This window comes from Martes martes (assembly GCF_963455335.1).
Source record: "Martes martes genome assembly, chromosome: 7".
In the NCBI taxonomy this organism is placed as follows: Eukaryota; Metazoa; Chordata; class Mammalia; order Carnivora; family Mustelidae; genus Martes; species Martes martes.
Window position 1 is genome coordinate 39,816,190 of NC_137894.1, and position 121,753 is coordinate 39,937,942.

The 121,753-nt window shown below is 37.4% G+C and overlaps 2 protein-coding genes and 1 pseudogene across 10 annotated transcripts in view; 2 read left to right on the forward strand and 1 right to left on the reverse strand.

The window, feature by feature from the left end:
• Nucleotides 1-16,321: 16,321 nt before the first annotated feature.
• On the forward strand, nt 16,322-109,863 carry RNF111 (ring finger protein 111). Of its 6 annotated transcripts, none has more exons than XM_080809306.1 (14): nt 16,322-16,703; nt 59,993-60,891; nt 74,490-74,616; nt 78,488-78,651; nt 81,892-82,086; nt 89,929-90,248; nt 94,093-94,351; nt 97,708-98,056; nt 99,944-100,069; nt 101,286-101,412; nt 103,697-103,789; nt 104,575-104,670; nt 105,697-105,824; nt 108,221-109,863. In XM_080809306.1, exons 2-14 carry the CDS (start codon nt 60,012-60,014, stop codon nt 108,336-108,338), a joined length of 2,982 nt encoding a protein of 993 aa, XP_080665432.1. In that variant the 5' UTR covers nt 16,322-16,703; nt 59,993-60,011; the 3' UTR covers nt 108,339-109,863. The 6 variants fall into 6 exon arrangements, with proteins under 6 accessions (XP_080665432.1, XP_080665427.1, XP_080665429.1 ...); XM_080809301.1 differs by having other exon boundaries at nt 16,332-16,703; nt 99,917-100,069; XM_080809303.1 differs by having other exon boundaries at nt 16,332-16,703; nt 99,917-100,069; nt 105,721-105,824.
• On the reverse strand, nt 16,713-22,175 carry LOC308346603 (large ribosomal subunit protein eL30-like; annotated as a pseudogene). Its single transcript has 2 exons — nt 21,801-22,175; nt 16,713-16,865 (listed from the first exon to the last, which is right to left on the reverse strand). The product of its transcript is annotated as a large ribosomal subunit protein eL30-like (transcript).
• Nucleotides 109,864-119,428: 9,565 nt separating the features above from the next.
• CCNB2 (cyclin B2) overlaps nt 119,429-121,753 on the forward strand; it is a 21,252-nt gene continuing 18,927 nt past the window's right edge. For 2 of the 3 annotated variants that reach the window (XM_080807691.1, XM_080807693.1), the window contains exon 1: nt 119,431-119,608. In XM_080807691.1, the coding sequence (XP_080663817.1) occupies nt 119,585-119,608 (24 nt within the window). In that variant the 5' untranslated portion in view covers nt 119,431-119,584. Of the gene's footprint in view, nt 119,609-121,753 lie in introns of all 3 variants that reach the window. The other variant, XM_080807692.1, reaches the window with a different exon arrangement.

The window sequence follows — 121,753 nt, forward strand, 5'->3', positions numbered from 1 at the left end:
TTGTTTTAGAATGAATGATTTAGAATTTTTTTCCCATTCTTTGTTTTCTGTAAGTTATCATGAAAGGGTGTCAAATTTTGTCAAGTGATTTTTTTTTAATCTTTAGAGATGATCATATACTTTTCTTTTTTTAGTGTAATAATGTGATAAATTACATTTATCAAACCAGCCATGTATTCCTGTGATAAAATACACTTGTTCATGGTGTATTATTGTCCATTTTTATATATGGCTAGATTTGATTTGCCAAAATTTTGGTAAAGATTTAGCCATCTATGTTCATGAGGGATGTTGGTCTAAGTATTCTTTTAATATTTTTGCTCTTGGTTTTAGGGTAATGCTGGACCCATAAATGAGTTGAGATTTATTCACTTTTGTATTATCTATAAAAGTTTGTGTAGGATTGGTATTCTTTGTTCGTTAAATATTTTATAGACTTCATCAGAGAAGTCATCTGGACCTCAAGTTTTCTTTAGGGAATTTCTAAAACAATGAATTCAATGTATGGATCTGAAGTGATGTCCTTTTTCTCATTCCTGATGTTGGCAATTTATTTCTTCTCTCTTTTATTAATCCTTAAATAGTCTGGTTATTAGTTTATCTGTATTACTGATACTCTTAGAGAACCAGATTTCACTGATTCCTATTACTTTTGTTTTCTATTTCATTGATTTCTGCTATTTTTGTGTTTTTTCGTTGTTTTTTATGTGTGTGTGTTTGTTTTTATCTTTGGCCCCTTTTTCCCATTTCTCTTATCCTCCCAACCCTTGCCTTTGGCAACCACCAATCTGTTCTCTGTATCTGTGAGCTTGTTTTTATTTCTTTCTCTAGATTACACATGTAAGAGAGATTATACAGTATTCTTCTTTCTCTGTCTGACTTATTTCACTTAGCATAATGCGGTCAAAGTTCATCTATATTGTCACAAATGACAAGATTTCCTTCCTTTTTATGTGCTAATAATAATCCATCGTGTGTGTATATATACCACAGTTTCTTTAGCCATTCATCTGTCAGTGGACATTTAGGTTGTTTCCACATCTTGGCTGCTGTAAATAGTGCTTAGTGAACATGAGGATACATAGATCTTTTCAAGTTGTTGTTTTTATTTTCTTTGGGTAAATACCCAGAAGTGGAATTGCTCAATCATATATAGTAGCTCTATTGTTAATTTTTAAAGTAATCTCTGTACTGTTTTCCATAATGACTGTACCAATTTATATTCCTACCCACATTGTGCAAGGATTCCCTTTTCTCCACATTCTCTCCAACACTAGTTATCGCTTGTCTTTTTAAACTAGTCATTCTGATCAATGTGAGGTGATATCTTACTGTGGTTGTGACTTGCATTTTCCTGATTATTAGTGATTTTGAGCATCTTTGCCTGTGTCTGTTTGCCATCTGTATGTCTTTGGAGAAATGTGTATTCAGGTCCTCTGTTCATTTTTTCATTGCATTGTTTGGGGGTTTTTGCAACTGAATTACATGCATATTTATATATTGTAGATATTGACTCCTTATCAGTGTATATAATCTGCAAGTATTTCTCCCATTCAGTAGATTGACTTTTTATTTTTATGTATTTATTTATTTTTAAAGATTTAATTAATTAATTAATTTGAGAGAGAGAGCATGCATGAGTGTATGTGAGGGAGCAGGCAGAGGCAGAGTGGGAAGTAGAAAGAATCTGAAGCAGACTCCATACTGAGCCCAAAGTCAGAGGTGTGAGATCATGACCTGAGCCAAAACCAAGAGCTGGGTACTTAACCCACTATGCCACCCAGGCTTACCCCCTTTTTTTTGTTGACTGTTTTCTTTGCTGTTCAGCTTTTTAGTTTTTATGTAATCTCACTTGTTTATTTTTCTTTCTGTTATTTTTACTTTCAGTGTCAGATTTTAAAAATCATCACCAAGACCTATATTAAACTTCCCACCAACGTTTTCTTGTAGGGGTTTTATGGTTTCAGGTCTTATGTTCAAATATTTAATCCATTTTTAATTGATTTTTGTATATGCTATATGATGATAGTGTTCTAGTTTTATTCTTCCGCATGTGACTGTTCAGTTTCCCCGACACCATTTATTGAAGAGGCTATCTTTTCCCCATTGTATATTTTTTATTCCTTTATTCTAACTTAATTGACCATATATTTGTGGGCTTATTTCTGGCTCTCTGTTCTTTTCCATTGATCCATGTGTCTTTTTATGCCAATACCATACTATTTTGATTACTAAAGCTTTCTAAGTTGACCCTTGGACACAAGTTTGAACTGCATGGATTCACTTATATGCAGTTTTTTCTATACAGTATAGTAATGTAAATATATTTTCTCTTCTTCATGGTTTTCTTAATAACATTTTTTCTAGCTTACTTTATTTATAATAATATAGTATATGATACATATAACATATATAATATGTTTTAATTGACTCTATTATCAGTAAGACTTTTGGTCAACAGCAGGCTATTTGTAGCTAAGTTTTGGGGAGTCCAAAGTTATGCAAGGATTTTTGACTGCCTGGGAGTTGGTGCTCCTAATCCCTGTGCTGTTCAAGGAGCAACTGTAATAGAGTTTGAAATCAAGGAGCATCATACCTCCAACTTTGTTCTTCTTTCTAAAGATTGCTTTGGCTATTCCAGATCTTTTGTGACTCCATATAAATTTTAGGATTTTTCTATTTCTGTGAAAAACACTATTGTAATTTTGATCAGGATTTCATTGAATCTGTAGCTTGCTTTGGGTAATATGGGCATTTTAACAATACTAGTTCTTTCATTTCATGAGCATGCAATATCCTTCCACTTAAATTGTGTCCACTTCAACTTTTTCCCTTAATCTCTTGTAATTTTCAGTATAGAAGTCTTTCACCTACTTGGTTAAATTTATCCCTAGGTATATTAGTCTTTTTGATGTAACCATAAGTGGGATTGTTTTCTTAATTTATTTTTCTTATAACTTGTAATTAGTGTAGAAAAATGCAATGATTTCTGTGTATTGATTTTTTATCCCACAACATTACTGAATTCATTTATTCTATCAGTTTTCTGATAGAGTCTTTAGGATTGTCCATGTACAGTATCATGCCATCTGCAAATACTGACAGTTTTACTTCTTCCTTACCAATTTAGATGCCTTGTGTTTATTTTTCTTGCCTAATTACTGTGACTAGGTCTTCTAATACTATGTTGAATAAAAGTAGTGAACATACTTGTGTTGTTCCTATCTTAGAGCTTTTCCACTGAGTATGATGATAGCTGTGGGCTTGTTGTATATTGCTTTTATTATATCAAGGCACATTCCCTATATACCGACTTTGTTTAGAGTTCTTTCTATCCTAAGTGGGTGCTGAGATTTATCATATTCCTTTTCTGCATCTATTGAAATGATCATATAATTTTTTTCCTTTTTGTTAATGTGGTATATCACATTGACAGATTTGCAGGTGTTGAGCCATCCTTACATTGCTGGAATAAATCCTGCTTGATCATGGCATATAATCCTTTTAATGTATTGTTGAATTTGATTTGCTAATATTTAATTGAGGGTATTTGCATCTATGTTCACCAAGTGTATTGGCCTGTAATTTTCTTTTTTGTAGTATCGTTGTCTAGTTTTGGAATCAGGCTAATGCTGACCTCATAAGATGAAATTGGAAGAGGTCCCTCCTCTTCTACTTTTGGAAGAGTGGGAGAAGAATTGATATTACTCATTCTTTGAATATTTGGTAGAACTCACCCGTGAAGCCATCTGGTCCTGGATTTGTTTATTGGGAGGTTTTTGCTTTATTGATTCTATTTACTTTTTAGTAATTGGTCTGTTCAGATTTTTTAATTTCATGATTCAGTCTTTGTAGATTGTATATGTTTCTAGGAATTTATCAATTTTTTTCTAAGTTCATTTTTCCGGTTTTCCATTTCATTTCTGCTCTTATTTTTCTTGTCTGAAATATTAAATGTTTATTTTGTTTCCCATAGTTTATTTTGTTTTCCAGAGTTTATATTATTTTGTAAAATATTTTATTCATTTGAGAGAGAAAGAAAGAACATGAGCTGGGGGGAGCAGAGGGAGAGTGAGAAGCAGACTCCCCACTGAGCAAGGAGCCCAATACAGGTCTCAATCCTAGTACCCCTAGGTCATGACCTGAGCTGAAGGCAGATGCTTAACCATCTGAGCCACCCAGGTGCCCCACCAGAATTTATATTATGTATAAACACAATAACATAGTACATAGACATAACAGATCTCAGATGATTTCTATAAATAAAATTTCAAGCACAATGTCCTGAACACAGTTAAAGATGAAGCACACACACACAGACACATACATGTACACATATACACACACACAAAAGATGAAGAAATACACAAAGAGACAAAGTCCCATGTGTTAAAATGAGCAGGAGAACCAAACAGAAGAAAACAGTTCACAGGGACTCCAGAAATCGTAATTATCAGGCACAGCCTTTGTAAGGCAACTATGATTACTGACAAAAATCAAACTGAGGGCACCTGGGTGCCTCAGTCACTTAAGCATCCAACTCTTGATTTCAGTTCAGGTCATGATCTCAGGATTGTGAGATTGAGCCGCACATTGGGCTCTGTGCTGGGCGTGGAGCCTGTTTAAGATTCTCTCGCTCCCTCTCCCTCTGTCCCTCCTTCTCTCTTAAGAAAAAAAAGTGACATAGCAGATGTGGGGGAAAAAATAGAAATTCCAGAAATGAAAATATGTAATACAAAATTTTAAAAAATGGTTTAGTGTATTAGTTGCAATTGAAGAGAGAATTAGGTGACTAGAATAAATTTCAGAAGAAATTATCCAGAATGAAGCTGGCAGCAATTAGATATTGTATAAATAATACATTGTTTTACTATTTATTTACTATATTATTACTAATAAATAATTATATTTTATTAATGATACAATATAAGGAACCAGAGACCTTTTACCTGACTGCAGTAAGAGTATCTAACGTATTTAGTTGGAGTCCCAGAAGAGAAAGAGAAGAAATGGATCTGAGGCAATATTCTGAAGACATGATTGCTGATAATCCACTAATTCAAGAAGCCTTACAAAGCCCATGCAGAATATGTAAAAATAAATCCTCATCTAAACATGTAACAATGAAACTTTAGTAAATCAAGACAAGGAGAAAAATGCTGAAATACCTTAAAAAAAAAAACCAGATTAGCTTTGAGGAAGCTGCAGTTAAACTCACCACTGACATCTCAATGATGCAAGCTTCAAAAGACAGTGAAATGGTATCTTCATGGTACTGTGGGAAAATAACTATCATCCTAGAAATGCTTCAGTAATGAAGGCAAAATTAATGTATTTTCAAGGAAAGTAAGACATTGTCAGTAGAAGATGAACATTATAAAACATTCTATAAGTTATTCATCATGCAGAAGGAAATCTTGCCTGAAAGATCAGATGCAGAAAGCAATGACAACCAAATAAAATAATAATTCTGATGGTAAATCTAAATCACATTAACTTTGAAAATACGGGGTGTGAGAAAATAATGATGTCTTGTGGCATTTAAATAATACAGTTATAATACATAACAAAACATATTGTAAGTAATGTGTGTGTGTATGTGTCTGGGGGGTGTATGTGGTAAATGTTGTTAAGTATTTGTGGATTCTTCCCCAGGAGGATAATAAAGTAGCAGTATTAGTTTTAGTTAAGTAAGGATTACTTTCTAAGGTAGCCACTAAGAGATTGAAACAGGGTGTAACCACACTGAGATGCCACTCACCAGGCTGTAACCACACAGAGATGCCACTACCCACTTTCTACCCACTAGGATGACCATAATAAAAAGACACATTAACAAATGTTGGCAAGGATATGGAGAAATGAAAACTCTCACATACTGTTGAAAGGAATGTAAAATTGTGCAGACACTGTGGAAAACAGTTTGATGGTGTTTCAAAAACCTAATCATAAGGACACCTGAGTGGTCCAGTGGGTTAAGTATCCAACTCTTTGATCTCAGCTCAGGTCTTGATCTCAGCTCAGGTCTTAATCTCAGGGTCATGAGTTCAAGCTCCGCACTGGGCTCCACACTGGGCGTGGAGCCTTCTATATAAAACAAAAACCAAAAAAATAAACATTTGGAGCACCTGGGCATCTCAATTGGTTAGGCGTCTGGCTCTTGATCTCAGCTGAGGTCTCCATCTCAGGGTCAGGAGTACAAGCCCCACATTGGGCTCCACCCTGGACATGGAGCCTACATTTAAAAAAAGAAGAACAAAAAACGAAAAGGTAATCATTAATTACTTATGACTAGTATATACCTCAGTGAATTGAAAACAGGGACTCAAAACAACTACATGTAAATGAATGTTCATAACAGTGTTATCCACAATAGCTAAAAGGTGGAAATGATCTATCAAGAGATGAATAAGGGGGGACCTGGCTGGCTCAGTTGTTAGCCATCTGCCTTCAGCTTGTGTCATGATCTCAGCATTCTGGGATCAAGCCCCGCATCAGGCTCCCTGCTCGATGGGAAGCCTGCTTCTCCCTCCCCCACTTTCCCTGCTTTGTTCCTTCTCTTGCTGTGTCTCTCTCTGACAAATAAATAAATAAAATCTTTTTTTAAAAAAAGAGATGAATAAGTAATTTTAGAATTTTGTAACTCTTTTTCAGTTCTGGGGATTTCTTATCATTTCTTTCATAATTTCTTCTCTCTCTATTCCTTGTTCTCCCTTCCTGGAACGTCCTAGATATTTTACTTCTAGGTTTGGTCCTCTATAACTCGTCTTTTCTTTTGGGTTTCTTTTCCTTTCTATCTTATATCCTGGAAAATTCTCTTGCCTTTATCTTTCAACTTTTCTGTTGAATTTTAGTTTGAAAAATGATCATTTTAATTTCTAAGAATTCTTTCCTGCTTTTTAAAGAAATAACATCCCTTTCCTCTTATAAGGATGCAGTATCATTTTTAATTTCTGAAGATATGAGGGGTTTAAAATATATTCTCCCTTGTTTGTTAAATTATATCTACTCTTGATAGTCATTTTAAAAAATGTTCTTCTTGGTCTCTTTCATGTTACAGGTTTCTCAAATATCTGATATATCTTGGTTGTCAATAAATATTTTTAAGGGTTGCCTGGGTGGCTCAGTGGGTTGAGCCTTTGCTCAATCGAAGGGCTCAGGTCGTGATCTCGGGATCATGGGATTGAGCCCGCCACCGGGCTCTCTGCACGGCGGAGAGCCTGCTTCCTCCTCTATCTCTGCCTACTTGTGATCTCTCTCTGTCAAATAAATAAATAAAATCTCTAAAAAAAAATAAATACTTTTTTCAAAAAAGATTTTATTTATTTATTTGACAGAGAGAGATCACAAGTAGGCAGAGAGACAGGCAGAGAGAGAGGGCAGGGGAAGCAGGCTCCCGCTGAGCAGAGAGCCTGATGTGGGACTCGATCCAGGGACCCTGAGATCATGACCTGAGCTCAAGGCAGAGGCTTAACGCACTGAGCCACCCAGGTGCCCCATTAAAAAAATAAATACTTTTAAATGATGTACTACATCAAAACTAATGTGAAGTCTGTGTGAAAGGGTCATACCTCCTGCCAGACAGCTGTGGGCAGGTGGGGCCTGTAAGGATTTGAATGTGAAGTATTTAGTGTAGTTTTTTTCATACCAGCTGCTCTTCTCTAGTACCTCTCAACCAGTTCAATCTGTTTCTTTTCAGAAGTCCCTATCGTTTTTAATTTCAAGGCTTAGATGCCATATATTCTTTACATGGTGAAGAGAGGCGTGGAAAGTTTTGACCATGCCACATGTAGACTTACAATTAATCTCTCTCTCTCTCTCTCTCTTTTTAAAGATCTTATTTTTAAGTAATCTGTACATCCAACATGCGGCTTAAACTCAACCCCTAGATGAAGAGTCTCATGCTCTACTAGCTGAGCTGGCTGGGTGCCCCTAGTTGAATAATTTTTTAAATAAAATTTTCTGTTTGAAGATCATCTTAAATGTACATCTTTGAGAAAAAAATGTTAGAACTTTAGGTGGTCTGAAAAATGAACTTAATGTTGAGATGTTTAAGAAATTTTTATTCAGCAGGTGGCACTATTTCCTAGTTTAACTCAATCCTGAATTAGTGTCTGAAGTGTTCAGAGTAGAATGATTTTATTTATCTTTATAATCCAGATAAAATAAAAGTTTCAGAGTTTGGTCATAATCAACTTTGACCAATATATATATTCCGAACTTTTTGAGCAAATTTCAAAGTAAGATATTAAACTAAAATCTCGAAATAATCTTTTCAATGTTCTTAAACAGTAGTGTAAAAATGACTTATGCTGTAGCAAAATGTGAAAATAGTTAAAATCTTACCAGAAGCACTGAGTACTAAAAGTCATCTTTAGTACAACTTTAGTACATCTGACTGAAGTCAGAATGAAGTTGTTGAATATTTTAAAAATCTCCTTTCATTACATGGGCAGTTTCATTTAATTCCCTTTTTTCTTCTGTGTATTTCCTTCTGAATACTCCCCCGTTATATCTGTATTTCAAATGTACTGTGTATATGTGCTGCCGAAGCGAGCACTCAAATGTACTGTGTAATCTATAATTGAAACACAGTCTCTGTTTGCAATCCCATAACCCAAAATTATAGTCAAGATACACATTAGGCAGTTAAACAAATACCAGCATGGTTTCAGGAAACATTTGCTGTTTGGGGAAAACTACATGACCTATGAGTAGCAAGCAAGTACATAGAAACATCTTTACTTCCCGTTCTGAATTTGCAAATAATTTGCCAGTATCTAAATCACACATGAGAGGCACCTGGGTGGCTCAGTGGGTTAAGCCTCTGCCTTCAGCTTGGGTCATGATCCTGGGGTCCTAGGATGGAGTCCCGCATTGGGCTCTCTGCTCAGCAGGGAGCCTGCTTCCCTTCCTCTCTCTCTGCCTGCCTCTCTGCCTACTTGTGATCTCTGTCAAATAAAGAAATAAAATCTTTTTTAAAAAATCACACATGAAACTGTAATATTCACAAGGTTTGTATAAATCTTACTAGGTCTAAAGCAAACCATAAAATGTTAGAGCTCTGATGCTGGAGATTATGTAACCTAAATCTTTTTTTTTTTAAGATTTTTTTTTTAAATTTATTCATTCGACACAGAGAGAGAGATCACAAATAGACAGAGAGGCAGGCAGAGAGAGAGGAGGAAGCAGGCTCCCCGCTGTGCAGAGAGCCGATGTGGTGCTTGATCCCAGGACCCTGAGATCATGACTGAGCTGAAGGCAGAGGCTTACTTACCCCACTGAGCCACCCAGGCGCCCCTGTAACCTAAACTTTTTAATGATCAGAAACTTGTGAATTTTTTTATTGCTAACAGAAGAGAGTACTTCAGAAATTATGAATTTTAAGAATAGCACTGCAAAAGAATTCCAAAAAGAGTTAAAACAACTTAATATAAAATTTTACCAATAAACCTGTTACCAGCCTTGACTAAGAATATAAAAATACTGTTAATTGACAGAGTAAAATATTTCTGAGAGCAGTTGTCAATCAATCCAAACAACTCAGTTGTGACACTAGGGTTATATGACCATGGTGAGTGGTGGCTTTCTCTTTCATTTTCCTCAAGTTTTATTTGAAAATATAATTCATAGAAGCATGGCCTCAAACATTTGACCAGACAGCCAGAAATATTTCAGGATACTTGAAGTTTCAAATGCTTGTCTACAAAATTCCAGGCATTCTATGTTTCCTTGCTAGTCCATAATTTGTCACCTCACTCACTCTTTTAGAAACTGAGCCACATGGATAGTATGAGTGCTTGATAATTCAAATGTATCTTGAAGGTTGCATTCCAAAAGCATCAGAGAAACTTTAAAAATTATAAAAAGTCATCAAAATTATACTCTTTTGATGTTATCCCTCCACAAAATAACTCCTCAATTTTTCAGTCTATAATTCAAAATAGTTTCAACAGATTAAAAAATGACTTCAGAGTAGTTTAGTAGTAGGAAAGAAGTGGTCTCTAATGATTCTTCTGTTTCTCTGCCTCTGTATGTATAATAAAGATGATAATCTTCAAACTAAACACAGTCTGTGTTTGTAATTTTATAAGCTAAAATTAAGTTTTATATATAATGCTTTAATAAGGTCCTCTGTTGTCTCAACTAAATCAGCGGTGCTGTAGAATCTATAAAATTTTCTTTCCAGTTTCAAGGTTCAGAGATATCTTCGTACATTAATTGGAGAGTAAAATGTTGCAAATCACTAAGAGCTCTGACTAGTGCATCTCTTAGGTCCTTTAATTCTTTGTAAACCTTTTCATCTGGGGAAATAGTTCAGTAAATATTTTCAGCAAGTTCCCAAGGTCTCCCTATCTCATTACGTTAAATCTTCAAACTTTGCTGCATTTTCTTCCAATGAATTCGCAAAGCTGACCACACAATCAGTTACTCTCACTTGCAAACTTGTATGTAATTGTGAAGTATGCAATGGTTGGTGGGTATGCCAGTCTTTCCCCCTGACTTTGGTAATTTGTAGAATTTTTCCTTTTTCCATTTATTGTAGGTGACCCATTAATTCAGCTTTCCTTTCTTTTGTTTTTTCAGCTCAATATTTTCATGTTTAGAGCAAGCTTCTCAAATTCCTGCCTACCACATAGTTAGGCACTACTGACCCATATATGCAGATTAATTTGGTAGACATTATTTTGCACAGTTTCAGGCAGGCAGAATTTGATTTGGACTATATGTTGGGTGGTGTGATCTTTCCACAGGGGAGTAAAATTAATTTTTGGAACCATTCAAGTGATTCAATTAAGATTAAGGATTTCTGGTTTCTTAGTGGCAAAATTGAGACTAGAACCCCAACCCAATCTCCTTATTCCATAAATTCAGTAAATATTTATTGAGCAATATTTTTCTACTGAAGGGAGGAGGATTTTTTTTTTTAGTTTAGTTTTTTTTGTTTTTTGTTTTTTTTTTTAGTTTTTTGGAAAAGACAGGCGTGTATAAATAGAACACTTCGAATGGAAGTGTACACAAAGATTGAAGAGAGTACAGAGGTAGGAGGGATGATTAGCTCTATTGTGAGAATGGGGAAGCAAAGTAAGGAAATGCTTCATGGAAGAGAGCTTTGAGGAAAGGATAAGAGTTTGCTAAATAGGTAAAGCAGGAGGAAGGGATATGGAGGAGAGGGGGAGGATATTTTGAGACAGAAGGAATAGGAGGTGCCAAGGCAGGTAGATATTGTTAACAGTGTATTTATTCTGGTGAACTACAAGTAGTTTGAGAAGTTTGGTCAAATCTAAGCAGGGGCAGGCAGTAGGATGGTGGGAACAGGTGGTGTGAAGTGACTCTGGAAATTCTGAATTTTGAAGAGCTGTAGTTGCAAACACTAAGGACTTGGGACTTCATTGTGAAGGTGATGGAACATTCTTGAGGGATTTTAAGCAACTTAGTGTCTCAATCAGTTTCTTTTATTTTTTAAAGAAGGTTTTATTTATTTATTTGACACAGAGAGAGAGAGGCATGCAGAGGGAGAGGGAGAAGCAGACACCCCACTGAGCAGAGAGCCTGACGTGGGGTTAGATCCCAGGACCCTGGAATCAAGAACCGAGGCGAAGGCAAATGCTTAACTGATTGAGCCACCCAGGCACCCCTGAATCAGTTTCTACCGTATTCTGATAGTGGTTCGATGTTAAACTACAAGTGGTATGATAGTGGTGGTTGGAGCGGAAGCATAGAAAACAGGAAATTGTATGTAATTCAGGTGAGAGATCTCTCCCACCCCTATAATCTGCCATTGTTTCTGTAAATACAACTTCATGGCACCGGTCCTCTCAGTCACACCCCCTTTCTGTTCTTCACTTCCTGCCTTTGATTTGTAGTTTGGCTACTGTCTGCCATGCCATCATGATAGTAACTACTCTGATTTTTTTTTTTTTTAAGATTTTATTTATTTGTCAGAGAGAGAGAGAGCACACACAAGCAGGGGGCAGAGGGAGAAGCAGGCTCCCCACTAAGCAGGGACTCAATCCCAGGACCCCGGGATGATGACCTAAGCCGAAGGCAGATGCCCAAGCAACTGAGCCACCCAGGCGTCCACTATTCTGATTTTTTAAAATCTCTCTTTTCTAATTACCCTCCGCCCAGCCATTTCCAAACCTGATATCTTAATAGATGTCCTTACCTCATGTTTCACAGAGAAATCAAGGTCATTCAATGAGCAAACCCTTGACTTGCGCCCCAGAAGCCAATAAATTTTGTTCATTTCTGCAATCCTTTCTTCCCTCTCCTTATTTGTTTTGGTGAAATGAGTATCTCTTCTATCCAAGGCTAATGCTTCTATCTGAGCTCTGAATCCCATTTCCTCTGCCTCCATAGAGCATCCCTGTATTTCCAGTATCTTTCATTTAATTTTTTCTGCTGCTCTCTCCAATTCAGCATACCGAAAGGATTCAAGTCTTCCCTTTCTTGACTCCATATCTTGCTAAAATATATGTTTATCTTTCTTTTTCCATTAACTACCGTTTTCATGAAAAAGTACTGGGCCTTGTCTAAGTACATTGTTCAATCCATTCTGGACCAGGACTTAGCTGGAATATTACTGGCATTTTGAGCCAGATATTACTTTGTTGTAGGAGCTGTCCTGTGCATCATAGGATGGTTAGCAATGTCGTGGCTTCTAAATGTTGATGTCAGTAACATCTTCCCAGTCGTAACAACCAAAATTATCTCAGGATATTGTCAAATGATCCTTGGGGGTCATTATCAACCCCGTTGAGAACCTCTATTCTAAAATGTATATCAGTTGCTGAAACTGGTCTTGTTTACAGATCTCCTTATTGCCGTACTAATGGAAATTTCTTATCCTTGATCACCCACATCATTACTGAGACTTTTTTGTCACTTGGCCTGTTACCTATTTCTTTGGGTTTTCCTCCCTCTACTCTGGTGCATCCTTGTCCTTCTGGAACTTCTCTTCATTCTTCAACTCTTAAAATATCAGCCTTCGTCAGGTATCTGTCTCCTTTCATTTATATACTGGGTAGCCTCATCAAAATTATTGCTTCAGCTATTAAAAGTTAATCCCTGTCAAATCCCTGTCTTTAGCCCAGACCTCTCCTGTGATCCAAACCCATTTATCTAGCACCTTACTGAAATCTCCACTTCGGCTAAATGTTAGATACCTCAAATTCAACTTGCTCAATAAAGAAGTAATCATTTCCTTATGATCTTCTCCTTCATCTCATTCCCAAAGCCCAAACCTGTGTCTTTTTCCTGAATGGCACTTCCACCCAACCACTTACCATAAATCTGGAAGCATTTGAGATGCTCCTCCTTCTTTACTTCCTATATCCGGTTAGTTATTTAATCTTCTTCTTGTATCTATCCCTTCCTTCTCATTCTCGTTTCCATTACTCTCATCACTTTTTACCTGCCATTAGCCCTGGTCTTCATTACTCTTTTTTTGCCTCTTTCCTCTGTTTTGCCTCTTTCCTCTGTTTTTGCCTCTTGCCTCTTTCCAATTCACCCCCTACTCTGCTTATATAATGCTGTATCTAATAACATCTGTATCTAATATCATCTGCATCTAATTAGCTGTATCTAATAACATCTGATTGTTTTTTTCTCTGGTTGGTTTCCCTTCATGGCTTCCCATAGTCTTAAGTATAAAAGAGTTAAAACTCCTCATCCTAGCAAAAACAACCATACGTAATCCATTTTTTTTAAAGTTTTGTTTTTTTGACAGAGAGAGACACAGCAAAAGAGGGAACACAAGCAGGGGGAATGGGAGAGGGAAAGCAGGGTTCCCACTGAGCAGCGAGCCCTATGTGGGGCTTGATCCCAGGGCCCTGGGATCATGACCTGAGCCGAAGGCAGATGCCTAATGACTGAGCCACCTAGGCTCCCCTGTAACCCATTTCTTTCTACATTTCTTTCCTCATCTCTGAATAGTTTCTCTGCATGACACATTTAGTAGATCCTACTAGAGAATTTGCTTCATGCTGTTTCTGTACCTTAGCATGTATTGATCTTTCTGCCTGGAATGTCCTCTCTATTTGCTTCATTTAACTGTTTTCATTTATGTTGCAAAATTTAGTTTAAACATCACTTCCTCTTGGTTTGACTATGATGTTCCATCTTTGTGTTCTTAGAGCACTATTACACCATCCTGACCCTTCCACATTATAGTGTAAATAATAGCTTTGTTTTCTGGGTCTTGGAAAAGACTGCAAGTAAGACAGTGATCATGTATTTGGTGTGTGCACTTAGAATACAATGTCTGCTTGAAACTAAAGATACTAAAGACCTGGACTGGTGCAGAGTATTGAGAGAAATGGGTCCATTTTCAATATTTGAGATATTACAGAGACAGAATTAGAAGGACTTAAGGACTTACTGATTAGAGATAGTGAGGAAGAGAGAATAGTCAAAGATGACTTTTGGGTTTCTAGTTAGTTAACTTGCTCTTATTGACTAAGACAGGAAAGACTGAAATGTATGGCATGTAAATACAATATAACTACACTTATTTATTTATTTATTTATTTGTTTATTTCAACATGGTGTGTTAGAGATGCCTGTGGTACATTAAAGTGGAAATGACACATCCAGTAAAATAGCCGTATGGATCTAGATCAGTAGCACTGTCCAAAAGAGGTATAATGTGAGCTACAAATGTAACTTAAAAGTTATAATAGTTATATTTTTTAAAAGTAAAAAAAAAAGGTAAATTAACTTTAATAGTTTATTTTATTTAACCCCAGCATTTCTCAACTGTACTATTAACATTTTCAGCCAGGGAATTCTTTGTTGTGGAGGGCTGACCTGTGCATTGTAGGATGTTCAGCAGCATCCTTGGCCTCTTGTTAGTAGACGTCAGTAGTCATCCTTCCCGAAGTTGTGAACACCAAAAATGTCTCCAGATACTGCTAAGCAACCCAAAGTGGGGACACAAAACTATACCAGATTGAGAACCACTGATTTACCTCAATATATCCAAAATATCATGTCAACATGTAATGAGTATTAAAATTATTTCAAATTTTTATAAAATTTTTTATATTGTATCTTCAAATTGCATAGATATTTTTCACTTGCAGCCCTTCTCAATGTGTACTAGCCACATGTCAAGTGCTCAATAGCTACATGTGGGTGGTGTCTCCCATTTCGAAGAACACAGGTCAATAGCTTGAGGAAAAAGGTTAGGTCTGGAAATATAGTTCTGGAAATACATGACATTGAGAAGTCAGGGGTCAATAACAACTGAAATCATGGCAGTAGATAAGATGGTTCAGGCAGAATTTTATACTTAGAGACAGAAAATAGGAGAATTGAGAAAATTTCCTAGTGCAGTGCTCTACCAGTTTTCCCACACAATCTGCAGTCCTTTCTGGTTTATTGTTATTATTTTAAAATATTTTATTTCAGAACAATATGGAGAACATGAGTAAACAAAATAAAGCATATTGAAAATGATAGTTGATGACAAAGGAAGGGAATTAATGTTTATTGAACATTTAATTGGAAATAAATGTTTCCATTTATAAACTTATTTTATAAACTTATTTAATCTCAGAAGAACCCTTTGAGGTAAATGTTATCTCAATTTATAGAGAAGGAAACAATTTTTTTGCTTTAAGATACACTTTTATTTTTAGGGAGCTATAATTGACATTTAATTTTTTGGGAAAGATTTATAAAGGTCTAATAAATCAGACTGCTGTTTATTGGCATCATTCGGATTTGAAAGGGAGTCTGTATGACTGATTCCAAAGTCTGCATTCTCCTTGCCTGCATCCCCCTAAGGTACATAATAAAGCATTTGCTATCTCCTGATTTTTCATAAAATAATTAAGAAGGCGTATGTGATTGTACAGTCATTTCCCAGAATATCTATTACTACCTTTGATGTGATGCTGGAAGCAAATTCACTTTGAGATTGGGGTGCTATGATCTTTATTTCATTAGCAAGTATGATTTGGGTATCATTTTCTTGTGAAAGACAGTAAACCGTGATGTTTTTGTTTAATTGTACCATGACTATAATCAATAATTCCGTGGTTAGCTGTATTTTTTTAAGTTACGAAGAAATTAGCCAAGAAATAGTATATTGTGTAAATGTAGAACACAATCAGCAAGGAAAACAAAATAATGAGCTGTATTAAACCGTTCTGCTTCGCTAATAGACTTCATAAAGCGAGTACAAAGGGGGAGGGCTGGATAAGAAGGGGCGGGACATTGAGAAACAAGAAGCTGAGCAGGCGCAGAAACAGATGGAGGCGTGAACGCTACTGCGCTCTCACTTTCCGAACTGTCGTAAAGACTCTTGAGTGTCGTGCTCGCTCGGTAGAGGAGGGATTGGTTAGGCGGCGGCAGCGGCAGCGGCGGCAGGAGAACAGCAGCAGTGGCGGCGACGGTGGCGAGGTGTTGGGTCTGCGCAGCACAGAAACGCCCACAGTTTCGGGGAAGGAGCTCTTGTGGGGTCAAATCAGGCATTCTGAACCCAAGCCGGGTGAACTGGGCCGAACCAGGCGCTGCCGCTTGTACGGTTTGGTGGCGGTGACAGACGTAGCTCTTGACTATAGGGGCCTATTAGGCCGAGATCTGGGGCGCAGATCACTGGCTCTCGACGCATCCTCTTCCCTTCTTCCATCTCCTGTCTTCCTTCCTGGGCCAGTTTTTCCCGGACTCTGGGAAGAGGGTAGCTAATGATTAAGGTGAGGGGACTAGGGGGGAGGGGATCGATTGGAAGCCGCGCGTGCGCGCAACGGGGGAGGGGCCGGCCTGGAGGGGAGAAAGAGGAAGGGCTGCGGCCGCGGAAGGCTGGGGTCGGCGACCGGCCGGTTATCGCTGGCTCCACAGTGATTTAGGGTCTGGGTCTTCGCAGTAGAATTAATTGTGTTTGAGCAAAGCATTCGTCTACAGACACACCCACACCCCACAGTAAAGGAGTGTGGGTGAGGGGATTTCTTTCCCTCTTTGGACTCTCCCGGGAGTCTAGGAAGGGGGCTGAGGACTGAGGCGTGGGAGTGCGATTTGACAATGGAGTGATGAAGGTAACCCGCACCCGGGGTGTTGGAGGGCGCTAAGTCAGCCCTGACGGTTAGGGAGTTGCCTTCTTATGTGATCAGGGAAACGTCCGCGGAACAGCAGAAATACAGACGCGTCAGATTTTTGTGTAGAGTTGGTTTGTTGGTCGTTAAAAAAGCAGCTCAGTATTTTGTTATTGTCCTTAAATAATTTGTCAGCGTCAGGGGCAAGGCTGTAGTGGAAATGTCTGTTCTGTTCTGTGGAAACAGAGGTTTGTCACGATAGTTTTCAAATAGGTTATAATAGATCTTTACAGATACTTCTTAACGCAAATCTGAGTTTTAGCGCTTAAAAAAAAAATACCAGGAAGTATAGGGTATTCATTTAATTTGTTCATGTTGGTACTGTGAGGCGACTCCATTGTATTGTGTGCTTTCCTGTTTCTTGATTTATGTGGAGTATGAATTTAGAACTCTGGAGTGGTGAGATGCCAGCTGACATAGACTTCATTTTATAGTTCTTTTAGCTTTTGAACCCGACTTAATCCAAAGTTTATTTCACTTGGTATTTTTATGTTTAATTTTCTTGTTTTAGGGTCCTTTTCAACCAAAAAGAACAGCCTGGGGAAAAGATAAGCTAAGGTTCCATTTCCTCCCCCGTGTGTGTGTGTCTGTGTGTGTGTGTGAGAGAGAGAGAGAGAGAGATTGCTTTCAAATGTTAGAATGTGATTTCGTTATTACATAGAAGTTCTCTAATATTAGTTTTAGCTTTATTGTGGTGAAGATCTACATGTTGATAGTTTGTTACTACTGTGTGGTTTTTAGTAAAAATTTTCATGTCAGTATAAACTATGTTGCTTTTCATACTAACGTAGTCTTTGGTTGCCTTTGTGAGACAAAACAGGATGAGAAGCAGCCCTCTTACTCTGAAATCTTTTAATTTTTTTTTAAGCCTTTAATTATTTTACTTTTGCCCACCTCTTGTCATTTAACCTTGGGCAAATGATATCTTTCTCCTGCTCATTTGTTTGCTCTTTAAGATTCAGAGTAGTATTCTAAAAACTGGTGAGGGTGTTTGTGAATTGGTCTGAACAATATTATAGGAAAAACCGGGAAGAGTGGAGACTCTCCTTGTTTACAGAGGTGTACTGCATCTTGTATGTGTGGCTCTTTCTGTTACTTTTTTCCTGTTGGTGCTTGTTGGTCACTTGCATGTTCTTTCACTGGAGTTGGTTTTTGAAGAAAGATGTTATCAAAATAATTTTATTTTGGTGAAAAGTGTATCATAGTGGAGGTCATCCCTTGACAAATTTCATTTCAGTACTTTATTTCTACAGATAAAATTGAGAAATACCTATACCTGTGTTTAAAATAAGAGAATAATAGTTAACATGTTTAGAGTAAAGGAATGGTGAGCAGGTATTTTCATTATAAAATTTAAAGTGGGATTAAAAACTGATGTAATCAAACTAATTAGATTTTTTTAGATCTTTTATTATTTTTCCAAATCGGGGTTTCTGTAACATGGTTTTCTTAGAGCATAATTGTATGCATCCTGTTTGACTTTTCCCCCTCTGAGCTAGGACTTCAATGGGAAGAAAAGTGACAGTATGAAAAATGATAGTGATTAAAGTATGTTAGTAGCTTGACATTAACATTCTATGGATGACATTATCCTGTGGAAGAGTCCCTAGTTTGGAGATCTGAATTTTATATCTAGCATTGCTTGCTATTCATTAGATTTGTGACGTTATTGGTAATCATCCTTAGCTTTAGATCCTCTCAGTTGTTAAATGAGAAGTGTAGGATGGTTTTCTAGTTTTCTCTAGATCCCAAATTCAGTGGTTTATATTTTTGATTAGGTGGTTTTGGTACCTATTGGTGTGTTCATCATGATCCAGTTCCCAAAAAGAAGTGCTATACTGAGTTAAATTCCTTCCTATTTATATTAGGGGAGGGGGAACTATGATAAAGCCATTTTTATTATTCTAGATATGCTTCTGTCCCATTATAGATATTACATATGATTTACTAGTGCTCATATTATATGGAAAGTTGAAACTTGATTTTACTTCTGATAATGCTCTTTAAATCATCCTGAATAATTTTTCTTCCAGAAACCTGTAATTATTGGTCAAAGTCCAGAATTGCATTTGCATGCCTTACACCTCTGTTCTTTCTTTCCTGCATCCCACTGATTCTTGGTAACAGCTGGCCCAGGTTTCTCCAGGTATGCAGCTCATAACCATTACATGTGGAGTGGTCTACAGGTGTTTAAAAACAAATACTAAGTTGAACTTACATTTTAAGTGGAGGTGCTGCATTATTATTTAGTTATTATTTATTATGTATTTATTGAATGTCTCATGTTCTCAGCATTGTTCTTGGTCTTCAGTGAAGAATGCACTCTGCCTTCAGGGAGTGGACATTCTACTGGAGGAAACATAATAAACAATAGTTTGAGGTAGTGCTGAGTGCCATGAAGAAAATAGGACCATGTAATGATGAATGGAGATTGAGCTCTACTGTGAATTAAATGGTTAGGGAGGGCCTAACTTCTTTTTAGAGGTGATAATTTGATTTGTGATCAGTAACTAGAAAGATTCAGCCATACTGGTAATCTGGAGGAATCATGCAAACAAAAGGAACAGCAAGTACGTTAGGTTGTGTTTAGTTTCAGAGAATTTACAGGTGTAAACTGGTTTGTGTGTTAGGCCTTTTCATAATTGCTGATAGACAATGTAAAAAGGAAGGTTAAAAATATTTTATGTATAGCAACCAAATGTAATGTGTCGACCTCGTTTAAATCCTCACTCAAATCAATTGTAGAAACACTTTTTGGAAAACATTTTTGAAACACTTTGGGGGAATCTGAATGTGAATGGATATTAGATGGTATCAAGGAATTATTAATTTTGTCAGGGATGATAATGATATTATGTTTTGTTGTTTTTTTTTTAAAGATTTTATTTATTTATTTGACAGAGAGAGGTATCACAAGTAGGCAAAGAGGCAGGCAGAGAGAAAGAGGGGAAGCAGGTTCCTCGCTGAGCAGAGAGCCCGATGCGGGGCTCGGCCCAGGACCCTGAGATCATGACCTGAGCTGAAGGCAGAGGCTTAACCCACTGAGCCACCCAGGCGCCCCTGATACTATGTTTATATAAGCATCCACTGATGATTCTTGCCTGCCCTGATTTTTACTTTGATGGTTGCAGAATGCTTATTTCAAACTCTATCTCCTCTAACTTATCAGTAGGCCTTCTCTTGTATAGAAGAAGCATTCTTTTATCTATTATCAGTATCGACTTATGTACTTCCTATTGTATCCAATGAATTATAATCTGTTATTGTCTCTATTAATTTTAGTGCTCAAATTGTCACACATTTGTCCAGTGGGAGCCTCTCCACCATGGCTCCTGTGTCTTTTTGACAAACAATTTTTTTTTTTTTTAAATTTTATTTATTTATTTGGTGCAGAGAGAGACAGAGACCACAAGTAGTCAGAGAGACAGGCAGAGAGAGGGGGGAAGCAGGCTCCCCGCCGAGCAGAGAGCCCGATGTGGGGCTCGATCCCAGGACCCCGAGATCATGACCTGAGCCGAAGGCAGAGGCTTTAACCCACTGAGCCACTCAGGCGCCCCTTGACAAACAATTTTTTGTGAGTATTTCCTTTCTTTCTGGCACAGCAAGATGTTCACACTCCTCTTACATCTTTCATGTTTCGGTCTTGGAATCAGCTATTCTCTGAGACGGCCCCTCCTTTTTAGTGGGGAGTCCAATTTGCTTTTGAGTTAACTGTTTATATATAGAAATAATCTCTTATTTCCTGGATCAGGACATCCTCTGAGAAACTTAAATTAGATTTTGATAATGGGTTTATATTTCTTTGGAGATTTTATTTGTGAAGTAACTACATAAAGTATAGCAATTTATTACATTTATCATAAAACAGCTATTATATTTTTTTCAAACAAGTTCTGGTTTGATCTTAATTATGATCAAATGAAATAGAAAAAATTAAAATGTTACTTTGTGTTACATTGTGTACGTAGAGGGTTTAACCACTTAACTGTTAAAAATGATGTAAGGTTTACATAATTTTTTCTTTTTAAAGATTTTATTTATTTATTTGTCAGAGAGAGAGCATACAAGCAAGGGGAGCAGCAGGCAGAGGCTACCCGCTGAGCAAAGAGCGGATGTGGGACTTGATCCCCCTGAGCTGAAGGTAGACACTTAATGAGCTGAGCCACCCAAGCGTCCCCGTACTTATTTTTAACTAAGTCATCATTCTGGTTTGAAGGAAATTGTTGCTTTTTAACTAGCCTTTTAAATGAAGTATTTTATTATGGTACAGAATAATACTTCATATATGAGTAGAAACTCATAGGCACATTATTTCAGAAAGTTAACTGTTGCAGCTTGTTAATGTTTCACAGTCATTCTCTCACCCAGTGCAGCATGGGTATTTGCTTTATTTATTTATCTTTTGTTTATTTTTATTTATTTATCTTTTAAACCTCACTTGTAAGTATTTTTCCAGACAATATTTTGGTTTTGGTTTTTTTTTTTTTTTTAATTTATTTATTTGTTAGAGAGAGCGAGCGAGTGAGCACAGGCAGACAGAGTGGTAGGCAGAGGCAGAGGGAGAAGCAGGCTCCCTGCCGAGCAAGGAGCCCGATGCGGGACTCGATCCCAGGACGCTGGGATCATGACCTGAGCCGAAGGCAGCTGCTTAACCAACTGAGCCACCCAGGTGTCCCTTGGTTTTGGTTTTTTTAAACAAGCTCTGGCAGGTGTTATTAAAGAAAAATTTTGTGTGATTTGCTTTTCACCAGTCTGTTCTGGCATGCTTTTAATATCAGTCACCTGGATCAATGATAGCCAGTGTGCATTCTCTGTAGTATTTTCCTCAAGCTGTACCCAGTTCAGTATTATTGACACTGTAGGGATGGACACCAGTTTTGGCCAACATGGGATAGTATTATATTTCAGATTTCCTCAGGGCTGGGCAGTTGGCGAGGATAACAGTTTTGCTTTGCCATGTCTGATCGTTTTCAGAGTCTGCTTGTACTGCAGCATGTACTTTAAACTTTTCATAATGAGTTGGAGTCTGGAGTTGATGGACTCCAGAGACTTTTTTGTCTTCCTTGATGCCACCATCTTCCTGCCTTAGGTGCAAGATGGCCCCAACCAAGAGCAGCCACCAAGACCCCCAAACCATTTTGAATGGTTTTTAACCAGTTAATTTTTGAAACAATTAATATGTACGTGATTTCAAAATCAGTTCCACAAAGGCTTATAATGAAAAACAACAGTCTAAGCTATTCCTCCTAATCCCCTAGTTCCAGTTTGTAAGTGGAAACACTTTCAGCTCTTAAAATTTTTTTCCTGGTATTTATTTTCATATTTCTAAATAGTATGCTTATATGTCTAGTTAGTTACTTGTGATGTCAGTTTTGTTTTTATTGTTGTTTTTTCCTTAAAGATTCTATGTTTTTGTCAGAGAGACAGAGAGCACAGGCAGGCAGAGTGGCAGGCAGAGACAGAGGGAGAAGCAGGCTCCCCGTGGAGCAAGGAACCCGATGTGGGGCTCAATCCCAGGATGCCGAGATCATGACCCGAGCCGAAGGCAGCCACTTAACTGACTGAGCCACCCAGGCGTCCCTTTTTGTAGTTGTTGTTTTTTTAAATATTTAATTTATAAAGATAAAAACAATACAAATGGAACCAAAGTCACAAGTACAAAGGGTGTACAGGGAAAAAATAAGTTTCCTTGCCATCCCTGTCTTCCTGTTGTCCAGTTCTTTTCCCTGGAGATATATCTCCTCCTAATGTTTAATATGTATCCCGAGCAGCAGTTCTCAGAGTGCGGTGGTCTCTGGACTCTTGAGGGGGTATTCAGAAGGTCAGCTGGGTTGAAACTATTTGATAGTGATACTAAGTTCTTTACTACTTAACTATGTTGACATTTGCATTAATAGCAAACACAGTGATGGGCAAAACTGCTGGCCCTGCAATACCTATTAAGACAGTGGCTAAGACCGTACTAATAGTCCTCGTATTTTTCATTACTACACATTTACAAAACCAGTTTCATTTAAGAATGAAAACCATGAGGGGCGCCTGGATGGCTCGGTTGTTTAGCGTCTGCCTTTGGCTCAGGTCAGGATCCCAGGGTTCTGGAACCAAGCCCCACATCAGGCTCCCTGCTCTGCGGGGAGTTTGCGTCTTCCTCTCCCACTTGTATTCCCTCTCTCAGTCTCTCTCACTCTGTCAAATAAATAAGTAAAATCTTAAAAAAAAAATGAAAACCATGAAAAAAAAGTTTTAAGAATGTCCTTTATAAAGCAGTAAAATCTGTTAATTTTATTAATCTTGACCCTTGAGTGCATGTCTTTTTAATATTTCATGTAATAAAATGAGAAGAATGTTATATTTCCCCCATCCCAAATTATGCTTGCCTTAAAGAAAAATACATGTGTGATTGAGTTGCAGGCTGAACTAACAAACTTAGTTGCTTTTTTTCTTTTTTTTTTTAAATGGAACCATTTTTTTACTTGAAAGAACAACAGTTATTTAAACTTGGGTATTTGTATGTATGTTCTCAAAAATAAATGAAGTGAGCCTGTCACTTTAGGGAAAACAAGTGATTGAAAATTATTACCAAGATACAATTAAGGCTTTCAAGCAAAAATTTAGAATTTTGGAAAACATATCTGCCACTATGAGCCTGGCAGCTTCTCAAGGCCTTTTTGTTGAAATTGATAGGGATATTAACAAATGTGATTTTCTTTTTCTTTTTTTTTGCTATCATATAATTAAATGTGTCAGTGTCTGGAAAATAGGCATAACTTCATGGACCAACTTTTTTCACATGACCAATGCATGATATTACAAAATCATGCTGTGTATGAAACATCTACTTAGGGGCAAGATAAATCAATAGATTTTTAATGAAATGGTATGAAGTTTCATAGATAAGGTAGCAGATTCAACACTGCAAGTAACGTTTACAAAATTACATTTATTAAGTTTTGAGATAATATCAAAGAATAACATGCATAGTATCTGAATAAGTTATTAAAGACACTTCTCTTTTTTAACTACATACATGTGTGAAGGTGGATTTCTTATTAGATTGAATACAGAAACATATTTAAGAATCCAGGTTTCTTCTATTCAGACCTTAAAGAGATTAGCAAAATTGTGTAATAGTGTTATTCTTAGTAACTTTTTTGAAAAACTATATTCATAAATGTTACTTAATATTAACATGTAATGGGTTTACATATTACTGTTTTTGAAAAATCTTTCAGCATTTGTCCATTTTATTTTTAATATTAATATAACCTACATATTTAAAGCTTTTGGGAGATTCTTACTTAGTTTTAAGAGGATAAAGGGTTTACAGATGAAAAAGTTTGAGAATTGCTGTGTAGTTATCTTTTGCATTATCTTTTGACCTCTTATGGAAAAGGAGTCCACTCTTCTTTTTTCTCCCATTGTAGTTGTGTCACAATTTTAGATTGTTTTAAGTAATAATTCAGTATATATTTATTGAATATTAACTGTGTGTTCTAAGCTTTGAGGCACATGGTAATGATGAAAACAGACTAGGCTTTGTTGGGAAAACAAGGAAATATTACAAATAGTGATTATGGAAATAACTGAGCTGGAAAGAGAAGATGGGGGTGGGGTTCACTTTTTAAATATATGGTGATTAGGGATCCTCTCAAGGACAAAGAAACATTTGAGCATAGATGGAAAGGAAGCAAGTGAGAGATCCTTCTGGCTCTCTGGAGGACAATCATTCTGGGCAGATTAGGTAGTAATAGCTGTGCTTTGTCTGCTCAAGGAAAGCCAAGAAGCTGTTGTCACTGGAGTGGAGTGGATGAGGAGAATGGTGATCTCTGAGGACATCGGTAGCAAGGGCTTAGGTCCTTCAATTTTAAGAAATATTCTTGGGGCACCTGGGTTAAGGCAGTGGGTTAAGCCTCTGCCTTCAGCTCAGGTCATGATCTCAGGGTCCTTGGATCGAGCCCACATCGGGCTCTCTGCTCAGCAGGGAGCCTGCTTCCCCCTCTCTCTCTGCCTGCTTGTGACACCTCGCTCTCTCTCTCTATGTGTGTGTCAAATAAATAGATAAATAAATCTTAAAAAAAAAAGAGAAATATTCTTGTATTAGCTTTCATGACTTTAGTCATTTTTTTTTTCATTCTCTTTTTGGAGTTGCTATTGGTCAGATGATAAGATTTTGTAGTTATCTCTTTGTCACTATTAGATTCTGTGTGTGAGAGAGAAAGAGAATTAGAAGTTTTTTTCATTTAGTGGGGATTGCAAGGAAATCTGAGATAAAGTTCTTTGTGTAATTTAATATGTTTAGACAAAATATGAACTTTTGCTTTTGATAAATATCAGGAGCAAGTTACATTATTGATATAGAAATGGGCTCTCCAACTTTTAGTGTAAAATCACATTTGTTTATTTATTTTTTAAATATTCTCCCTCTCTCTCTCTCTCTCTTTTTTTTTTTTTTTTTTAGAGAGAGAGTGCACACAAGCCAGTGCCTTTGTGGGGAATGGGGAAAGCAGAGGTAAAGGGAGAGAAAACTCCCTTTAGTTTAGCTTGCCTTTAGTCAAGCTCCATGCCTAGTCTGGAGCCTCACATGGGGCTTGATCTTCTGACCTTGATCATGACTTGAGCTGAATTCAAGAGTTGGGTGCTTAACTGACTGAGTCCCCAGGTGCCCCCAAATCATGTTTGAATATGTGAAAAAATACACATGTAACTAGGTTTGTAAATAGGTTCACTTTACAAAGTCTAAATCTACCATGACAGCTGTGTGTTTTGTTTTTTGTTTTTGACAGCTGTTTTTTTTTTTTAAATATAGTCATTAGCTGAAGAAAATCATGTCATGTAAGATTTTTATTACAGAACATCTATAGAATGACTATTATCATGGGTTTGATTGTATTTTCTGTGAAATCACTTTTTTTTTTTAAAAGAAGATTTTATTTATTTATTTGAGAGAGAGAGCATGAGAAGGGGGAGGGTCGGAGGGAGAAGCAGACTTCCTGCCGAGCAGGGATCCCAATATGGGCCTTGATCCCGGGACTCCAGGATCATGACATGAGCTGAAGGCATTCGCTTAACCAACTGAGACACCCAGGTGCCCCTGTGAAATCACATTTCTTTAAAGAACTCTGTGTACTGTGAGATAAAACTGGCCATCTTACGGAATACTATGCAGCTATAAAATATGAGGTCCTGCTCCTTGCAACAACATGGATGGATCTAGAGGATACTATGCTAAGTGAAATAAGTCATAAAAGACAAATACCATATGATCTCACTTATATGGGGAATCCAAAAACCAAAAGAAACATAAACAAAAGCATAATCAGATGTATAAATAAACTGATGGTTGCCAGAGGGGAGGGACAAAATGGGTGAAGGGGAGTGGGAGATACAGGCTTCCAATTATGGAATGAGCAAGTTACAGGAATAAAAGGTACAGCATAGGGAACATAGTCTGTGATACTGTAATAGCATTGTATGGTGGCAGATAGTAGCTTCACTTGCGGTAAGCTAAAGAGATTGAGAGATTGAATCACTATGTTGTATACTTGAAACTAATGTTACATTGTGTCAACTATACTTAAAAAATATTTTTTGATAATAAAATGAAAAGGGGAGGAATAGGTCAGACACAGACCACTTTAGCTATGTACATCTGGGAGAATATAGAGAATTTTGATTGTTTAAAATAAAGTATCTATTTTTGTAACCACCTTCCTGCCTGCCATTCCTCTGATGTGCTTTTGTTCTTCTCCAGTTGAGGAAATTCTACTTTTAGGGACCAGCTCTTTAACTTCTGTGACGTTTCTCCTATAGAATCAATGGCTGTTCCTTCTGTTTTTCCATAGTGTTTGGTCCTTCTCTTATTTGTAGTAGTAATTTCCATTTTTATTTATTTATTTGACGGAGAGAGACACAAGTAAGGGAACACAAGTAGGGGGACTGGGAGAGGGAGAAGCAGGCTTCCTGCTGAGCAGGGAGCCTGATGTGGGGCTTGATCCCAGGACCCTGAGATCATGACCTGAGCCGAAGGCAGATGCTTAACGATGGAGCCACCCAGGTACCCCAGTTATTTCCATTTTAGTAGACCTTTAGCAGTCTCCCACTGTGGAAGCTAAGTTCCAGAAATCTCCATGGTAAATAGAAGAAATAGTGGTTGAATTACATAATAGTCTTATATGAAAATAATGTCATGGTAACTGAAGTGTTAAGTGAACATATGAAATCTCACATAACTATAATTTATTTTAAAAATGAGAGACCAAACCAAGCAACTTATATAAGAATTAAAATCCAAATGTTTGTATGTCAGACCTTAGGCAAGTTTCCTTTTATAATTCTTAGTTCCTTGGAGATAATAGTTTTTAGTGAGGATAAAATGGAATAAAAACATGGCACGTAGTTCCATACAGGTCTCCTGATCTGGCCCTTGACCATTTCTGATCCTTTTGTGTGCCATCTCCCTTTCCTCTCACTTCCCTTCTTTCTGTTGTTTGCAGATGTTGGGCCTCTTCCTGCCGCAGGATCTTTCTTTACTGTTTCCTCTGCTAGAAAGGCTCTTCCTCTACACTGTGTGGTGTGGCTGACTGGTGGCTTTTTCTTTCTCATGATTCAGGCCTTCAGCTTCCTAGGAGCCTGTTGATGTACATCTTTTACCATTTGTTTTATTTCCTTAATAGCACAATTTCTTTTCTAAAATTATCTTGACTGTCTACTTATGCTTTGTTTGTTCTCATTTGCATGTAATCTTCATGAGAACAAAGACTTGCTGTATCCTGTTCATGGCCAATCCCAGTGCCTACAACAGTGTCCACATTCTAATAGGCTCTCAATAAGTATTTTTTTGAGTGAAAACAGTAACTGCATAAATGGTAGCTAATATATTATCAGTGATATTATATATTCTAAAATATTAATAAGCTACTGCAGAATTATTTCTGTTACCTGGGTGACATTTCCAGATTCTGATCTGATCCTAGATGCTTGGGATAGAAAAAATTTGGATAACCTAACTTGTGTTTATCCTATTTGCCGTCATGGAGTTGATCATTCTTCTTAGACTCTTGGATTTCCCCATTTTATTCCCGCGTGAATGAGTAGTTTTCCTCACAGATAGCAGTTCTGGATGACAGTTCTAAGGCCTGGACTTAATTTCAGTCGTTTTCCTTTATCTTGAACAGGCTTCAGTTTCAAATATTTTTCTTTTCTCTCCTGTCATTTTTTTTAAAAAAGATTTTATTTATTTATTTGACAGAGATCACAAGTAGGCAGAGAGGCAGGCAGAGAGAGAGAGAGAGAGAGGAGGAAGCAGGCCCCCTGCTGATCAGAGATTGGGATGTCGGGCTCGATCCCAGCACCCCGAGATCACGACCTGAGCCGAAGGCAGAGGCTTTAACCCAGTGAGCCACCCAGGTGCCCCTTTCTCCTGTCATTTTTATTAATCCTCATATGTCTCTTTTTCTGATTATCCCCAACAGGAAGAACTCACAGTGTATGTATACTGAAACCAAAATTCTTAAGATTGCCTAGAAAGTATATAAGTAAATGTGTGTAGGCTAGCTTTATATGTATAGGAATCCACATGAGGGTTAGGATTACTGTGTTTATCCAGAGTATGAAATTCTCTGGAATAGAATAGCATCTTAACTGTCTTCTTACTTATCACCTTGAGCAGTCATTAGTAGCAAAAAAACCAAAAATGGTTTGTTGAATAAAGTGGCTGACGTTAGCATAGAGGATAATAAATCCTTGGTTTCTCCAGTCCAGTATCCTCAGTTGTCTAATAGCTTACTGTTTTTGTTTCTTGCCACAAGGATTTTCACTTTGCTGTCAGAATACACAGATCCAAAGAAGACAAAAATGCCCTTTTGTCAAAATAACCTTGGAAATCCCTAAAGTTGCCCATAAAATATAAAATATAGACATATAGTTTCTCAAAGTTCAACATATCCTGTTTTTCCTTTAGTATTGAAATGAATCATGTTTCATTGTTAAACACCAGATGAAGTCGTAGGCTGTGTTTATGGTCCATGTTGTGGGAAAAATAAATGGCTCTAAACATTAGAATCTGACAGCACAGCAAGATGTTCATATCATGAGAGGCACATGGGATGTGAGACCAACTAGAGAATAATAAAATTTTATCTTTCTGTGTTCATTCTGGGTATATAATTATTGAGCAGAATTGCAAGCATAATCTACATGGTTTAAATTGTTTTTTTCTTATCTTCACATTGTTGAATTCACATTATAGGTGTGCTCCCTACCCAGAGGTATTTCCCTAATCCAAATCAATAAGCCTTTACCTCTTCATTCATTAAAAGTGTTCTTATTCTTGAGAACATATTCTTTTTTTTTTTGAAGATTTTATTTATTTATTTGACAGAGAGGCAGAAATCACAAGTGGGCAGAGAGGCAGGCAGGCAGAGAGAGAGGGGGAAGCAGGCTCCCTGCTGAGCAGAGAGTCTGATGTGGGGCTTGATCCTAGGACCCTGAGATCATGACCTGAGCCGAAGACAGAGGCTTAACCCACTGAGTCACCCAGGCGCCCCTAGTGCATATTCTTTAATTAATATTCTCCAGGTTACACATTTTGACCTAAATCACATAGGAAGAGCGAAAACAACTTTTAGGGACGCCTGGGTGGCTCAGTTGGTTAAGCGGCTGCCTTCGGCTCAAGTCATGATCCCAGCGTCCTGGGATCGAGTCCCACATCGGGCTCCTTGCTCCGCGGGGAGCCTGCTTCTCCCTCTGCCTCTTCCTACCACTCTGTCTGCCTGTGCTCACTCGCTCTCTAACAAATAAATAAATTAAAAAAAAAAAAACTTTTATTTAAACAAACTTGTTGGCTTCATCCAAGGAGAGATTGTTTGCTTGGGCAGTTTTGCTTACTGCATTAGATCCTACATTCTCAGGGCAGCTGTTGTCTTTCCTAATCTAGTTTTTTGTTTTATTTGTATTTATTTTGTTATTCTACCCTTTGCTTTGGGTGCATTAACAATTCAGGGTTTGGGGGCGCCTGACTGGCTCAGTAGGTTAATCGTTTGCGTTTGGCTCAGATAATGATCCCAGGGTCCTGGGACCTCCACATTGGGTTCCCTGCTTGGCAGGAAGCCTGCTTCTCTTGCGCGCTTGCGCTCGCGCGCTCTCTCTCTCTCTCGTTCTGTCTGCCACTCCCCCTGCTGTATTCTCTCTTTCTCACTGTCAAATACATAAATAAAATCTTTATTTATTTTTTAATTTTTTTTTTAAGATTTTATTTATGTTTTTTTTTTTTAAGATTTTATTTATGTATTTGACAGACAGAGATCACAAGTAGGCAGAGAGGCAGGCAGAGAGAGAGGAGAAAGCAGGCTCTCCACGGAGCAGAGAGCCCGACGCGGGGCTCCATCCCAGGACCCTGGGATCATGACCTGAGCCGAAGGCAGAGGCTTTAACCCACTGAGCCACCCAGGCGCCCCTAAATAAAATCTTTAAAACAAAAAAAGTTCAGGGTTTTGATCTGATCTTCAAGAGGAATTTGAAGTTCATTTGAATAAGATAGACTAGCTTGACATAGGTGTACCTAAAAGAATTGAAGGTCAACACCCCCCCCCAAAAGAAAAGAAAACAGGGGAAGCTTGTGGACTTTTTTTTTGCCTGGATGATTTCTAAAAGCTGGTTGACTTTTTAACTTTAAAAGTAATAATAAAAGCCAGCATGTGCATACATTATTTTGTCTAAACTCTTAACCCTTCAAGGTGAATATTTCCATTTTTCAGATGAGGAGGTTTTGGCATAGGATGGTTAGTAACTTGCTAGAGACTCAACAGCAGTAATGGAGTTGAAGGGGTTTATGTCAGGAGGTTTGAGTCACCTGAAAAGAGAATTCCAAAATTTAGGAGATGTCACATTTGAGAGTTTATTAGGATTGGAGTAAAGAGTTTCTGTGGCCCTGAAGTAAGCTCTTAGCCAGTATTTCTGTATTGCCTTTAAGGAAGAGACAGGTATATTTTTATTTCCATTGGGTATTTATTGCCTTTTCAGAAGAGAGAGAAGGATGATGATATTTTATTTGGATGGTGTGATGGGGCTTAATTTCTCTGTGTATTTCTATTTTTCTATAGGGAAACTTTTAAAAAACAGTTTAATTGAGCTATAACTTATATAGAGTATAAGGTACACATCTTTACAGTACAGTTCAGAGTTTTGGGAAATGTATATATCCATGTAACCAACACCCAGATCAGGAAATAAACCATTCCATCACCCTAGAAATTTTTTTCTTCTTCCTTCGCCATCATTAACCCCATCTCTTGCCATAGGCAACCACTGATCTGATTTTTTTTTTTTTTAAGATTTTTATTTATTTATTTTGTGAGAGAGACAGAGTGAGAGAGAGCATGAGAGGGGAGGTCAGAGGGAGAAGCAGACTCCCCATGGAGCTGGGAGCCCGATGTGGGACTCGATCCCAGGACTCTGGGACCATGACGTAAGCCGAAGGCAGTTGCTTAACCAACTGAGCCACCCAGGCGCCCCACTGATCTGATTTTTGACATTATGGATTAGTTTCTTCTAGAACTTCATATGAACACAATCTTATTACATTTTTGTATTTGCCGCCTTTTGCTTATCACATTTTCCCTTTAGCATTTTTTGTGAACATTTTCAAACATGCAGGTTGAAAGAATTATACAGTGAACACCCATTTCCCTATCACCTGCATTCTATAATTAACAATTTGCTGTTTTTTTTTTAATATTTTATTTATTTGTCAGAGAGAGAGAGAGGGAGAGAGAGCGAGCGAGCACAGGCAGACAGAGTGGCAGGCAGAGGCAGAGGGAGAAGCAGGCTCCCCGCTGAGCAAGGAGCCCGATGTGGGACTCGATCCCAGGACGCTGGGATCATGACCTGAGCCGAAGGCAGCCGCTTAACCAACTGAGCCACCCAGGCGTCCCAACAATTTGCTGTTTTTAAACAGCTTTATCACCTGTCCATCTATTCATTCCTCTAACCATCCTTCAGTCAAGCGTACTGGTGATTGGTTTGTATTGTGTTTTAAAGTAAGTTTCAAGTAACAGTGCATCTTTTCCCAAACAGATTCAGCGTCCATGTCATTAACTAGAGTTGAATATTTGTTTACAGTTCTTTGATTTTACCTTTTTTTTTTTCCTTTTCCATGCATGCTCAAGCTGGGGGTGGGGAGAGGGAGAGAGAATCCTAAGCATGCTGAGCTTGGAGCCTAACTCGGGGCTTTATCTCACCACCCTGAGATCATGACCTGAGCTGAAATCCAGAGTTGGACACTTAACCAACTGAGCTACCCAGGAGCTCCTATAGTCCTTTGTTTTTAAAGTAAAATTTACATATAATGAATTGCACAAATCTTAAGTATATCATTTTTTGTTATTTTTGCCAAATGTATGTTTGTGTAACTCAATTCCTTATGAAGAAATAGAACATTACCAACACTTCAGAAAATTTGCTCGTGTACCTCCTATTCAGTTTCTCTTGTCCTTTGATTCTTTGTAGAACGCAACTAGTTTTAATTTGTTTTGACCTTAGATTAGGTTTGCCTGTTCTGGAACTTCCTATATCTGGAATCGTACACTTCATATATTACTTCTTTCCCTCAGCAGGATGTTTTTTTTTTATAATTTTTTATTTTTTTTATAAACATATAATGTATTATTAGCCCTAGGGGTACAGGTGTGTGAATCGCCAGGTTTACACACTTCACAGCACTCACCATAGCACATACCCTCCCTAATGTCCATAACCCCACCACCCTCTCCCTCCCCACCCCACCACCCTCTCCCTCCCCTCCCCCCCCACCCTGGCCACCCTCAGTTTGTTTTGTGACATTAAGAGTAGGATGTTTTTGAGATTTACCCATAATGTTACTTGTATCAGTAGTTCCTTCTTTGTTGTTGTTTTTGCTGCCACTGTTTGGTATCCTATTGTATTTAAAAATCATAATTTTAAAAATATATCATAATTTGTTTATTTGCTTGTTGGAGATTTGTTTTTCCCAAATTGTTGGTTATTACGAGTAAAGCTATGAACATTCACATACAAATTTTTTGTATACCTGTGTTTTCAAACCTAGGTGTGAAATTATTGGATCATAGGTTAGATGTATGTATGACTTTATTAGAAGCTACCAAAGAGTTATGTGTGGAATTGCAGTTGTGCCACATCCTTATTAATGTTCGGTGGTTTTGGTCTAAGAATTTTAGCCTTTTATTGGGTGTGCAGTTGTATCTTATTGTGGTTTTAATTTGCATTTTCCTGATGGCTAAAGATACAAAGCATTTTTTCACATACTCATTGGCCATGTGTATGTGTTTTGAAAAATGTTAAAAATCATTTGTCTATTTTTTTGGGTGGGGTTGTATTAAAATGGAGGAGTTTGCATATGTTCTGGATTCAACTTATATATACATATAAATTACACATAAATGCAATTTTCTTTGTATTTAGTTTGCTATCTTGCCTTTTGTTTTCTTCCTTTTTTTTTTTTTTAAGATTTTATTTATTCATTTGAGAGAGAGAGAAAGTGATAGCATAAACAGGGGGAAAGGCAGAGAGAGAGGGAGAAACAGATTCTTTTTTAAGCTGGGAGCCTGACATGGGACTCCTTCGCAAGACCAGAGATTATGACTGGAGCCAAAAGCAGATGCTCAAACATCTGAGCTATCCAGGTACCCCATTGCCTTTTTGTTCTCTTAGTGGTATCTGTGAAGAGCAGATTTTCATTTTGGTAAAGTCTAGTTTAGTGATATATAAAGAATGCATAGTGCTAGGGGTACCTGACTTGGCTCATTTGGTAGAGCATGTTCCTCTTGATCTTGGGGTCATGAGTTCAAGCCCCATGTTGGGTGCAGAGATTACTTAAATAAATGGATTTTAAAAAACGAGTAGTACTGGAGCGCCTGGGTGGCTCAGTGGGTTAAGCCTCTGCCTTCAGCTCAGGTCATGATCCCAGGGTCCCGGGATCGAGCCCCGCATCGGGCTCTCTGCTCAGCAGGGAGCCTGCTTCCTCCTCTCCCTCTGCCTGCCTCTCTGCCTACTTGTGATCTCTCTCTCTCAAATAAATAAAAAATCTTAAAAAAAAAAAAAAGTAGTACTATTTATGTTCTATGAGACCTTTGTCCATGGTATGATTACATATAGTTTATCCTATGTTTCTTTTGGAAATTTAACATTTAGCTTTTAGAACTAACTCTCTAATCCATTTTGAGTTAATTTTTTTGTCCAATGTGTGGTGTAGAGGTTAAATTTTCCCCACATGGTTCACCAGTTGTTCTACCACCATTTGTTACTATTCCTTTCCTATTATCTTGGCACTCTTACTGAAAATTACTTGACAATATGTATGAGTCTATTTCTGGACTCTCCAGTCTATCTTTATGCCAATAGTACCCTGTTTTGTTACAGTTGTGTTTTAATCTGTCATCTTGGTCTGTGTTTTCTATTTGTCCCATCTGTTCTCTGTCCCTTTATTTTCCTTCTCATATTTCCTTTGGGCTTTAGTTTTTTAGTTTTTTGAGTTAAAAAAAATTTTTTTTGTATTACATTTTATTTCAACTGTTGGTTTATTAGCTGTACTTATTTTATTTTTTATCTTTTGTGGTTGATCTAGGGTTTACATTATGCATCTTTAACTTTTCACTGTCTGTCTTTAAGAAATAATAGACTGTTTCAAGAAATAATAGACTATCCCCTAAGCCTTGGTGGCTTAGTTAGTTAAGCATCCGACTCTTGATTTTGGCTCAGGTCATGATCTTTAGGTTGTGAGAGTGAGCCCTGCATCAGGCTCCATGGTGAGCATGGAGCTTGCTTGAGATTCTTTCTTCCTGGCCCCCTCCCCCCACTACTTGTGTTTTCTTTCTCTATCTATCTATAAATAAATAAATAAGTAATTTTAAAAAAATAGCCTATTTCACATATAAGAAACATCAAACAACCTAAATCTCTTTTGGTCCACTCCTGTGCTTCGTGTTACTGTTATACATTTTACTTTATATGTTATTAGTTTTGGGAGGATTTATTTGTTCAAATTTTGAGGTTATAGCTAGAGAATAATTCTTGTGAGGTTATCTCTGTGAGAGAAGATGCTAGTAGATCTACTTTTATGAAGTGACTGGATGGTGATGATCTCTGAAAAAGTCTTTAAAATTTGATAAATTCAGACCAGAAAACTTTGATATGAGTCTGAAAAAAAAGGTGGTTGTATCATTTCCTCTTTTTATAGAACTAGACAAAGAACTTGGAAGATTTGTAAATGAATGTCTCTGAATATTACCCAGTTATTGACTTCAGGAAAATTATTCAGAGAAAAACAAAACAAAACAAAAAAGTGTCTCCCCGTGTCTTTTTTTTTTCTTTAAGATTTTATTTATTTGAGAGAGAGAGAGATTGGGTACACAAGCAAGGGGAGTGGCAGTGGGAGAAGCAGACTCCCTGCTGAACAGGGAGCCCAGTGTAGGGCTTGATCCCAGAACCCTGAGATCATGATTTGTGCTTAACCAACTGAGGCACCCAGGTGCCCATATATCTTTATCTGTATATAAGTTAAGCTAGTTGCAGTATTTTGTATTTATTTAAGTGTTTGTTTTTAATGGTTTTGCTAATTATTCTAAGCTTTTATTTTCAGGACCTGATTTTATCATTCAACGTATATGTGATCTCTTTTTAGCTTTACGTCATTTGGGGATGTGGTGAATATTCCACTTACGCTTTCATGTGAAACCAAGGCTAAAAACAGAGTTTGGAATGCATTTTGTAGGCTCATTTTTAATTGTACACCTCATTTTATATTGCTGATTATTGATACATTTCTAGTCAAGTTTTGGGATTGATCTTCATTCCATTTTAGCTTTCATGTATATTATGGCTTATAATTCTTTTCTTAGTACTGAAGGTTAATGAAGTTGAGCTGTGCTACCTGATGCGAGAGGGAAGGACCTCAGTGTTAGTGTTGAAGATTATGTGAGAACATAGAGTTTTAGTTATTGCAGATTCTTCCTTCTGTTATGAAACTGAAACAAATTCTGGGGGTAATTTGGTAATTATGTGGAACTTTGTTTCGTCTTTCATGTACTGAAAAGTATCCTAAGAACTCATCTTATTTCTTCTTTTTCTTCCTAACTATAATTCTAGACAAATAGTTTTTTGAAGTAGAGTGGCATCTTTGAAGATTTTGTGTCATCTATCAGATCATAAGTTGTCTTCCAGATAACTGGTTTTGTGCATTTGTATGTGTACTTCATCATTAAATGTGACTCATTCAGATATCTTCTGCCATGGAAGATAGGGTGAGCAAGTCTCATTTCTTCCCATTTTACTCTTTTTCCTTTTGTTCTTCCGGGAAAACCTTCCCTGGTCCCCCCTCCCCTTCAGAACTCAATTAGGCTCTACTCTGATTTGTTTCAGTGCATACCTCTATTGTAACACTCACTGATTTTAATTACCTGTTGATATGTCTCCCTGACTGCTAGACTCTCTAACTTCTTAAGGACAGTTTTATGTGTTACTCATCTTGTATTTACAATACTTGGGACAGTCTGGCATATTTAAGATACTTAGGAAATGTTTATTGCATGGTGTATTAGTTTGCTAGGGCCACTATAAAACTACTCCAGACCAGGTAGCTTCAACAACAACAAACTTTTTCCACACAGTTTTGTAGAGTAGAAGTCCAAGAGCAGATATAGTCAGGTTTGGTTTCTCCTGAAGCCTCTCTTCTTGTTTTGCAGATCACTGCCCACCTTCCTGCTGTATCCTCACATGTTCTCTTCTCTGTGTTTCTGTGTGTGTGTGTGTATCCAGATTTCCTCTTCTTATAAAGGATACCAGTCAGATTGGATTAGGGCCCACCGTGTGACTTCATTTAACCTTAACTGGTTCTTTAAAGGCCCTGTTTATACTTAAGGTACTGGGGGTTAGTATTTCAACGTAAGAATTTTGAGGAGGGGGGCACAATTAGGTCCATAACACATGGATACTTTGATTTTGCATATGTTCCAGCTGAAGGTGATTTCTACGGGCCATACCAAACCAAGATTGTCAGAGTTGGGACCAAAGATTTCCAAGCTTGTATAAGAACATGTGGCTTAATTTTAATATTTTGTCTTAATTCCCACTTAGGCAATTATAGTATTTAATGATTAAGATCCTATAACTTTTAGTGCTTTGAAGTGTACTGCCTACCTGTACTCATTTAATAATAGATTTTCTTTACTTTATGTCACAAAAAATGAATAAAATGCACACGTACACACATACCTGGTCATATGTGTGTTTTGTGTTCGTAATGGCTATGAATGCATGATTATTGAACATTTCAGCTCAAGAAATACATGTTTATTTGCCAAATTCCCAGTGATTATTTGGAAAGAATTCAGTAACTTCTCTATAGAAATTCCATGAATTATACATAATTTCCCAGTGTATATGAAGGTACATGCCTTGCTATCCCAGTGGAACAGCTAGATAGATTTTAAAGCTTTTTCTTTTCCTATGGTAGCTCCAGCTTTAGATTTCCCTCTCTCCACCTCCCCTAGTAATCCTGTGTAAGATTTTTGGAGATATTGGCAGTAAGAGGCTGGTGAGGTTGGAGAGCAGGATAAGCTCTATCATCACTCACCTGTCTCCTCCCTTTTTAGGGATTTCCTTGGGATAAATTTGCATATAATGCCCTAGTGCCCTTACCTTAGGGGGAAAAAAAAAAGAAAAGCTTTTATTTTACAGTAGTTTTACATTTACAGAAAAGTTGCATAGAGGGGCCCCCGTGGTTGGCTCAATAGGTTAAGCAGGTGACTCTTGATTTCTGCTGAGGTCGTGATCTCAGGGCTGTTAGATAAAGGCCCTCCTCCGGCTCTACGCTTGGCACGGAGCCTGCTTATTATCCTCTCCCTCTCCCCCTGCCCACCTCTAAAAAAAAGAAAGAAAAAAAAGTTGCAAATCTAATACATAGATTTCATGTTTACCCTTCACGCAGTTACCTATTTTGCTAACATCTTACCTATCCTTCATCAGTCACAACTAAGAAACCAACATTGGTATATTACTATTAAATAAACTCTTGATGTTATTTGAATGTAATTGCCTGTGGTTTCAGTTTCTTAGTTTTTCATTGTTTTTATGATCTTAACAGTTTTGAGGACTGCTTATCAGGAATTTTATAGAATGTCCTTCAATTTAGTTTGCCTGATGTTTTTCTCGCTGGTTTGACTGGGGATGTGGGTTATGGGAAGAGTCCCAGAGTGGTGAAGTACCCCTGTTAGCAACACGAGTTACAGTATTAACCTTGATCTCTGGCCAAGGTACTATTTGCTCCACCTTAAAGTTACTCTTTTCCTTCTTAGTCCTTTCTTTGGAAGTGACTAAAGGGGGAGGAGTAGTTAAGCTCTACCTCCTGAAAGGGATGCATCTGCACAAGTCATTTGGAATTATTCTATAAGGAAGTTTTGTCTCTTTGCTCCTACTTATTTATTTAGTCATTTATATCAGTATGAATTAATGGATATTTATTTTATACCTTGGGGGGTAGGATCTAGTACTAATTTATTTATCTTGTTGCTATAGTTCTATTTTTAGCAATTGGGAACTCTTTCAGATTGGCTCTGTTGTTCTACTGACATGCCTCTGGCCTTGTGTGTGAGTGTGTGCGTGTGTGTGTGTGTGTGTGTGTGTGTATGTTCTTTACTTTCTGGTACTTTCTGCTCCGGGCTCATATTATATCTTTCTTGCCCAAATCCTAGAACCAAGGAGCCTTATTCATTTTACTGGAGAGCAGCATTAAAAATCAGAATCTGGGCGCTGGGTCCTAGTGCCCTTTTTCCTTGATTCTTCAGTTCCTATGCAGAATGTCTGGAAAGTCTGCACCTGGATATTTGGATGAGTGGTGAAGAGGTTTTAGCATCACACATTTGTATAATAGTACTTAATTGTATCTGTGTGTGTTAACATTGTCTTCAGCTATGGAGTCATTAAGAAGCAGCTTCCTTTTTTAAAAAATGATTTTATTTTTAAGAAATCTCTATACCTAATGTGGGGCTCAAATTCACAATCCTGAGATCAAGAGTCTCATGCTTCACCGACTGAGCCAGCCAGGTCCCCCCATAAGAGGCAGCTTTCTAAAAGCACTTTGAAGTGTTTTAAAAAAGGAAAGTTAAGTTAGAAAGCTTTAAAGGGGGTGCCTGTGTGGCTCAGTCAGCTAAGGATCTGACTCTTGAGCTCAGCTCAGGTCTTGATCTCAGGGTCATAAGATCAAGCCCTGTATTGGGCTCCGTGCTTAAAAAAAAAACAAAAAACAAAATAAAGAAAGCGTAGGAGGAATGTGTACTTGTTTTAGGGGCAGGCAAGTAGGGAAAAGTCCTTTAGATCCTTGTGTTTTATTTTAAGCCTGAAAAAACAAACTTTTTTTCGGATGTCAGGAAACCTGCCATGGACAGACAGCTGTATTTAAGAATTTAGGCTAACAGGAATTGTAGACTTCCTAGAGTCTGTTCCTCTCCATTGTCATCATCCCTGTCATCAGTCATATATGTATCATCATCAATAGTATTAGTATTATTTGCCATAACTGCTGTTACTCTAGCCTTCCCTCTCTTTCTCATAATGCTGGTTTTTATTTTTTCTTCTTAAATATAGAAGTCATTTACAAATGATTTGTAGACTGTCGGGGCAGGTAAAAAGATGAGGGAGATTGGAACCTTTATCCAGTTGCATTAGCTGGATTTTGTTTCCAAGGAATGGAAATTTGAGCTTTTAAATGTGTTTCTGCCTTGGAACTTTATTAAACATTTTAGAAAGTGAGTGGATCTGTGTCTGGGTATGAGTTTATTCCTGAGTTCTCTTGCAAAATCTGATTTGAATTAGCAACTGCAGCTCTATGAAAGGTTTTCATTCAAACAGTGGAGTTTGCCCTTGTCAATGGCAAAAAAGAGCCAGGGATATTTACTAGTTTTCTGAACTTTCTACTTTCTTATCCTTTAAAAAATCTGTAGTTCAGTCTTTATCCTCCTACTTATTTTTAGCCTCAGATTTTAGGATCAGCACCCATTAGGAACCAAAGTTTGTAAATAACAAACCTGAATTTTTTTTTTTTTTTTTAAGATTTTATTTATTTGGGGCACCTGGGTGGCTCAGTGGCTTAAAGCCTTTGCCTTCGGCTCAGGTCATGACCAGGGTCCTGGGAACGAGCCCCGCATCGGGCTCTCTGCTCAGCGGGGAGCCTGCTTCCTCCTCTCTCTCTCTGCCTGCCTCTCTGCCTACTTGTGATCTCTCTGTCAAATAAATAAATAAAATCTTAAAAAAAAAAAAGGTTTTGTTTGTTTGACAGAGAGATCACAAGTAGGCAGAGAGGGGGAAGCAGACTCCCTGCTGAGCAGAGAGCCCGATGAGATGCATGGCTCGATCCCGGGACCCTGAGATCCTGACCCGAGCCGAAAGCAGAGGCTTAACCCACTGAGACACCCAGGCGCCCCTAACCTGAATCTCTTTTTAAAAAAATATTTGTTTTTTTTTTTTTTTTTAAGATTTTATTTATTTATTTATTTATTTGACACAGAGAGGGAGATCAAAGTAGGCAGAGAGGCAGGCGGAGAGAGGGGGAAGCAGGCTCCCTGCGGAGCAGAGCCTCATGCGGGGCTGGATCCCAGGACCCTGAGATCATGACCTGAGCCGAAGGCAGAGCTTAATGCACTGAGCCACCCAGGCACTCCTGGTTATTTTGTTTTATAAATTTTAAAGAATAAAAATAAATAAAACATTTTAGATAAGATAGAGAAGTCACCTGTATTTTCCTTATCATTATGAGGAAACTGCATGTTATGACTATAGTTTCATATTTTGCAAGTGTTTTGTGTATTTAAAAATTTTATTTTATGTGCAGTTTTTAGTACTATCAAAATTTTCATCTTTTGTACATTTTATTTTTTTTTTCTTTTGTACATTTTCAATAAAAACTGAGATAATATTGTTAGTCACAGTTGGCATGTTCCCTGGTAAGCAACTAAAAACTTACTAACCATATTGTTGTAAATATGCCTAAAACATGTACATGTTTATTTTACTGAGAGGAGTCTGCTTTCTGGATGGCTCAGAATTATGATTTTGAACATCAGCTTTTATTTTGTGCTATATTACAGTGTTCTCAGAATCTGTTCACATAAATAATATTATTTAATCTAGGCAAATTGAACTTTTTAGCTATTGGGACAAGTGTCTTAGTTCTTCTCTTACCTGTTTTTGGGTGCTGCCACTAATATTGTTTGTTATACTTGGAATCCTGACAACTAAGATTATAGAATTATGTGTAAAATAAAATAGTCTCTGAATATTGAATTGCATGTGGCCTGACAATTATTTTGATCCTTTAGGAGAATCATTTTTCTGTAGGCTATGTTCCTGAGAGCTGAAGTTGACTTCCAAAGGAAAATAGTATTTATTATTGCCTTACAGAAAGAGAAAAGTGGAGCTATTTGAACAGTATGGTAAGACCTGATGAGTATTTTGTGCAAGACAGTTATAAGTAACTGAATTATGAAAGATACCATATTTTAACATGGATATTTGCTTGGGTGGGAGTATAAAGTTGAAAGCCAAGTGTGATACTAGCAAAAAACAGCATTCATTCCAAAACAACATAATTCTGTAGGGTTCTGCAGTTTGTGATTCTAGATCGATTGTTGAGCAGTGTTCTGAAAATATGTTGAAAGCTTCAAGGTCATATTATGGTATTTTGGCTCAAGTTTGTTCAATCTGGGGATTTGGTAGAAGAAGCCTACTGTCCCCTCTTTCCTCTCTCCCTTTCTTCTCTCTTTCCTTCCACGTAGGAAGAGTAGGTACAAGAGAGCATGAAGTACTGCTAATCTATGTAATAACTAATTTCAGTGACTTGTGGTTGGGCTGCTTTAACAGCATAAAGTTGGCAGTTTAAGTCTTTTTTGAGTGGAGGGATGCTATTATTCTAAAATACCTTTTCCAGTACAGGATGGCATCTTTTATAAGGGTCCTGATATAAATTGAAAAGTTAGAGATTGGTATAGGGAAGTAAGATATTGGAGGGTTTTTTTGGTAGCCTCTATTTTCCATAAAGTAAGAGGCAGAGTTAGTAATTTGCTTAAGATGAGAGGATGTAAAAGGAGGAGAGAGCTTAAGGAATTAAGTAAATATTTGAGTCCTTTACTATGAGGAAAGAAAGAATTGCCAGGTAGTTATTGACTTAGTTGAGGTTAAAAATTTCTTTCAATTAAAAATATTTGGTACTGGTTAGGATGATTAAAAAAAAAAAGGCAGCAACCTAGAAGCAAAGGCAGGTGGTTTAGTTGGTATAGAATTTTCGTTTGGAAGAGTGTTTACAGAAGAAAGGGATGAAGAATTTAGAGCAGAGCTTTAGCTAGTATACCATGATTTGGTTGCAGGTATGTGGAGATACCGATCCCTTTAGCCTTCAACACATCAGGAGAGGGTCTGGATGGCTAGAGCCCCAGGGCTAACACCCTCTAGATGCCTTATCTACCTTAAATACCCAATATACATAATATTCTTTGTGTATCAGGATACAAAAAACTGTTGGGAAGTACTGATTCATAGAGCTAGTGAGAGCAGTACTGACATGTGTTTCTGAGTACTTGCTGGTTAGTCAAAAATGTGAAGTCAGGAAGGGGTTAATAGGAAGAATAGCTTCCAGGGTTTTGCCTTCTCAGATCTTCTCCTGTCTCAGACTTTACTATTTTTCTAAGTTGTTCTTTTTTCTTCCTGCCTTTCTTATGGCAGATACTCTACCATATGATACTTTTTTTTTTTTAAGATTTTATTTATTTATTTGACAGACAGAGATCACAAGTAGGCAGAGAAGCAGGCAGAGAGAGAGGGGAAACAGGCTCCCCGCTGAGCAGAGAGCCTGACGTGGGGCTTGATCCCAGGACCCTGAGAACATGACCTGAGCTGAAGGCAGAGGCTTAACCCACTAAGCCACCCAGGCACCCCCATACAATACTCTTTTAGCTCTTTATTCTCTATATTCAGAATTTCACTTTTATGGTAGGTAATTTATTGACTGTAGTGATTTTATTTTCCTCCAAGTAGATAATGCTAAAATCTTTATTTCCAGACCTGGTATTATAGGCTTAGTCCCATTGTGTTGTCTTATTATTTCTAAATAAAGAACCCCCCCCCCAATAGACTTGGCATTGGCTTTTTTCTTCTTTCCCGTTCCCCTATCTTATTTGTTTGTCTTAAATGACTCATATTTGCATATCCTGCCTTTTCCTTCACTTCACCCTTCTCCCCCTAAAGGTGCCCCTTTTCTCCATCACAGCAAAGCTTTCTCCTCAGTCTCTCAGGCTTTCCCTCAAGCCTACTCTTGTCAGCACCTCCTCAATTAAATCTTTCTAAATTGTATGTTAAGCAAAAGCATAGAATTCTTCACTTCTTGGTAATTTGATTCCCGGCTTATTCTCTTCCACTAAAACAAAAACAAAAACAAAAAAAATCTACATCCCAGGGCACCTAAGTGGCTTAGTTGGTTGAGCAACTGTGGTTCAGCTCAGGTCATGATCCTGGAGTCCCAGATCGAGTGGCCCATGGGGCTCTCTGCTCAGCAGGGGTCTGCTGCTCCCTCTGACTTTCCACCTCCCATGCTCGCTTTCTCATTCTCTCTCTCAAATAAATAAAATCTTTAAAAAAAAAAAATCTACATCCCAAACATTTAGAGTATTTAGATAGTGCCATTTCTTGCCATTGTTTGAAATGAAGGTTTTCTCTGCCTACCATCATTACCTTGTACGTCCTTCATTGTTTGACTTGGATGTCATCTTCTTTATAGAGCCTTTCCCAGAAATACCAGCTGCTTTCTCCCATGTGTTCTAATAGAGGATGCTTTTATTTATCTCATTACTTATAGCATTCTATATTTTAGTTATTTATATTCTTTCTGTTGTGCTAAATTATGAGCTTTCTGAAGGATAGATGCCTGTATCTTATTTATGTCTCTGCCCATGTATCCAGCATACAAAGCAGTTTTCTGTAACTATTTGAATAACTGAGCATACATGATATCAGTCAAAACTTTTCATCTTGACTTTTTTTTTTAAGATTTTTATTTATTTGACAGATCACAAGTAGGCAAAGAGGCAGGCAGAGAGAGAGAGAGAGAGAGGAGGAGGCAGGCACCCTGCCAAGCAGAGAGCCTGATGCGGGGCTCGATCCCAGGACCCTGGGATCGTGACCTGAGCCAGAGGCAGAGGCTTTAACCACTGAGCCACCCAGGTGCCCCGACTCTACCTATTTTAAATAGTATTTCCTGCTTCTCACAAGTATGTGCTCATTGTTTCATTGAGGTTGTTCTCTTCAGAGAGTTTTGTGTAAGCCACAGTAATTTTTGTCTTTGTATTTTTTTTATAAATTTTTTTTTTAAGATTTTTATTTATTTATTTATTTATTTGTCAGAGAGAGTGAGCACAGGCAGACAGAGTGGCAGGCAGAGGGAAAAGCAGGCTCCCCGCTGAGCAAGGAGCCCGATGTGGGACTCGATCCCAGTACCCTGGGATCATGACCTGAGCCGAAGGCAGCCGCCCAACCAACTGAGCCACCCAGGCGTCCCTGTCTTTGTATTTTTGATTTTGATTTCTCTTTGAGCATCGTTCAGTGTATGTGACTACTTAATAAGACAAAGACCAATTCATTTTTTGTATTTCTTTCTTTCTTTTTTTTTTTTTTTTTTTTTAAGTAGGCTCCAACTCAGCATGAAGCCCAACATGGGGCTTGAACTCATGATCCTGAAATCAAGACCTGAGCTGACATTAACAGTCAGAGGTTCAACTAACTGAGCCACCCAGGCATCCTAATTTTAAATATTGACAAAAATTAGTTAAAAACGTTAAATGTATTTCTGGGGGTGCTGGGTGGCTCAGTGGGTTAAGCCTCTGCCTTCGGCTCAGGTCGTGGTCCCAGGGTCCTGTGATCAATCCCCGCATCCATCGGGCTCTCTGCTCAGCAGGCAGCCTGCTTCCCCTCTCTCTCTGCCTGCCTCTCTGCCTACTTGTGGTCTCTCTCTCTCTGTCAAATAAATAAATAAAACCTTTAAAAAAATGTATTTCTGTAAAGATTTAGGATTTTGTTGAGCAGTATGATTTAATTCTACACTGAGCTCTTGCAGACTGGTAAAATTTGGTAAGATAGAAGATGTATTAAAGCAGATATTTCCGTATACAGAAGTATTAATCATCTTTAAATTACCTTCTATCCCTTTAAAAAAGACAGAATTCTCAATTCACTGAGTTCCAATCTCCAGGGAAACCTGGAGGGTACTTGAAGTTCAGTTTTGGAAACTGTAAGTTTAAGTAACAGTAATCTCTAAGATTAGTTTATAAATTTGAAGCTTTGAAAGTGGCAGATTGATTACTTGAGGAATTCTTAAAAGAAAGATTATGGAGGTTTGTTTACTTTGTACATTATTTTTTTCTTCTTACTGACATTTTTCTGTGCTAATTATTCTTTTAATGATGAAAGATTTTATGAAGTGATTTCATGATAAATTATTACTTCCGAAGTACTAAAATTTCTTCATAAAGGTAAGCTCAGAAACAACACGCCTAGAATCTTAGAGCAGTATCAGTAATTGAGAAGCATAATCAGCTGTTAAATCTGACAACTCTGTTCAAATGTGCCAACAATCAGATGCTATTGCCCTATTCTGTTATTAAGCCATCCAGGATTAGTGGTCATTTGTAGTCTCTGAGGTAGAATTTATCCCTAGCCAAGGTTCCCGTAAAGATCATACTAGCATATATTTGATTTGTGTAGTAACACAACTACTAACAAAGTTGTGTTAGAAAATAAAAATAAAATATATTTTGTTCTCAGTATTTTTTGTTCCTTTAAAAAAATCCTTGTACTTTTTTTTTTTTTTTTTGAAGATTTTGTTTATTTGACAGAGATCACAAGTAGGCAGAGAGGCAGGCAGAGAGAGAGGGGAAGCAGGCTCCCCACTGAGCAGAGAGCCAGATGCAGGGCTGGATCCCAGGACTCTTGGGATCATGACCTGAGCCAAAGGCAGAGGCTTTAACCCACTGAGCCACCCAGGCACCCCAAGTACTTTTATTTTAAAAGGGACAAGTGATTGTATTATAAAAAATTCAAACTGCATAGAAATGCGTAACATAGAAGTTGAAAGCTCCAAACCCAGTGCTATAAATCTCCGTCCTACAATCTCAGTCCCCAAATAAGTGTATATTTTTCTGTATTTTCCCCATGCGTATGTAAACATAAGTTGTTTTACAAAAACAGATAGTATAACAGACTTATTTGCAACCTGCTTTAAAAAAATTATCTGTACTTTCTGTATCTGTAAAGAACTACCTCAATTTTAAAGACTGCTCAGCAGTTTATTTTATGGATATACCCTAATTTTATCTTAATTGTGAAAATTGAAACTTTAATAAAAAGGAAAAAACCCTTGGGTCAGATTTCCCCCTTTTACTTCTACCCTCCTCAGTTATAATATAGCTCTGTACAGTTGTTTTTATTTTTTAAAGATTTTATTTATTTGTCAGAGAGAGGGAGAGCACAAGCAAGGGGCATGGCAGGCGGAGGGAGAAAGAGAAGCAGACTCCCCGCTGAGCAAGAAAGCCCCATGGGCCTTGATCCCAGGATCCTGGGATCATGACCTGAGCCAAAGGTAGATGTTTAACTGACTGAGCCACTCAGGTGTCCCTTTGTACAGTTATTTTTAATTAAATGTTGATTATTTGAAAGTTCTAGTGAATAAAATGGTGAGAAACTACATGCAAATAGTATGAATTTGAATTAATGTTTAGTTTTAGTGTTTTTAAAGGCAATAACATGTCCATGGTGATGGTGTTTATGTTTTCTATTAAAAAAAATTACGGGGCGCCTGGGTGGCTCAGTTGGTTGAGCGACTGCCTTCGGCTCAGGTCATGATCCCAGACTTCCAGGATCGAGTCCCGAGTCGGGCTCCCAGCTCTTTGGGGAGTCTGCTTCTTCCTCTGATCTTCTCTCTCATGCTCTCTCTCACTCATTCTCTCTCAAATAAATAATAAAATTTAAAAAAAAATTACAGCTTTTTTCTAATTTGTAACAAAGACCATTTGAAGTCTTCACTCCATTTTGAGGTTTTGCTCTATTTGTGAGGATTGTCTTCCGCATCCTGTTATACAGTTCTGTAGTTATTTGCATCTAGAATCTTTTTTGGTTGTTTCTTTTAGTTTTTTTGATAGAATTTATTTTATATAACAGATAATTAGCAGCATCTTTGTATTTCATATTTCATATTAAATTCTAGAGTCCAGGCTTCCATACCAGGAATGTTAGACATTATGTGGTGTACCTTGTGATTTGTAGTACTGCCTTCCTAACTAGTTGGAACTGAGTCCCAGATACTCTTTGGGCTTGCCAGGACAGATACACCCTTCATCGCTACCGGTCATGATGACACCACAATCACGGCTAGAGTAGTAGACTCTGTGTTGAACTCCACCTAGTTTGTTCTGATAGGAGACCTAAATAGATGTTAGATATGTTTTCTTTTGATGACTAATACTTGGGGATTTTAGAGTATTTTAAACAAGACAAACAAGAAGATCATTAGGTTCATTGAGTAATAGAAACCTGTTGTTTGAAAGAAACTTACCTTTTTCCAAAAGTAGAATGTCTAGTATTAGATATCAGGGAGCATCCAGCTCCCCAAACTTTAATCCTCCATAGTAGGGAAGAATCTGTAGAATTATTTATTTTTATGGGTTTTGTGACAAAGAAAATCAGTCCTCCATTTTTATATTTTAAGGCTCTGTAGTAGGAAAGTTGATTGTATGCCCTTCATTGATTCTGAGGATTTCATCTATTTCTAGCTATAAGGGATGGTCTTAAACATTATATTTTTTTTTCTGTGTAACTGCTCCTCTAGAAAAGGAATTAATAATAAGAGCCATTATGTCAGGTACTCTCTAGGTACTCTGATTTAACCCTTTAAGCAATTTTATTATGAGATAGATTCTAGTATCCCAATTTTATAGACAAGGAGCAGTCTTAGAGAGTTTAAGTAATCTTCCCAAGGTGACACAGCTAGTCAGGGGCAGAGTCAGGACTTGAACCCAGATCTTTCTAGTATGCAAATGAATGACATTTACTTTTGCTTGACTATTTATTTTTTGTCAGTGATCCCACTTAAATGTGGAAAGTCACCTTTCCTTTTGTGACTCCTTTTCTTTCATAATGTTTTCCCGTATTAGATATGCTAGCTTTTTTGATTATTATTGTAGGCCTCATTTTCTCTCGCTAGCTGCTAGCTTCCTAGAGTATTTTGATAATATTTTATAAGACTTCCTAGTCTTTTTTTTTTTTTTTTAAGATTATTTATTTATTTGACAGACAGAGATTACAAGTAGGCAGAGAGGCAGGCAGAGAGAGAGAGGAGGAAGCAGGCTCCCTGTCGAGCGGAGAGCCCGATGCGGGGCTCGATCCCAGGACCCTGGGATCATGACCTGAGCCGAAGGCAGAGGCTTTAACCCACTGAGCCACCCAGGCGCCCCAAGACTTCTTAGTCTTACAGTCATCATCTTGGTGGGTTACTCAGTCAGCTAGTTGTCTTTCCTAAGTTATTTGAAGTCAAGTTTGGGGGGTGGGGGGGACGACAAAAACTTTGTTCACAGAGTAAGCCTTAGCTGAGATAGTCAACCCATTTGAAAGTCTCTAAAGGTAAACATGGTGCTGTCTGTGCTTCTCAGTTCCCCTTTACTCTTCCAGAGGAGATAGTGATCCTGGGCATACCTCTCTTTAGGTAACTTTCAGAGTCTGACAGTTCTAAACTCCATTGTACTATATACTTTAATTCCTTTTAATATCATGGGCAGTAATATCTAGAACAACATGGAGTGGAGGATGTCCCTTAATCTCCTCATGTTGAATATCTCATGTCTGTCTAGTTCCTCTCAAGTTATTGTTTCTGTGGATATCTGTTTAGGTTAAGGAGTAGAGTGAACATCTTTGGATTTAGGTGTCTAAATCTCTTCACTCTCTGTATAAATCATTCTAAAATTCAGTGACTTTTAAATGCAACCACAAGACTGAACACATGTGACTCTAGCAAATAATATGGCAAGTCCCCATTATATTAGCATAGACCCATCCAGTGAGACTCCTTGTCCTACTACCTCTTTACCCAAATGATACCAATATTTTCCTTTGGTGCTGAGAAAAGTAAGAAATTCTGAACTGTTGAATACAGAACTGTGAACTGATCTACATGTCTGCAGGACTATGAATGACAGAGAATCTTTGATGGTTAAGAAAACTAGAATGCTAGTTTCCTTTGTTTAAGATTTTATTTATTTCAGAGAGGGAGACAAACAGACTCCCCACTGAGCATGGGAGCCCACCATGGAGCTTAATCCCAGGACCCTGAGATCATGACCTGAGCCTAAGTCAGACACTTAACCAGCTGAGCCACTCAGGTGCCCCTCTGTTGTTTCATAATTTAAAAAATTTGCTACTATTTCGGAGTCACATTAAATTTCCCAGTAATTTTTGCAAAACTGACATAGTATTATTTTCATATAGGTACTATGTGTCTCTTGTTAAATGTTATATCTTTATATTATGTTATATAATATAAAGATACTATATATCTTTATATTATATTTATATTATATTACATTTTTTCACTCTATTGTGAGTGGTGTTTTTTTTTTCCTATAGTATTTTCTAATTAGCTACTCTTTGTTTAAAGGAAAGTCATTGATTTCAGAGAACTGTTGTGGAAAACACACATACAACTTGCCTAGGTTAGTGTTTCCCGGTTTTTTGTCAATCTCATCTGTAGACGTCATCTGCAAATAATGACCAAAAAATCACCTCCTTTTATTTATGTCCATTCTCTTGTTTGAATGACTTGACTAGCCCTTCCAGAAATGTTATATAGTGATGAAAGCTTTTTCCCCCTGTTATGAATGAGAACTAGTCATCAGTTTTGTTTTTGTTTTGCTTTGTTTTTTTTTTTTCTGAATTGTGCAGAGCAAAGAAAACATGTCTCTGAGCTGAATCCAGCCACAGTTCTCTGGTTTGAAGATTTATTTTTTAACGTTGGACCTTGATACTCTTAGGGACATGAAAATTGGTCTCTGTAGACTTTCTGAAAGATGAAACCACTTTCCTATTTAATATTTGCTATGAGTCAAGAAGCAGCATGTAGATCAGGTTACCAGTATTATGGAGGAGAAAATCTTTGGTTCCTTACTATTCTCTTATGATAAGTTTCTCTGTTTCAAGGGCTTGTTGGACCCCCAAGAATAAGATATTAATTTTTATGTCTATTGTGCTTGTAGAGCTGTTGTAACTGAAAATGGGGTTGTGATAAATGTTCAAGAAGTCTTAGACATTATTGTTATATAATTTTGTTTCTGTTACTCTCATTCTTCATATTCTCCTTTCTTTCCTGTCTTAGTGATTGACATCACCATAATTCTTAAGTTACCCCAGTCAGAAATATAGCAGTCATTTTAAAATTTTACCCATTTATTCTACTGATTAATGCAATAAAAAATATTCTTGAGTGCCTAGTATGTGCCAGTTGAGTTTTAGTTGCTAGAGATCAGGCAGTGAATAGGGCAGACAAGGTTCCTGTTTTCTTGGAACTTGAAACTTAGTGAGGGAACCCATACCATATAAAATAAAAATAGGCTAATGAGATTTCAGTTATTGGCAAGTTAAGGACTTTACAAAAATCAGGGTGTGATACTAAGTGATGGAGAAAAGAAGTTCTTTAAATGGAGTGTGTGTTGGTCTAGGTTCTCTGAGAAACAGATGCCATGACAGGATTAAATATGCAAGAAATTTTTTTTTTATTGTAAAATATACATCATATAAAGTTTACTCTTTTAACCATGTGTAAGTGTCTGGTTTGGCATTAAATATATTCACATTGTTGTGCAACCATCACCACCATCCATATCCAGAACATTTTTATCTTTCCCAACTGAAATTCTGTACCCACTTAACACTGATTTCCATCCCCTTCTTTCCCTATATATGCTGGTGACCACTGTTGTGCTTTCTGTCTCTGAATTTGACTGCTCCAGACACCTCATGTAAATGGAAGCATACAGTATTTATCCTTTTGTGATTGACTGTTTTACTTAGCTTATTGTCATCAAGTTCCTTTGTGTTGTAATGCGTCAGAATTTCCTTTTTTTTAAAAGCCTTTTTTTTTTTTTTTAGAGTAGTTTCAGGCTTATAACAAAATTGAGAGGGAGGTATATGAGGGACTTTGCATATACTCTCTGTCCTTACACATGCACAGCTTTCCCCATTATCAATATCAATCATCAGAATAGTACTTTTTTTTTTAAATTTATTTATTTGTTAGAGAGAGAGAGCGAGCGAGCACAGGCAGACAGAGTGGTAGGCAGAGGCAGAGGGAGAAGGAGAAGCAGGCTCCCGCCGAGCAAGGAGCCCGATGTGGGACTTGATCCCAGGACGCTGAGATCATGACCTGAGCCGAAGGCAGCTGCTTAACCAACTGAGCCACCCAGGCGTCCCAGTACTTTTTTTTTTTAAACCAAGGGTGAACCTAAATTGAGTCATCATCACTCAGAGTTCTTTAGTTTACCTAAGGGTTCACTCTTGGTGTTGTATATTCTTCAGGTTTGGACAAATGTGTAATGTTATATATCCTTCATTATAATATCAAACAGTATTTCACTGTCCTGAAAATCCTCTTTGCTCTACCTCTTTATTGCCACTTAAGCCCTCTCCCCGTAACCACTAATGTTTTTATTGTCTCCATAGTTTTGCCTTTTCTGGAATTTGATGTGCTGTAGTTGGAATCATTCGGCCTATGTAGCCTTTTCACATTGGCTTCTTTCACTTAATATAATGTGCACTTAAGGTTCCTCCACATCTTTTCATGGCTTGATAGCTCCTTTCTTCTTTGCAGTGAATAATATTCCATATTCTGGATCCACCACAGTTTAGCCACTCACCTCCTGAAGGACATCTTGGTGGTTTTCCAAGTTTTGCCAATTAGAGTAAACAGCTTTACTCTAAACATCTAGTGCAGGTTTTTGTATGGATTCCTTCCTTTAAAAAAAAAAGTGGGGGAGTATTTTATTTGTTTATTTTTGTGAAAGAGAGGGAAAGGATTTCAAGGAGACCCTGTGCTGAGCTTGGAGCCCCACGCAAGGCTTGATCTCACAACCTTGAGATCATGACCTGAGCCAAAATCAAGAGTCAGACACTTAACCAACTTGAGCCACCCAGGTGCCCTGGATTCCTTCTTTTTAAGGCTGAACAATATTTCACTATAGAAATACATCACACTCTGTTTATCCATTCATTCATTGATGGATACTTGTGTTGCTTCCTCTTTTTGGCTGTTGTGAATAATGCAATTGTGAACAGGTATGTCAAATATTTGTTTAAGTCCCTGCTTTCTTTTAGGTGCATACCTAGACATGGAATTGCTGGATCACATGGTAATTCTCTAATAATTTTTGGAGGAATTGCCACACTCTTTTCCACAGTTGCTGCACCATTTTCCATTCCCACCAGCAGTGTACAAGGGATCCAGTGTCTCCACCCCTTATGGATACTTGTGTTTTTGTTTCTTAGATGATAGCCACCCTGGATGTGAAGTAGCTTCACATTGTATTTTTGACTTACATTTCCCTACTGATTAGTGACATCTTTTTATGGGTTTTGTTTTGTTTTGTTTTGTTAGTAGGCTCCACACCCAGTGTGGAGCCCATTGCAGGGCTTGAATTCAGGACCTGAGATCAAGAGTTGGACACTTAACTGACTGAGTCACCTAGGCACCCCTCATTTTATGTTCCTCTTGGCCATTTGTACACCTTCTTTGGAGAAATCATTTTTTAGTTCCTTTTTCCATTTTTATTTTTTAATATATTTATTTTTAAAGATTTTACATATTTGACAGAGCGAGAGAGCGCACAAGCAGGGGGAGTGGCAGGGAGAGGTAGAAGCAGGGAGAGCCCCATGTGGAACTCGATTCCAAGACCCTGGAATCATGACCTGAGCTGAAGGCAGTTGCTTAACCAACTGAGCCACCCAGGCACCTCCTTTGTCCATTTTTATTTGCGTTTTTGTTGTTGTTGAGTTTTAGGAGTCTTTTATATATTCTGGATATCAGCCCATATATCTTATCAGATATATGATTTGTGAATATTTTCTTCTCTTCTGTGGGTTGCCTTTTCACTCTGTTGGTATTTTCCTCTTTGCACAATGTGCAAGGATTTTATTAGGGGGAGGTATCTGTAGGAGAAAATGAGGGGAGAAGCTGGGGAAGACAGAGTTGTTGGACTGTAATGCAGATCTGACCCTGAGTGGAGAGAGGAAAGAAAAAGTTGGGTTTTAGGAAGTTTCAGCAAGGCCATCAGGGAGTCCTAAAACCAAAGTTAGCTATTAAAGTTCTGTGTCTCCAAAGGACAGACCTAACTTAGTGTCCCTGTTATAATGTCATTGGCCAGGAGCAGCCTGTGGGAAATATGACTTCAGGCCAATGTAGTAATGGATTTCAGAACACAGCAGTTGGGGCTCTTCATCAGTTAAGCTTTCTGTAGTTGGAGGTCTGCAAGGGACATTCTCATGGTTGCCCCAGAGCAGTCAGAGAAGACTTCTCCAAGGGTGACTTTTTTTTTTTTTAATTTTTAAATTTTTTAAGGTTTTATTTATTTTTTTGAGAGAGAGAGAGATTGTGGGCAGGGGGGAGGAGCAGAGGGAGAAGCTGATTCCCTGCTGAACAGGTAGCCCAGATCCGAGACTTGATCCCAGGAATCTGGGATCATAACCTTAGCCAAAGGCAGATGCTTAACCGACGGAGCCACACAGGCGCCCAAGTGGTGACATTTAAAGCAAGACCCACATGGTGAGCAGAAGGTAGTTAGCCTTTCCAAAAAAAAAAAGCATGTTAGGCATGGGGAATGCAAAGCACAGGTGCAGAGAAAGCTTGCCATGTTCAGAGACCAACAAGAAAGAGGGCCAGTTTGGCTGCAGCCTAGTGAATAAAGAGGTGAGGTAGTAAAAGAAATAGATGGGTATTAGATCATAAAGGGTCATATGAGCTGTGGTAAAGGGTTTGGATTTTGTTTTTGAGACATTTGGAAACTACTGGAAAAATTTGAGCAAGGGTATATTATCTGATTTATATTCTTAGGATACACTCAAGTTGCTAAGTAGAAGTGAATTGTTGGTAGCAGTAAGAACAGTTAGAGTCTGTTGCAATAGTATAGGGAGAAGATTATGATAATTTGGACTAGGATGCTAGCTCTAGATGTTTCCTAACCGTAGGTTAACAAACTCCTGGTAACTGTCTTTCATTATCTCTGGATTTTGTGCTTTCCCATTCTGATCACCAGTCCCTTATTGTCTATCCATACATTTTTCTCATTTTATATAGCAGTAGCTTCTTTACTGTTCTTTTCTGTCTCCAGTTTTGGCCTGCTTCAATCCCTTTTTTACCCTGTATTACCAGATGGTCCAGCTGAAGTATAGCTCTAATGATAGTACTTTCTAGTTTAAGATTTTTCAAGGTGTATCCCTTGTCTTACATTTTAGAATGGTCTGCTTCTTCTATCCCCCACTACGCTGTTATTTCCTTTCCTGACTCTTACTTATCCTTCAAATTATGGATTCCTTCTCTAATATCTAAGTGTCCTTGCATTGTTTTCTTTTTGGTGTTTTGTAATCTATTCCTCTCCTCAGTCTGAATTCTTTGAAGGTTAGGACTATTTTACTTTTCTTTTTTCTTTTTTTAAAAAGATTTTATTTATTTATTTGACAGAGAGAGACCACAAGTAGGCAGGCAGATAGATTGGGGAAGCAGGCTCCCTGCTGAGCAGAGAGCCTGATGCAGGGCTTGATCCCAGGACTCTGAGATCATGACCTGAGCCGAAGCCAGAGGCCTAACTCACTGAGCCACCCAGGTGCCCCTGATTTTACTTTTTTAATGTCAGTATGTGGATCATTGTCTCATGCAGCCCCTGATACATACCCTAGTGGACCTGTTGGAACCGTTGATTCAGTAAATGCAGTTTTTAGTGTTCTGTGAATTTTATTCTTGAAGTTTTTTACATTTTCCCATTTTTTTCTGTACTCTGATAACATTATATCTATAATTGTCTCTTCTAAGACCTTCAGTGAATTATCTGTAATTGTTTATTTCATCCTGATGCACTTGGTCAACAAGAATTCAGATGAATCATTTGATAGCCAACAGTCTGTCTCTGAACATTATTGTCTATTTAGGCTAGGTTGCCTTGATCGTTGATCTTTCTTCACATTTTTATTACATCTAGCTTCCTTTTTTTTTTTTTTTTAAGTATTTTGTTTATTTATTCATGAGAGACAGAAAGGCAGAGGCAGAGAGAGAAGGAGGCTTCCTGCTCTGCAGGGAGCCCGATACAGACCTGATCCCAGGACTCTGATGACCTCAGCTGAAGGTAGACAGATGCTAACCTACTGAGCCACCCAGGTGCCCTGCTTCTAGCTTCCTAAAAGAAGTTGAGTTTGGCAGTCTCATAATAGATATCCTGACTATAACTTTCTCCTTTCTGTCAGATATCAGTCTGCAAGTTAATTTTAATTTGCTAAGAAGTTTATCAAAGTTCCCTCATTCCTTTTCATAATTGAGTATATTATTAGATTGTGTGCTCCTACTTATAAGAGCACACATAATTTCTTTTTAAGAAATTTAGTTTATTTTGGGCATTTTGCTAATGTAGTTATGAGCCCAGAATGATGCCTGTTGCGCTGAAATACTTTCTTGCTAATGAAATTTTGACTGATCAGAATTTGTAATAACCCATATTGTCCATACTACTTAGCTATAAGAAGTGGTGATTATGAAGCATTTAGGTGGTAGGAGAGAGTATTTTGTCAGGTTCTTGATTTCATATTCTTAAACTGGCACATAGTAAAATAGATACCAGTAAAAGAGAATTAAAAATTCAGGACATGTCTTAAGTAATATCCCTGTGGTACAAATACTTGCTTCTACTTAGTTATATTAAAAAAATGCATAAACAGTGGACATATTTCTTAGTTTATTTCCTGATAATCTTTAAAAGTTTTATAGAAAAATAAAAAATCTTACAGGTATTTTAAAACATCTTGTTCCTTTAGAGCTCTGTAAGATCATCAAATTTCTATTTAAACTTAACAGTACTTACATTTACCATTGGTTGTAAAAGTCATTCATACCAATAATAATGACTGTTTCTAAACCATATCTCAGTTTACAGATAGAGTTCCTCAAAGTTATATCCATAATCTTAATGAGTTTTTAGCCCCTCCCCTTATGTTCATGTACATTTAATTTATTATATAAATTGCCAAATCCTAACCCTAATTTTTAGTTTTGAAAGTTAGTATTTTTAGTTATTGTGCTTTTTTTAATGCAAAGTTTACTGCTAGTTGTGTATCCTACGCTAGTATCAGGAGTAATTGGTATGCTGCTGTCATGACATGGCAATACAATGATTGAATCAAACCAGTACAAGGAGTGACTAGTCTTGCGGATTTAGTACTGAAGTGATGTATAATAGCAAGCAAGTCCTAATGTGGTTAAGGAGTTAAGATACATCTGGTACATGTTTAACCTCTTTGTAAATTGGATCAGCCAATAATTTTTATAGAAATAAAAGACTAGGTTGTAATTTCATCAAATACCAAGGAGTTTAGAATATTATTTATTGATCCTTTGTCTTAGTTTTGCTCCTTTTTTAGTTAAAAAAATGCAGTACTAGTATTTATTTCTTTTCATGAACTTCTCTTCTTTTTCTCAGTTCAAAATAAAAGCATGAATTAGAATACTCCCTTGGTAGGAATAGCTCAGGTAATATGGGCTTGACATGAAAACTCAGACAACAGTTACTGGTATACAAACACACACCACATACCACATCATATACTTACCACCTGTCCCTTATTCCCTCCCTGCCTCCAGCTAGGCAGACAAAATTTGCCAAAACCCAGAGCAGAGTTAACCATAAAGAGTTCATTGTTTTGGCTTTGGGGCATAAGCTAATGAAAAAGAAATTGAGTTTAGTAAATTATGCTATGAATCACTTCTTTGTAAATTCACTTATGGATTCCTGTTCTCAGAATTGATCTGTCCTTTTGGCAAGTTTTCATTGCATCTTAGGATCTCCATTACCAGTACCTCGAGTGTGACTTAGTAATTAAGGGTGAGGAGTCTGAAGCAGTTTTTTTCCTTCAGCATATAAAGTTTATTTCTCTAGAGATCCAACTCATCACAACTCCTCAGAGACATAAATTTCTGAAAGATCCCCAGATTTTTCCAAATGACATGACTCTTTAATGAGATCAAAGACGGGTCCACAATTATCGGATGCACAAAAGTCTGGCTGCTTTCTCTCTTGACTTTTTGGCAACAGCTTTATAGAGATATAATTCACATACCATTATAACTCTCCCTTTTTAAATGTGTACATCAGTGGTTTTTAGAATATTTAGAGTTGATTAACTATCACCACAATCACTTTTTTTTTTTAAAGATTTTATTTATTTATTTGACAGAGAGATCACAGGTAGGCAGAGAGCAGGCAGAGAGAGAGGGGGAAGCAGGCTCCCCGCTGAGCAGAGAGCCTGATGCGGGGCTTGATCCCAGGACCCTGGGATCGTGACCTGAGCTGAAGGCAGAGGCTTAACCCACTGAGCCACCTAGGCACCCCCACAATCAGTTTTAAAACCTTTTCACTTCACTGAAAATAAATCTGAAACACTTTGGCCATCACATTTCAATTCTCTGGTTATTCTCCTGTCCTAGCCAATCACTAATCTACTTTCTGTCTCTATAGCACTGCCTATTCTGGACTTTTCTTACCAAAGGAATCTTACAAAATGTGGTCTTGTGACTGTTTCCTTTACTTAGCATAGTACTTTTGAAGTCCCATCACTTCGTAGCATGAAATAATATTTAATTTCTTTTGATTAATGAGTAACCGTGGTATGGATTTATTTATTCATCAGTTGATGGACATTTGTATTGTTTGCACTTTTGTGCTATCATGACTAATGGTACTATGAATATTGTAGCTAAGCCAGGTTACATTCCAAAGTGGCCACACCATTTTATATTCCCACCAGCAATGTATGAAGATTTTAACTTCTTTATATCCTTGCCAATACTTGTTATTATCTCTATTTTTTCTATTGTGGCCATCTTAGTGGGCCACCCCTTGAATCTTAAATCACATTTATCCATACCTTATTGTTGTGATTTGTGTTTTCTTACATTTAATTACAGTGATCCTTGTCTGATTTGCTGCCTCTTGTAATTTGGTCATTGCTGTGCCCATGTGTTCAGCCATCTTTGTGTTCCTCCTTTACTACTTCTGCTGAACTCTAGACAGAGCTTGATGGCTGATTCTGGTTACAGCACTGCCTGTCCCTGTAAACAAGAATTACAGAAGATAGAGGTTTTGATAGCTTTATATAGAAGTAGGCTGTTTCTGGGGTGGCTGCCTGGCTCATTCAGTGGAACATGTGACTCTTGATCTTAGGGTTGTGAGTTTGGGCCCCATGTTGGGCGTGGAGCCTACTCAAAAAGAAAGAAAGAAAGATAGAAAGGCTGTTTCATTTTTTTTTAATTGCTATCATCTGTTCTGATAATAGTTATACACTAAAGTGGGAGACTTGTGAGATTGTATATTCCTATAACTGTCATTTGTGGAGAAGGAAAAGACTTGCTACCAAATACCTTTTTATCCTCTCTTTTTAGGAAGTGGTTTAAAAGTGCATGTTAAATACAAAACTAATCCATCGTCTTAGAAGTTAGGATAGTGGTTACAACTTCCAGTAGTTGGAGTGACTGGAAGGGGATTTCTAGGGTGCTGGTTATCTTATGTTTTGTGATCTTGGAGGTTACATAGGTTATGTGCACTTTGTGAGAATTGATTGAGCTTTAAAGTTAAAATATGTGTGTCTTTTATACTTCAATAAAAACTTAAGTTAAAAATCTTAACATTATTTAATCATATTTTGGACTTCCACATTAACTGCCTTTCTAATAAATACATTCCATTTTGAGTCATGATATTTATTACTTTTATGTTCTTATCATTCTCATGTGTACATTGCATTGATGTAGATGCATTAATTTCAAGTTCCCTTCTTCAGCAGCCCCTACTTTCAAAGACACAATGATTGAGATACCCTTAGATTAGTTATAGGAAATTTGGTTTTATGTTCTGCTGTGCTGCTTTAACTGATCTTCAGCCACTCACAGTCTTGGCTGGAGTCTTTCTGCATGTATCTAAAACTTTGTGAAATGCAGTAATTGTGTATTTTGTCTATCAGTGAGTTATATTCTCATCAGAGAATAGAGTAGTACGAAGAAAAGATACATGGGGAAGAGGAGGTATATTTATACAGTTCATTATTTATAGCTGTCTGTCTAATACAATAACCATCTAGATGTAGAAAAAAATATTTAATTACCACTTTCAGGATACCAGGAGAAAAACACTGACTGATCAAAGTCTTTTAAATTCTAGTCCTTTGATCTGTTTTTACTGTAATAGGTTTTGAAGAAATTGTTAGATTTTAACCAAATATGTTGCTGAAGGTAGAAAGATAATAGAGCAAGGTAAGGTTTTGGTTAATAGAAGTTTTCAAATAAGCTTCTGTTCTATGATCTTTACTGTATTACTAAAGATATTGGGTATGTGGTAGAGGTATCAGAGAAAAATGGTTAAAAGAACAGTAAAATGACTTATTACAGCCAACTTATATCCTGGTATGTCAGGAAAAGGCCGTTCTCTGTTATAACGATGTCCTCAGTGGTATCTGAAATGCTTCAGTTAGTGTAATAAAACACATTAACATCCTTTTAAATCTCTAATTGTGTCTTCTAGGCCTTCCTTAAAGTTTCTCATGTCTCAATGGACTCCTGAATATAACAAGCTATATACCTTAAAAGTGGATATGAAGAGTGAGATTCCTTCTGATGCGCCAAAGACACAGGAGAGTCTGAAAGGGATCCTCTTGCATCCAGAGCCCATTGGGGCAGCCAAAAGTTTTCCGGCGGGAGTTGAGATGATTAACAGTAAAGTGGGGAATGAATTCTCCCATTTGTGTGATGATTCTCAAAAACAAGAGAAGGACATGAATGGTAACCAACAAGAACAAGAAAAAAGTGTTGTTGTGAGGAAAAAACGCAAAAGCCAGCAGGCTGGCCCTTCTTACATGCAAAATTGTGTTAAAGAGAACCAGGGAATATTAGGATTGAGGCAACACCTAGAAACACCAAGCGATGAAGATAATGATTCCTCTTTTAGTGATTGTCTTTCTTCTCCTTCATCTAGTCTGCATTTTGGAGATTCTGATACTGTGACTTCGGACGAGGATAAAGAAGTCTCTGTAAGACATTCCCAGGCAATTTTGAGTGCTAAAAGTAGAACTCATAGTGCACGGTCCCAAAAGTGGCCTCGGACAGAGACAGAATCTGTTTCAGGATTGTTAATGAAGAGACCCTGTTTTCATAGCAGTTCATTAAGGAGGCTTCCATGCAGAAAGAGATTTGTAAAAAATAATTCCTCACAGAGGACACAGAAACAAAAAGAGAGGATATTAATGCAGAGAAAAAAACGGGAAGTGTTAGCCCGAAGAAAATATGCATTGCTCCCCACTTCTAGTAGTTCCAGTGAGAATGACCTCAGCAGTGAATCCTCTTCCAGCTCCTCAACTGAAGGAGAAGAAGATTTGTTTGTTTCCACCAGTGAAAACCACCAAAACAATCCAACTGTTCCCTCAGGTAAAAATGTTTCTTAAGTTGAGCAAAACGTGGAAGCTCTTACGTTGTGTTTTTGCTTAATTTTCTTCTGTGTATTAGCGATTTCATTGCCTTTAGAAGGAATATGAGGCTCAGTTAACTTTTATTTTTAAGCCATATAAATAAATTGCCACCTGTAGTATTAAACCATGACTCCAATTCTAAGGTCAAATTTTTAAATTTTTTTCGGACACTCTGTGATGGATTTCTTTTACATTCAACCACAGTAAGGACACTAAAATAGTTAATATTATTTTTCCTTTAAGTACTCTGTTCTTATTACTAGTTACCTTGTCATAATCTTTATAACTGAAAAATAATTTCAAGAATTTGAGAGATGCTTTTATTCTCATAATAGAACACAGACTTTTAGTCCTGACAGTACTCAGTGGAGCACATGATTAATCAGTTAAAATTGAATTGATAGAGGATTAGTTTGAGTGCACTTTCCCCTCCTCACAGTAAATATTTTATTTAATTAGAATAAGTTTATGTTATGTCTCTGAAGTATGAGTATGTTCCATATATACCATTTTTACAGTTTGCTGAATTTAAAGGAAGTTTTTGAAATGAGCATTGAGTAATGTTTAAGCTGAGGGAAAAGAATACTTTCTTGTGAAAGAATGGGGGATAAAGGGGCGCGTGGTTGGCTCAGTGGGTTAAGCCCCTGCCTTCGGCTCAGGTCATGATCTCAGGGTCCTGAGACAGGGAGAGAGAACACAGGCAGGCAGAGAGAGGGGGCGATGCAGGTTCTCCGCCCAGCAGAGAGTCCAATGCGGGGCTCCATCCCAGGAGATCATGACATCATGACCTGAGACGAAGGCACAGACTTAACCCACTGAGCCACCCAGGTGTCCCAGGCTATGATTATGGGTTTTTTTTGTTTATTTGTTTGTTTGTTTGTTTAAAGATTTTATTTATTTATTTGACAGATAGAGATCACAAGTAGGCTGAGAGGCAGGCAGAGAGAGAGGAGGGAGCAGGCTCCCTGCTGAGCAGAGAGCCTGATACGGGGCTCGATCCCAGGACTCTGGGATCATGATCTGAGCCGAAGGCAGAGGCTTTAACCCACTGAGCCACCCAGGCACCCCTGAATATGGTTTTTAATACTGACACAAAGGTTTCCCATTCTTTGCCTGATGTCCTGCTTGTCAAGGGTTGAGCCTGCTAGTTTACTGTGCCAATATCTATTTTCTTCTCTCTTTTCTTCTTTATGGGTTAGTTCCTTTTCCAAGACTCCCTTTCTTCTTTCATTTTTATTTTTCTATCTTTGCCAGAACTCCAAAGCCAGTAACTCTGATCTTTAGTCTTAGCCATGATAAGTTCAGTTTTTTCCCTTTTCTTTAAAGACTTATTTATTTATTTATTTGACAGACAGAGATCGTAAGTAGGCAGAGAGGCAAGCTGAGAGAGAGGGGGAAGCCAGCTCCCTGCTGAGCAGAGAGCCCAGTGTGGGGCTCCATCTCTGCCTTCAGCTCAGGTCATGATCTCAGGGTCTGAGATCATCGGGCTCTGTGCTCAGCAGGGAGCCTGCTTCCCCCTCTCTCTCTCTGCCTGCCTCTCTGCCTACTTGTGCTCTCTCTCTCTCTCTCTGTCAAATAAATAAATAAAATCTTAAAAATAAATAAATAAATTAAAAGTACCAGGAATGTTTAAAATAAAAAATAAAAGTTTACCACTTCTTCTTAGGTCCCAGTTTTACTACCCAGAAGTATTTTGCAGTTTCTTCTCTCCTTCAGAAAATGTGGAACATATATAAGGGTAAATAAATAATGTGGGTTTTAAATATATTAGTGTGTATAGTTATATTCTCATTTTACTTATTTTTTTAAGAAAATTTTATTTATTTATTTGACAGGGAGAGAGAGACAGTGAGAGAGGGAACCCAAACAGGGCGAGTGGGAGAGGGAGAAGCAGGCTTCCTGCTGAGCAGGGAGCCTGTTGCAGGGCTCCATCCCAGGACCCTGGGATCATGACCTGAGCCGAAGGCAGACGCTTAATGACTGAGCTACCCAGGCACCCCTGTATCCTCATTTTTAAAAAATGGTTGCATAGTATTTCCTTTGTATGGTTGTTCCATAATTTAATTAGCCAGGTTTTGTTGATTAGTATTTGCTGCATTGGACAGCCTTGTATACACAGTTTTGCACACATAGGCAGGCATATCTTAAGGAATAATTTCTAAAAGTGTATAGGAAGTTACATGCATTTAAAAATTGCTAGCTCTTTTACCAGAATACCCTCCAGGTAATTTTCATCAAGTTCCTTTACCACCCAACAGCAGATGATGTTGCGATGATAATAAAAATACCTAGCACTTTTTGGGTATTTACTCCATGCTGGTAATGTTCTGAGTGTTTATATGTATTCTCATTTCATTCTCCCATCATTCTTATGAGGTATATTCTGTTACCATCACCCTCATATTACAGATGAGACATTTGGAAAACTTTCTTAGAATAATTTACATTCAAAAAGTTAAACTGAAATATTTTGGGACATTGCTCTATTTTCAAGAAATTTCAGCTCTCAAAAATTGACTTTCTTATATTCTTAAAGGTAGGTTTTCCTTCTAGATACATTTTTAGTGCTGGCTTTCTGACTCCCAATTCCAGTATGTTTTAGTGTGTGTTGGGAATTTGGAGAGGGTTTAAATATCTCAAATTTTAATTAGATTTATCTGTTACACCTTAATACGATTTATATGGATGGGTATTCGTTACTCTGGAGCTGCTAGGACAACTTTTTCACACGCTGCCCATCAACACTTACTGGCAATTGCTGCAGTGAACTGATGGAAAGAGTGTTTGACATGTTAAGTATTTTGTTATATCTTTAAACTCTCTAAGTTATAATAGTTGTATGTAAGTAACTGGTTATACTGATCACCTAAGAATGAATTAAGTCAGTACTTTACATTGTATAACAAACATTAGTTCATTTGTTGTAATCAGTAGATTTCTGGGAAATCCCTCTTTGCCTCATCCTTACTAATTGTGTTTTAAATTTATCATGGCTCTCTATTCAAGCCTGGAAAGACAAAATGATATGTGACTTGGGTTGTTAGTTGCCAGTTAGGTTGAGAATTTATACATCCAGTTTTGTTCCTGATATTTTTTGCCAAGAACCTCAGATATTTTAAAACAGCTTAATAGAAGCTAAGTTTGAGAGTAGATGTTAATTTTGGTGACATATTTCTGTGATCTATTCAGTGTACCTTATGTGGACTGCTGCTTAAATTTTTATTTTATATAGTCCTTATATTAGCACTGGGAAATCCTCATTTCCCAGTTGTTACTGTTTTTTAATTCAGTGCATTTTTATTTACAGCTTAAAAGAATATATCAGGTATATATTTATAATTTCCAAATGCAGTCCATACTGTATTGACTTGTTTTAAAAGTTTAAAAGTTTAAAAACTTAAAAAACTAAAAGAGGGGCGCCTGGGTGGCTCAGTGGGTTAAAAGCCTCTGCCTTCAGCTCAGGTCATGATTTCAGGGTCCTGGGATCGAGTCCCAAAACGGGCTCTCTGCTTGGCAGGGAGGCTGCTTCCTCCTCTCTCTCTCCGCCTGCCTCTCTGCCTACTTGTGATCTCTGTCAAGTAAATAAATAAAATGTTAAAAAAAAATTAAAAGATAATATTTAAGATAAACTTTAAGACAACCTGTGGAATTGTAAAGTCCTAATATTAAGAATTATATTTGTGAATATTTCTTTTCCTCCTTTTCCAAAAATAGCACTGTAGAGGTTGTTGTTATTTTTATATGGAAATGTTTTTTATGGAAATTTTATATGGAAATGTTCATACGTAAGAATGGACATATACCTACATAATCTAGCTTCAGTTTTCAACATCCTGCCATTCTTACTTTATTTCTCGCCCCTCACTTTTTTTCTGGAGAAATTCAGAGCAATTTCTAGATATCATACCATTAATTTGTTTTGTATACTGCATATTTCCTGCAAACTGGTAGTTAGATCTAAAAACTTGATTTAAATTTAGTTTAGCAACACTTCCTTGGTGGTGCGGTGTACTTTCTGTTGCATCACTTGTTAAAGTTGATGAGAGAGTTCAGATGGTGTCATTCTGATCCTTCCACCCTGAAGTTCCCCATCAGCATTTCATGTAGTATTAACAACAGCTTTGATGATCTTGCCTGGGTCCATTATTTCATTAGGCAAAGTGATTACTTTCTAATTCTGTCATTCTGCTTACATTTATTAATGGAAGTTCTATAAAGTATTCTTCCAACTAATTGCTTATTTTGAAATGCAGTCCATATAGGAAAGGCAAAATGAATGCTTGATTCTTTACCTTAATTTACCATTTTTCAGAATGAGTCAGTACTGTAGCAATATTTTTCATTTTTAGGCGTCATTATGAACTCAAGGGTTTTTAGTACAGTTGATGTATTGCAATCTTTTTATTTTTTGATGCTCGAATAGTTTCTTCTGTGGCCTGTGGGAGCATGTTCAGATTGGGTTTGTGTCCTTTGGATACCACCCCAGTGGTCTCTGACAAGATGGTCTCTGATAAAAGATGATCCAGAGTCATATTTTACATTACCTGCCTCAAAGCTGGAAACCAACCATTTTTTCTTCTTGTTTTTTTTTTTTTTTTTTTAAAGGTACTGCTGATTTCCTTTTATTGAGATGTGATGTTTAGAGGTTATAGACTGGGAATTATAGTGTTCATTGCTCTGCTGAGTTACATTATTGCTTTCAGCTTTTTTAATGGATAAAATTAGGAATATAAAGGTTTTAGAAAGAGATAAACCATTAATTTATAAGACTATTTTCATTGAAAGTTTAGGATTAGGATTTTTTTTTAAAAGATTTTTTATTTATTTACTTATTTGACAGACAGTGATCACAAGTAGGCAGAGAGGCAGACAGAGAGAGAGGGAGAAGCAGGCTCCCTGCTGAGCAGAGAGCCCAATGTGGGGTTCGATCCCAGGACCCTGGGATCATGACCTGAGCTGAAGGCAGAGGCTTTAACCCACTGAGCCACCCAGGTGCCCCAGGATTAGGATTTTTTTTAAAGGTCTTTTATTCATTAAATTTTTAAAAGAATTTTAATTAATTTATTTGACAGAGAAAAGACAGTGAGAAAGGGAACACAAGCAGCGGGGGTGGGAGAGGGAGAAGCAGGCTTCCCACTGAGCAGGGAGCCCGACGTGAGGCTCCATTCCAGGACCTTGGGATCATGACCCGAGCTGAAGGTAGGCAGATGCTTAACTTGTGTTTTGTATTTGGATCTCTTTACTCTTACATTGAAAATCTTGATTAACAATATGAACAATTGCTTTTTTGCTTTATCCTATACATACTATAAATACACATAAATGAACATTCATAAATGAATATAAATGAAAATACTTATAATTATTACTAACAGTAATGCTAATAAGTGTAAGAGTTTTTGAGGTTATGCCACCAATTAATTAATTTTAAAGATTTTATTTGAGAGAGAGAGTATAAGCAGGGGTGTGGCAGAGGGAGAGGGAGAAGCAGGCTCCCAACATGGAGCTCAATCCCATGACCCTGGGATCATGACCTGAGCTGAAGGTAGATGCTTAACCGACTGAGCCACCCAGGCACCCTGTATTTTCAAGGCTTTTAAATTTTGGTTTGTAATTCCATCTTTTTTCTGTTCAAAAATACAAACAAATAGGGCACCTGGGTGGTTCAGTGGGTTAAGCCTCTGCCTCCGGCTCAGGTCATGATCTCAGGGTCCTGGAATTGAGCCCCACATCGGGCTCTCTGCTCAGCAGGAAGCCTGCTTTCCCCCACTCTGCCTGCCTCTCTGCCTACTTGTGATCTCTCTCTGTCTCTGTCAAATAAACAAATAAAATCTTAAAAAAATACATATATAAACAAATAATGCATATAATTCTCTCCTCTTAAAATGTGTCTCTTGATTTTTCACCTAACAATATTTAGAATTGTTAGGGTATAGAGATTATAGAGGAATAAAAGTATGTGTGTGTGTATGATATATATTATACAAAGGAGACAGAAAACACACACACACACACACAATCACTCCTTTATTCATTGCTTTTCATTCCTCTTTATTTTTATTTTATTTTTTTACTTCTTTTTAGTACTCCATTGTATGGTTACACCAAAGGTTATTCAGTCTGTTGATGAATAGTTTGCAGCCTTTTGCTGTTAAAAGCAGTACTGCAATGAATAGCTTTTTGTATATATTACTTCATATTTTTTGCCATCGTATCTTTGGAATAGAATTCTAGGAGAGGATTGTTGGGCCAAAGTTAAATTAATATATTATTTTTTAAACATGGCCAGATTTCTCTCTGGGGATCATAACCATTTTGGATGCCCACCAGCAATATTTGAGAGTGTTTTCTCAAAGCCTTTCCAACAGAATTTATTGTCTGATTTTGTATTTCTTGGTCCATCTGATAGGTAAGAAATAGTATGTTAGCATTTAAAAAAATTTTTAATAAGTAATATCTTTCATATGTTTATTTTTTATTTTTCAAAAGATTTTATTTAGAGGCACCCGGGCGGCTCAGTTGGTTAACTGTCTGCCTTGGGCTCAGGTCATGATCTCAGATCCTGGGATCAAGCCACTTCCTAACCCTCACCACCACTCATGCTCTCTCTCTTGCTCTGTGCTCTTTTAAAAAAGATTTTATTTATCAGAGAGTGAAAGAGAGGGTGAGGAGGTAGAGTGGCAGAGGGGAGAGGGAGAGAGAGTATCAGTATCCTAAGCAGACTCTGTGCCGAACATGAAGTCTGACTCGGGGCTGTATTCCACCACCCTGAAATCATGGCGTGAGCTGAAATCAAGAGTTGGACACTTAACCAGCTGAGCCACCCAGGCATCCTTTTTCATATGTTTAAAGGTCATTCTGTTTCTTATGATCAGTCTCTTCATATCTTTTGCCTGTTTTGCAGTCAGGTTGTTGCTCTTCATTCTTCTGTCCATTTTCAGATGCTTTATATATATTGGGGACATAAATCCTATATAATAACACATTTCCCCAAAATTTGTCATTAGTACTTTGACTTTGTTCCACCTTTTTATCATGCCAAATCTTTTTTTTTTTTTTTTTGGTTAGTCATATTTACTGATCTTTATCTTTACTGTTTCTGGGTTTTGAATCATAATTAGGAAAGTTTTTTTCACTTCAAGTTTATAGGAGAAATAACCTATTTTTCCCCCAGCCCTTGCATTATTTACTTTTCTTTTCTTCTTTCTTTCTTTCTTTCCATTTAAAGCACACATCTGTTTGATATTTATCCTTACATACAGTATGAAGAATGGATCCATTTTTTTCAATGTGGCTGTCCAGTCGTCCCAAAACAAATCATTAAAAATTTTCTTTCTCTGATTGACTTGAGATACTGTCTTTGTCATATGTTAAATTTCCATAGGCATTTGGACCTATTTGGAGTTTTCACTATGTTCCATGGGTCTGTCTAGGCTTATACTAGAAACACATTTTTTAAATTATAGACTTTTATATTTTCTTGGTTATTTTTGCCTGTTTATTCTTCCAAGTGAACCTCTCAGCTTGTTTATCTGAGGATACAGGTGGTGGGGAGACACAGTATTCTTACTGGCATTGTATTTGTTGCATAAAGTGGGTGAACTGACATACTTAATATTTTTGGATATTAAATATCCAAAATTTGGATATATTTCTTTTCAAATGAAAAGACATACCATATTCTGAAATGGGGACATACCATATTCTGAAATGGTATGTCTTTTCATTTGTTGAAGTCTAGTTTTGTATTTGTCAGGGAATGTTCTATAGCTTTTTTTTTTTTTTTCTTGAAGAAAACGGCTTCATTGAGGTGTATAATTTACCTACCATAAAGTTCATCATTTCAAGTATATGATTCAGTGATTTTTAGTAAACTTAAAGTTATGCAACCATTACTACAGTACAGTTCTATAATATTTCCATTAATCCCTAAAGATCCCTCCTGCTTTGAAACTAATGCCTATCTGGCTCTAAGTCCCACATAGGCTAATCTGTCACTTTCTTTTAAGGACTTGCCTTTTCTGGACGTTTCATAAAAATACACGTGTGTGATCTTTTATGTCTGGCTTTTTTTGTTAAGTGTAATATTTTTGAGTTTCATCCATGTTGTAGCAGTTATCAGTAATTAGTGTCCGTTTATTATTTAGTTCTTTTATAGTATTCCATTGTATGGATATACCACATTTATTTTGTTTACCCATTTGTCGGATGATTGACATTGAATTGTTTCCAGTATTTGGCTACTGGGAACATTTAGGTACAAATCTTTGTGGATATATATGCTTTCAATTCTGTTGGATATAGAAGAATCCTAATGAGGAATCAGAGCTGCTACAACTTGAGTAAGTTTGTTACTGCAAAAGACAAGAGCAGTAGCAAAAGTAGCTGGTAGCAGGAAGATTCTGCTTTTGATAGTAACTAGCACCTGCATATTGGGTACTTACAGCACTTTAATGTAGTTTATGTAAAAGCATATGAGCTTTAGAATTGAAATTAGGTTTGAATTCCCAGTGTTGTTTACTATTTGACAAGTCATTTTAATTTGCTGAGTTTCAGTTTCTTGATGGAGCTAGACACACAGAATATTGTACATGTCTGGCACAAAGTATGTGCCCACGAATTGGAAGCTTTTCTTATTATTAGCATCAATGCCAGACTTAAGACAAAGAGGGACCAGAGTAATTGGTGATTACAGTGTTTGAAATTTCTTACAGATGCTGCCAAGAGAATCTGTGATCTCTTATCAGGGAATAGAAGTGGTTATTGAGTTCATGGAGAACTCAGTCAGAGAAGCCATTATTTCTGTGACCTGTATTAAAGTACCTACCTTCTTTCCAGGCTGTTACCCGTTGCTTTTCTCGTGATTTTTTTTTACCCTTCCCTCCTTACGTTTTAAAAAGTACAAGCAACATAAGTAATCTTAAAAGAAACAGTTAAGGGCGCCTGGGTGCCTCAGTGGGTTGAGCCTGTGCCTTTGGCTCAGGTCATGATCTCAGGGTCCTGGGATCGAGTCTCACATCAGGCTCTCTGCTCGGCAGGGAGTCTGCTTCCTCCTCTCTCTCTCTGCCTGCCTCTCTGCCTACTTGTGATCTCTCTCTGTCAAATACATAAATTAAAAAAAAAATCTTAAAAAAACAACAACAGTTAAAAATCACCTAGGGTCCTACCACTCTAGTGTCCTAGCTATATTCAAGTTATTTATCCTATAATATTTCTAAATGTAAGAGACAGCGTGAAAATAAAATTGTTCCAATAAGAAATGACCTATTCTCCTGATTTTAAGTAGTATTGAGATTTAACTTCGTACTTTTAGGAATGTTTCCTTTAAATTTTAAATAATTGTCATTCTAGAAAAAACATTAAGTTATAGATGTCTAAATCTTGCTGGTTGTGATTATTATTTAGTTACAAGTATTATGTTCAAGTTACGCTTGCAAAATTTTTTTCTAGAAAAAGGAAACTGAAGCCGTAGAATAACAGTGTATCAGTTACTTATATAACCTTCAGTTACATAGTCCATGTTCCAAAAAATTATGTAAATTGAATTTTAATGCCTTAACAAAGCTAGCTTTGTATCACTTAACACTGGAACTTCGAAATGTTGCATTTATGTTAGATTTTGCTCGTTTATAAGGTGTTTATAATGTTTGGTTATTTTTTTACAGGCTTTTAAGGAAATTGCATGTATACAATACATGGAGAGAAATCACTAATAAATTTTATATGCAAGTGTAGCTTTTCTCCATGTAGAATAGTAATGTCCAGTTGGTGGGTTAAAATAAGGGAAGTATTAAAAAAATATGTTTTATTTATATGTATACTATTCTTAGTTTTAAATATACAATTCTTTTTGTACTCTTGCCTTAAGCTGTATTGTGTGCATACTTATGAAGGAAGAATTGGAAAAGTAATTTGGGAATTAAATCTAGGATATTATTTTAAATAGACACTCAAGTGCTATTTTTTTCCTCTGCCTATAAGATATATTTAGTCTGTTAAAAATACATTCTACCTCAATATGTCTATGTGTGTAGTCTTTAGAACTTAAAAACTACTTCAGAAATAACTTTCTCCAAATCAGATCATCTTTCATTGACTCTTGATTTGCCTGTGCCTGCTCTCTTCTCCTCTTTGAAGTATCAGAGAGTACATCGTAGATCTTTGTCATGAGCTTGTACCTCCTCCAGATACTCGCCAGCTTTTGAAATAATGCAGATGTTTGATGATGTACAGGTCTGTTAGAGATGAAAGTCAATGGTTCCAGGGAATGGCACCTTGGATGAAGGAATAGATTGCATAAACTCCACCATGACAAGAAAGTCAAACAATTTGTTGTCATTGTGGTAAGCAAGAGTTCGGTAAAAGTTGGATAAAGATGCATATACAGTATCAATGTTATACATACATACTAGGAGAAAATAAGAATAAAGGGAACTCATTTAGAATAGCAACAAGGAGAATAAAGTCTCTAAGAATAATCGTAATAGGAGTATATTTGGCCTCTATGAAGAAAATTTATATAGCTTTATTAGCTTTTATAATCAGACCAAACCTATAGGTTTTCTAGAGATCTTTGTAAAAAATATTGGTAGATGACAAGATATATTCTTGGATGAAAAAATGTGTTTTATAGAGATGTCAGAACTTCATCAATATTGCTTAATGCCAGTTCAGTCCAAATCTCAAGAATTTTCCTTTTCCCTAGATTTTATAATCCTAAAGTATTAGGAAAACCTGAATCTACTAGGTGTCAAAATAAAATTTTTCTAGTCTTTTCAACAAATGTTGTTGGAACATTAACATAGACCTAAATTTAAGAGCTAAACTATACAATTCTAGAAGAAACATAGGAGAAATTTTCAGTGACTTTTTATTAGGCAGAGATTTCTTTTATGTCACCAAAAGCATCATGCATAAAAGAAATTGCTAGTTTGGATTTCATAAAAATTAGAGACTTTTGTGTTTCAAAAGACACCATTAAGAAAATGAAAAGTTGGAGGCGACTGGGTGGCTCAGTCATTGGGCATCTGCCTTCAGCTGGGGTCACGATCCCAGGATCCTGGGGATCAAGCCCCGCATTGGGCTGCCTGCTCAGCGGGAAGCCTGCTTCTCCCTCTGCCTCTGCCCCTCTGTCAAATAAATAAAATCTTAAAAAAAAAAAAAATCTTAAGAGAAAATAAAAAGTTGAGGAGCCTGCGTGCTTCAGTTGGTTGAGCATCTGACTCATGATTTTGGCTCAGGTCATGATGTCAGGGTTGAAGGATTGAGCCCCATGTACAGTTCCTCGCTCTGCGCTGAGTTGGCTGGAGACTTTTTTTTTTCTCTCTCCTTCTGCCTCTCCCCTCCATGTGCTTGGTAGAGAGAGAGAGAAACCCAAGTAGATTAGTGTTCATAGTGGCTTTATTTGTATTGGTCAAGAGTAAGAAGAATCCAGGTGTCCATCAACAGAAGTATGGATAAACAAATTGTGATATAGTCATATAATAGGAATACCACTCAATAATTAAAAAGAATGAGCTATTGATGTACATGAGTATATATCACAAATGAATATTTCACTGAATGAAAAATCCAGACACTTAAAAAAAAATCCAGACTCACAAGTGTATATAATGTATGATTCCATATTGATACAGAACTCTTGAAAATACAAACCAATCCATAATGACAAAACACAGGTCAGTTATAGGAGTGTAGGATTGGGCATGGAGAGATGATAATTGAAGCAGGGCACACAGGATCTTTTAAGGGTGTTGGAAATGTTCTAAAACTGGACTGAGGTGATGGTTATATTCTATAAATTTACTAAAAGCAGTGAAATATGCACTTAAAATGGGTGAAATTTTTAGCTTTCAGTATTTGTGTGGGAAAATTCTTATTAAAAACATGACTTGTAAAAAACAAAAACAAAAACCTGACTTGTAAATTCCTTGGCAGACTTGGTAATAGTAATGAACAGAGAGGAATGTTTTTAAAAAGGTTAAAAAAGGAGACATTTCGGTACCAGAATTGTGAAAAATATAGCAGGAGAAGAAATGTAACATGACTTTTATTTTATTTTTTTTACCATCTTAACCATTTTTTAAAAAGTGTACATTTCAGTAGTAGTAATTATATCCACACTGTTGTGAAACAGATCTCCAGAACTTTATCCTTTTGCTATTTGAAACTCCATCTACTAAATAACTCCCTTTTTCCTCTCCCCTCAGTCCTAGTAGCCATCGCTCTACTTTCCTTATGAATTTGACTGCTTTAGATTCACACATAAGTGGAATCATACAGTATTTAAAAATTTTTTTTGACTGGGTTATTTTACTTATAGCATAATGTCCTGAAGATTTGTTCATGTTGTTGTAGCATGTGATAGGAGTTCTTTTCTTTCAGGTTGAATAATATTCCATTGTATGAATATACATTTTGTTTATCTGTGTTCATCCATTGATGGACATTTGTGTTGTTTTCACCTCTTGGCTACGACCGTGGATGTGTAATGTCTCCTTGAGACAAAATGTGAATTTTAAAGTATGAAAGTTATACCTCAGAGAAGCTGATTAAAAAACATAGAATTACTCTGATATAAGAATCTTTGTCGAGGGGGATAAATAGATGGCATATAACCTAAAACATGTAAGAATATTTAAGGGAGTTATCAAAATTTAATGGGAGGAAAGAAAGGATTTTTCAGTAGATGGTTTGAGAATAACTAGTTAGCCATGGAGAGACAGGGCCAGATTCTATTTATAATCTTACCTAATGCCATAAATAAAAATTAGTCCTAGATGAAGTAAATAATTAATGAAACACATTGAACCAAATACATGTTATCTATTCACCCAATAAGGATGCTCTTTCCAAACTTAGAATAATTTAGAAAAGAACAAATACCAAAAAAAGACATTTCATAGCCTAAAGCCAAAAATTACTTTATCTTTCTTAAAAGAATACCATATCTTTTTTTTTTTTTTTTAAAGATTTTATTTATTTGACAGACAGATCACAAGTAGGTAGAGAGGCAGGCAGAGAGAAAGGAAGGGAAGCAGGCTCCCTGCTGAGCAGAGAGCCCGACGCGGGGCTCGATCCCAGGACCCTGGGATCATGACCTGAGCCGAAGGCAGAGGCTTTAACCCACTGAGCCACCCAGGCGCCCCAAAAGAATACCATATCTTGTTTAACAAAAAACAGAAACTCTTGAGTAAAATATACAGCAAATATAGTATCTTTATTTTAGATACTAAAGGGTTATTATGGGATTAAGTATATAAGATCTTAATACCTTTAGATATTACAGGATTAATATTTCTGTATGAGATCATACAAATAAATATGAAAACCACTAGAAGTTATAAAGAACAAAAATCATAAAAGAAGAAGTAAACATGAAGATACAGATCAAGAGAGTGAGTACTATTTTCACTATGTGTGTTTAGCTGTGTTTTTTAAAAAAAACTTTCATTTGACAGGTAAGATTTTTACTTTTATAATGAATTTCATAGCCTTCAAAGTAAAAAAATATTTGTCTTTCAGTTATTTTAAAATGCTTTTCCTTTCTGTTTCCAGGAAGTATCGATGAAGATGTTGTGGTGATAGAAGCTTCCTCCACTCCCCAGGTCACTGCCAATGAAGAAATTAATGTTACCTCAACCGACAGTGAGGTGGAGATTGTAACAGTTGGGGAGAGCTATCGGTATGATTTTAATTCCTAGTTGTGTATGTGAATTTTTTTTTTTTTTAAGATTTTATTTGAGAGAGGGAGTGAGCAAGTGAACAAGTGGGGGAAGGGAGAGGGAGAGGGAGAAGCAGTAGTAGTCTCTGTACCGAGCACTGAACCCCATGAGGGGCTTGACTTTCCCAGGACCCTGAGATCATGACCTGAGATGCTGAAATCCAGAATCAGAGGTTTGGTTTTTTTTTTTTGTTTTTTTTTTAAGGTTTTATTTACTTATTGGACAGAGAGAGACAGCAAGAGAAGGAGCACAAACAGGAGGAGTGAGAGAGGGAGAAGCAGGCTTCCTGCTGAGCAGGGAGCCCAATGCAAGGCTGGATCCCAGGATTCCGGGATCATGACCTAAGCTGAAGGCAGATGCTTAACAACTAAGCCATCCAGGTGCCCCTATGTCAAGTTTTAAATATAAATATTTAAACATTTGTGCTGTGGATATTTACATTCTTTTAATTTGTGGGGGGAGACCCCATTTGAGCACATACCAGATTAATGGTTTTCAAACCAGGTTGCATTAGACTCACCTGGAAAGATTATAAAGTAAAGTTAAAATTGATCCCTGGATCATATCCCAGGTGAATGGAACCAGAATCTTGGGGGTCAGTATTTTTTTTAAGCACTGCAAGTGTACAGTAAGAGTTAAGAGTTATTGTTGTAGATAAAGAGTAATTTTACTTAGTGCTTTCCAAATTTTTGTTTTATGATTCAGAGAGTTCATGAACTGCTTTGAAATTTAGATATGAATAAAACATAAATATTGGAGATAGCACTAAAATTGAAAGTGTTGAAAAATATTAAGGAGTATTGATGTTGAAGTATTCTTTTTTGTTACAATCTGTTTGAAGATCTCATTGGTACCATTGAAGTTTATGCTATTATAATAGGGCAACCTGGTATGGAACATATTTTTACAATGTTGTTGTCCTTCACTCAGTGTTTTCATCTAAGCCCTGTACTAAAAAATGAATGAAAGATTCTCGTTTCTTTTGAAAAATAACTGGAAATGACATTGCTCTTTTGTGTGTCACTTTGACCAAAAACTTTAAAAAGGGCGGAAGAAAAGAGGGGGGGAACCCTAACAGTATTTATCTTGTGCTTTAGATGATTACAGATATGGGTGAGAGAAGCAATGAAGTGCTCCTCTATTCCATTTGGTATACCAAACTAATCTGTGGATGAACCTTAATTTTTGTGTTAGAATGAATTGAGAAATTCATTTGCTCATGGTGTTTTAATTTTTGTTTCTTACTTTAAATCTTTTCTTTACTTTGGAATCATGTTATAAACCGTATCTAAAATGTGCTTTTCCATTTGTACTTTCCCACTGGAATGCAGCTTTTAATGGCATGGAAGAGAGCACTCTGTAATGTATCTGTTAGTTTTAAGTTTTAAATGATTTTCCTAGGCTCTGAGGAAAATTGATACTCCATGGTAGGTGCCACAGTTATCCTGTGACTGCATTAGTGCTTGGTACAACACTGACTCAGTTTTTATGAGTTGAGCTACAAGGGTTGCTGAAGTGAAGACCCGTCTTTGTGAAACTGGAGATCTTTTTTGTCTTGGGGGTGCTTCATGTTCAAGCAGATGTGTTTACTATAGTAATGGATAGTAATCTTAAAAAAGACACACAGTGCTCATGACCCATATTTATTTTCCTTATTATTACATGGAATATTAACTTTGTCACTGTTCAGCTGGCTCTTGGGCTTTTCTCTCTAAGGGAGAATGCACCCTGGGGTGCGTGGCTTGCTCAGTTGGTGGAGTATTGCAACATTGACGTCGGGGCTGTGGGTTCCGCATTGGGTGTTGAGATTGCTTAAAAATCTTTATTTTTTTTTTTTAAAGAGAGAATGCATCTGTGTTTTGGTTTCTTTAGTTTCAGGATTTGACAGTTGCTACTAATCATAGGAACGACTATGGTCTGTGTGAAACTGTTCCTCATATGCCAGGTTTTTTGTTCAGCGTAATATTTGGAACTACAGCACCTTTGAAGGTTTCATAAACAGTGAAGTGGACGTAATACTTTCTGCAGCTATTGAGAGCTTCCCAGAAATAAGAGACTATTCAGTCTTACTACAGGATCTTGGTTTCTCAAGAATTTTAAATAGTGATCTTTCTCCACACCAAAACCATTTCATCCTGAACATTTGTTTACTATTATTATGCCTTGGGCCGCAAAATTCTTGAGGGAATGCAGTGTCTTTTTTTTTTTTTTTTTTTTTTTGCCGTGTCTCTGTAATTAACCTTTATGTTATAAACCGTATCTGTAATTAACCTTTATGTTATTTGACAGAGAGAGAGATCACAAGTAGGCAGAGAGGCAGGCAGAGAGAGGGGGGGAAGCTGACTCCCTGCTGAGCAGAGAGCCCGATGCAGGGCTCAATCCCAGGACCCTGAGACCATGACCCAAGCTGAAGGCAGAGGCTTAACCCACTGAGCCACCCAGGCGCCCCCGCCTTTTTTTCCTAAAAGTTTATTTTTTTTAGTCATCTCTACACCCAATGTGGGGATTGAACTCACCACCCTGAGATCCAGAGTCACATGTTCTTCCAACTGAGCCAGCCAGGTGCCCCTAAATAATAAGCTTCTAAGCATTTTACATTCAGTTTGGGCAAGAGGAAAAACCAACTTCATAAGCCCCACCTCTCTGTTTTTTTTAAGATGTTATTTATTTTTTGAGCAGAGAGACTGACATGGGGCTCAATCCTTGGACCCTGGGATCACGACCTGAGCTGAAGACAGGTGCTTAACTGATTAACCACTCAGGTGCCCAAGCCCCACCTTTCTAAAACAGACATATTTTTCTCCTGGATCCTTAGGACTTCATATTCTATATAATGTCCCTCTGCACCCTCAGTTCAGGTTATTACAGTGAATCCTTAAACATTTTTTTTTTAAAGATTTATTTATTTATTTATTTATTTGTCAGAGAGAGAGAGAGAGAGAGAGAGAGAGAGGAGCGAGAGTGAGCACAAGCAGACAGAGTGGCAGGCAGAGGGAGAAGCAGGCTCCCCGCCGAGCAAGGAGCCCGATGTGGGACTCGATCCCAGGACGCTGGGATCATGACCTGAGCCGAAGGCAGCTGCTTAACCAACTGAGCCACCCAGGCGTCCCCCTTAAACATTTTTAAAAATAAAATATATACCTATAGATAATTTAGTACAGTGTAGCACCACAATAAAAAATGATGACATAAGTGTTAGGTGTTGAGGGTTTGTGGTTACATGCTTTAAAAGCATAAAGTGGCTCAAACAATTGAAGTGTCTTATGACTACCAAACTAATAAACTAGCTGCAACTATTCTTACCTCTCCTGATCTCAGGAAATCTCTGGGGCCTCGAATATTTTTTAGGACGATACCAAAAAATTATCTTTGTTTAGGCCTCTTAAAGTCATGATTTGCAAATCCAGTCTGGACTAAACATACAAGATCATGTGGGTTATTTAATGTTTCAGGTGTTGATATTTTTGTTACTTTTACCTATGGTGAATAATTTTAGGTATTAAAGAAAATGTAAATACATGATTACAACCCAGGTGTGTGTTCAAAATAACCATTGAAAAGAGAGCAGCATTCTTCTTTCTTTCTTTTTTTAAAGATTTATTTATTTATTTTAGAGAGCGTGTGGGTGCACAGTGGGAGAGGGAGAGTCTTTTTTTTTTTTTTTTAAAGATTTTATTTATATGAAAAAGTGAGCATGAGCAGGGAGGAGAGGGAAGGGACCAGACCTCCCTGCTAAGTGTGGAGCCCAACGAGAGAGGCTTTTGATTTCTTGGGTAACTAAAAATTTGTTCTTTCTTCATATTAACTAATTTAATATGGATGTCATTTAAGGTCTCGTTCAACTCTTGGACACTCCAGATCTCATTGGAGCCAAGGTTCAAATTCTCATACAAGTCGGCCACAGGAGCCACGGAACCGTAGTAGGATTTCTACTGTTATACAACCTTTGAGGCAAAATGCAGCAGAAGTTGTGGACCTTACTGTTGATGAAGATGGTAAGTTGGGTTAGTAACAGTATAGAATTATGAAGAGAATTAATAAAATCGGATATCTTTGAAACTCCTATAATGAAAGTCCTACTACTGCTTCCTGGTAACATTGTTAAACGGACAGTTATCAGATAGCCCAATTATTATTTTTTTTTAAGAGATTTTATTTATTTATTTGAGAGAATGAGAGAGAGAGAGCATGAAGGGTAGAAGGTCTGAGGGAGAAGCAGACTTCCCACTGAGCAGGGAGCCTGATGTGGGACCCGATCCTGGGACTCCAGGATCATGACCTGAGCCGAAGGCAGTCGCTTAACCAGCTGAGCCACCCAGGCACCCACATATCCCAATCTTACTTTTCAATTGGTAGAACAGCCTCAGTTTGTAACTTGTGCCTAAAATTTCATTGCTCAGTAGTTATTTTTTTAGGGGAAAAAAAACACTTTTTTTTTTTTTAAAGATTTTATTTATTTATTTGTGAGAGAGAGAAAGCACGAGAAGGGGAGGGTCAGAGAGAGAGGTAGACTCCCTGCTGAGCAGGAAACCCGATGCAGGACTCCATCCCGGGACCCCAGGATCATGACCTCAGCCGAAGGCAGTTGTTCAAGCAACTGAGCCAGCCAGGCGCCCTACTTTTTTTTCTTAAAGATTTTATTTATATATTACAGAGAGGAGAGAGAGAGAACATGAGCAGGGATGGGGCAGAGGGAGAGGGAGAAGTAGACTCTCCATTGAGCAGGGAGCCTGATGTGGGGCTGGATCTCAGGATCCTGGGATCGTGACCTGAACCTAAGGCAGACATTTAACCTACTGATCGGCCACCCAGGTGCCTGAAAAAAAAAAAACAAAAAAACTTTCGTAAGTGTTAGTTTGATCTACCCTAGACTTACCTATTACTTTCATTTATAATATTATTGTCATACTTTAACTTTGCTATGAAAAATAGAAATGACACTTTTTAAATGCAACAGAAAAGCAATTTAACTTGAATTTATATGGTAAATATTGGTTATTTGCAATGTCGAAATTTGGGGCACCTGGGTGGCTCAGTTGGTTGTGACTGACTTTTAATCTCAGCTCAGGTCTCAATCTCATGGTCATGAGTTCAAGCCCCATGTTGGGATCCATGCCTACTTAAAAAAGAAAGAAATGTGATAGTTAATGTTATCCTCTGATATTACTGGTACCTTTTGTGCTGCTCAGCTTTAGTGTTTTTCTTTCAGCTTATAACTTCATCCAAGCCACTAAGAAAAGAAAGCTAGAGTTGTAAAGTAGAGATAGTGAAAGTGGTAGCATGTATGAGTATGTGAACACAGATGTGAGTTTCCCCACTTACTAAAAATTTCCTTCAGGTATTAGTTACATCTTAGAAGGAAATGGTAATTCATAATTTCTTTAAAGGAAGATGAGGAGCCATAAGTGAGTTTGTTAGCTATAAATTAGAGAAAGGTTACATAAGGTCTGTAGAGTTACAGGCCTTGTGCAATCAGCTCTTCTATGGGTTGTTTGCAGCTTGGATGATCATAACTTTCAGAGTATCAATACTTTAGAATTAAGATGTTCATGAAGAAATAATTTATTCCCACTGTCTACATTTCATTCAACCATGTCTCAGTTTTTATTTTGAAGTGCCATAAATTATCTGTAAGACAGTGATTAATATCACTATCCCTAATATCCACTATCCCTAATATCATTATTAGGCATTAATTAGAGATTCCTCAGAGTTAATTAATTTAGGATTACTGCTTTGAAAACTGTGTTTTCCCCTGTGATATCTGTCAGCCAATAAGTAGGAAAAGGTGACAGAGTAGTTTTTTTAACCCACTGGAATTAGTTCAACCAGAATACTTTAGTAAGGTTGTAAATATCCTAGGGATCAGTAGATGCCCCTGTCTCTCTGCTAGTTTCTCTCAGTGGAAAGCACCTATCTTACTAAAAATAAGTCCAAAATATTAAATATATGTTTGACCAGTAGTTCTTAAGGGGTGACCATTTTGTGCCCCAGAAGACAGTTGGTAATATCTACAGACATTTTTGGTTCTTACAGTTTTGGGAGACAGCAGACATACTGCTAATGTCTGATGGGTAGAGTCCCAGGATGCTGCTGTAAACATCCTACAATGCGCAGGACAGCCATACCCCTATCCTGACTCCCATCCCTAGCAAAGAATCCCCCTACCCAAAACATCAATAATGTTAAGGCTGAGAAACAGAGATACACCATTTGCAAATAAACAAGAGGTTCTTCCCTCCGCTTTTTATGTATAAGCAAATACATTTGTTTAAGCGTCCAAAGTACATTGTCCCATGTAGATCAACAGGGACAATTTGTGTTTCTGGAATCAGCTTAGCACACCACATTGTAATCAGTAGTTTGCCTTCTAATTCTATATCACATTAAGTGAGTCCCTTTTCTGATCCAATTCTTGTGACTCTGCTTTGGACATACTCAGTCTCATATTTTAAACAACTATTTTATAATTGGAGTCTGAAGTAGAAATCGTACATAAGTCAAGGTCTGCCTGAAATTTCTTTTACTTTTTATAAAAATTTTAATTTTTATTAGAATACAATGATGAATATTAATATTTGCAAAAAAAACTTTTTGAAAAGGCCTGTAAAAAAGATTAAAACAGTTTTAAAAATTTAAGTGGTCACTATATATAAACCATTATACAGAGTGCTTTATATGTGTGACTTCCGTTCATCCTAACAATAGTTGTGTGAAGAAAATTCTGTACTTTCCCAATGCTACAGATGAGGAAATGGAGAGTGCTTAAGTAACTTATCCGTCACTATAGTGCCAGTGGTGAAATCAGAATTGCTTATCCAAGCAGTCTGACTCTAGAATCCATTCTGTACCAGAGAAAGTGTAATTTGTGATACTGTTCTGACAGCCTGTGACAATGTGTCTGAAAATAATATAAAAAAGATTTTACTTTCCTTTTCTCATTTTCTTTGTGGCAGATCAGAAAATTTAGAGTTGTTACCCAGAAATAATCACCTGGATTGTTGGAATATGCATATGTGTTGGATTTTTTTAAATGCCGTAATCATATTTTAGTTCCATGTCATTTTTATGTTGCAAGCTAGCTTTATGAAAGTTTTTTAAATTAGGTATTGTACTTATTAGTTCATATTTTTAAAGTTTGTTTTAATAATTTTAAAAATGTTACCTTGAATTAAAATATAACCTGTCACCTAATACATTTTGAAATCCCAAATAAACATTTTTGTGTTTTGTAGAACCTACTGTAGTACCAACCACTTCTGCGAGAATGGAATCACAAACCACAAGCACTTCCATTAACAATTCAAATCCATCTACCTCTGAGCAGGCCTCTGATGCTGCTTCAGCTGTCACTGGTAGCCAACCCTCCATAGTGTCAGAGACTTCAGCTACTCTTACAAGCAATAGTATGACTGGTACTTCTATAGGAGGTATGTAATAAAGTGGGGGGAGGTCTTTTTCATTACTCTAGTTAGAAAAAGTATTGATTTTAAGATTTTAGCTCTATTAGGAAGAGCATATTCTTAGAATAAACTGTATATGAGCAAAGTGGTCTCTTTAGAATTAAACTTTGATTTCATATTTGAGTTTGTGTGCTGTATATTACCAGAGTATCGTAGCTCAACCGAAAGAGAGCAGTGAGAATTAAATGGCTGATTAGAAATACAATAACAAGAGAAAAAAATAGTAAATTGAACATCAAAATTTAAAACTTTTGTACATCAAAAGACACTGTCAAGAAAGTGAAAAGACAGCCTACAGAATGGGAGAAAAATACTTAAAAATCATGTATCTGGGGGCTCCTGGGTGGCTCAGTGGGTTAAAGCCTCTGCTTTCGGCTCAGGTCATGATCCCAGGGTCCTGGGATCGAGCCCCACATCGGGCTCTCTGCTCAGCAGGGAGCCTGCTTCCCTTCCTCTCTCTCTGCCTGCCTCTCTGCCTACTTGTGATCTCTGTCAAATAAATAAATAAAATCTTAAAAAAAAAAATCATGTATCTGTTAAGGGTCTAGTATCCAGACTATGTAAAGAACTTATACAGCTCAACAATAAAAAGACAGATAACCCTAGTTTAAAAATGGGCAAAGAATTTGCGTAGGTATTTTTCCAAAGAAGATACACAGTTGATCAAGAAGGACATGAAAATAGCATCATTAGTTATTAGAGAAATGTAAATCAAAATCACAGTGAAGCACTACTTTATCCTTATCAGGCTGTCTGTTATTCAGAAAAACAAAACAAAACTATAGAACAGGAAATCAGAAAATAACTGGTGTTGACAAGAATGTAGAAGAATTGGGGGTGCCTGGATGGCTCAGTGGGTTAAAGCCTCTGCCTTCAGCTCAGGTCATGATCCCAGGGTCCTGGGATCGAGCCCTGCATTGGGCTCTCTGCTCAGCAGGGAGCCTGCTTCCCCCCCTCTCTCTGCCTGCCTCTCTGCCTACTTGTGATCTCTTTGTGTCAAATAAATAAATAAAATCTTAAAAAAAAAAAAAAAGAATGTAGAGGAATTGGAACTCTAATGAACATCTGGTGGGAATGTAAAAAGCTGCAGCTGCTATAGAAAACACTTTGGCGGTTCCTCAAAAAGTTAAACCATAGTTACCCTATGACCTACAGTCTCACTCCTAGGTATGTCCCCAAAAGAATTGAATGTGAGGATGGGATTTTTTTTTTAAAGTTTGATGATGTCCGTTTTCTCAATTTTTCTTTGTTTTTTTGCTATCCTATCTAAGAAACCATTTCCTAACCCAGGATCACAAAGAATATACTCTTGTGTTTTAAGTGTTTCAGCTCTTACCTCAGATTGTTGTTTAAGTTAGCAGTGATATCTCTGGTTCTTTTTCCTATCACCTGTTTAACTGAGCATTAAGCTAGCCTTTCTCTCCTGGACGATGGCTTGGAGATAGGAACTTGCTAAACATTTACTAACTGGGGTGTTATAGACCCTGTAGCTCATAGATTTCACTATATCACCATTAATAGTGGAACCTCCTTATGCTTTCTATCATTTTTTACTTTTAATAATGTCTTATTTAATTCTTACAGTATCCTTATAGCTTACATTGAACAGATTAGAAAATCTTCTTGTGGCTGGATATAGGTTTCTCTGTTGTGGAAAATTAAGAGTAGAATCCACAGTCCAAGGAGGTTTCCCCAAAGATGTCTTTTTAAAAAAAAATTTTAGGGGCGCCTGGGTGGCTCAGTGGGTTAAAGCCTCTGCCTTCGGCTCAGGTCATGATCTCAGGGTCCTGGGATCGAGCCCCACATCGGGCTCTCTGCTCAGCGGGGAGCCTGCTTCCCCCCCTCTCTCTGCCTGCCTCTCTGCCTACTTGTGATCTCTGTCTGTCAAATAAATAAATAAAATCTTTAAAAAAAAAAAATAAAAAAAAAATAAAAAAATAAAATAAAAAAATAAAAAAAATTTTAATTTATTAGAAGAAATAATAAAGATTTTATTTATTTATTAGATAGAGACACAGCAAGAGAGGGAACACAAGCAGGGGGGAGAGGGAGAAGCAGACCTCCCACCAAGTAGGGAGCCCGATGTGGGGGTCGATCCCAGGACCCTGGGATCATGACCTGAGCCAAAGGCAGATGGCTAACAACTGAGCCATCCAGGCACCCTCCAAAGCTGTCTTTCAAATACTATATTCTTTGAAAAAAAAAAAAAAAAAAAGAGAAATGAAATGGGCAAATTTTTATTTCATTTATGGAGTGTATACTCTTTCCTGAGTACCGTACCTACTGTCTTATATGTTATTTTATATATTATTTAATTCTTAAAATTTGCTTGGGAATTTATATTATTCTTCTCACTTCAGAAATGAAGACATCTGGAAGTTAAATACTTTTCAAAGCCAATGATAATCTTCGAGGCAAAGATTTTAACTTTTCTCATTCATTCCCTTCTCTTGGTAGCTTTATGTACTCTCATCTTGTCTAGATTTTATGTGACACAGTCCCAACTTTACTTCAATACTGTCTCAAAGCTTTTATTATTTGTTTTTTAAGACACTTTTCTACTCAGAATTCACATTTAATATCTAGGGTAGTGACTTCGCTATCTGAATGGTTTTCTCATGATGCTACTTTACCTATATTGAAGACTACCTTTGGGATAGACTTGCTTGTGTTGTGTTTCTCTAAACTAGGAGAACCTTGTTCCAGGCCAGATTGTTCCTCTGTATAAACCTGATAGAAGCACATACAGGTACTCATACGACATCAGGGGCACTCAGTTCTGCTGACTTCATTTCCGGCTAAGATGCTAGAGAACATTTTCTTCACATCCTGTCTTGTCTTTGTACCTTCTTGCATATTTCCATCCTTGAATCATGCAAGCCATCTAGCTTCACTCCTATCCAGGTTTTTAGATGGGGCTAGTAAAAATTACAGATCCAAGCAGATTGGTGCCTCATGAATTTATGGTATCTAATCTTGGGCTTTTGGTAATAAGTTGCCATAGTGTGATGTATCTCATTTAATTCCCTTTCTTTCCCCTTAGTGGCTATTCCATAATTCCCTCATTCTCCTCCAGACATTGATCTCCCCTGGGAAAAGTAAATAAAAAGTAAATGAAGGTTCTCAAGCACTCATAACTTCCAACCCTTCCATGAAAACTTTTATACCTATCCTCTCCTGACTCTTGGTCTTTTAACTCCTTTCTGTTCTTTCCAGTCCCTCTCCCTCTCCTTTTTTTTTTTTTTTTTAGATTTTATTTATTTATTTAACAGACAGAGATCACAAGTAGGCAGAGAAGCAGGCAGAGAGAGAGGAGGAAGCAGGCTCCCCGCTGAGCAGAGAGCCTGATGCGGGGCTGGATCCCAGGACCCTGGGATCATGACCTGAGCTGAAGGCAGAGGCCTTAACCCACTGAGCCACCCAGGCACCCCCTTTCCAGTCCCTTTATTCATGCTCTACCTCTTGTCCCTTCTTGTCTCCTTGACTTTGCTTTAACAGTTACCTTCTCAGCATCTTTGCTTGTTCCATTCCCTTAGTGCGCATATGTACATTTGTGTTAAGTCTTGTACACTTAAATGGATCTTCTATACCCTAAATTCCTTCCTTTAACTTGCTTCTGACTCCTGTCAAAATAAATATATTAAAAAGTCTGACAGTAATCTTCTTGTCATCTCTATTTTCTCCGAGGCTTCTGTTCTTAACCTTTCTCACTGGCCCATCTCATAACTATGTGTGTTTTCAGCTACCACCAATATGCCAGTGACCTTCCATTTTTGTTTCCAGAGCGCTCTCTTTGTTTTAAATTTTCATATCCAACTGGCTATTGGATATCTCTGCATTCTGCAATCACCTCAGACTCAACGTGTGCCAAGCAACTCATCATCTATCTGAATTTTCTGTCTGCTCATTGCTTTATCTGTGCATGATATCTTATATATTCATTTATTCCAGTTTTTATTGAGTTTTTATCAGGTACTGTTGTAGGCATTGGGAAGAAAACAGATTTTCTGCCCTAATAGAACTAACGTTCTAGGGGATAATAATAGCTAACATCTTTTGAGCTTATAATATTGGTCCATGAGTTATATTAACTCTGATTTTTGTAATAACTTACGAGGCAGACTCTATTACTCTTCTTATTTTATAGGCGAAGTAACTTGCCCATGGTTATATGATAATGGAGCAAGTATTCAAACCTAGGAAGTCTGGCTTGGAGCTATACTCTTCCTTTATGCCTATACTCTTCCTTTATTTCTCAGTTGTGACACTGTTGTCTTTGTGTTGCACAGTTCTTTGTTTGGGGGGCTACCCTGTGTGTTGTAGGATATTTAGCAGCATTACCAGTAGTGCTGGTTCTCCTCCAGGTGTGACAACCAAAGTTATCCATCCCCAGGTGTTGCCAAATGTTCTTTGGGACACAACATTGCCCTATGTAGAACCCAGTGCTTCTGTTCTAATGCTGGAATCAACATATCTTAAATCTTAATATGTCCTAAATTGTTTCTGTACTTGATGATGATCTCCTTGAGGACTAAAGGTCAAGTTTTTCTCTTCTTAGCACTTAGCTCCATGCATGCCTGTTTTCCCTTGCAAGGTGAATTTATATTTAGCAAGGGCTTATTGAACCACCTACATTGTGCAGTTCTGTTTCTAGTTGCCAGAGATAAAACAACAGAGGAAGACAACATCATAAGTTATTTTAAAGGCTAGGACTTTTGGGGTGCCTGGGGGCTTAGTCTGTTAAGCATCCGACTCTTGATCTTAGCTCAGGTCTTGCTCTCGGGGTAGTGAGTTTAATTCCCCCATTGAGCTCCAGGCTCGGCACAGAGCCTACTTAAAAAAAAAAAAAAAAAGCCAGGATTTTCATTTTCACCATTGTATTTTCCAGTGCCTTTCGTAGATCCTTTACCTTGCCATTATTATGTGTAAGACTTGCCAAATGAATGAATAGATGCGTGAATACTTCTCAGTAATCCTGCCAAAATTTCAGTGAAAGTACTTCAACCAGTTTTATGTCATTGGGCCGTGGAATTAGTTTTTCTGGTGCAGGTTTGTTATTGTCTCATTTTTAGTGGGCACTCTGGGCTCATTCTAATAAAAAGGAAGTGTTTTATTTGCTTGATCAGATCTTTGTATTTCACTTCTAATTTATGGCAGTTTTCCTTGGTCAGTAACTCTGGAACAAGAGATTCAGTTGCCTTTACTTTGGGTTGCTAGTCTGTTTAAGCAACAAAGAGGTTCTGCACTCTAGGAAAACAGATTAAACTGTACCCTACGAAGTAGAACTCTGAGGTCAGTTATCTTTTTGAGGCCATATTGTTAGTGATACGACCTTTTAAATATGTGTTCAGCTGTAAATATAGTAATGTGTTCTCTTCTCTCACTCTCAGTTTTGTATTAGAAATATTTGAAGACAAAGAGGGCAAGTTTTTTCTGATAAAAGAAGTATCATGTCTTTCCCTTCATTCACAGCCTTATTAGTACACAGACCTTTTGCTCTGATTACACACTCCTCTCCTACATTTTATTTTTTTTTTTAAAAAGAGAGCACGCACAAGGTGTGGGGAAGGACAGAGGGAGAAGGAGAAGCAGACTCCCTGCTGAGCAGGGAGCCTCATGTGGAACTGGATCTCAGGACCCAGGGATCATGACCTGAGCCAAAGGCAGATGCTTAACTGACTGAGCCACTTAGGCGCCCCCCTCTCCTACATTTTAGAGTTGCATATAATCCTCAGATAGTTGGATTTGTAACATTAAAGCATCTAAACTGGAAGGAACTATGAAGGCCATTTAGTCTACCCACTGAATGGATTTAGTGTTCCAGAGCTTTTTGATCATTTTTTTAAAGTAACACAATAAATGATACTCATTTGCGCAACACTTTGTCCTGGAAGTTGAGATAAAACCCTGAAAATGTTGCCAGAAGTAATGCTACTATAACATTTATTGCTACAAATATTTAGCATATGGAAAATAATTAATGTTTCAATCAGCATAGCAAAGATAGACTGTTGATCATAGTCTGTTCCTGATAAGCTAGTTGTAACTTTGTCCAGGTTATTTAAGAAAATTGGAATGCAAATGAATGAAAGTGACATAATTATAGAACTGACTTTGACTCTGCTATATAATTTATGTTTTGAAGGTAAACACCTTGCAGTGTCTGGGTGGCCCAGTCTGTTAAGTGTCCACCTCTTGATTTTGCTGAGGTCATGATCTCAGGGTTGTGAGATTGAACCCCATGTCAGGCCCCATGCACAGTGAGGAGTCTCCAGAAGATTCTCTCTCTCTTTCCCTCTCCCTCTGCCCATCCCTACTCAAATAAATAAATCAATCTTAAAAAAGAGAGAGGGAGCTTAAAAAAAAATAAAAGTAAACACCTTGTCCACTTTTTTGTTGTTGTTGTAACAAGTTACTTATAATATTTAACCTCTCAACTGATGCTAAGAAGGTAGTATTAACTCCAGGAGGCAGTTGGAAATTAGTAAAAATTAGTAATTTTTTTCCACCCAAGTTCACAGATTCCTGAATTCTACTTCCAAGGTTAAGAACCTTTACAAAAGAATACAAGAAATTTGTCCAAATAAGACAAACTAGGAGCTTGGGGAGGGGGGGAAACAACATATAGAAATTTAGAATGAAGATACTGCCTAAAAGGGTTTAGATCACAGACCTTGCCCTGAAGAGAATCAGGAAAGGCAGGATAGAACATGTATGGGAGGGCAGACGGAGGGAAATTACAGGGAGGTTTGCTGCAATCAGACCTATCAACCAGAGCCTGAAGCACCACACCCAGATTCATTTATGTGAGCCTGTAAATTCCTTTTATTATTTTAGCCAGTTTGGGTTGGATTTTTGTATTTATTTGTGAGTAACTAGAATATTTCTAATCAGTATATTGGCCCAGAAGAGATTGGCTAGGTTCTGTGAGCCAAAAAGGAGCAGGATATCCCTGGTCTTGGTTACTCTTGAAATGGGGCTAGAATAGTGGTGCTCTAGAATCCTAAGCGTTCTGAGGAGATGGCTCAGGTATTAGGTGCAGAAGCGGGGAAGGGGAAAGGACAGGCTTCTGGGCCCATCACTATTCTTTTTTTTTTCTTTTTTTTAAGTTTTTATTTATTTGTGAGAGAGAGAGCAGGCATGAGCACGGGGTGGGTCAGAGGGAGAGGGACAAGCTGACTCCCTGCTGAGCAGGGAACCCAATATGGGGCTCAGTCCCAGAACCCTGGGATCATGACCTGAGCTAAAGACAGATGCTTAACTGACTGAGCTACCTAGGCACCCCTCCACTCTTCTAATTTTTATATTTTACGTAAAAATAAAACATTTTTGAAAGATTTTAGTTTTAAGTAATCTCTATACTCAACATGGGGCTCAGACTCAACCCTGAGATCAAGAATTGCTCTCTCCAACCGACAGGGCCATTTAAACGTCATGGTAGGGGCGCCTGGTGGCTCACTTGGAAAAGCATGTGACTCTTGATCTCAGGTCATGAGTTCAAGCCCTGTGTTCTGTGTAGAGATTACTTAAATAAATAAAACTTAAAAATCTACAAAAAAAAAATACCATCATGGTAAATATGAGTCACCTGAGGAATTTAGGCTTTCAGAAAAATCCCAGTGAAGATCACTATCCAAAATTATGTGATGGGAGGATTTAGGAAGAATGTGGTGCTATCACATTCTTATTTACAGAGATTTGAATTTACTGAACAATTAATTCTTTATTTACTTATTTATACACAGTCTCTATTTTTCACACAGTGATATTTGATCATTTGATGTTATATGCATTTTTGTTTGTTTCAAGATGACTCAAGGAGAACTTCATCTAGTGCTGTAACAGAAACTGGCCCTCCTGCAATGCCAAGATTACCTTCCTGCTGTCCTCAGCACTCGCCATGTGGAGGGTCATCACAGAATCACCATGCATTAGGACATCCACACACAAGTTGCTTTCAGCAGCATGGCCATCATTTTCAGCATCACCACCACCACCATCATACTCCCCACCCACCTGTCCCAGTTTCTCCCTCCTTTAGTGATCCTACCTGCCCTGTGGAAAGACCTCCACAAGTACAAGCACCTTGTGGAGCCAACAGCAGTTCTGGTACCAGCTATCACGACCAGGTATGTGGAATTTTATGAGGTTGTCTTTTTTCTTTTTCTTAATATTCAAAAACTGTGCTTGTTTCAGGAGGAAAAAGAAAAACAACCCTAATGTTGAATTTTATATAGTAAATAAATTGTTCTTGTTGCCCTTGCAAAAGTGGCCCAATTTAGTGGTCTTTGTTTTTTTTTTTTTTTTTAATTCTCTAGGGTTTTCTGATGGTCTAAGTTATTACAACTAACTGAGAAGGCCTGGAATGTAGAAAATTAGAAGTGATTGTGTTTTTTATTCTGAAATGGTTTTGGTGTTTTTAGTTAAATACAGGTGAATCTTATCTTTGAAATCTTATTTCATGGTGTTGAAATTGCAGTGTCAACCTGATTCATGAGAAATTGGGAAATTTTCCTAGTTTTTTACCCTCTTCCTTTTACTCTGGAGCTGCCTATATCTCCACTCATCTAGAAATAAACTGCCTGTTTGGATGCAAACCAGTGATGTAGTTTCTCAGGAGCCGATGAGGTTTTTAGTTCATTGGGAATTGAAGTATCAGTACCAAAATTATAATTAAGTAATTTAGTTGATATTATTGATAGGTGCTTGAGATGTCAAATAAATTAGTATTGGTGATCATGTGGAGTAAATGAAGGTCATGTATTACATGCTATTTTAACTTTTGCTGTCATCTCTAAAATTGTGATATAACCTAGGTAGGTACATACTTTGAAAAACAAAATGTAATTTTAAGGTCAAACTGTAACTGACATACCAGAAAGTAGTCAGAAAGAAAATTCAGAACAACTGCTTTTCTGTATCCCCTGACCTTTCTTTTTTTTTTTTTTTTTTTTTTTTAAGATTTTATTTATTTATTTGACAGACAGAGATCGCAAGTAGGCAGAGAGGCAGGCAGAGAGAGAGAGGGAAGCAGGCTCCCTGCCGAGCAGGGAGCCCAATGCAGGTCTCGATCCCAGGACACCGAGATCATGACCTGAGCCAAAGGCAGAGGCTTTAACCCACTGCAGCACCCAGGTGCCCCACCCCCTGACCTTTCTTAAAGTACTTGCTTCATCTTCTTAAATTTTGATGGTTATCTCTCCTGGATCTGACTAAAAATAATTAAGAAAGAGGGATGTTCCCTTAAAAAAAAAAAAAACAAAAGACAGGCTGCTGTTTTCAAGAGTAAATTTGAAAGGGTTTAGTAAGAAATATGATCAAATAGATTTTAGACTGTGTTTTGGTTCTCCTAATGGTTCTAAATACTAACATCTACTGATCGTCTAAACCTGTTCTGCCTCTTCGGAATGAGGAGGCATCAAGAAAAAACTTTTTAGTGGACTGAATGAAAGGCCCTGCTTCAAAGCAAAATTTTCTTTGACTGGAAATATGAGCTAAAAGAGGGAGGGTTTTGAAGTATCGTAGGAAAATGGTGAAGAAGTGAATCTGCTGACTTTTCCCACATTTAATCAAGAGCTACCAAAATGTGGGCTTTTTGTTTACAGAATATTCTTGTTGAACTAATAAAGTAATACAGTTGGTTTGAGAGATCATGTGTTATGCAACATTTTCTTTTAACCTAAGTGAATTAATTACAGGTAATTTTTTTAAAAGATTTTATTCATTTATTTGAGAGAGAGAGAATGAGAGAGAGAGAGCACAAGAAGGGGGGAGGGTCAGAGGGAGGAGCAGATTCCCTGCCAAGCAGGGAGCCTGATGTGGGACTTGATTCCAGGACTCCAGGATCATGACCTGAGCTGAAGGCAGTCGCCCAACAACTGAGCCACCCAGGCTCCCTCTCTTACAAGGTTTTGTTCACGTAAAATAAATGTAACCTATTCACTTATCTCTAAGTAGATGTATTTGGACTGTACACAAAACTTGAGGAAAATCAACAGGATCTGGCAGTCAGTGGTGATAATGGGTTTGAAGGAGAGCAGAGAGTAAAGTTTTAACAATATAAACAGTTTGAGACGCATACAGACATTGGAGGACTCTGAAATCAGCCACATGCTCATGAGATAATATCAGATAGTCTCCACTTGAGACCTGTGTGGGCATAGCAGGAAGTTGAGGAGTGGGAGAAGCAAACTGATCTGAGGATTTGTGATTGTGTTGATGTGTTATGATTAGTGTCAGGTTGTAGGTAGGCAGAAAAGGGTTGGGGAGGATTAGGCCTGATAACAGAGAAGGTACAGTGGTCACTTGATGCTCTGTAGCCCTTACTGCTCCTTTGGATGTAACTTTCTCTTTTGAGAGAATAGTTCAGTTAGCCTTATGCATTACTTATGATCTTTGTAAAGTAATACTTGTCATTTCTGTACCAATCTTGCTTACCCTCTCTTTTCCTTTTAGCGGACGCATTGAGTGAACTGTTGGAATTGTGAAGAGGCTTCTCTTCCTTAGATTTTCTTTTTATTCTTTATTTTAACTTTAGCCTCAGTTTTTTCTAGGAGGACACACACCTTACTTTACTCACTCTGGGAGTGTTCTTAATCACTGGCTGGAGAAAAAGATAGGAAATTTGCTGATCTTCATAGTATGTTGATAATCCAGTCCATTTGCCAAGTCTTAGCCTAAATAGGAAAATAAGAAGGGGATACAAATTCACAGTCTTAGAATATTGTTCTTAAACCTTATTACCCAAATTGAGGGACATACATTGTATTTGTAGACTCCGAGAGGCCAGACATTTGGTTAATTGATTGTAGATAGATGATCTAGAAAAAGAAAGGAGTTCTTTTTTTCACCTTCGCACAGCTTCTCTGCGCCATCATCCCCCTTCCTTTTAGCAGTCAGAGTTCCTTTTGTTTCTGTTACCCTCAAGCTTGGAGTCCAGTGGAGGTACAGAGACCGCAGTGGTTTCTGTAAAGACTGCTGGGTGACCTGGGCCTCTAATCATGCATTTCCCTAGATCTTTTCATCTTCAGCTCCTCAGCTTCTAGTATTAAACAATTCTTATATATAAATTCATATATAGCATCAAATTGTTATTTTATTTTTTAATTATTATTTAATCACATTTAAAAAATTATAGCTATACTGAACATTAAGCAAAGACTTGTATTTTAAATCACTTAAGAATACAAAGCAGCAGTTCTGTTTTGTAACCTGCCCTGGAGTAGATTGTGATGAAGTGAAATGTTTTACTTAGGACCTTTCAAAATGCTTTTGGGCAATAAACTTAATTACTGACGAGTAGACATGGAATCTCGACTCTTTGGTTTATTTTCCAGCTTAGTAAATGGACCTTCCCTAAAATCATATTTCTAATTTTTTTGGTAAATGAAAAGGTTTTGAGGCAAAGCTAGCTCATGCTTCATCTTGAATAATCACATACCCTTTGTTATCTTGGGTAATGTCTCTATTATTAGAGTTTCAGTTGAATGCTTGCTATATACAGTTTAGAAACAGGACAGACAGGTTTTTACCTAGAATCCTTAATCTTTTCAGTGGTGTGATTATATGTTTTCCAAAGTAGTACTAAATTAATAATCAAAATTTGGAGGTAAAGAAGAATATGGAACTATGATTTTAAAGTTTCTTTCTCTAAGATCTAGATAATGAGAGAGAAATAGACCTTGAAATAATATATACATTAACTTTTGTTCATCTTGTAGCATGATCTTATGCTTGACTTTTTAAAACTGATTATAGATTTTAAATATATAATCACTACAATTTTTTACATTCCATGACACACACAGTATTTTTTTGGTGCTGAATAGGTCTTCATACTAAAAATTTTACCATTTTGAAATTTTAATTTAGAGATTCTACTTTTCTAGATTGCACTTGGAGTACTTTTATAATATAACATGGAATGGTGTTTTGACCAAACTTTAGAAAGATTTATAGTTCCTCTTTATACAGCAGGCATTGCCAGTAGACCTGAGCAACAGTGGTATCAGAAGTCATGGAAATGGTGGTTTTCACGGAGCATCTGCATTTGACCCCTGCTGCCCTGTTTCTTCTTCCCGAGCTGCAATCTTTGGCCATCAGGCTGCTGCTGCTGCCCCGAGTCAGCCATTATCAATAGATGGTTATGGATCAAGCATGGTGGCACAGCCCCAGCCCCAGCCCCCTCCACAAGCCTCACTGTCATCATGTCGACATTATATGCCACCTCCTTGTAAGTATAAATTTAATAGGCAGAGAACTTAGAGGCATATAAATGAAGCATTGTACATTCCTCCATGAAATAACCTTTCAATAATCCTAATTCATAAATTTTTAGTATTTCCTTGGCCTGAGAGTGGGGTGTATTTTTTCCATTTTGTCCTCTCTTCATCCCACATTCCCAAAACAATCTTCTAAGGTAAAAAAAAGACAGATGTTGTTTAAAAAGGTCAGGTAAATAAAAAGTATTATATTTTGTCTCTTTTACATTTTAACATTTATATTTTAATACGCGAAATGACTACATTGAATGGCATCTTCGATTCCTATAAAAGGAAACCTTAAGGGACTGAGATTTATCCTTTAGGAGTAACAGACAATTTGAAAGTTTAGTAGTTGTTCTTAGGCACAAGAAAGTAAATTTTGACCAAGAATTCTGAAGGTCAGCTGAGGCATATGAGAAAATGTCATGAGGCATATGCAGACAGTTTGGCCAAATGCAAAAAAATTTCTCTATTCGTTTGGTGCAGGCAGTTAAATAAAGTCAGACATGGTTTTTCTGAAGACATTGAAATCTGTGAGATCTATGAGTATTATGAGTGAAAAGTGCTCTTAGGCTATGTAACACATGTTTACTACTTTGTTACATTATAAGCTAATAATCACATGGAAACTTAATTAATACTTTGATGAAAAAAACACTGAAAATTCATACCAGGAGTACACTAGGAGGTTGGCAAGGACATTTGCTTTTGTTCTGATTACATGCAAGGGATAATTTTCAGTTACATATCTCATTAGATTTCTTCTTTTATTCCTAGAATTTTAAAAATCTGGGTCTTGCAGATACGCAGGAGTCAGCCCAGAATGTGTACAGTGAAACCTGGCGATGTTTACCTTTTCAGTAATACAACTTAAGATATAAAGCATAAGTTAGAAAACAGATTTTGGAACAGTTTTTGCAAAGCATTGACCAATAGGCAAATTCTGCTGTACGGGCTGTTTTGTGATACCTGTTGATATTTATCTTTAGTTGATTGTCTTTTATTAAGAACTCAAAATGTGTGGTTTTCGCCCCCCCCCCCAATAATACAGTGAAGCAATTTATAAGTGAGTGCATTTCTTTTTAAATGCCCTAATAAAGAAGTGTTTTAGATTTAAACTCATTTTACTTTTATTATTAACTTGTGTACATTGTAAGAAGTTCAAACTGCAGAATGACATAAAATGAGAAATTAAAAGCCCTTCCCGCACATCCCACTAGTCTTAATACCTTGAAGGTAGCAACTGTAGTTTTTAAAACCTTCCAGAAGTTTTCTTTGTACCCTCAAAAGTATATCTGTCTCTCCTTTTAAAACAGTGGGATTATAACAAGCATATTATTTGCCTCTCTCTGAGTTTTTTCTTTTTTAAAAAAATTTTAACAGTACATCTTAGATTTTTTTCCCATATTAGCCATAAAAATCTAGGTTGCTGTTCTCAGTACCCTCATAATATTCTATTGTGTATTAACCAGTTCTCTGTTGATAGTTACATTGTAGTTTTTTAGTCTACTCTTTGGTAACTTGTTAGGAGTGAGATTGCTAGGTCAATGTGACATGTTGAACTTTTAGGAAGCAGTATCAAGAACTTTTTTTTTTTTAACTGGCAAGAACACATAAAATAGAGAAGGAAGGGAGATGGCCTGTGGGAATGCAGAATGTCACCTTTCTACAGTGGTAAGCAACCTGTTTTGTTTAGAATATACAGTGACCTATAACAATGGCTGAACTTTCCACCACACACACACAAAGTGGTAACTGTGTGAGGTGATGGATGTGTTAATGAACTGATTGTGGTAATCATTTCACAAAGTATATGTATGTCAAATCATCATCTTGTACACTTCAAATATATATAATTGTATTTGTTAATTATACCTCAATAAAGCTGAAAAAAATGATTCTTTTTTTATGACCAGGTACTGGGTTTTCTTGGAGTAAAGTCTGGATTTGAAAACATGACATTCAGAAAAATCACTTAAAATTTTGTCTCAGAGTTTATATTGAGCTTAATGAAAGCTTCCTTTAAATACATGCTAGCAAGGTGGCCTTTGAAAATATGGCTGAATGAGTTCCTCATTACTTAACTTTCACCCCTGCTGAATCAGAAGTGATTAAAATGGAAGGAAACTCTTCTTTCATGAAACTAGAGAATGGCCATACCTCCATATCTGATTCCAAGAAGGTCTTCCAAATACAATGAAATTGGGACTGACATCCAAGGAGACAAACATATTTTTAAACCTCAAACAGATGCATGTCTCTAAGAGAGATGTGTATTCCTCAGAGGGACTTTTCAGCAGCCACTTTGAAACATAAAGAATGAAATAGGGGAAACCATCTTTACTAAGGCTGGTTTCCATTACAGATTCTTGACAAATATGCCCCTTCATCATCTTAATGTATCACAGGAAAAAAGGCATGGGGCAGGGAGCAAGAAGAGCAGCATTAAAGGAGTATCTTTGCAGTGTTGCCCAGAGGAACTAAAAAGTTCCTGTCTTCTCTGTAGTGCTCTATGACCAGTAATCATAAAGGAAAGCAAGATTTATGTATTTATAAAGGTATAACTTCTACATTTGACTTTACAAAAGCAGGAAACTTGCATATTGTAAAATAAAATTTAAAAAAAGACAATTCGGAAAAATGTTTATACCTTATTATGACAAACCTTCCATGTATACAAAGAATATTTATGAACCAATGAGACAAAGGTGAACATGAGAATATGAATAGGTAATTCTGGGAAGAAATATAAGTGGTTAATAAATACAAGATTTTTCTCAGATTGGCATTTAATGAATTTAGTTAGAGTGTAGGGGTAATCAGGCACTCCTGTATACTGTTCATGGAAGCATTAATTATGGTAACCTTTTGGGACAAGTACTTTGTCAGCTGGTATCTGAATTTAAATGATTTTCTCAGACTAAGAATTCCTTACAGGAATTTATGCTGCAGAAGCCGTCCATGAGTAATGCATGTTTGCATGCACTCATGTGCATGTATGTATGACAGAGCACAAGAGACATCATACACACAGGTGTTTAGTGCAGCGTTTGGGTTATTTCCCATTTTTGTCAGTGGTGATTTCTCTAATAAATTTTGATACATTCCTATATAATAGAATGCTGTGAAGCTGTGAAGTAAAACTATATATACTGACCTGAGAGGTTACCTAAGATCATTCAAAGAAGAAAGCAGGTTGCAAAGCAGAATTGAGCAGACTCAAGCCTTAATAAAGTATTGATAAAAGTCAAATGTGTACTAATATGTTTATAAAAGACGATATATGCTCAACTGTGTGGTGCCTGTATTTTTTTTTTTTTAACAGATGCTTCTTTGACAAGACCACTTCATCATCAAGCCTCTGCCTGTCCCCATTCTCATGGAAACCCTCCTCCTCCGACTCAGCCTCCACCTCAAGTGGATTATGTTATTCCTCATCCTGTACATGCTTTCCATTCTCAGATATCTTCTCATGCAACTTCTCACCCCGTGGCACCCCCACCCCCAACTCATTTAGCCAGTACGGCCGCACCAATCCCTCAGCATCTTCCTCCCACACACCAGCCAATTTCACACCATATTCCAGCCACGGCACCTCCAGCGCAGAGGCTGCATCCTCATGAAGTGATGCAGAGGATGGAAGTTCAAAGGAGGAGGATGATGCAGCATCCAACGTAGGTTTCTTGTTTTTTTAAAAGATCACTCTGTGTTCCTTTTCCTTCTATTTCTGTTGGTTTTTAAAATTAAAAATCTTTAGAAGTGATGTAACTGTACTAAATCCTAGGGAATTCTTTACTAACTAGAATCTTCCTTTGTCTTGTCCGAGTTGTCGGTGCTCACAAAACAAGTTGATACCAGGTTAGTTAAAGAAATCAAGCCATTTTCAGGAAATGGCCCAGGGTCATTTATTTTTGTAAACCAGTCTCTTGTTCGTCAGTTTCTTCAGCATCCCATAGAAGAGATTAATGTTAAAATTAGTGACCCTGAGGAACAACATATAAAGTTGGCTAAGATTTAATATATGTTACCAGCCAGAGGGAAGAAGAGTACTAGTAGAATTTTCAACAGACATTGAAAAAAGTCTTCTTCACTTAGTTTATTTATAAACTTAAATATTAAAATATTATGTTCCCAAACCTCATGAAAAGACTGTAATTGAACTTTCTGAAAATTCAGGATATGATTTTCTAATTCATGGTAGCAAACTCTGTTGGTCTAATTCTGCTTGTGTATTTTTGTAAGTAGAGTTTTATAGATAAACAGCTGCACCTGTTCATTTATGTATTGTCTGTGTCTTCTTTCACACCACAAAGACTAAATTGAGTAGTTGTATTAGAGACCATACAGCCTAAAGAGCCAATAATATTTACCATTTAGCCCTTTCCAGAATGTATTTGCAAAACTCTCTATCTAATTAATGATCTAGCACATGGATAACTTCTTCCTTTAGTTATGTAAGGTAATTTCCAGAATCTCTAGCTATTACTGGCATTCTGATATAGTAATTCCTTATATAGAAAGTTGGCAATTTAGGGGCCCCTGGGTGGCTCAGTCGTTTAGTGTCTGCCTTCGGCTCATGTCGTGATCCTGGGGTCCTGGGATCGAGCCCCGTGCTCCTCAGGAAGCCTGCTTCACCCTCTCCCACTCCCCCTGCTCGTGTTCCCTCTCTTGCTGTCTCTCTCTCTCTCTCTCTCTCTCTCTGTCAAATAAATAAATAAATAAATAAATAAAATCTTAAAAAAAAAAAAAAGAAAAAGAAAAAGTTGGCAATTTAAAATTCTTATCTGCCAGTGCCTAGAAAATGTTTAAATCATTTAGCTTAAACATGCCAAATCTGTAAGTGGAATAGAAACGGATAGAAAATAAGAGATTAGATAGTAAAAATGAATCTCTGGAATAGTTTTGTTTTTTAAGTGCTATTTGTTTAGACCTTTATGACCATTTATATTTATAAATTTGTCTGACTTTAGACTAAAAAGAGAAAATACAATAATCTGGGATGCAGAGTAAAGAGTGTGAATGGAGCTTATATCAGTTTCCCAGATGTGTTGACATGTATTTGCATGCACAAGGTTCAAAGTTTTTTCTCTTAAAATAAGTTTCAGCCATTACAATGGATGAATGTCATTACAATGTAGAAGCAAAGCAAAATAAAATAGTTTCCATTTTCTTCCCTTATATGTTTATATAAGATAACTTCTTTGTGCCTACAGCATTTGCTGGGGTATTTAATTTTTAAAATTTTCTTCCCATTCATTTTCCTTTGTTCTGTTTAAAATGCCTGCTGTAAAGAAGGTATACAAGATAATGTTAGAATTGCCTTTTTCCTTGGGTGATATTTGAATTGGAGGTATTGTAATAAGTACTGAGAATTGTAGTGTTACGGTGTCTTGATTTATTTATTAATCATTATATAATTTTATATTTCTATAATTATAGAAGTAATTTTATTACTTATTTATATCTGTTTATAATATTAATACTAGGTTGTTTTTTCTACATTAAGAAATAACCAATTATTCAATTATTTCCAGTGGTCTTTTTGTGTTCTGTGTTTCCAGGCGGGCACATGAACGGCCCCCACCCCATCCACATAGGATGCACCCAAACTATGGTCATGGGCATCATATTCATGTGCCTCAGACTATGTCTTCCCATCCTCGACAGGCTCCAGAGAGATCTGCTTGGTCAGTATCTTGTTTATTTCAGAGTTCTGCTCAGCAGCCTGTGGTAGAAATGTCAGAACAGATGCTTTATAGTGGGATGCCATGCAGAAGGGTGATGTGGCAAAACTGAATTCCAGCTTACCTGTGAGGCACTGTCTCTGGGCAAGTTACAGAAACCTGTAGTGAAAAGAGGAACTTGAGTTCTGGGGCAGAGAGCTATGTCAAACAGGAGTAGAGCTTTTTTGTTGTTTTTTAGGGATATATGCCATCAAAGTTAACTCCCTAAATGGATCTTTCACAATTTCCTTATCCACTTCCCCACCTTGGTACTCAAATCTTCTTTACCATTCCTAACCCCTGTTTATTGACAAGGGAAATCAAACCTGCGTCCTAGGCATGTGGTCTTTTTTAGAGAAGTGGAAGCAGATTTGCATTAATTTTTCTTTCTGAATCCATTGTCGATAGGCAGAGATGAGACCTTGATCCACAGTGATACTTGAGGCAAAACAAAAATGAGAATAAGTATATGAAAATGTGGCATTTGCCAATTTTACTCTAAAACTTTGTTTACCTTTACTTTATAAGGTTTAGAAGTGCTTATTCTTTTAATTATCTTGATGCCAACAACTCACAGATACTATCCAACTGGAAGCATCTGTAACAGTCATATAAACCAGAAAATGAAACTATTTTGTATGGTCCTCAAGTAGAATCAGACTTTTAGATTAGAAGGAACCTTAAGGGTCATTCGTCATGTTTCCTTCCATTGTAGAGTGTGAAACTAGAGTACAAATGCTTTGCTTCTCATGGTCATAGAATTGAGTTTTTGAGTTTTTTAATTGCTGAAATGAATTTGAAATTATTAATTAAATCTTTGGGGCTTAATTATCTTTTTCTCAGCTATGTCAATTAAGAAACTTGGTATTTGTATTACTTTTAAAAATATAAATATATTCCCCCATTTCTGTTGATAATAAAGACACTTTAAGGATGGCTAGAAGAGGGGCGCCTGGGTGATTCAGTGGGTAAAAGCCTCTGCCTTCAGCTTGGGTCATGATCCTAGAGTCCTGGGATCAAGCCCCGCATTGGCCTCTCTGCTCAGCAGGGAGCCTGTTTCCTCCTTTCTCTCTGCCTGCCTCTCCACCTACTTGTGATCTCTCTCTGTCAAATAAATAAATAAAATCTTTAAAAAAAAAAAAAAGTATGGCTAAAAGGTAGTGTTCTCATCCTTTGTCAGGGAACTGGGAATTGAAGCTGGAGTGACTGCAGCTACTTACACGCCTGGAGCACTGCATCCTCACTTGGCCCATTACCATGCACCACCGCGACTTCATCACTTACAATTGGGAGCTCTTCCTTTAATGGTAAAATAGAAAAATTTCAAAATTCTGACATAGTCTTCTTCTAAAAGTATTTTTTCCTTTTCCAAATTAAATATTTTATTGGAAAATTTTTAAATATTATTAGTTGTTATGGGTATTTTAATGGAATTTGAGAATTATTATTATTAGATTGAAATTATGCTATAAAAAGATACATTAAAGTCTGTATTTGTATTTGCATTGTGAAATGTATTCTTCTTAATAAAAAAAATGATAGTTTTTTCTTTTGTACCAAGATGACAGTCCTGAGCTATTATCACTAGAACATATGCTTTATTTTGTCATACCTACTAATAGGTCTGTTCTGATGCATTCATCCTTTATTTTTTGACCTGCAGGACTATACTGACTCTCTGATTTGAACAGATTCAGATCTTGTTGATGCCAATTTGAGTCCTAAAGAACAAGTTCAGCAAAAATATATTGAGTTTACTATTCATAATATCTACTAGTTATAAAAGGTGGTACAGAGTAAGGAAGTTTTTTCATCTTGTGGGGGTAAAGAGCTTATAGGAATGGTTTCCAAGATGCTTTATTATACCTGAGACTTAGGCTTTGGAATTGAGAATGGTACTCTTACAGTGGTTATAGCATGTAAAGAGCTGTCAAACAGCAGAAGCACACGGAACTTCAACTAAGTTGACATTTGTAGGTCTTAGGGATGGGAGTTAATTAGTAATAAGAAGTAAAGCTGCCCTCCCAAGAAACCGGGACTCAGGAACAAAGGGGACTTAGGGAGAGTTACAGGGCAAGTGCAGGTTTAAATAATTTGAGGGGGCAGGAGTTCCTTTCTTATTTCCTATTTTCCTTAGAGATGTGTAGGAGGTTAGGTTATCTGCTGAGAGCTTGGTAGTGTTAATTTTGATTGCAAGGAAAGTTTTAGATATTTGAAAAATAGGCTATTTGAAGGTTAAAAGTTAATGCTTATTTTAAATTCTTTTCTACATACAAATTGTCTTTTAAAGCTATAAACTTGTTAGAAGTATGTTGCGATTCAGTGGATGCTAACTAATAAATAATGTTGGAGATTTATTTATAATGATGGAAGAATGGTGCTCTATCCCAGAATCTCCCTTTCCTAATACAGTCTACTGTTATTGTGTATGGTAGTTACATTTTATAAAGTTGGGCAAACACTAAGTAAATACAGAGCCATTATTCTTGTGGTAAATACAGAGTTAGGTTACTGCACACCTCTGGTCACTGTGTTGATCTGGTCACAATAGCCAGTCAGTACATAACCTTGTTTTGATGTCTGTTTCAGTTGAAAGACATCTTATTTGATATGTATTATTGAGTCATTAATGTTGAACTCATGGCCAACAAAACTCATGCCTGAATGAAGCTTATTTACACACACTTTATCCACAAGGCATATCACAGCCGCCTTGTACCTAGGAGCACTAGCCCCCAGCGCTTAAGTTTGGTGGCCATTTTAAAACAGTCACCGGTAAAGTGCACAAAAATGGAAACTTAAATAGATGGCACTTAAATAGATCACAAAAAAGACCCCTGTTTATAGTAAAAGAGCTGAAGCAGGAAGGCAGAGCCTTGTTCTGCATGTCAGGAAGCTCAGATTTTTTTGCTGCTGTGATTCAGAGCACAGGTGTTGATTTTGGAGTTACAAATAATTTTTATCAAGCAGGTAAATTCATGAATAATGAAGATTGAGTATGTCTAACAAAAAATTAGAAAATACTTAAAACTTTCACCAACAGAATGAAACAAAAGTATGTCTAACGCAAAATTAGAAAATGCTATTAAAACTGTCACCAACAGAAGGAAACAAAAAAAAGAGCCAGAGTACCTTCGGCTATTAGGAAGTTAGAGGAAGGGAAATAAGTTTGTTGGAAAATTTTGTGCATTTTTATTTTGTAATATTTAATACAGTTCTCTGAAAGTGACAAAATCTTATGAAAATTCTACTGTTCATATGTTTAGACTGCCAAGAGCATCAGTATTAACTTTGGGTATTTTCTATTTAGGATTCTTTGTGCAAAATAAATCAAGTAGAATAAATCTATTATCTCATGGAACAGCTATTCTTTTTTTTTTCTTCTGCTTGTATTTTAATAGTTATTCTATGAGATTACATTTGAAGAGGAACCTAACCCTTTTATAGAGTGCTTACTTGGAGTTATGTATACTTACTGAAGTTGAATTTTGTGAGTAGCTGAATGGAGAGAATTGAGTGTCTCAGTTATTTAGTGTGTTAAAACTCAAGCCTACTGTTACTTGATTTAGCCTATGTCTTCTATTAAAATAGGTTCCTGACATGGCAGGCTATCCTCATATTCGTTACATTTCATCAGGACTGGATGGAACATCATTCAGAGGTCCTTTCAGGGGCAATTTTGAGGTGTGTAATACAATTAATGAAGATATTTGCCACAGTATCTTTAATATAGAGAGAGAGTATATGTATTATGGGTGTCCACAGTTGAGTAGGATTGCTGCACTGGCTGGGGATCAGAAGGCAGCACGGTATCTGAATTTTTGATACTGCTTCTGGGGGTTATCACAGAATGGTTTATAAGCAGTATTAATCTTAGTATCAAAGTTTTCCAAATATTTAAAGATGAGTACATGAAAATACCTAATATAAAAGAATATAGAAATTTATTAGATCGATACAAATATCAGATGAAGAACTATACCATTAAATGTGGGGGGAAAATCTCAACTGCTTTTGACTAAGCTTATTTTTAAAGAAACATTACTGGACAGAAGAAACCTCAAGTTTGTAGCTAACTATCTTTTTTGAATTTTCAGGAAGAACAAATCATTTGAATATGATTTGAAGTTTTGATTTGTTTCTTCATGTCATTTTGGAAGTTGAAGTCAGAGGGACTTCCAACTATCCTTTTGATTTGTTTCCCTGATTTACTCATTGATTTCATCTTCTCCATGCATATGTACTGACTTTTGTAGTACCATGTAGTAATATGGTGTCCTAATCTGTAAGGATAACTTTGCCATACTACTACATTGGCTGAGAAAAGAACAAACGTTTGCCTTACCATATATGGCTTTTGTATTTACATTGCAGGTTTATAAATATGGAACTTTATTGCTTTTACAGTATTAATAGTGCTATTCAAGAAATAATCATCCTGGCTTTTGATACTAATTCTTTACCTTCAGGAACTGATTCATTTGGAAGAAAGATTAGGAAATGTGAATCGTGGTGCATCCCAGGGGACAATTGAAAGATGTACATATCCACATAAATATAAAAAGGTAAGAATTTATCCTATGAAATGTCTATATTATTGTTTAAGTGAATAAAATTTACTATTACAGAGCTTTTTTGAAATTGTGGAGTCTGGCACCTACATTATTTATTACTAAAACCACACATACATAGTTTTTTTGTTTGTTTTTTTGTTTTGTTTTTTAAATAATTAAAGGTCCAAAAAATACTTAAAGTTTCTTACCCTGCCGACCCCCGTCTTCCTTCTCAGCTGAAAAATCATAGTTAGGGCATTCTTGGGTAATCTTCCAGATATTTTTATGCATTTACAATAACGTGCATATGTATGGATTTTCTCTTTCCCTTTCAAAAGAAACACAAAAGGGATAATATGCACACAGTTTTGCACATTTTCTTTTCCTCCTCTTTCTGCACTCACAGGTCGCCCATATTCTTTTTAATAGCATATACAAAATTTCATCATATAGCAGTATCGTAATTTAGCTAGAATTTCTTACATTCTACCCTCAATTCCTTATGTAGTAGTATATCTAGAAGTTAAGGAGCAGACATGTTAAATAAGTTTCTTTCAGCAAGCAACAATGGCCTCTGCTATATAGAGAATATTAAAGTATGAAAATGACTGTTCTTTGTATTAATGAGGTGTTACCACTAAATTTAAGTGCTTCCAACTATCTAAGGTAAAGACTATAATTAGCATTAATTTCTTTGGGTATTATTTGAAATATTCATTAGTAGAATAAAGTTCATGTAGCTGTATTCATAACGGGACAAAAATAGAGTTTATATTGTATATCCTAATTGTGGACTAAAGATAATAGAAACTGATGAATTAAAACTAATGAATTTCTGTTACATTTGATTTTGCTTTTGATGCTATTTAAGGGTCTTAAAAGAAAACAGTTGGTGATTGTCACTTAATTCATCTGAATTCATGAGAGCTACGTGGGAAATAAGTTGTGGGTGTGAATGTGTGGTTTTGTTTTGTTTTTGTTTTTCAAATAAACACAGACTTTACTCAGTTGTTCAATAATGTCATCTCTACTAATAAGGTAACAACTGATTGGTTCTCACAGAGGAAACTGCACTGCAAACAAGATGGGGAAGAAGGGACTGAGGAAGACACAGAGGAAAAATGTACTATCTGTTTGTCTATTTTAGAGGAAGGTGAAGATGTGAGGTAACAAGACATTAATTATCTAAAATCTGTTGTCAAAACTGTACAAGAGATTTTTTTTTTTTGAAAGTAGACTAGAAACCAAATTCCTGGCATACCCTGTTACCAATATTTGACATGTAGAATTGCCTTTTTACAGGGAGTAGAAGAATAGAAAGATGAATCTTTGTCTTACCAGCAGAGGGGTTGGTAATGGGAAATATACTGCCCATTTTAGGGGCACACCAAGATTTGGCCAGGGAAATTTTGTGATCAAATTGTCTTCTATTAACCTTTCAGAAAGGAGAATGTGGAGGCCTCTTTAGAGCCTGAGATGGTTATATTAATGTGTTCTTCAAAGCTTAAAGAGGGCAATCATTAGCTCCATGCAGTTTGTCTTACAGCATCTTTGAGAAATTAGTTTTGTCCTAAAATTTCCTCTCAGCTGATAGGACTCTTCTCTTCTTGCAACTTTGTGATTTAGAAATGTTACTGTGCTAACCTACTATTAATTTTAGGCATTTTCTTTTTTCTTTTTTTTCTTTTTTTTTGAGAGTGAGTGAATGAGGGGAGGGGGCACAGGGAGAGTGAGAGAGAGAGACTCTCAAGCAGGCTGCACGCCCAGTGGGAAGCCCAACACAGAGCTCATTCCTACCAAGCCTGAGATCATGACCTGAGCCAAAATCAAGGGTCAGATGCTCAACCTACTGAGCCACCCAGGTGCCCCAGGCATTTTCTTTTTATAATCTCTTGAGAAATTGTTTTATTTTTATTCTTTTTTTTCTAATGTAACATAATCTCACATGGAACAAGTTATATAACATATATAACAGACCTCATGATGATTTTGTTGCCCTAATATGTAAGGGTAAGTTTTTCATATTTCTTCAGTTGGCTGAGAGAGAACAAAAATTATGCACAGTTGGCTATTATACCACATATAAGGCTATTTCAAACACATTTTAGGATTTTATTTATTTTAGAGCAAGAGCATGAGCACACAAATGAGGGAGAGAGGGAGATGGAGAAGCAGATTCCCCACTGAGTAGGGAGCCCAACACAGACTGATTGATCCCAGTACCCTGGGATCATGACCAGAGCTAAAGGCAGATGCTTAACCAGCTGAGCCACCCAGGAGCCCCTAAGGCTATTTTAGAACACTATATTTCCAAAGAAGTTTTATAAATATAGAAGGTAATTGTTTTTACAGCGTTGACAATCCTGTTCACACAGTAATTAGAACATCTCTTTTTAGCTACTAATTTTACAAAATATTAGGAAGTCTGAAAATGTATGTCAGTTCTTTAACTGGATGAAAGTGGAAATGGACACTTAAATCAGTAACTTTTATCTCACTGTTCATTTAGATTTAATATTATCCTGTATTTCCTGGAAGCATTATTTCTCAATTTCTAATTGATAGCCTAGGGGAATATAGTGAAGTAATCATCATCTTTTAACCTACTTTTATTTTTTCCATTAAATTTTTATTGAGATATAACTGACCTATAACATTGTATTTATTTGATTGTATAACAACATAGTTTGATAATACAAATATATTCCAAAACAAATTAACCTTCCTTTAAGTGGATATAACAATATTATTGAAAACAATATTGTTAACCTTTTTTTTTTTTTTTAAGATTTATTTCACAGAGAGAGACACAGCGACAGAGGGAACACAAGCAGGGGGAGTGGGAGAGGGAGAAGCAGGCTCCCTGCTGAGCAGGGAGACTGATGTGGGGCTCCATCCCAGGACCCCGGGATCATGATCCGAGCCAAAGGCAGACACTTAACGACTGAGCCACCCAGGCGCCCCTGTTTAACCTTTAATCAGTCATGTACTCAAGTTTAATGTATAAAGATCCTCTAGATAAAAAATAATATTGTCTATTAAGACATTCCTTAATTAATACAATACTTACTGTAACATCGTGCTAATGTTTTTGAGAGAGAATTAAATATATTTTTAAATGCTGAATAAATGCAGTGATTTAATATTAAAAATATATTTGCAGTATTATGTAAAAGGAAACATATTGCCAGCCTTATTGCATTGGCAGCTCAGGTATAGAAGCCAGAGTGGAATAATTGCCAGCGTAATTGTCATTCTTAAAATTCCTAAGATTTTATGTAATTTGGTTCCATAGCTGTGACAGTTAATTATTGTGGTCATTTATACATTATATTGCCCAAAGTCGTAATGTAATATAGGTGTAACTCGTTAGAGAGATTGGGTATGTGGGTTTTTTGGTTGTTTTGTTTTATTGTTTACAGAAGGGAAAGATGCCTGGTAACTTCAAAACACTGCTGTGAATTATTACATGTTATCATTCATTTGAAAGTAAATACCACATGCAGTTGTCATGAAATTCACTTTTGCAATTTTTGCTTTTTGTTTTGTTTGCCTATAATAGACGCCTTCCTTGTATGCACCTTTTCCACCAAGTATGTGTCGACCAGTGGTTGATTACCAATAAGAAGTGCCCCATATGCAGAGTGGACATTGAGGCCCAGCTGCCAAGTGAAAGTTGACACCATGTTTCAGAACTCTTGCCCTCCCTCTCATTCCCATCCTCCTGGTACTGCAGTCAACCAAAGATGGCGTGACTTACCTGCGCAGATTTGGAAGCCTTGAACTTAGAGTGCGGCTCTGCTATATGGTACAACTAATGCTAGACCTACAGTTTATGTATACAGTTGAGTTTGATGTATTTATAAAAGCTTTTTTTTTCTAGATTTGACATTTTTCCTGTATCATTTTACTGTATTTTTGCATGGTTCCTTGTATTGCATTTCTTTGCACATATTACGGGCTTGTGACCCTAAACTTGCAGGCAAGATTAGCTGCTTTAGTAAGTAGAATTTTGTGGTCTTTTTGTTTTTTACATAGTACCAGGTCTTGAGAATTATGAATTTTTTTATCCATTACTAACCTTTAATTTAATCAATCATGTACTTTAGTTTAATGTATAAAGATCCTCTAGAAAATGATAATATTGTGTATTAAGACATTCCTTAATTAGGACAAAATGGCTGCTGTATATTTACAATATGGAGTTCTGAGTTAAATACCATCCTTAATACTGGGAACAGAATACAAACCATATTCAATCAGATGCAGGTGATATTCACATCACCAGAGTGATCAATAGAAATTTTCTTGGCGTATCCTTTTCCTTTCAGCACAATACAGATAGAGTTGAATATTGATATCCTACATTTAGACTGCTGTTCTGATTGTATTTCTCTTTTCCTACATCGTTTAGAACTTTATTTCCCTGAGTCAGTTTTTGCTGCTGTGAAACAGCTCTGATGAACACTAAATATTCATTCAATTAGCTGGATTGTACATACTTGCAGATTTCACAAAATTCTAGGGAAATTGAAGAAGACATGTAGAATTTTGTTTCGTCTTCTGCTAAGCACGTATAGTAAGGATATCTGCTTAACACTGATTTTGTAATAAACACATTCAGTCAGGATTTAGAATTGCAGTCATTGGCAGGTATCTACATTCATAGAACTTCTCAAGGTCCCAGGATCACTTTTAAGGGATTTTATTAGTTTAAAGATAAATAAAGTCAGCTGAATCTACATGTCTCTTGTTTTATTTCTCTTTAAACTTGAAAACAGTAAATCTGCAGATACTGTGAGGCACAAATTATACTGTCAACCTACTGTTGCTCTGGTTTTAGACTCCCACTTCATACATTACCAAGAGTCGATCACTGATTTAAAATTTTTAATTTCTATAGTTAAGATTTACTGCATAATATAGAATATAAAGTTAACGTACTAACATTTCTCCTTTGGAGAAAGTTTTAATCCACTTCAGGATGCATATTATCAAGATACTTTCATATACAGGATAGCCTAACTTTATTTGTCTAAATATGCTTAATATGCCCCAGATTGCAAATGCATCAGTCAGTAACGTCACTGTCTGTATGTGGAAGACATGTTCCCATGGATCATATGTGAAGATGTCAATAAGCTTGCATTAAGCCACCTGCTTTGTAAGTGGATTGATTAATAAATAACTTATATTTCTATTGTCTTTGTGTTTCATAATTAGTTTTATAAAATAGTTTCTCTTAGACATCTTGGAATTCAAAACTAGTGATCTTACTCAAGTTGACATTTGCAGAATTTTCATATTCATTCAGTTATGGCTACTTACTTTTTTTTTGTATTAGTAAATGTAACACTGTAGTAATTGTCAATATCAACATGCTTCAACATAGTCATGTGTAGAGATGGAGGATGGACTATGGTTAAGAAATGTGGATGTAAAATAACATTTTTTAAAAAGAATACTTGATGATTAGGCTACAGTTGTAGAAGGGCAGAGGAGGGAGACAGAAAGAGTGACGGTGGCCCATGCCTACCATCTTACTGTGGGGAAAGGAGCAAGTAGCCTGTCTTCAAGTAGCCTGTGATGGATGTAGGACTTTGCACTGGAAAAGCCAGGGTCCCTGTCAAGGATGGAAGAAGTATATATGGGGAGAATTCTGTACAATGGAGTCCTCTTGATGTTCCCCCAAACACAAGAAGAACAGATAGATTTCTCTATTTTTTAAAATTACATCAGATTTAGATGCACGACTACCTGTTGACCTGTTTCATAATGGCTACTGATTTTTTTTATGTAGATAAAGCCTTATTTCTTTAAAACTTATTTAATACAAATATTTGTGGCAAAAACCTGGATTGTTAATGCAGGAGCTTAGTAAGTGACTGCAATTAGTTACAGAAAATGTGATTAGTAATGAACCAAGTACAGAAGATAATAATTTTTAATATTTTAACTTTTGTGCTTTTTTTGGTGTCTTCCATATCCTGCTGCATCTTATGTCAAAATGAAAATTTCAGTGATAGCTGTCCAAATACTTTAGAACTAAAATTCTCTTGTCAGAAAATCCTTATTTTTATTGTTGTTAATATGCAAGTGATAAACGGATATTTGAAACATTTTTCTTACTCTGGTGACTTTATTTTAGCTGCTAACATGCTTCATCATTTGAATCGTAACAATTTGATATGCAGAAAACTAACTCTTTTAAAAATGGTATTTGGAACACTAAACAGACTGGACATTCCACTCTTAGTTTTTCATAAACAGAAATAGTTTAATTCTGTAGAAAATGCATCCTGATTTCAAATGTACCTTCCAGCTCCTCTGGAAACACACTGAGTTTTCTTACTTCTTCAAACCTCATGGGGTGCCTGGCTGGCCCTGTTGTTAAAAGCAAGTGACTCTTCATCTTGGGGTTGTAAGTTTGCACCCTACCTTGGGTATAAAAATTACTTAAAAATAAAATCTTAAAAAAAAACAAACTTAAAAAGCATATCACAATATTAGATACGTCAAGGTTGAACTATCTTCTCTCAGTTACAGATTCAAGCATCGTCTTTAATTAAGAATTACAGTTGACTCTTGAACAACATGGGTTTGAACTGCACAGGTCCATTTATACATGGACTTTATTCAATAAGTACAGTATAGTAAATGTATTTTCCTTATATTCTTTTTTAAAAAATTTTATTTTATTGTCCTGATGATATCCTTAGGATTTTCTTTTCTCTAGCTTACTTTATTGTAATACAGTATATAATACATATGATGTACAGAATGTGTTACAACTATGTAATCAATAAGGCTTCTGATCCACAGTAGGTTATTAGTAGTTAAGTTTGGGGGGAGTGAAAAGTTACACATGGATTTTTGGCTGCATGGTTAGTGCCCCTAATTCCCCCATATTGTTCAAAGGTCAACTATATGTCCAAAACAACTATTTCTTTCTTTTTCTTTTTTTTTTTTAAGTAGGCTCCATGCAGGCTTGAACTCATGACCCTAGATCAAGACCTGACCTGAGACTGAGAGCCAGATGCTTACCGACTAAAGCACCCAAGCACCCCAAAACTATTTCTTACTAAGCAAAATAAGTGATACCTATTTTGTGGTTGGACCTACTGGGCGCCATCTCCTCTCTGTCCTGTGTATTCTGTACAAATTCACAGGCCACACAAATGACTTCTGTAGCTGTGGAAAGAATAAAGGTTTTGGTGTCAGACAGACAAGGGCTTTGAATTGTGCAGCTTTGAACAACTTAAGCTTTCTGAGCCTCATAGGTCTCATTTATAAAACAGATTAGGTTGTTATTAGAATTAAATGAGGTAACAAGTGCAAAGAGCTTTGCATGTAGTACATACTTAAGATAGGAGTTCAGTCATGCTTTTAAATATTAAACACTACAAATTTGGCAGTTCCTGCATAAAATTGTCCAAAAAAAAAAAAAAAAAGGAAGAAGAAGAAAAAATATAAGTTCTCCTAGTGCTCACTGCATTCCATCCCACCACTCCAAACAACTTCCCTTGCACTTGCCCTTGATAACAAATGGTAGCATTGCATGGTGCTGATCAGTGTTTGTCGCTCATCTTTTTCTTCTAGAGTCTAAGAAGAGCCCTTCTTTGATGGGTTGGAATTTTTCTTCTACTAGAGGGATGAAGGATTCCCAGCACATTTGCCTTCCTTTGCCTTGCATTCACAGCAGGGGCATAATGAGTTGCCCATCAACACCATCCAGTGCTGTATTTTGGGCAGCCATTGCCAGTGGATCAGAATTGGCAAAGGATATGAAACCATTTGTCCTCTCTGATCTAACAGAGAATGTTATGGAGAAATTAACTAGAACTTCTCATTTGCCCCTAATTTTTTCCTCACCAAATTGTGCTATACAGGGACTTGGTGCCCTTTTAAAGGTTAATAAAGCACATACCACTGAGATGCCTATATTGTTAGCTTCTTCTAGGCATATTTTTAGGCTAACAGCTATCACAGAGAGAACATGTGGAAGGTATGAGTTTCTAGGAGATGCTTTTGATTAGCCCAGACAAATTGCATGTCTCTCTTAATTCTTTATCATCACCACAGAGAATGGATGGGATTCTCTAAATACTAATTTTCATTATGGGCTCTGCTGAATCTTGAGTACGAACTTCTAAATCATTTTTGCTTTCGGTGGTAATACTCAATATATATGTGGGGAAAAGCTTTGGAAAGTGTAGAACTCTGCAGATTGTCATTGATAGACTGTGCTCTATAAAGGAAGAATTTTGACTTTTTTCCCTGTGTGGCTGGTAGCACAACTCAAGACACTCAGGTGTTCCGATCTGGCCTGCCCTTCCCCCACTTACATATGTGGAAATTCTTCCATAATATGGGATGCTCTAAGCTTGCTATCCCAGGGATTTTGTCCTTTAGATTTTCAAGAGCTTTCGAAAGAGGAGTGTTGGACAAGGGATTTGGAAGAGATGTGGTAAGTCTCCCATCCACTGCATCCTGACCTGCCTTTAAAAAGGAATGAATGGGGGCACCTGGGTGGCTCAGTGGGATAAAGCCTCTACCTTCAGCTTGGGTCGTGATCCCAAGGTCCTGGGATCGAGCCCCACATCGGGCTCTCTGCTCAGCAGGGAGCCTGCTTCCCCCTCTCTCTCTGCCTGCCTCTCTGCCTACTTGTGATCTCTTTCTCTCTGCATCAAAATAAATAAATAAAATCTTTAAAAAAAAAAAAAAAAGGAATGAATGTCTTTCATTGAACTGCTATCTAGATTACCATGCTATTAGCATTTGCTCAGAGAATAAGTTGTTATGGTGTACCTGATTTCCTAGAACGTCACTATTAGCCACACACTCCCCAGAGTTTTATATTATCTATTGCTGTGAAATATTTATTGATTTGTAATTCTAGGGCTTAGTGTCTTAAACAACAAACATCTTAGTTTCTGTGGGTCCAGAATTTGGAAGCAGCATAGCTTGGTGCTTCTGGCTCAGGGTCTCTCATGAGGTTGCTTAACAGTCAAGATGATAGCTGGGGCCCTCAGTCATCTGAAGCCTTCACTTAGTCTGGGCGATGGGCTTCTAAGCACTCACATGGATGTTGGTAGGTGGCTTTGGTTTCCTATTGGCCATTGGCCAAGAGACCTCTCCTCCCCCTATCAGCAGCCATGTGAGTGAGCCATCTTGAAGCTAGTCCAAATTGAGGGGGAGGGAGATAGCTACCCCTGTTAATAGAAGTGACAGCCAAAAAAAAATTATGACTATCTTTAACCTACCACAATTAGGTAAAACAAACTCTCTTGCTTTGTTGGAATTACTACTATGCACTTCCTGAGCTTATTTAGTTTTTTCCCTCCTAAACTAAAGTTTAGCGTATGGGAAAGCCGTGTGTGCAAAATGATGTTATATTCTCAAGCATTTATAATCAGGGGAATTGGTAGTGGAAGAACTTTAACTTCTCTCTGCTGATATTTGGGTAAAAGAAATCTATGGGGGGATGCCTATGTGGCTTAGTCGGTTAAGCATCTGCCTTCGGCTCAGGTCATGATCCCAGAGTCCTGGGATCAAGCCCTGTGCCGTACTTCTCCCTCTGCCTGCTGCTCTCCTTTGCTTGTGCTCTTTTGTTATTTTCTCTCTCTTTCTGTGTCAAATAAATAAAATCTTAAAAACAACAATAACAACTCACCTTTCATGCCTCCCCCTGCACCCCATGAATAGGGGAGAATTCGTCTTGCCTGACTCATTTTTCTCTTGGCTTTAGGGGTGCCTGGGTGGCTCAGTGGGAAGCCTCTGCCTTCCATTCAGATCATAATCCTAGGCTCCTAGGCTCCTGGGATCGAGCCCCGCATTGGGCTCTCTGGTCATCGGGGAGCCTGCTTCCCCCCTCTCTGTCTCTGTCTGCCTCTCTGCCTACTTGTGATCTCTGTCAAGTAAATAAATAAAATTTTAAAAATAAATAAATAAATAATAAAAATAAATGGTGTGCCTGGTTGACTCAGTCAGTTGGGCGACTTGGTTTCAGCTCAGGTCATGATCTCAGGGTCATGAGATCAAGCCCCTTCCTCCCGGCCCTGCATTGCTCCAAGGCTTTGTGCTCAGTGGGAAGTCTGCTTCAGATTCTTCCTCTCCTTCTGGTCCTCCCCCATTCGTGTGCACTTTCTCCCTCAAATAAATATAATAGTAATAATTATTATTATTATTCACAGGCTTGAGGTCCAGATTTTACAGAATCATTTTAAATGGAGGCCCATGGAGGCACTAGAAAGGTGTTTGTTTCTACCTCTCTGGGTCATCTTGCTTCTGAGCAAGTTTTCAGGCCCTAGACTGGGACATACCCATGCACCCTGTTCAGCCAATAATAGGTTACCTGGTTACCTACATGGGACAGATAACGTTGACCTGTTGGTTAAGGTGAAAGATTGCAAGATGGATGCAAACAAGGCATGCAAACAAGGCTTGCATCCAAGGAGGAAAAGGCTTTTTGTCTTTTTGTAAGGAAATTAACTCACCAGGCGCCTGGGTGGCTCAGTTGGTTGAGCGACTGCCTTTGGCTCAGTCATGATCCCGGACTTTCAGGATCGAGTCCCGCATCGGGCTCCCAGCTCCTTGGGGAGTCTGCTTCTCCCTCTGACCTTCTCCTCTATCATGCTCTCTCTCACTCATTTTCTCTCAAATAAATAAATAAAATCTTAAAAAAAAAATTAACTCACCTACCCTTCCCCCTCCTAAAGAAATTAGCAATGGAAATTACTATTTTTATTTATAACTTGGTTTGCATAACTTGAGAGAATTTTAATGTAACTGCTCAAAACTTTCACATTTGTTACTTTACAATTATTTTCTGTCACCCACGTTCAGTTATTTGTGAGGGTTCTGTCATTCCTCCAAAATTGCCTGCCATACCTGTTTCCATTTTTCATTTTTCACACTCATCCAAGTCAAATTTTTGTTACATCTCACCTGGGAAACCTTTAGCTTTCCAATCCACTATAACCCATTCTTCATGCTGCCCAGTGGGTCAGCTTTCTGAAACAAAGCTTGACCAAGTCATTATCCAGAGAGTGAGAGTGCACAAGCAGGTAGAGCAATAGAAGGAAAGGGAGAAGCAGAGGAAAAAAGAGAAGCAGAGGGGGAGGGAGAAGCAGGCTTCCATCTGAGCAGGGAGCCTGATGCAGGGCTTGATCCCAGGACCCTGGGACCATGACCTGAGCCAAAGGCAGATGCTTAATGACTGAGCCACCCAGGCGCCCCATTTGCTCATTCTTTTATAGGTTCTGCCTATTACAATAATTTTGTTCCTATATGTCTCCCCCTCATTGTTTTGAACTTGAGGGCATGGTTCATACTTTATTCTTCTCTGTTCCCTGCAGTGCCTTGCACAAACTGACATTTTAATGTTAACATAGCAAATATATCTTGGCTTCTAGCTAGTTGAGAGAAAAGAAATCGGAAAGAGGTAGGTAGAAATGGATGGAGCTGGTAAGAGAAATGGGATAAAGACAACTGAGAGAGAGAACATGGTAGTATAGTAGGAAGATTGTTGGGTTCTGAGAAAAATCTGCTGGTGAGGGCGCCTAGGTGACTCCGTTGTTAAGCATCTACCTTCAACTCAGGACATAGGCCCAGGGTTTTGGGGTCAAGCCCTGCATCCAGCTCCCTGCTCAGTGGGAAGCTTGCTTCTCCCTCTCCCACTCCCCCTGCTTGTATTCCCTCTCTCTCTGTCTCTCTCTCTCCTTGTCAAATAAATAAAATCTCTAAAACAAAACAAAATAATCTGCTGGTGAAAATGGTAATATGTTGATATATATATATATGATATATATCATTGTATGATATGATACATATGTATCATTGTATGATATACATATCATATATATGATATATATCATTGTTGATATATATGATACATATCATTCACAGATGATATATAAATTATATATATTATGATGACATATAAATTAAACTGAGCCCTTCATGCCCTATGGTCTGGAATAAAGGCAACTGAAATTCACCAAGGATGTAGAAACCACAACCATGAGCTGAGCTTTTGGACTTGTCTTATATGATACACTAGTTGGTAATCCAAATGAGTCCTGATAAAAATTCAAAAATAAATAACCACCTTATTTATTCTAGGCACTAGAGATAGAATTGTGCACAAAACCAATACCCCTGCCCTCATGGAGCTTACATTCTAGTGCATTTGTTCAAATTAAGTAGCCCCTAGGTTAAGCTTCAGATGGTGCTCGTGGCCTGCCTTTGGGACTTCTAGAAGAGCTGTTAGGTTTCCAGCCCTGAACTGACCTAGGGCAATTTTTGATACCTGACGTTCTTGAGTTCTGCAACAGTGGCTATCTGTAAATTATCCCCAATGTGGGAAGGTCCTGGAAATCTGAGAAAAAGTATCCCAAGACAGGAGAAAAGGTGAGTATGTACCTGAATAAGAAATTGGAAGTGAGGAGGGTCTGACAAACGGCAAGCAAATCTTTGACCATTCAGAACAGTCCTGATGACAAGACTGCAAGTCCGTCCGTCCCTCTCTGTCTCTGACTCCCTTTCATGGTGGTGGAAGACACTAGGCAACACCTACTTGAAACCCAGTACCTCTTGCCAAGCTAAGCCATTCACCTGTCTCCAGTCATGCCAATTCAGTACTGGTGGTCCGTACTTTTGCTTGGGGTGCTCCCTCTGTTGGCAAACATCTCCCTTCACCCTATATCCACTGGAGTTCATATGTACAACTTTTCAAGCAGTAATTGACCAAGAAATTAAAATCAATTGATTATGTGGAATTTACCATACTGTAAAGGGCCATTGGCCTTTAAGAAATTTATTTTTGGCTAATATTTGATTTCCTTCAACGACTTTCAGAGTTTTCCCACTCTTTCTGCAAAATGTAGATAGAGTGACAATGGTAAATTTGGTAGAAAGACCACAGGCTTTGGAATCAGACTAGAGTACAGACCCTAGCTTTGAAACTGAGAAGCACTGTGATTGCAGCCAAGACATTTAACTCTTCTGAGCCCTAGTTTCTTCATCTGTCAAGTTGGGATAATACATGATGAATGTTAACTAGAATTATTGTGATCATTTTGCAATATATACAAATATCTAATTATGTTGTGTACTGAAACTAATGTTATATGTCAATTATACCCCAATAATACCCCAATAAAAACAAAACACTTGGGATAATACTACCTACTTTATAATGATTGTTATGAAGAGTCAACAAGAAAGTTTATGTAAATTAGTATATAGGAAGTGTGATCAATAAATGTTACCTGAGACAGGAGAGAACAGGAAATATAGATGGGAGTAGTAGGGGGTTAGAGCAGTCAGTAGAGCTTGTGACTCTTGATCTCCGGGTCCTGAGTTCAAGCCTCACACTGAGTATAGAGATTGCTTAAAAAAAAAAAGAAAAGAAAAAGAAATATATACAGACTACAATGCATTAAAGAAAATGTTGAATCAAAAAGTGTAAAGTTCCAGGTTAGTTGCAGTGAAAGATACAAAAGAAATATTTCCATTTTTAATGAAAATACAATGTCTAATGTGGATTAAATTATTCAATGTTGAAAATGTCAAGTCAGTTAATAAAAGCACTTTGCCATTCACAACACTCCTGTTTACAAAGCCCTGTGAGTGGGTGAGGATTGTTACTTTCATAGTTCTGGCTTTCAATATCACAGTGTTATAACAAGTACAAATATAATCTTACTCACAATTTCAGTGCACTAAACATCTATTTTTCCTTCCTAAGACTTTTTCGCTGGATACCTAATTTTCAGTAATCCGTCAATGGATACACTAACATCTTTCCATGCCACATAGTAGCTGCAATTATTCGGGTTTTACAGAAGAGAAAACAGCTTTAGAAACGTCAGGTGCAAGGGCAAGGGCAGAATTTAATCCAGATTACTTCATTTAAGCCTCCTTAGTACCCCAGTAACAGTGCTTAAAAAGTGGTAGAACAGAAAGCTTGCTCAAATTCTTGGACGGAGGCTGCTATCAGTTGTCTTCCTACTACCTCTACTGTGGGCGTTGGACCTTTCCTCTCCCCTTCTTCCTTTCCTTTTTCCGGTCTCCCAACCATCTGGCCAAGGCTGACTCACACTCTCTTTCTCATTTTAAAATCTTCTACACGTCATAGGGTCATTTTATTCGACGAATATTTATTGAATATCCAACCATAGTACATACCAGAAAACGCGCTAAGTGCCGGTAATTCCATGGAGAGCTTACATGAATCACGAACCACACAAATCACATTTACCTTTTTATTTTCCTCTCCTTGGGAGTCTTAGCTTTTGCGTAAATGTCACAATTCCCACTTCTTTAGCACACGTTTGAGTCTCAACCACCTAACAGTGCTGACCCCAAACCTCCCAGAGGCGTCTACTCCTCCACTCAGACCAATCCAACCTTGATTTCCAACTCGAAATTTCCGGAAGAGGAATAAAGGTCAGAAATGGCATTTCGAAGGTGTTTTCTAGAGCCAACTTCCGCCCGATTAGTACAAACGTAGACATTCTTAGGTGAGACCTACTAAAAATTCAGAGGAGTCCTCAGTGAGGTATGTCATTTTTGTTGATTTCAGAGGCCGAAGTTTAAAGAAAAAAGGAAAAAAGAAAAAAAGACAGTAGGCGGAAAAAACAACCAATTGTCATGACAACCAAACGGGTCTGAAAAATTCAGCCAATCCGCCTGCGGGAATGCCTCCCGCCTAGCCAATAGGAAGGGCACGCCGTACGTAAGGCCGCCCAATGGGGGCGCGAGCGGCGCGGCATTTGAATCCTTTAACAAGGCGACATAGCGAAGATCTTAAGCCGTGCGGGCCGGAGTCCAGAGCTAACGGCGCCGCGGAAGCCTGTGTCCTTCCTCTCCGGTCCGCGTCCCTCCCTGGGCCGGGCTGGCATTCTTGCCTGACCCTTCCCACATGGCGCTGCTCCGACGCCCGACGGTGAGTGGGCCCGGCTGACCCCCCGCACCCGCCGGGCTCTTCGGCCGCGGAGCTCCGTCTCTCGCCTCTAGCCTCCCTCCCTCTTCTGCGCAGGCTTCTTCGTCCCAACCGGCGCCGCTCTCCCCTTCTACCCGCTTCCCCTCCCCAGTCTGCGGCCTGTCCTCTTTGCCGATCTCCCCTCCTCGGATCCACTCTGGGTTCCCGGCTTCCGCCCTGGCCAGTCCAGGGATGAGGGAAGTGTAGGGGTGAGGGAAGTGTGGGAAAGCGCCTCGGAGGGGGCACCTGTCAGGTGAGCCTCTCCAGCACCGGACTTGGTACTCAGTGAGGGATCCCCTAGTGCTCTTTGTTGTCAGAGTGCTGTTTAAGTAGAGGTTGTTGTCATTTCCTTCCTCTGTTCTCAAACGCCTTGCCAGCTAAGGGATGGGGGGTGGGGAGAAGGACTGGAAGAAACTGCAGGTAGTAAACTGTTTTGAATGTTTGACCAGGCAATAGTCATGGCTGTTTTTCAGATTCTTCTCATTTCGTTTTGTGTTAAGTATCCCATTTATTTCTGCGCATGATGTCTTCCAGGTTAAGTTCACTAACATAGTCGTTTGTCACCTTAAAATTAATTTCTGGGGCTCCTGGGTGGCTCAGCCGTTAAGTGTCTGCCTTAGTTCGGGTCACGATCCTGGCGTCTTGGGATCGAGCCCCATATCGGGCTCCTCGAGCGAGGAGCCTGCTTCTCCCTCTCCAGCTCTCCCGTGCTTGTGTTTCCTCTCTCACGATCTCTCTCTGTAATAAATAAAGCCTTAAAAAATTAATTTCTTTAATCAAGTGTAATCAAGACTTTGCATATAATTTGGAACAATATGGCAAACAGAAGGGTCCAGATTGATTTGTTTCATCTTTGCAAAAATGCGAATGCTAATGGTGCTTTGAATTTTGTTTTCTGTGGGTTTGAATTGTATCTGGGTCTGCTTTTCCTTTGCTGGAAAATAGAGGGCCCTGACACACCTGAGTTCCATCCTTGGATGGATAGGCTAGTTAAAAGCTGCCAGTTTTAGGACACCTGGGTGGCTCAGTTGGTTAAGCGGCTGCCTTCGGTTCGGGTCATGATCCCAGGGTCCTGAGATCGAGTCCCACGTCGGGCTCCTTGCTCAGCGGGGAGCCTGCTTCTCCCTCTGCTTCTGCTTGCCTCTCTGTCTGCCTGTGCTCACTCTCTCTGACAAATAAATAGAATCTTAAAAAAAAAAAAATTAAAAAAAAAAAAGCTACCAGTTTTCCCCTCCAGATGGATTTAAAGTTTGATTACCGGGCTTCAACCTGTAAGCATTAAAATTTCAAACACTTTTTAAAATTGGCAATTGCTACTGGAAAAAATTGAACATTGTGCTTTTGAGAATCGTAATAAGTTGAATACATTCAGTATTTAATTCCTATCCTTTTGTGGATCTACATTGAACTGGCGAGTAATTTTTGTCTAATCTATCCCATAAAATTCTTTCATTGTCAAATTCTTTCTATTCAGGGAAGGCTTGAGTTTTCCCTGCCCTTCTGTCTGTCCTTGTAGATCTATTCAAACCCCCTGTTAGAAGATTTTTAGGATTAGGACCCACAGTTCTCAGGGATAGTACATGCTGTTTTTTTCTCATGAAATGTTTATCACCTTTATAATAAACTTTTTTGTATGAATTGCTTTTTCTAACAAGTTTTGTTTCTAAGCACATTCTTTCAAAAGTAGGTTAAGGTGAACTAATGATTTTTTTTATTCCATATGATTTTAACTTCCTCTGAGTTTGAGAGTAAAACTATTTTACTTGTGAAAACAATTTCCAAGTATCCTTAATATAAGAGAGTCCAACCTCATTTTAAAAGGCAATATCTCTAAAGATCATGTCTATAAGAGCGCTTCTTATTGTAGAATAGCATAAGAATCAAAACTAGTTTGGGTTTTAAACATCTGGACTTATTATAGCTTTTTAACAGTGTTTTAATTGTACTTGTTATTAATCTCTCTAAAGAAAAGTTTTTAGTTTAGTGAGAGCTTGTGCTTGTGTTTGGGAAGGGGCAGAATCTTAAGCTGGCTTCATGGCCAGCACAGAACCTTGGAGGGAGGGGTAGCTGGATCTCACGACCCTGAGAGTATGACCTGAGCGGAAATCA

Bases quoted from the DNA above. Each gene is read 5' to 3' on its own strand.
- RNF111 (XM_080809301.1), top strand. From the start codon at position 60,012: ATGTCTCAATGGACTCCTGAATATAACAAGCTATATACCTTAAAAGTG. The intron at 60,892-74,489 runs GTAAAAATGTTT...TTCTGTTTCCAG, and splicing joins CAATCCAACTGTTCCCTCAG to GAAGTATCGATGAAGATGTT. The intron at 103,790-104,574 runs GTGTGTAATACA...CTTTACCTTCAG, and splicing joins CTTTCAGGGGCAATTTTGAG to GAACTGATTCATTTGGAAGA.